Source organism: Pyrgilauda ruficollis, unplaced genomic scaffold (genome assembly GCF_017590135.1).
Source record: "Pyrgilauda ruficollis isolate IOZ18807 unplaced genomic scaffold, ASM1759013v1 scaffold41, whole genome shotgun sequence".
Classification (NCBI taxonomy): Eukaryota; Metazoa; Chordata; class Aves; order Passeriformes; family Passeridae; genus Pyrgilauda; species Pyrgilauda ruficollis.
In genome coordinates this window covers 9,439,040-9,583,218 of record NW_024525601.1, presented here as the reverse complement: position 1 = coordinate 9,583,218, position 144,179 = coordinate 9,439,040, and the positions used below count along the sequence as shown (strand labels likewise).

Sequence of the window (144,179 nt, the reverse complement as noted above, 5' to 3'; positions counted from 1 at the left end):
ACTGGTCTTAAATGGGTCCTCTGGTTTACCTAGATTGCTCTCTATCAGATTTTAAGGGTATAATTTACCAAACATTTATTTTGGTAACAGTCCAGCCTTCACAGCTTTGCACCAGTGACCAACCCCCATTCCTCCTTCTCCTACTTATTCCCCAAAGCACAGGTTCTGCTAATTCAAAAGACTACACAGTTAACCAAATCAGAGATTTAAACAGAGTGATTTTTGGCCTCAGTTCAGTTTAAATACACATAAGTTCTCATCTCATTAAGTGCTAGCATATGCAAATTACAGATATTTTAGAAAATGTCCAGCCATTTTTTTAAATTCTTGTATCCTTCAAAGATAACCAAAGTCAGACTAAAGGTTACAGAAAGCATGCAAATACAATTCCCTTTTTAGGATTACACTACTGCCCAGCCCATCAGCTTTAGATCTCATTGTTAATTTCCCCCCCAACCCTCCGTAGAAAGAAATATTTTATTAGCAGTAACGATCCATAGGAACTTCTGTTTTGTTTCATGTGACTTCAGGGCAATGTGTGACTCTCAGAGAACAAAGATTGCTTCTGTATTGTTCGAAGACACTCAGCAGTTGTTATAAATCACAAGGCTTTTCCTCTGCACTTGAAACATAAGTGATAACTTTCATGCTTTCGCACTAGAACTTCTGCAGTGGAACACTGTGCAGGCACCCAGGATAATTCTGTGTAATAGAAATGTGTGGCATTTCTCAACTATTCCCATTATACCAGACAGAGTGAAGAACCAGCATGGTGAGCCATCTGTGCTAATGCCAATGATGTTATTAAATCATTCATTAAATTTCACCATTTCATATTAGATAATTTAAATTCTTATTTTGGCTTACTGCATAGAATTCTTCCTCTAGAAATATGAAATCAGTATGCAAATGTGTTTGCTCTGCTTTCTAATAAATTTATGTCTGCATTGAACATCCTTACAAGTGCTGTGGCTCATGTAATTATGCCTTCAGATCTTGATAGCAGAAATAGAGTCTTCCTTTATGCCAGATAAATTGATCAGTTTTTAGGACAAGTACATTTGTGTTAAATGATGCATCCATTTCTTCCAACTCCTTCTGCCTACAAAACACAGTGCCATCCAGAGGTCTACCCGAACCCCATTCCTGTCTCTCTTTGCCAGCAAGGAAAGGTGTTTTCCTCGCACATTTTATGACACTAGGAATATTTCCCTAGGATCATATTATAGCAGCAAAGTAACACTGTAGTTTCACTGGTCACCATCCTGGTATGCACCTATCAATCTGGTTGACCTATTTCTTCTAAGTGAGAGCTAAAGATATTGGTGAGTGGACATCCCTCTAGGCACTGTGCACACACACAGCCTGCCCTAGAGACTTCACAGCTCAGGTGAGATGGCAGCTCAACAGACAGGGCTGTTAAACAGGAGAGAAAACCACAAACTCAGAAAATTATTTCACTGAAAATTTTCATTGACTACCTGTTTACACATCTGAGAATTGCCATGGAGACACTGGAGACCTCTATGCAGCTGTGTTATGATTTTCATTTAAAGAAGAACAAAAATCCTTTTCCATGTTATTTAGTGGTGATACAGTAAATGACCACAGGACAATCACAATCTTCTTGTTTATTTCTGAAGAAGGAATAACCTTGCAGATGAGGCAGAAAAGCACGCATGTGTCTGTAACTCCCTTACGAATGTATAAAATATTCAATATGAGGTTGTCATGAACAAGCTAATGAAGAAAAGTACCTCACTTCACTGTCACCAGAAGAAATTCACCAGAAGAATTCCTAACTGTAGGTGCTTTACACAACTGCACATTTCGTGAAACAACTGTATATGACCTGCAAGTGCACAAGCCCCTATTCTGTTTTGCTGTTGTGCAGTCCCCTTCAGCCTTTTGACTGAAATAAATAACAAACATAGCCATGAAGTGGGAGAGAATCATCACAGGGTAGATTTTATACTTGTTTTCCAAAATATGCATGTGTTTAAGGACAAAGGCCTGTAAGATGCTTTAAGTCCTTGGTATGTTTCACAAATGTTTGCCCATGGTCCAGGCTCAGGGAAACAATTGCCTTCCCCAGCAGAGTGGCTTTGAGTCACTTTTTGTGAATCTCTAGTGGCATAAAGGAGTTTCTGTATGGTCCAAGGTCTGTCTATGGCTCCAGCCTGAGTTTGTGAAGTATATATAGTACTAGAAGAACAGCTCACAAGCACTGTGGTTTTGTACTTGAAAGGGCTGCAGAATGCAGTGAAACCCTAAGAGAATAATGTTTTCTTCCTCAGTAGGCTGCACTTCAAAACCCGAGTGTACAGCGTCTTCTCCCTCTGCAGAGGCTCCCTGGCATGGCACGGGCTAGTTTGAGAATGAAGCCTTTCAGAACAGGCTGACAACATAGTGCAGCACAAAAAGCACGATGGGTCATGGTTTAAAGTTGCTGCAGTTACTCCAGAAACTCAAGGTAAGCATAAAAATAAAGCAGGGGATAAAAACATATTCTTCTTTAAGCTGAGGCTCTGGTAGCTTTCTGATGGATAATAGGTTACAGTCAGATTGGAGTAAATATTCAGACATTCTTATATCCAGCATTTATATATTTATTTATGTCCTTATATCCAGGACAATTTTTTTCCAACCAGTCCATCTTTAAACTTTTTACTCTTATTTTATAAATTATCGTCTTGCGTGTCAGAACCGCAGCTATCTCACAAAGGCTCCAGTTCCAGGCTGAGTGCTTTTTGCTGGGGAAAAGAGGAGGAAAGACAGAATGGATGCCAGAAAGGCAGAGCAAGACCATCACTGAGATCTGACACAGCAAATTTGTGTGTGATTGTTCTCCATGCCACGAACCAATGCCGGCTCATGGGGTTTGCCTCTCACTCCTCAGTGAGAGCAGTAGCACAGCTCTGACTGACTCCACTTGCTGAGATGAATTCAGCTCTTACATGGTAGGGTTTTCTTTGCTAGGAAACCCTCATGAATCTTCTGGGGTTCTCTTTTCTTTTAAACATCTCCTCTCTGAGAGGATCCAGCTGTGCATGCTTGGAGATATAAAAAAGATAGAGAGCCATCTGTGAATATCGCTAAGAAGGCAATGCTGTATGAAAAGCCTTGTTCTTTTGACCCATTTTCATCCCTATTTTACCAAGCACAGAAAATTCTTCATTCTTACTTTGTCCACTATCATTAACAATGCTTCATGATGTTAATTAATACTGCAAGTTGCTAAACCTCAGGCTGTCTCACGTGTGGGTCTTAGTTCTATGGATTTGCAGAGCAACATCTGCCTGTGAATAGATTTTTTTAAATAATAATTGAATTAAACAAAAGAGAAGTTCTGAGCAGAATTTGTGGCTAAATGATTAATACCACTCCAGGTTTAAAAATTTTTTCCAACCTATTTTGTTTAATGATTTTTGAGTATGAATATTACATGTCATTCTGCAGTTAATTATTTATGCTGATGAAACATGGTATTCTCTGTACCCTTTTTGGATTCTAAATGGAAAGGAACATATTTTCTAGACAGTTCCTTCTGAATAGTGATGGCTCACAGAGGCTTCTTTCATAAGAGACTGAATCATCCTCAAGCCAGTTTAAGAAGGATTGGAGTTCACTGGGAAAAACTCTGGTGAGAATAGATCATTCACTTCTGGCCACCAGCAGTGCATGTCACGCTGCCAGCTCTGGGTGGGCTTCAAAGAGCCTGGCCTCAGAAATCCTTTCCTTCCTGGTAGCAAAACCTTTCACATGAAAGACTAATTACTCATCAACGTCTATATTTCAGAATTTTTGGGGCTTTAGGAACAGTTGTCATCTGCTCAGATGGATCTTGAACTGAGCTTGGAATCTGACTAAGCAGAACTTTGACATTTTGAGCTTTCATTTTAAATCGACACAACAGCAGTCATCAAATATTGAAATCTACCTGGAGCTGGTATTAACTTTTCTGCCCGGCTCTAATGATTACAGCCAGAAATCCCTCATTCTGTGAGTTCTTCTAGGCAAGAGTTTTGGCTGGAAAAAATCTGCAGATATTACCTCTGTTATTGTCATTTCAGTCACAAAAAGGTACGGCTCTCCTGCACAATAAATCCCAGTTAATCACCAAATCCCTGGAGTCAGGTCTTGAGCATTAGACTTCATAGTAAAATCATGGCACTCGAAGAGCCTGAACCATAAGAAATTGAATGAGATACCGGGCGCAGAAAAAAATAAGATTATTTTAAACGGTAAGACTACAGGGTCTTGTGGCAACCAGTCCCACTCATAAACTCCGTGTACCTCAGCATTCAAGGAAGCAGAGCAAAGTGTTACAAGCTGCTACCTACACATGTACTGCTATTAAGTTAAGGAGGCTTCTTCTCTGGGGACAACAAAGCCCCAACACAAGGAATTTGAGAACACATCTTTTGCTGAACTAAGCAGTGGGATATAAAAATGACAGTTGGTGGGACTTCTGTAATTTAGTATGGCAGATACATCACCTGCAATTAGTCCTTTCTAGAGATGAATTTGGAGATACTCTTGAGCAGCCATAAACACCAGGTGATGCAAAAGAAACTCTGCTGCTGCTGCTGTTAGGCAAAGACAGAAGTAGACCTGGAAGCAGGCTTGGAAGCAGGCTTGGAAGCAGACCTGGATTAGCACCTGGATCTCAAATACTCCCCAGTTCCCAGATTCAGAAATGGAAATGATTCAGTCATGGCAGGGGTCTAACCCAATGGTGCCCCAAGGCTTTTCAAGTACTATCCTGGCAGGGACCTCACTGCCATGTCTGGCTCTCTATCTCCTTGCTTTACTCATCCCACCCATCTCTCATCAAGAGAATAATGACATTGGGCTGACATTTTTTTCAGTGCTTATGCCCATTGCTGCAAGGTAGGGAATAGTTTTGGCTGCAGGGGAGGATGAAGGTATTCCAAGCTCTATTTATGTGGCAACTGGGTTTTCAGGTGCTTGTTTCCTAAACCACTAATTCAGGTCTAAATGGTGTAAGCACAGCCTGTTGGCAAGAGCATCTCAGAGGTCCATATGGGCTGGGCAGAAAACAGCAAGAAACAGGGATATTTCCCAGGACCTGGCACTCTACCTGTAGTTCCTTGCATGTATTCTGTCCTGGACTCCCTGGAAGTCAGCCCAAATTTTGCCTGTAAAACAAACTCCAAAAGCTGTGCTGCACGTATACGCTATTCATAGGGAAGTTTGCTGGTGCTCCCTATGGTGTTCTGAGATTTTTTTTATTCCATAAAAAAATTTTCATTATTAAATAATTGAAAAGAACGAAACAATAAAAACCCATAATGGTGTATCCTTGTCAGATGAAACTTTTAAAAGAAAAAAAAAGAGAGACTGGAAAGAGTATTTTCAGATACTTTTTAACTCCCCATATTTTAACAGGACTGCTTAGGCTGTGTGAAAGTCAGTGCTAACACAAACTGTACCATTGCCAGTACACCAAGCTAGGCCATCCTCAGCTAACTCCAGCAGCTGCTGGTGCCATGTAAACATATTGTCAGCTGTTTTCTCTGCTTTCTCAATTTCCCCAAAGTCCCTTTTGCCTTGAAACCTTCCTCTTCTCAGGATCGTCTATGTTTAAACAAAAATATGTTTTCTGACTCCTAACAATGACATCTTAAATAACTTTCTGTTATTCTGATAGCAGCTAACACCCTTATTTCCATAGCTTTCATCACTCACCTTTAATCCTCTTTCTTTCTTGCTTGTCATTATTTGTCTTTGCCTTTATTCTTTCTGATCACTATTGTTAAGCAATTTCCCTTCTTCTTTCATCTTTCCCTAGCTCCCACTGCATTTATATCCTGTCATTCTGTGATTTTGGTTTTACTCCCCACATAGCTTTCTATCAAATATAGAACTTTGTAACTGACTTTACCTTCATCTTCCTACCTTTTTCCCCTTTTTTTAAGTTATGCTCTGAGGATCAGACAAAGACCAGCAGTGCAGGCAGTTGCAGACTTTTCTCACACAAAATCCACAGGGCACAACTGCTCAGTCTCTTTTCCTGATGAATGGAAGAACAGCCTTTGGCTTCGTTTGTTATTCATATTAGGCTGTTATCCCTGAGGGATAATAAATCTCTCTTCCACTGCAGCAGGCTCCCCAGGGAAGCTGCCACAGCACCAAGCATGCCAGAGTTCAAGAAGCATTTGGGTAATGCTCTCAGGCACACAGCATGATCCTTGGGGTGTCCTGTGCAGGGCCAGGAGCTGGACTTTGGTGATCCTTATGGATCCCTTCTAACTGAGATTGCTCTATGATTCTATGATTATTTGCAGTGTGCAGTGCCTGGGATGTGGGAGCTCTGATTATAAATGGAGTAGGTGCCATCATAGTAATAATATCAGGAATTGGGGTCTGGCCTCACTGTCAGCCTTTGGCTCACTTGAGTTATGTGGGAAGAGCTCAGAGGAGGCATCTGTGCTACATGGGCTTATCAAGCATTTATTTATTCTTTTACTCAGACTATTAAAAGTAAGGGGGGAAGAGAGGTAAGAAAACATACATAACTCTTAAAAACCTTTGCTTTGCATTTGAATAGCAGCAAAGTAATGATCAGAAGTGAAAATTTCCACCACCAGTTTAGTAAACACAGAACCAAGGAAACCTAAAATCTCTTCAGAGATCACTCCATCCCAAAAATCATTTAGTCTTACATGAGGTCCATCACATGACCTCATGATATGCAAGAACAAAGAGGTCAGAGATGAACTTTTTTTTTCAGTTTATGCCACAAAATTTCCATATCTGGGATGTATCTGTCCTACTTCATTGAATTTGGTATTTTAGACAACTTGGCAGTATATGACACGCAGCTATTTCTGAGGGGAAGCACTGCTCCCATGCCAGCAATTACACAAAACAGAATAAATCTTCTTCTGAATAAATGAGGGAATTCCCCTTTCTCCTTTTTCTCTTCCCTAAGGGGAATGGCCTTCCATGTTCAGAGGTACCCTCTGAAACAGATCTGAAATGAATATTTAATACACTTTATTTGGGATTCACAATAATGTAAAATGGGTCATCAGCTTTAACTGCAATTCTAAAAATTTCCATGATACCAAGTTGCTTAGCTGAAGTTCTGGAATACAGTTGTATTTCTCTTAGTTGTCAAACATGGCCATAATGAATGATGTCTTATGCAGTTCCAAGAAAAAGAGATCTTGTCCTTCTCTTGAGAGAAACTTGTCCTGACAGAGGTGTCAGAGATAATCTAGTTCACTCAATTCAGGATTCAGCTCTTTGTCCCTAAAGCCATTTGCTCAGCGGAGACAGACAACTCCAAGATGTTTCTCGAGAAAATTGAGCTCACAGATTGTGAGATTGTCAACAGACCTGTCCTAAAATACTCATATTTGGGTTGAAATCCCATTCGCCTGTACATTAATCATTCTTTGGGCTTAAATAGCTAATGCCAGCAAGGCTCAGACCTAGAAGGTATTGCCCAAACAAAGGGTCTGTGCTGGATTGTACCCACTGACTAAGTTCGCTATCCAAACTCACAGGACCACAGGCTCCCCAGAACTTGCAATCCTCAGTCACTCTTCTCTGCCATTTTTGTTCTTGTTCTTGCTGCAGCTCTCTTTCCTCTGTGCCACTGTCTCAAACAAGGAGTGTTTGATTACAGACAGGTTGGGTTTCAAGGGCTCAGGTTGCAGAATTGTTCACAGACTGAAGAAACTCCCTCTTTGTGATAGTAAGCACCAACTCTGTAACCCTCACGGATGTATTTTCAGGAGCTGTAGAAGAACAGAACGACTGTATGGATCTGCACATGTATGGTTGCATGGGTGTAGAAATCCACCACCCAAATACAGGAACCTATGTACCTCCTGGCTGAGTAGGCAAGCCCTTAAAACTTATGGTTTGATTCTGACCCAATAGCTGTCCTAAAACATTTGTAAGAGTTTTAGGGTGCCAATTTCCAGCACATGAATTAATCAACTGAATTATCCAGGTGGTCTCCCTCTGCAGCCAATGAAAATGAGAATGGAGTCCCTTGAGAAACCATCCCATACCTAAAAGCGCTGTTTGCAATAGCCCTGTTGATGAGAGCTATCCTTAGAATGCTCTCATGGAGGTAGCTCAATATTCATTGTGCTGAAGTAGCACAGTGATTAATCAACCCCTGCAGTGGGGAGAAGCAGCCAGTGCAACATACCCAAGGGCTAAGCACAAGCACACCATGGTCCCCAGAGTCTGTGGAGCAGAGCTGGTGAGCTCTTGTCCTGGAAGAGGGCAGGCATGGTGAAGATGGGAAGGATGTGAAGTTAAACAGATGCTCGCCTGTCTTTTGACCTGGAGAACACAGTTCACTTTAGAGTGCTCATTAGGACTAACAACAATTTCCTCCATCAGCTTGGTAAATCTGCTTTCACTCAGACTCATGCTCGATAAAGTTATTTGCCCTGTACTGAATAGCAATTTAAACTTCTCATGCAAAATTTTGTACTGTAAAGTCATCCTACTGCATGGGGTGTAAGCATGGAAAGCATCACTTTGCATTTGTGTTTGTGCAGCACCGAGCACCAGAGTGTTTTCAGGCTGGAAGTAGGGTTCTTGGCCCTGCAATAATGAAAACAAAATTGACATTATTTGTTTTGTGGTACTGCCTCTAGGCCTCAATCAAAAATGACACAAGACAACAGATGGAGGCAAGTACACGAGGGAAACACAAGACAAAACATTTATTCATTTAGCAAGCATCGGCCACAGTGCACCAGCTGCTTAGGTATTAAATATTTGGTAGGCATCATTGTATAGATATAAAAATCATAATAATTGTTGTTATGACCCAGCCTATATGAGAGACAGAAAGGTTTTTTTAGACTATTGTATCACGGGAATGGAAAATGTGGCCATTAAAAGCAAACATTTCTGTAAGTGCAAGCATTCAGTCATTCTTCAGCTGTAAACATTACATTATCCTAGATTGTGTTGAAGCTGATAGTCATGTTCTCATTTAAAAGCTGATAAATATCATATTAGAATTTTCTGACAAGGTTGTCTCAGTACACAACTGGTTATATTGTCAATGTTGAACTAATTTTACATCTGTTCAGATATTTAAACTGTTTTGAAAAGAAAACTTACCCCTTCCAAAAATACCCCAAAGCATACTAAAGTCACTGGTATATGAAACACATAAGAAGGAAAAGTGGATAACAAATTTCATTGCAGACATAAGAACAATATTTTAAAGATGAACTTATGAAAATGTAGAGCATGTGATTTTAGATTTTATTATTTCAATCAATATTTTATTGACTGTTTTTGAAGCCTGGCTCAAACAGAAAAATATTAGGCCCCAAACTTATTGCTCATCAACCCCTTGAATGGCTTTGCTGTTTTGCTGAGTCCATGGAACCACAGGGAAATTTCCAATGAATTTTCTTTTTTCGGTTGGAAAAACCAAAAGTGCCATTTTTCAGGGCAGTGTTCTAAGATTGATTAAATCCTGTACAGGGTTATTTTCTCAGATATTTAATTTTATTTCTGCTGCAATCACAGGAGAAGAGTTAGACGTGTCTGATTTCTGTGTTTCTTTTCATGTCAGAGGTCCATGCTCGTGCTATGGGTGGCCCATCAGGTCTGACTATCGTGTATTATTCCCATTTCCAAAAGTTAAGCTGAAAGATGCTTCCCTAATATGGAAAGACAATGAAATTTAGTTTAGACCAAATTAATTTATATTTAAAGCAAATATATTTTCCCAGATGATTTTGCTGCCCATTTATTTGTTTGAAGCTTAAAAGCTCCATTTACTTAAAAGCTCCATTACTCTCGAATTTTATAACTAACAGTTTTCATCTAAGTAGTTTTTGCCATCTTCTTTTTCATTTTTAAGGGACAGAAAACATTAATAGAAATTATTCCCCCCAACTTTTCATGGACAACCTAAGGCAATTTTACAGGAAGCACATGAAGCAAGTGAAAACATATGGAGCAAGGAGTTTGTGTATATAGTACATGGTATGCTCCACCAACACACATAACATTTATTCATTTTTCCAGCTATTTCTTAATTTTTTCTTTTTTTTTTTTTTTCCTTAAGAAGGGGAAGAATGACAGCAATATTGAATTCATTGAATTGGTTCCATGTGTGTCAAATAGTCTGGAACATGTTTACAACTAATGTAACAAACCAGCAACTCCACAGAAGGCACATCACATAACGTAGCAGACTTTTAATCTTTGCAAACACTAGGGAAACATGACATGAAATTTGGAACTACCTATGGTTACTTTCTCTCATCAATAAACAATAACTGTCTTTCAGGAACTAATTATGTGTTTTGACAGCTGACAAAATCTGTAAAGTACAATTCCCAGGTATATGGATCATGTGAGATTCAGATGTACTTTTTCTGTATAAAAATCAAACTGCAAAATTTGCTACACACTCCTTAATATTTTCCTTAGTTATATTTTTTCTCAGTTATGCTTTTCCTCTGAAAGTGACTCTCTTTTTAGGACAAATGGAAGTATCAAGAACTTTGGCTTGTTCCCAAGTGACAGAATGTTTGCATATTGAGTATGCAAGCATAAAGCATTTACATGTACTTGAAAGTGAAAATATATTACAGTAATTTTAATCTTTTTCTCCAAATAAATATTTTTTTTAAATTCATGTCTTTCATTGGATTTAATATGTATCTTGGAAAGGTTGAATGTTGGAATATCTCTAGCCACCCCTCTTACAGCTTGTCCTATCTCTTATTCTGGCAGATATCTAGGCTAAATTACCCAACAGAGGGGCAATTCCCATCTTTGAATAAATTCTCATCTTAGTGCTGAATTTAGGCTTTGGAAAGACATTTGTATAGACAATGGCTTTCCCCAGTAGTGCAAAATAAAAGCTGCATACATTTGCCTCTAATCAAATGATGGGATTTTGGTGGATGGAGTTAATTACTTGAATTTCAGCCTCATGTTTACATTGTCAGTACCTGTCCTTTGGAACTGCAGCCTTGTTACACACCAAGCAGTCCAAAATCTTCCCCTCACAGACTAAGGAAAATTTTTGAATTTTGGTCATATGCTGGATTCCTGACAGCCTAAGAGGTTTTTTTGCTCTTAACAGGCCATTAAGATGGTCAGAGTAAGCTCTTAAGACTCTTCCTGCCCATGGTAAATGCTTCCTGCCATGAGGAAGCCAAAGTCTCCTTCAGCAGGATATGATATGCAGTTCAGGTTACCACAAGGGGTCAGTAGAAATCAGTGAGAAATAGTCCCTCCTTCACCCCCGAAACTATGAAACGCTCACAGCCACTATGTCATTCCCTGTTAATTTCAGGAATCCAGTGAGGAAAAACCAGACGTGATTGTTTTTTTCCTTTATAACCAGACAGCTTTTCCCATTAAAATATATGAGTGGTTTTCTAACATTATATAGAAGTTTGCTTTTGATCAAAGCTAGCTGGGGTTCAAAAGCTGAGCTTCAATAATTTTTCCAGGATAATTTTTCTCTGTATTTGTTCACTACATTTCTTAAAATAAGTGCTTCAAACATAGCACAGATTCATGACCAGGGAGCAAAATTTTTGTTTCTTCCAAACTAGGTTTTGAAGAATTATTCTTTCTTTCCAAGTTATTAAGATTGCATTTAGAATAAATTTAAAATTAAATTAAATCATATGTTCTAAGCAAGTAGTTGAGACCAGTTGCATATATTTTCTCTCCAAATACTTATGTAACTCTTTTCTATATTATTCATGACTGCCCCACAAAAAGTATTCATCACACTTTCGCTGTTCTCTCTGTATCACATTCCTTTCATTCCAAAGGATGCTGGGGAAAAGTGGGGAAAAAAAGATCACCAATTTGAAGTTTGATTCTCTGTCATTTGTGTGACAAAGCTGTATGCCTAGGGAGCATTACAGTCATAAATGACAGCAAATTAAAGACCTGCCTACCCCACAGTGGAAACCTGCATCTCATAAACTTTACCAAATACCATCAGACCGTTTTCCTTCAGGCAAGCAGCAGGTCAAGCTGATGTCAGTTAATCTTATACTGCAGTGGTACAGTAGGCAGTGTTCATGGAGCCCTTGAAATTCCTCTCACCTTTTCTTGCTGTAGCCATTCATCCTGGACAATCCAGACACAATGCAGGGAAACAGATTTGGAAATACTCAGATTTTAAATTGTTGCGGACATGCACGAAAAGGCTCAAAATACTCTTAAAAAAGAAGTCCAGTGGTTAAAGCTGTCAGGGAATTATGGGTTTTTAGAGTCATTTGCTGGAAGTATTATTGTACTTCGGTTCATTTATACAGGCATTGATACAGACAGAATGAGTGGTAGAAAATTAAACTAGATGGGGAATTTTAACTGCAACAACTCAGAGTTTGGCCAGTCCTGTTGATGCTTCAAAAAAAAGATTTCCATTGGTATCACTGTGCTTTGTTCAGGGCTGGTGTATAATTAAGGTTCAGCATGTTGTGCAGAAAGAGTATGCAGAGTGAAAAAGACTGATTTTTTATGCATATTGCAAAACCAAAGAAACATTACTCTTTTAACCCAGGCAGTGACATTCCCTAAGCCTCTTGTGGCTAATATGTGCAGCAAACGGTGGCTCTGAAACATCATTTTTCTTTTGCAACACTTGCAATTAATTATGACTGTAAAATGCATGCTCATCAAAAACAGTTTTAAAAACCTAATTGCAGTTGAAGACATAAGAAGCAGTAGATTTAGAGCTGCATTCTGCTTTGTGCATTGAATGTTGTGGGAAATCCTGCTGAAAATGTTGCAGAAACTGGTCCCAATCTAAGTTGGAGGGCAAAAAGTGCAAGTTCCTGCTACATGCACTGTGAGAGGCTCATCAGCCAATGGCAGATGGATGTTGGTTTGTGGCATTGGGATGCTGGTTGCACATGCTGCATTCACTTCCTTCCCTGTTCTCAAGGGAACCTGGAGAGTCACCTCTATGGATGGTAGTAAAGGAAAAGTGAAAATGAAATTAGGAGGTCCAGAGTTATTGGTGGTGAGGAAGTGCTGTGTCTGCTCCTTGTCATCAAGTGAAGTGTACAGACTAAGGAAGTTATGTCTTGGATTCACAAGATAATGAAATGGTTTTTACTTATAAAAGAAAATATGATTTCTTCTTTTTTTTTTCTTTTTTTTTTTTTTTTTAGTATGGCATTCAGGAAAACTCAGACCCAGATTTTTTTGAGAACTCATTTCCTCTACTGTGTAGAATGCCATCCTTCCTTGTGGAAGATCTGTTCAAAGTCGTAGGGTTCAAAAAGCTTTTTGAGGAATGGTTGTGTCTGGAGGCCCAAAGTGAGATGGGACCCTTGATGTGCTACCTGATGTAAGTAAATATTGCAAGAGATCCCTCATCCACTACAGACTGAGTAACCACGGTGGAGGTAAACTACAACTATCACCATGCAGACTCAGAGAGCCGAGATACAGGTAATGACTACGTGACTCACCTCAATCACATCAGAGCTCAAAACTGAACTTCAGCATCCTGAATCTCCTCTCTGCCTCTTAAACCTTCTGTCTTTATCTACTTACGCCTGCAGTCATGATCCCAGCTGACACCTGTGGCCTGACACATGCACCTGATTGAGGACAGACATTGTGCTGATGTCCTCAGGATGGAATGTGGAAAGGACCTGTGGACTGGAGCTCCAGTGTGCCAGGTGCTCAGAAAAGAGCTCAGGTTGAAAGCTTCAGAGGAGCTGTGAGGGAAGGAAAAAAAAAGAAAAGTTTATTCTCAGTAGGAGGGAAAAGGAAACTCACTTGGTAAATACAAACCCAAGACATATTTAGAAGCTGGGTATGCAAGCTGAACTTTCCCTGGGGCTAATTGCTGTAATGGCATGTTAAATAAATCCTTTCTAAACTTGGCTGTACCACATGAGCGCTGTTTAAATAACGAAGTGTTCATGGACAAATTATCAAAAGTATTAGGAAGAAACATGATTTAATTTTACTGGAATTGAAATACATGGTGGCTTTTTTCCATCTAATTATTGTGACCATCACAAATCAGATTATTTTTTTCTGTTAATCTTGAGGTTTCCTCTCCTTTTGCTGTCCTGGTTGACCACAAATACAACACATGCTGTTCTTCTTTGCTGTTTTGTACTGTTCCATAGCAGACACAGGAATGTTCTTTCTCCTTTATTGAGCTATTGGTAACTCCTGGGCCTTTCCTTTTCCATTGTGCATGCTCAAGACAGGGCAAAGCTGATGGGTAATGGAAGGTATTTATGAAATGGTAGTCTCCATGGCCAAGCCTCTTGAAGAAGGATACTTCAGCTGATGAGTTAGAACAGCCTATACCCAATTAAATCAGAACAATGGTGGTCCATTCTGAGGAAAATATAAAAGAAAAAAACAGAGGAGTAGAGGATATTTCTGCAATCTAAAATTCTTAAATCTGGAAAGTTTCTCTCCTTCTGGGTATATGCAAATAACTAGATTTCTATATACAAATTTATATGTATAAATTTATAAATAAGCATTAGCTCATAATTTTAGATATATATTCAATACATAAATTTCTATTATTTTTATCTATTACATATGCATGCATATTTATATGTTCTATATATATAAACATATAAAATATAAATATATAAATATGTATATAAACATACAAATATATCATATTTATATGTTTCTATAGAAATATAGAAATTACTAGATTATCAGTCACAGATTTCCTGGCATGCTAATTGTAGTGGACAAATGACTCTAAAATACAGTGCAGAGGCTCAAATGGCTGATTGCACCTGAGGACTAACAGACTGTTAATGGAATTGTATATTCTTTTTAAAGATTTCCCTAGTCAATAAAATTATAGGAATGACCACCCTAACTGGAGAACCCTAAGTGTCAGTTGCAAAACCACCTAGTAAAAAGAGGTGCTTTGTGCTAGTTCACCTCTATTTCTTTCCTGTTTGGTGATCACTTGTGTTACTATAAAGCAGTGGAATCACCATTTAAAACATGTCCACCTGAGGGGTCCTTGCAAGTGACAAGAAGGAGAATCTCTTCTGATATTCATGCTCATGATCAGACATGATGTAATCACAGAATATCTCAAGTTGGAAGGGGCCCATAAGGATCATCTTGTCCAAATCCCACTCCTCACAGAACTACCTCACACTAAACCATGAGGCTGAGTGTCCTTCAGACAGCCTTGGTGCCACTTCCCACAGAAGAAACCCTGCAGATTCACATATTTTAGTGTTCAGAGATGTCTTTTATTTAAGTAAATATAAGGTAAAATTAGGAATATGTATGTACACAATGTGAAAATGTAAGTTATATATTTGGTGGCTTTTTTATCTGGGAGCATCCACAACATGCCATTTAATTTTTTTGATAAAATATTTCCTTCAAGTGTTTTCAGAAGACAGAAGAAATAAAAGTATATGATTCTTCTAAGCCTTAGAATAATGTGTTTACATATCAAGGAATCTCTTTCACAGAAATCAATATCTTTTCATTTCTTCTTGGGAAAAATAATATTAGATACTTGTTGGTTCTTGGCATTCTTAGCACTCATTTGCAAAGGGAAACAAAAAATTTTACAGCAGCTTCCAAGAAAGCATATTATTAGATCTTAATACTTTACAGCATTTCCTCACAAACATTGATTTACTGTTCTTATTGTTGTGACTGCATCCAGGTGGTCATATAGTTTGAAGGAAATATGCAATTAAATTGATATTACTAAATTTTACTTGGTATATTTGTGCCTGGCTAGGTCTCAGAGTGAAAAGCAAATCATTTGATTTTTCTTCAGAAATGGGAAACTCAATTCCCTCTTATGAACTTCTTGACAGTTAACAACCATCAGGAGTGATAGAGAGGGAGACAGATTCTAACTAATAGGCTTCTGAGAGGTACTGTGGGGCCAGCAGAGTGGTAGACATCCTCATTTAGATTCCCAGGCATATTCCAGAAAACTGCCATTATCCCAGGCATGGTTTGGGCTGAGTTGGGGGCAAGAAGGAAGTGTGAGGCAGAGGAGCCGGGGCAAGGCATTGTACAACTCTGAATGTGCCCCTCAAATTGCTTCCCGCTTCCCACTTCCACCAGGAGTCTGGGCACTCTGAACCATAGGGCCAGGTCCCTTGACAAAATGAGCTATAGAAATGACTTTCTATTCCTTCTCCCCAGAGGTGGCTGCAGTCAGTGGATAATTGGTTGCACATGTACTTTCACCAGGAATTCTTTCCACGCAGAAACTGTATATAAAGTATTGATGAATGCTTTCCTTCACAAACAGTTTTTTTCTGTCTGAAAAATGAATTCATCTAAACATGCCTAGCCAACTCCATTGTATATTTGATAAGATGTGAATGCATATGCATTTTTGTTTTATTATTATTAGACTTTTCTCTGTGTTGACCTTTATTCCATGTCTGTTCTAATATCAGTTTTGCAAAGACTATGTGATGTGAATATTTAAGTATCCTACCTAGAATGCATGAAAAGAGCCTGAATTTCAGAACTCTGGGGCTGTGGTTTCCCAACATCAGCCTCGTTTAGAAGTTTTGCAGTCCATTTGAACTTTCAGGCAACAAGTCGCTCCATTTTTGCACAGGTAGCAACAAGGACATGAATATTAATTTTCTCTAAACATCCCTGTGGGTTTTAATTGCAGAGTAATAGGATGTGATATTCTTTCTTCTGAAAGGTTTGTTCTTACACATCAACATTGATCACAGTCATCAGAAGTCCTGTCCAAGAAACAATCACTTAAACCCAGCTTTAGCTCTGTGGTCTCTGGATGAAAACCTGCTCAGGTGTATGGTTATGGCAACTTCTCTTTCATTGGCTGCTGCAGGGAATGTCTGCCCACACCGAAGGGCAGTGGTAGAGGGTCAGCTTTGGCAGAAAAAAACTCATTGAAAGTTCATGTATTTGTTGTCCCTGTGGGATCAAGAACCTGCTGATAGAACACGCTCTGCCCTGCCACAGCCGGACACTGAGCAGTGGGAGAGCAGGGATGGGTTACACCATGCAGCTGCGTTGGTACTAACCTCAGCCATCCATCCTGGATGCAGTTGCAGTTTGCCACCTGGGCCATGCACAAAAATGAGGCTCCTCAGGCAGGGGCAGGTGGCTTGGGATGAGGTGTCACTGGGCAGAAAGGTCAGTCACTCCAGCCCACGGGTTTGGGTACACAGAGACCACGCGTGCAGCGAGCTGGAGCACATCGCGCTGCCTGGCGGGGCTTCAGCTCACAGAGTTAACTTTACTCGAGAGAAAACTATGCCAGACTCTGGCCTTTGAAGATTTTGGTAAGCTCCTTTTCCAGGGAAAAAGGGTTGCCAAGTGGGATTTTTCGTGAGTTGACTGCTTTTCAAAGATCTTTGTGAAGGGGCTTGGTTAAGGGCATTGCTGGGGGAAACCAATTATAATTTTTAAATATGTTAGACTTAAATAAACATTTAATTAAAATAAGACCAGCTTTTTCAGCCATTGCCTGTTTTCTCCTGTTTGTAGAGTTGGGGATTTCTGGGGAATTCCTGATATTACACATTTTTTTGAGAGTGTCAGCAAACTTCTCAAACTAACCTTCAATACTTCTCTTTCTCTTCCCCCCTCCCAACCCTTTTCATTAGACACTTTAACCTACTTTTCAGTCTCTCATTTTTCTTTTTTTCTCTATGTCTTACAATATCAAATTTTCTTCTAACCTTTTCCTCCTTGCCCATTTCTCCCCAGTCCCTTTTCCATGCATTTTCTCCTCCAGTTCGACTGAACCTCACCAAACCCATGTTATCTCCATAATAACCCGTTCTTAATGATGGAGGGAGGGAAATACCCTGGAACATCAGCTTTCAGCAGCTGAGAGCCAGGAGGGCATATGTGACATGACATTTCATCTTCCACCTCAATCTGTATAATACTCCTTCAAAAGTCTGCCTACCTTTGGTGGCACCAAGAGAGGTAGCTGGGCCAGCAAGAGGAATGAAAAAAGAAGATGATTTCATCACTTGAACAGCTCCAAACCGCTGTATTTATTTATGGCATTATCAGCATTGTTACCACAACAGAGAATGCTGCATTAGATGCTGAATGCGAGTCTTTGCACTTATTAAAACCTATAAATATCTTTGATAAAAGCAAAGAGAAAATATTTGCCACATGAGGATTTTCTTTCCAAATCATTCAACTGATATTAGTTTGACCCAGGTTAACAGTTCCCTCACCTGCCAAAATGATTTAATTCCAAATTGTCCTGCTCTTTTTTTTTCCTTTTTTTCCCCACTCTTCTTCAGTGACTTCCAGTGCTTGCGTGCCTGCTTGATAGGACATGATTAAGGAGCACCATACTGCACTGAGATAGACTCTAAACAGTATTTTCACCCCTGTTTTGCTGAGAGACAGACATGGTTTTGTGCAGCAGCTTTATACTGGCTGCTACTGGACTGTCCTGGTTTTGTCTGGAATAGAGTTAGCTTTTCTCCTTGCAATGTGTTTTGGATTCAGTATGAGAATAACATTGACCAAACACTGATGGTTTAGTTGTTGCTAAGCAGTGCTTACCCTAAGTCAAGCACTGTTCAGTTTCCCAGCCTCTGCCAGTGAGCAGGTGTGCAGGAAGATGGGAAGAGCACGGGCAGAACAGGCGACCTGAACTGGCCAAGGGGACATTTCACACTATAGGACATTTTTCTGGGTACCTAAACTGGAGTTGGGGGTGGCAGTGGGGCTGATTGCTGCTGGGGGCCAGGCTGGGCATCGGTCAGTGGGTGGTGAGCAACTGTAACGTGTGTCACCTGTTCCTCTCTCCTCACTACCATTGCTGGTTTTGTTCTAGTTTACTTCATATCAATTATCAAACTGTTCTTATCTAAGCCTGTGGGTTTTACCTTTTTCTGAATCTCCTCCTCACCTCACCAGGGTAGGGGGGAATGAATGAGTGGCTGCATGATGTTTCATTGGCAATGGAATTAAACCATAACAAAGACAGGCATTAACACAGTAAACCATTCTGATTTTTTTACATGGCTTCAACAACACACAAAACTACACCTTAGCAAACATGGGAAGCAAATACATATGATTACCAACTGCAAACAAGTAATCAAAGCATAGCTTTAGCTTTTCCCAAAATTTAGAGTTATGGCATTATTTGCAAAATAAAAATTAATATCTAAAATAGCCCAATGAAAATCTCCAACCCTATTGAAAAGAATGAGACTGAATTTCTACTCAAATTCATCTTTCTTTGCCTCTACACTAAACATAAAACATTATTTTTTTCCCTATTTTGAAGTATGCAAAATGTATCAAAAAATCCTGTATACTTTGCCTGTCAACCTTAACTTATAGACTTTCTTAACTTTTAAATGTTTGCTCTTATAAATGTAGTTTAACACCAATCTCAGCATTATTATCCTTGTACTGTAATTAAGGTTTTGGAGACCTTTTGCTTTACATCTGTGGGTATTCTGTGAACTATCACTTTTTCACTTGTCAATTCATTCTTAAAAGCAGAAGTTCTTTTAAATTTTTCATAATGTACAAAAGTTACTCCAGGGAGATTCAGCAGACTGAGGATTCAGTGGCAGTCTAAATTAATCTGGATCAGGTATGAAAGTACCACACCATGACTGCCAGCCTGCTTACAAATTCTGTTTCAGCTGTGAGCAGACTGTTCAGACCAGAGGCATTTCAAAAGCAAAGAAAACATTCAGGTCCTACTAAAGATAAACAATTTCTAAGCATCAAGAAAAAATGTAAAATCACATTCAAAATGACAGGTTCCTCTGCCAGTTAAAATTCTTGAATAGAGCTGGCAAGATAAGCCTGGGTGGAGATCATATACAATGTTGTTTGTGAAATGGATTTGATAATGGTGCTCTGAATTTTGAAAAGCTAATAGTTGTTAGATTGGAGGTTTGGCTGCAGGCATTGTTCTCTTCATTTTCACATAAACAGAAAAATTCTGTAAAAAACCCAATTTGATGATAATTTTTAGGAGACTTATATTTAGCTATAATAAAATGCCCCAAAATATTATACTTACCATTAATCTTCTCCACACCACAAGACAAACACTACCAGTTTCTACACAACTCCTGTCCTCTGATAAGGATTAAATTGTGCCTTCTGTTGAAATACAAAATGTAGCGTAATTTAGAAACTTAAATAGAAAAAAGACATGAAGCATAACTCCTGTTTTCAAGTTTCAAAGGTAAATTGATCTTTAATCAATGTGGAAATTTGTAGCCACATTCAGTCTTACAATCACTTCAATTTTCTCTGCTTTCCAGACACCATTAAAATACTGGTTCATTGTTCTATAAGTGGAATGAAATTATTCATTATACCTATTAATATACGTATGCATTACCTTGAATTGCACGCACTGGTTATTACATAGCTCAGACAAATCACTAAATACTTAGTATATTGCATTAATTTTTTCCCCTATGGAAAATAATCCAATGCATGGCATTTACCAAACTACAGAAATTTGATACACTAAGCATGTCTGAAAGAGTCTGCCCTGTCTGATCAAATCATCAAATTAATGATGCAACCATGTAAAATGTCTCCTTCTAGTTAAAATTTTCATTGTATCTTAATAGGCATTTTATATGTCATGTCCATCATTTAGAGGAGATAATTTCCATACAAGCTATAAAAAGAAAAAAAACAAACCCCAAACCATTTCTCTTGTATTTAGTTATACAGGTCTTCATCTCCTATCTTGCTACTAAGAATTCATGCATGTGAGTAAAGAACAGCATCCTTACACTGTTTTAAAGACTCTAAACATTTTCCACAATGTAAGGAATTAACAGCCAGTGGGATTTCATATATCTTGAAATATGAATAAAGACACAGAGCTTTATCTGAGAAATTAAACCTTGTATGCCATATGTTTTTCAGAGTTTTATATCTTTTAATTTTGTTATAAAAGTTTAGAGAATATTATACCCATCTCTGAGGACGTGTTTTATTTAGCTCTTAAGCGTCTGCATTCATATTTCACTTATAACACTTTCCAAAAATACTGCCTTCAGCAACCTGAGAGCCAAAGCAGAGGGGTGGCTTCAAAAGTGGGAACTATGGGAGTTTTCTTTTACTACCTCATAACTGCATTTCAGCTCTCATCAGTCAGGGGATACCCCTCTACCCCACCCTACCCCCAACATTTTTGATGTGTCTTGCAAAGTTGTAAGTGACACTACTCTTTGTGAAACCAGGCTTTCAGATGGTGAACTCTGTGTTGTGAACCACAGAACTGCCTTTATCTATTAACTGGGTTGTCAAACCACTAAATTTGTGCTAAATTCTGACTGCTGGCAGGAAGGCACCTCAGTCAATGCTCATGTGACTCTAAGATTTTGTCCTTAAAAGTGCAGTAGTGGCAGATGTTCTTGGCAATTGTTAAATGAGCGCCAGATGGTAGCTTAGAAGCTTGACCTTAAACATTTTCTCTCCTTCAACCATAATTTTTAAATGAAGAGATGTGTAGAGCTTGTTAAGTTTTCTCCAGGATTCAGACTGAAGATAAAATGATGAGGCTCATCAAGAAGATGGATGATGATATTATCTTGTCTTGAATTCATCGCAAGTGAAGTTTGACAGAATCATCTGTTCACCATTATCTATAAAAAGATTTTAAGGGAAAAGAAATAGCCTGGTAATTTTGTTCTTTTTACACCTCTTAGAAACAAAAGGAAATAAATTTTCTGTTTGAATCTTTTATTCATTGTTTGATCAAATGTCATCTATTTATGCAGATTATTTTCTGCTAGACTGCTCAGGGTAAACCCTAACATGATGTGTTTATTCTAACAGAGAAGAAATGGCTCCGCTCTGAGATTTAAAGAACTCATGTAAAACTTCCTTTCTACTTCAAAAGACGATGTACATATTTTTAGATCATGTACTACTCTTATCACAATAATCACCAGATAGTTTGTCAGAGATTGTAAGAAAATTCATCTCCACAGGAAGCTTTATAATTTGGAAAATAACATCTTAAATCATCAACTCTCCTGCCTGCTGGACTTATTTTCTACATGCAAGGTTAAAGGAGGATAACTCATTGTTCGTTTCCTCATTAGAAAAGAAAACAGCATGTCATTGCAGTAAAACTTCTGTATGCTACTTCTAGAATGGGTACATTTAGTGAAGTGGGTGATTTTTGAATGCACAATGGACGTGTGCTGTAAAATCATCATCTGATTTAATTTTCTCCATTAATTTATTTTTGCTCTAATGCACCCACAATTCTACAATTTACACTGAAAATTGTGCTCCAGAGTCACATTTCTTCCAGCAGAGAGCAGGTAAAACTCCACCTCAGAAGGGCAGCAGGCTCAGGGCAGGAGTTGAATCCTTTTGGGGCACAGGCACAAGATCAGAGCTGTGGGGGCAAGATCAGAACTTGGCTGGGCTCTGCATACCCTGCTTCCCTCCCATGGATATGATGGTGGCCACATCCATGTCTTATCCCAAAGTGGGTTTGAAAGCACAGTGGAGATACATGCACGGACAGGACTCTATATCAATATGCACCTGTTCGTATAGATATAATAATAAAAATAAAAACATCAGATATGGTCCAGACTTGCAGACTATGGCTAATTTGGTCTTCTTGTAGGACAGTGTGACCCACTTAGTGGATGAGGGGAACACTGCAGATGTTGTCTACCTACAACTTTGGTGAAGCCTTGACACTATTTCCCACAATATTCTTCTGGAGGAACTGGTTGTTCATGGCTTGGATGGGGAATGCTTCAGTGAGTAAAAAAGTCACCTGGATGGCCAGGCCAGAGTGGTGATGAACAGAGTTAAATCCAGTTGGTGGCCAGTCACAAGCGGTGATCCCAAGGGCTCCATATTGGAGCCGGTGCTGTTTAATAACCATCAGTGAGTTCACAGAAAGCACCAAGCTGGGTGGGAGTGCTGGTGTGCTGGAGGGCAGGAAGGCTCTACAGAGGGATCTGAACATGCTGGATTGATGGGCGGAGGCCAATTGTATGAGCTTGAAAAGGCAAAATGTTGGGTCCTGCACTTGGGTCTCAACAACCTCATGCAGAGCTGCAGGCTGGAGGAAGAGTGGCTGGAAAATTGTCAGAAGTAAAAAGTCCTGGGGATGCTGATCAACATCCAGCTGAACACGAGCCAGCATTGTTTTGGCCAAGAAATGCACCGGCTTGTATCAGAAATAATTCATCCAGCAGGACCAGGACAGCGATTGTCCCCCTGGATTCAGCACTGGTGAGACCACATGTTGAATTCTGTTCAATGCTCTCCACAAGAAAGACATTGAGGGGTTGGAGGATATCCAGAGAAGGTCAAGGGAACTGGTGAAGGGTCTGGAGCCCCAGCCTTACAAGGAGTGGCTGAGGGAGCTGGGTTGTGTAGCCTGGAGAAAAAGAGGATGAGGGAAGATCTTACTCCTCTCTACAACTACCAGAAAGAAGGTTGTAGTTAAGTGGGGGTAGGCTCTTCTCCCAGGTACCAGGAAATAGGACAAGAGGAAATGGCCTCCAGTCACATCAAGAAAGTTTTAGATTGGATATTAGGAAAATATTTTTGATGGAAGATTTACCAAGCACTGGAACAGACTGTTAAGGGACTGAGATCTCTGAAGGTATTTAGAAGTCTTATAAATAAGGTGCTTAGGATATGGTTTAATGGTACACTTGGCAGTGGTGGGTTAACTGTTTGACTTGATGATTTTAAAGGTTTTTCCCAACTTAAATGATTCTATTATTCTATATCCTACTGCTTCAACCATTTTTGGCACCACAACTTCAGGACCCAAATTAATGAACTTTAGAAGAAAGAAAGTGAAGGCTAAATAAAGCTGGTGAGTAGAATCTGAACCTTCAATTGTAAAACACTTCTAGGCTCTTTTGAATGAATAAATCTCTGGAAATATTGACTCGGAAATATTTAAAGGCTGCCATTGATCATATATTTGATCTATAGATAATTCAAGATCTAATAACATATCCTATTAAAGCTGATTAATGTAATCAGTAGCTTTCAACCTGACTGAATATTGAATATTTCTTTATATAGCAATAACTCAAAAGAGTAGGGAGTCATTGCCCAAGTTAAATGGAAATAAAACCATGAGGCTAAAAAGGATTCCTTAAACTTAATTACAAAACAGTCAAGCTGTAGTATTGATTTATGTAAATGCCCACTCTTGTATGTGCATCAGACAGGCAGGAGTACATTTTGCTGAGGGAATGACCCTGAGAGCAGGGAGAGAAGTTTGGGACGAACCCAGGTGGCTGAAACAGGCACCTTGGTGCCCATCATTCATGCCTCATGACTTCAGGGGGTAAAGGTGGGCCCATAACACCCAAGCAGCACCTGGATGTAACCTGCAGGTAGAAGATTTTCTGGTCTTTGATGAAATATTTGAAAAGTACAGTTAATTTAATCACCATCCACTATAGACATACTCTTCATTGGGTTCAGACAAACAAAATTAACTCTTTTTTTCTGCCTTTTCTCCCCAGAGTTGTCATGAGGTCCAGGCTAAAGCCAGCTGACTGCTACAGTAGAAGTGAGTGTGACACAAGTTTGGCCTGTGCAGAAGGGAGAAAAAGCAATTTGTTTCTTTTTCAAGTTGCTGGAGAGTGGAAGTTTGTATATCAATAGTCATGATGAATTCATCTTGTGCAATTTGAAACCAACCTGGTCCAAAATGGTCCAGAAGACTGTTAAAATCAATGTAACTATGGAGTGAATAATTAGAATTCAATCAACAGGGAAAGGTGCTGATTCTTAAGATAGAGAAATCAATATATAGTATGGCAGAAATCATAAATTGTAATGGCTACACTCAGAAGGCAACCTGCTCTGTACTTTTAGGATTACCAAATAAATACATCTTTCACTCCCTCTGAGGGTATCTACCCAGTACACACAAACCTCTCTCTAGCTGTACTTAATTTTTTTTTTCCTTAATGACAGAAATTTGGCTCATGATAAGCAATTTTAATATTCTGGTCAACTTTGGGAAAATGTTGATTTAAAACAAAAAAGCAAATAGACACAAAGACAGCTTTCTTCATGCAGATGAAAAATTCACTCATGCAGATCACTGTAATAATTATATTAACCATTAAGGTAAATGCAAAGATTTAGTCTGAAGGTGTCATATCAGAAAAGTTGTTCTGTTGGTATTTCAGGGATTTAGGGCCCTGCCTAGAGGTTCTAACAAGATTATAATGGACCTAAAGGTGTGGAGATGATAACTAAAATGGCTACCATTAAATGGTAGCAACTTGGGTGTACAAAGTCATTAGAATTTAAGTACAAAGTATGCAATATCTGAAACTGTTAAAATATCCTTATTGGATTTCAGGAAGAATGTACTGAGAAGCAGATGTTTGCATCAAAGCCTCACAGTAAAGCTTTGACACAAGCTTCTGTGGTTTATTTTTGGTTTTTTTGATGCAAATCCCACTTACAGTAAAAGCACAAGAAAACCATGTGAAACTATAAGCAAATATATTGTACTATCTCTCTTAAGCCATCTCATTAAAGATGAGCAATAGTAAATTTGGGAGGTTTTCTGAGCAAGGCCCACCAACTCCAGGTGCTAAAATTAAGCTCTGGAGTGCAGCACAAAAGCAAGCAAACAAGTTACTGGAATAAAATAAGCAGGAAAGAGATGAGAGAAGAGTGACACGTAGTATGTTGACCTAAAAAATTGCTAAGTAATAGGTTTTATTTCTGTGATCTGTAGGTGATCCTCAGTTCATCTGCACATGGTTTTGCTTATAAGAGAAAAAATCCATTTCTCAATCCTGCAGGCTAAGCTTAGCAGCGACTCCATCTGCTGAGCTACAGTAGCAGGCGAGGCTGCACTCTGTCGCTGGGTGTTATTTGTATCCAGTGTAAGGTTGCAATTGCAAGCAATGACCTCCTTTTTGGCTCTCTGCATGGGAATTTGCACCACGGATCTCCAGACAGAGGCAACATTTTGTTGCCATAATTCCTTTTTTTCCCCGGGGGACAGGGTAAAAAAGATGAGTGGGTTGCAAGTGGGTGCTGAATTTCTGTCCTGCGCTGGTCAGGCGATGGTTTCCTTTAGTCCAGGGTATAAAGCCTTGCTTCTCTGCAACTCATCAGACTCCAATTCAGGTCAGCTGCGTGACTATAGGCTGCTCTGAGCAATCATAGGAAGTTATTGCCAATCCCAGGATACCCTGGTTTGGCATTAAGTGTAACCATTTTAGTAATCTAATATAAATCTCAGTTTTGTGCATGTCTTCAGCTCTGTCCTGCAGAGAAGCATTTAAACTCTTTATGAGTCTCTGCCATTTAATATTATACTGTATAGGATCAGCTTGCAAAAAGGAAAGTACATTGGCAAAAAGTTTCTTTTTTATCACTGCTAAATATCACACTGACAAGACAGATAATCTTCCCTGATTACTTCCTTCATGTTTTATTAGAACATGCTCCTGCATTCATTCAGATATTTAATTTCACTATTGATGGCTGCTTCCTAAAACATAAACAATTCTGTCTTTGTTTGAAAAAAGGTTTATATTATATCCAATAATTGCCTAAAATGGCAGCAACCACTAGCTCAATGCATTCTCCAAGGTTACTGGACTCAAGAGCATTTTCAACTACTAATTGTTTTTCTTCATGCTTCTTCATTTTTCCTTTACTGCGGTAATTAATTTCATCATTCCTTCCTCAGGTTTTCATGTTCACACACTAATTCTCTTCCTCAAGCTCCTGAAATCTTTTTGTATACCTTAACCTTTAGATACAAACGCCATCCTCCTGAGCATGCACCCCATTTCTTATGTGGGGCTCTGCTAAATGAGGTAATTCTAGGGCTGTCCCATCAGACTCAGAAGGGATCCTGCTGATTTACACAGGCATGATTAAATGTGGGGTTAGTTATTCACAGATAAAATACTTTTTCCCTTGCAGTTCCATTAAGCACTTAGCATTTGATTGCTATGTGTAATGGTAAGCTCTAAACTTTTTACACTGGCTTCCTGGCTGGCCACTATCTCATGGGAGATAGCATCCTTCGCTGCTTGAGAAAGGGATTGACAACAGCTAAAGGGAAATTCTGAATACTCATAGCATCAGCTGAGCTTACACTCCCTCTGAGAAACAGATAAAGATCTAGGTGCTCTCAAAGAAGATGTAGCAAGGAATTCCAGTGGCTGTGGAATTGCACTCTCTGTGGAAATAGCGACTCAGTCTCTATGAATGTGGAGGAGGGCGCTGGGCAGGGTGATGGCAGTGAGACACAGCCACCTCTAGCCTCAGGACTCTTATCCCAAAGGTTTTGGCAGCATGAACCTGACAGTTACTCATGCTCATGCAGGAGAGCACAGACATGTCTGAACAAAATGCCTTACCTGTGCCCTTTAGAAGCTCCTAGTTGGCAACAGGATCTCATTCTCTCAGCACCATAAACTGCTACTTTTGCCATGGCATGTGTTCCCCATGGGTTTTGCAATAGCTGTGTGTAAACATTTTAAAATATTTACACTGATCACTGATCACTATTTACAAGATCACTGTAGGCAGCAAAAATCAGAAATGTGAAATTCGTTGACCTACTCTGATCAGTGCTTAATATAATCTCAAATGCAGAAGTGTGTATTTCTGGAATACAAGATATTTCATTGCCACATTCAAAGGGGATATGTTTGTTATGAAGCATCAGTCTTTGTGGTCCTGGTGACTAGAAGAAAGCCATTTGGCCTGAATGTTGAACCTACCCATACGCTGTAAGCTACCATACATGAGACAGATGGAGAATACATTTTATCTGTTCACTTCAGGATTGTGTGTACTTGATATAGCAGCTTTTGCTGTCACATTATCCCATCTTTTGGTGGTGGTGGTGGTGATGACAGAGGTAATGGTGGCAGTTCTGGCTTTTTAACACTAAACTAGGGGAAGAAAAGACCTTAGGGAAGCAGAAAGTGTGAACATAATGCAGAAATGAAAAAGGATGTTCAGGGGCAAGTGTAATACCTGAAAGGTGTTGTAGTTCAGCTATTGAAAATGACCAGGTTTCACGCTCTCATCATCTTCTTAAAGGATTGAATTCAGTCTTCTGATGGCTTAGAAGTCTTTTTTTCTATACAATGTAATCTTTACAGGCAGCTGCTACAGAATGCACCCTAATGAAGGCAGGGGCTGAATACAAGATACATTTAAGTTATAAGATGAATTTCCTACATTTTATTTGAAGCTGATTTATCAATGGCAAACCATGATCTGATGTAGATAAATGACAGGCTCCATTTTGCTGGTAGGGTGGCAGAATGGAAATTGTAACTTCAGACAGCAGACCCAGAATAGTATTACAGCACTATGCATACACTTACTGGGGACAAGGAGGCCTGAGCAAATTCTGTTAACCCATTTATTCTGACTGCCTACAGAGGATAAATTACCCCTATATAAAAAATATACTATACAAGCATATATGCAGATACTTAGAAAGAAAATATTATCTGAAGAAAAAACTGCCCCCTATCTCTTTTGCCAAATATCATTTATTTCCTTTACTAAAACCTCTTTTCTCTCCTCCATCCCAATGTAAATTGGCTGTTGGTGACAGTAAGACTGGTAATTCAGTGAGAGCCTGAATTTTTCCATCTTCTTTGCTCCTTTTGATTGTTTGGGGACTGTCCACTGTAAAAAAAAAAAAAACTGGTTGCTTCACAGCTGGCTGCCAGCAGCTGGCAAGTTAGTCCACCTGGAAGAAGGGATGTGGTAGTAATTTTGTGTAGGTTCTGGACTGGGAGAAGAGGAATCACAGGTGAAAAATCTGAATGCAGACACACAAGAATTTCATGTTGTGGAGCTCTGAACTTCTAGGTTATTAAACCCAAACTGTAGTGAGAGAATGTATTTGCTTCTGTGCCATGTATGGATTCTGACAGCAGGGTGTCTGTGGGATTTGCTAATAATGGCTTCCCTGTAAGCTACCTAACATATGGAGGTTTTTTAACTATAGATGATCCTGAAAATCCTGACTACATCAATCTATTTGCTTTTGAAAATATAACTTGGCAGTCAGTGTTATTACACTGACACAAGCAGCAACTGTGCACCTCACACCAATTTGAGATTAAGGAAAACAAACAAAAATTCCTGCTATTTTAATTCACTGCTGGAAGTTTCAATTGTTTTTATAAGCTAAGTTCTTTTTATATGACTTGCAAATCTGAAACAAAGGAATACACAGATACAAAATACTTGGATACAAATGCATCATGTATGCCTATAGACATGTTTAAACATATGTTGATTTTAATATATAAAATCAAAAAATAGTTTGATGACAACCAATGAATGTTTGGCCAAGGATGATCCTATGTGTGTACAGGGCCCACATTTCTTGCAGTTTCTGCTCCTGTCTAATATTAAAATAAAAAGACTTCCAGCTCTACTGACCAAAACTTCACAGTTTATAAATAATGAAATAAATAATGGTATCTGTGCTTTAGTTCTACAAGTACTGTCAAATATTTGCCATGATGACTGTAAAGTTTTCCTAAGCAACATATTTTGTACCTAAGCATTTAGCTTTAAAGGAGTAATTACAAAGCAGAACACTTATTTGTAAAGCAAACAAGAGAATAACAGGCTGCTTTGTTTATTCTTTAGCTGTTTTCCTATAGTAATTAAAATAATCCCAAAAATTACAAAACAGAAACATTAATGCTTTTCTATTTCCAAAATCAGATTAAATTCCCAAGCACACTTTTTTTTTTTAAATATACTTACAGCAAGTATAAACAACCACTCCATTTGTGCAGCTCAGATCAGGTGTGTACTGGGAAAGGCACCTGAGAATGTGTCCCTCACACATTCACAAGTCCTGCCAACAAACCTGCTCCAGTGTGGGCTTCTCTCCATGTTTCCACAGGTCCTGCCAGGAGGCTGCTCCAGCACAGGCTTCCCATGGGGTCACAGCCTCCTTCAGGCAGCCACCTGCTCTGGTGTGGGCTCCTGCACAGGCTCTGGGTGGGTTTCTGCTCCACCATGGATCTCCATGGGCTGCGGGGGCACAGCTGCCTCACCATGATCTGCACCACGGGCTGCAGGGGAATCTCTCTCGGGATCCTGGAGCACCTCCTCCCCATTCTTCTGTACTGACCTTGGTGTCTGAAGAGTTGTTCCTCTCACATATTCTCCCTTCTCTGTTTTCCAGCTACAACCTACTCCTGTAAAGTAACTTTTTTCCCTTTCTTTACTCTGTTACCCCAGAAGTGCTACCACAGCCACTTATGGTCTCAGCCTTGGGCAGTGGTGGGTCTGTCTTGGAGTCAGCTGACATCAGCCCTGTCAGACATGGGCAAAGCTTCTAGCAGCTTCTCACAGAAGCCATCCCTGTAGCCTGCCTCCCCCTGCCCCCAAGTATTGCCATGCAAGCCCAAAACAGGGTGATAGATCACATTCCCCCCTCCAGATGTAGAGTAACAGTCCCTAGCAAAGAAAGCACTGCACGAGTGTATTTGTGGAAGTTCATGATCTGTCCCAAGTTACTTATTAAGTGTTCTTACGTTTCATTCCGAAGATGGAAGGATAGGAAATTATGATACCATCTGGAAAATATGAGTTTAGTAGTCACAAGCCTAAAGTCCTGGAGAATGGGCTATTTAGAGCATCCTTGAGAAAGTCACCTTTTTTCAGCAGGTTACAATGAGACAGAGACAGAAATAAGGTGGTTTGCACTGGGTTAATGAGTGAGATAAATTCATTGCAGAATTCAAACATAGGATGAAGCATGATTGCTTCCTATTAAAGGAACAATATGCTGTGAGTTGTGGTTTCCTTGGCAGGATTTTACCATGTAACATTCTCACAAAAAAGGTAGTGAACTATGCTGTGTCCTTCGGGAAAAGAACAAGAAGAAAAGCACATGAAATAAACAGGGGAAAACTATATTGGTTATGAGGAAAAGTTTCCTAAAAAAAAAGAAAAACCTTCCTGTAAAACCTAATTACTGAGAGAAAGTAAGCCAAATCCTGGAGAGCATGGTTTATATACAGTTGAGCTGAGCTGAGCCAAGGGAAATTAGGAGGAATCCTATGAGATGTGTTAGGATTTTATGATCCTGAGGCTCCATCATGGCATTCACTTGCTTTTTATTTTTTTTACAGTATTTTGCAGCAGTGGGGCCTGAAGGCAGGAGAAATGGCTGTGGGTGTGTGACAGGAGGGAAATGCCGCTGGCTAGAGAATTTTCTGCCATTACCCACGTTTCCAGAATTGCTCCAAGCCTAGTTCCCAGCCTGAGCTGACACAGCTTCTCTAGATCTCTTTCTCTTTGAACAGTCCAACATTAGGGGCATGTTAGTTTTCCCAAGCTACTCTTCCACTTAGTGTATGAAGTTATACACTTTACTGTTTGGAAAGATGGATCATGCTGTAATGAAGATGCAGAGTTTTATTGCCATGCATGCTGCTGATTCCCAAATCCATCTCATGTCCCAGTCTTAATGAAGAATTTCAAATTCATGAGGATATTCCCAGAATGAGGAGCACAATTCTAAACAATGACATGGCTAGAAAAAGGGTAAAAGGGTCAAGAGAATGAATTGTGCAGCTTTATCTAGCCTGCTAGATCTTATGTTAAACAGCACCACTTGATAGTCGACTCCATCAAACACTGCCAGCAGATTTAGCTATATTAGCACAGTTAGACTAAAATTTTATAGCTAAGAGAAGATGACCCACCAGAGCAATCACCATTGTCTCAGTGAAATACCTTCATCTAAAAACCCAGCTGTGAAAATATTTTTTTGCATAAAATAGGCAATAATAGATTAAGCATCTTGGTTGTTCCTCCTGAAAAACTGTCTATTGTTTTATATGTGCCTCAGCTTCTAGCTGAAGGGGGGTGTGTGATAAGCAGTGAAATTTCTTGCAAATCTTAGGCTGGCCAGTCCTATATCAAGTATAGAACATTTGACCTCATTTTCCTTAGACTGACACTGTAATAATACCTTGTGCCAGTGTAAAAGCATGGGACAGTCCCAACACTTGATGGTGTGAACCATCACACAACAACCAAACACTTGGGACTAATGTTCACATGAGATTTTGGATAATGTTTTAATCTCTAGCTCATTTTCTGTCTCTTAAATACTATGATTGTCAGTTTGCCTAGTATTTTTTCTACTTTCCACCTTCATTTGTCCAAGAATTTCTCAGGAACATTTTTTTTTTTTTTTCTGGCACATATGAATACCATAATGTCATCATTTGCTCAGTGTTTGATTCCAAGCTACCAGAATGGGTTCAAGATATGTCCATTGGTCTTAATAAGCAATGCAAACATTCAACACAATGCTGACACTGGTGAAGAAAAAAAAACCATCCTGCTTTAGTTCATTCAGTCCTCTTTTAGCTTCAGGACAACTTCCAGACTGTCATGTCACTGTATGTCTGTTTTTTGTTCCATGTATTTTAGGGTGCAAGAGGAACCAGAACATCAGAATTACATATTTACTGGTATGGTGTCATGTTTCAACAGATTGTAAATTACTTTTTAGGTACCCCCAGTTTCATTAACCAGTTTGTTTCTCTGTCCATTTATATAGACAGCTTGTCAACAGATGTTGAATTAGCCCAGAACTCTGTAGTGTCAAGCATGTTGTTGGGAGTAAGGGAATTTTGTTTGTGTCACATTCAGGGGATGTGTAGACACCAAAGGGCAACATGTAGAATCTATTTCTCTGACATTTAGTAGTCATGTGAAAGATAGTAAAATTGGTCTAAAAGAGGATTTTGTAAGGGTTTTTTCAGTCTTTGTAATATCTAAGAGCAGTCAGTTGTAGCTGAGAAATCTAGACTCCACAGTAAGGATGGAGAAGATCAGCAGTGTCCCTTGGTGAAAATTGGAAGACAAGAACATTGCCTTCAAGATCTTTATGGATGTTTTTGAAGCATTTAAATCACACAGTTAAGGGTGTTTTTTGAACTCATTTTGTGTGGCCACTGTGATACCAAGAACTGAAAGACCAAAGAAACTGTCTCCCAGCTTAGCACTCTGGTACAATAGGCCATTCTATTCCAGGAGGCACCATAATCAAGCATTATTTGGTGGAACAAAGATGAATGTTTCCTCTTCTCTGGAATAAGACAAACTAGAAATTACAATGTTACACAGCTTTTACAAACATATTGCAAAGGCCTGGAAGAACAGGTTTCCTTTTTTTCAGAGGAACTTCCTCCTTTACAAACCACATTTCAACAGAAACCCTTCTGACACTAATTAAAGACCTCATTAATCCATTTGTGGTCTGTGGTTCTGTGGAGGGCATTCAAACCTCATTTTTGTAGTGCGATGAGACCATTTTGGAGAAAGTGTGACCTCCTGATTTTTAGATGGGCTCTCCAGGAAGACAGCACAGGATGGGATCACCGGAAATCTGTAGTCCCACCTGCAGCACATGACTGGGTCAGCCATGGGGTCAGGCCAGGTTGCTCAGGAGTCTATTCAGCCCTGTCTTGAAAAGGCTCTATGCATGGAGCCTGTAAAACTGGATATACCTCCTCTAAGGTACAAATGCATCATATGACAGCATTAATACTCACATAAACCCTGTTCACCCAGAGCTAGAGCAGAGGGAGTAAGAGAAGGGGAGCTAATCTCAACCTTTCCATTCACACCTGTTAATGGAATTCCTCAGCAGTCACTCAAATACAGAATGAATTCACTTTTTTTTTCAGAAATAAATATTTCAGGACATCCTAAGGCATTTTGTAGCCCTGCAGCACCTGACAGAGTAGCATCTGCTATTTGAAGAACATTTTAGAATTGGAGTAAGTTACTATACCAATCTTCAAAAAAAAAAAAATGCTGCTACTGTTTACTTTGGCTGTCTTCTGAGAACAGGAGCCCTTCTGAGAACAGGAGCCTGAGAATAGGATCAAATGGCTTCACAGTCAACTCATTGAAGAGTTTAAGTCAAGTTTTTGAAGACTGATTAAAAACAAAACTTTGTGATACCTGAAGAACCACAGACATTTTGAATTGCCTAATATTTTTGAATGAGCACACAGCTTGATTAGAAAGACTTTGATAATTATCCCAGCATACCAGTTACTGAGCAAATTAATTTTATACCAAGTTGCTAGCAGGTCTTTTTAAGAACAAAGAAAATGCCCCACAGCAATGCTTGGTAGAGGAAAATTTTAGCCTCCAATCTGAGGAAAGGGGAATATTTTAGGTGGTGTATTTCTAGCTAATTAGCTGAAAATGAAAAAAGCTCAAGGAAATAAAATGAAACTACTTGCTGAATGGCTTGTACCCTGGAGCAAAAGACACCTTCATAATGATAAAACGTTTTTAATCACCAAAGGCTTGTTTAATGGGCTCTATATTTATATACAACACACTGAAACTATGCCAATGTGGCCTGTCCTAAAAGTCAGTGCAGAGAACGATAACAGCACTTGGAATGAATATGGCTAATCTAAAAATGTCTCTGAAGGTCTAATCCTTCCCCTTTGGAAAAAGATCAGGCCAAACGGGCCCTGCTGCCTGAGCCAGGATTTTTGTATTAAATTTTTCTTTAAATATAAGGTCTCAAATTCTGACTCCTTGAAATGTGTGTATCTGTACAGATGGCTGCGCTAGTTTTGCAGAAAACTTTGAAAAATGAAAAATGGAAATCTAGGCTGGGTGGAAAGTTCAGCAAGTGAGGGGGGTTTCTTAACAGATTACAGCAATGATATATATGGTTTCTGCTCCATGGTTTGAACTCCCACAAATTTAGGGGCCGTACACAGTGCACAGTCCATGGAGAAGCAGCTCTGAGTGTGGGTTTCTGTGACCTACCTCCCTACCCTCCACACCATACTTTCCTCAATAGCCATTCCTGAAAATCTACACAGGAAGTGTGTAAAGAGCCTAAATTGGTCTTATTGCAGAGTAAAGGTGGTTTTATTTCAGCAAATTGACCTCTAATTTTTGTCAGGTTGCAGTTTTGATTCACAGCCTGTTACCTTTCTTATCTAAGTGCACTGACCGCTCCTGTTCCTGTGAGAAGGCATCACCACCTGGCTGGTGCCTCACTGCTTTCAGAGAATGATGCTGCTTCTTTAACTCTTGAGCTACTCATCTACCAGAATTCATGGGAAACATGCAGAAACCTGCCAAGAACAGAATTTCTGATGTAGGCGCTGGCTCCACACCAGCCCTGCTGCCACAGACAGACTGCCGCCACCCTTCTGTAATTTGCGTCTTTTTTACTACATGTCAGGCTTCAGAAGGTGCTGATTACAATTACGTAGTTGATGAGCTTCCTAATCCAGTGTCTAATTTCACCTGCATGTTGAATTTTTAATCTTTAATCTGGTAAAGATTCTTATATCAATAGCTGGTCTATACCCTCTGCACCAGGACAATTTGTGTGGAACAAGTATTATCAAAACTAAGTGCACTAGTCTGGAGTTCTTTGTGGTTTGGAGTTTTTCTTGTTTGGTTGTTTTTTTGCTAAGTTGTAAAACAAGACTTGGCTTTATCCCAAAGCAATTCATTTATTCCATTAACTGAAGAAAAATAAAAATAAATACATCTGATCTATTCAGTGTTATACATAAGTTTATTTAGTTGATGGATACAGCCTGAGTAGATCAATCTGAAGAAATATGTTTGCTGCATGTACTTACTGAGTGAAATTAAATCTACAACACCCAGAAGGTTAATCTGTGTATCCTTACTAGAAGCTTCAGTGACCTTCATTACAATCTTCTGAGTGTATTACATCGGGAAATACTTCTGAGTGTATTACTTCATGCAAATTCAGCTGGTATTTTGTTTTCTCTAAAATCTCACTGGTCATCAGGGACTAATAGATCCATAATTTAAATATGAGGTTGCATTTTTTTTTTTTTTTTTTGTTAAGGCATATGGTTAACATGGGGTCACTTCCCCTTTTAGACAACCTGGCAGGGATGTATGCTCAACTCTCCTGAAATAGCAAAAAATCTGCCATATTCTGCTCCACACTCTCCTTCCTGCCCTTTTATTTCTACTAGGCAGCCAGACAAGCTACAGGTGTGAGGGATAGTCATTACTCGCTAGAACTTTAAAATGGATCCATGGCTGGGTTTAAGGGAAAAATCTTCTCTCCCTAGGTTTTCTCTGAGCTGCTAGCTCCTATAATGAACTGTGGCTAGGGAGACCCTTAAGTGAGATAAATCAGAGAAAATGTATAGCACCACGGTGAGGTTATATGTATTCACACAACCCAAACTAAGCAGGGGCAGGACAGTGTAGCACCTGGATTGAAAATCCAAGAGAGCTCTTCTGCACACAGGTCTTGGCTGCTATGGCTGTTATAGATCCTGGAGCACTTTTCAACGAACATCTAAGCTTTGCCGCGGCGCCGGGACCTGCGGCGGCCGAGCCGGAGGCGGCGGCGCGGCCGTCCCGGTACGTTCAGCGTGGACCGGCCCTGGGGGATGAGGGTCGGCCGTGGGGGATGAGAATCAGCCCCGGCCCCCCGGGTGTCGGGGCTAGGGGCTGCCGCTCCGGGAGCGGCCCCAGAAGTTGAGGGGATGGCAGAGCCCCCGCTGCGGCACCGCGCCGGGCTGCGCTCCGCGCAGCGAGCAACTTTTCTGCTGACTCCCTACACACACACACACACACACACACACACACACACACACACACACACCCCTCCTCCGTCACACGCTGGGAAGCGGCTGTTATAGATCCTGGAGCACTTTTCAACGAACATCTAAGCTTTGGACAGGGTAATTACACTCTCTGCCTAGTTAACCCCCCCTTGGAAATCTGAGCAGCACCCAGCTCTACCCTCTGCTCTGAAACACTGGATTTCAGCTGGTGGGCGTTGCTCAGCTCCCTGCCGGAGGCAGTGCTGCGCTGGTTGGGGAAAAGATCCCTGCGGGCTGCCTCAGCAGCGTGTGAGATGGTTTGAAACCTGTCGGAGTAAAAGATGTTGCAAAAACATGAATGGTTACATTACTGTTACTCCAGGAGGGGCCTCAGTGCCGTGAGCGAGCAATGGGGCAGTGAAGCAGGGAGCATTTTAGAAGTATCTGTGTGCTGGGGTGGTTCTAGGAACACAGCCCTGCAGAAATGCCTAAAGGAGACACACACAGAAGTCGTTTGAGCGCGGCTTTGGAAAGTCAGAACTCCTCCGTGCTTACCCTACCTTAGCAAGGGCTAAGAGCTCATTTCTTCAAGGACTTCCCTGAAGAAAAGTAAACAAAGCGATATTCCCGTTAAAGAGAGATAACGCCATTTATCTACATGGTTGGTCTATTGTCACAATAAGCAGATAAGGTTTGCACGGCACGCGTGAAGCTCCAATAAGCACTAATTAAACATTTTTCTCTGTCATCCTGTTTCCCATAGATGGCAATAAAGTTTCTACACTACCTGTTTTAGTAGCTAATTAAAGGTATGAGTTGCCTCTACATGGCAGCTTAGACATATTTATTCGCTAGCACAGGGAGAGCTACCCCTGGATATGTAACAGCAAACAAAACCTTTTAGCAAAGCTCTTCCTCTCCGGGCGGCGGGGAGGGAGCGCGATGCCACGGGCGGAGAGGGCTCACACGGGGGTGGCCGGGGGGACTCACCTGCCCCGCGGGGACCCGCCCGCTGCTGCCGGGGGCGTCCCTGCCCGCCGGGGCCCCTCCCCAGCCCGCCCGGCCCCAAAGTTTGGCGAGGAAACTTTGTGTGTTGGCGCCGCTGCGGAAGCGCCTCCCGGGAGCGGCGGGAGCGGCGGGCAGGTGAGAGGCTGCCGCTGGGCACCCACCTGGGACAAGCGGGAGGGCGGACGAGCCTGCGGCCGGATCTCCTCGGCGGCCCCGGCAGCCGCCGCTCCCCCACACACACACACACCCCTCCTCCGTCACACGCTGGGAATCGGGAATTCGTGGCACGTCTCCAAAATAAAAAAATGGACTGGTATTTTGCCTGTGCGTTTTCTAGCAGAAGAGTGAATGACTAGGGTAGGCTGCGAGTCTTGTTGGCATGCTGATAGCCCCTCGGTTCACTGCAGTCCGTAAACAAGACCGTGTCATTTCAACAGTTCAAAAAACGAAAGATCTGGCTTTGACACAGTGCTTTTGCTGATGTTCCTTATCCTGACAGTGGGAAGAAATCCCACCTATAATCCTGTTAGAAGACTGAGAGCCATCAGGTTGCTGTCTTGTGAGCAGTGTTTTTGTTTAACTTCCCAAAATCCAGGTGACTTCCATGGGACTGCTCGCTGCCTCCCAGGAGTGCTTCAGACAGGTAAGAGCTAAGCATGCCAGACTTGCCTTTTTCTGCTGAGGTCCCTCAGTCCTGACTGGGAAATGTTACTGAGAATAACAATGATTTTTCCTTTTTTAAAGCAAGATGTCCAGCAGTAGTAGAATGAAACCCTTGAAACTGAATATCCTAGTGAATTGGTGAAGTTCCAGACCTGATGCTTTCAGTGTCTTCTCTGTTCTCTGTAAGTAACCAAAACTTTCCATGATGCTGATGTGTCAACCTGCATACACGTGGGTAGGACAACTTGGCATTTATCTGTTCTTAACACAAGCATAACTTTTGTTTGTCTAAAACTGCAGCTTTAAATTAATCTGCAGGTGTCTGAGGCAAGTTGCTATGTGCATTAAACCAACATGGTTTGAAGTTTAGCAGGATTTATGGCTGAGGAGCAGGACCAGCTAAATGGTGTGCGTGTTCTCAGAAGCAGAATCTGACTTATGCCCATTGTTTCATTAAATGGATTTTTTTCCTTTGGAAATATATCAAAAGGATAATGAGGAACTACTGATGTTAATAGATTAAAATGTCGAAATCAAGTGCAAACCATCTTTTCTTTGCCATGTTATTAATTTTGTATAGTGTGTTGTATGCTAGAAAGTGCATTTCAAACAAAATGTAATTGCTATAACAACATTGTGGTCTGCTATATAACAAGGGATAGTGAAGTTGAAAAGTGTTAAATGTGTACAAGCTGACTGTGTGGGAAGTTACTTTGGTGATGTTAATGTTTGGAATTTCCTGACTGCTATTAAAATTTCAAAATTTTAAGCTCTATTTTTTAAAGGGGCTTTATTGTTTCATAATTGGCAGTGGGTGAGTGAAGAATACTCACTTTGATAAAAACAGGTCTCTCCTTTGAAGAGAAATCCCTGTATATTTCATTTAAAAAATTTCATTATTTGTGTCTTATGGAACTCTTACAGAATTCTCTTAACTTGATTTGCAGTGTTGGTAGGTAGTAATCTTCTGTTATTGCCAGTAATAAAAGTTGTGCAGGCCAGATGGTGTCTTCAATTATACTTTTACACAGCCTTCTTATAAGCAACTCTTCAGGTGAAGAAGTTGCTGAGGTGTCAGCAGGACTGATGTAACAGTGGGCCTGTGTGCTCTCTATATACCCCTATTAAATTCCTATGGACAGGAAAAACTCCCTTATGGGAATTTTGGTTTGGTTTGGGTTTTGTTGTTTGCTTTTGTTTTTGTTTATCTGAGGGGTGTTTGGTGAGGCGTTGATTGGTTCAGTTTTTTTTTAATTTCTACAAAGTTTCTCAGCACCACTGTTTGACTGTCTTGGTCTGCTTACTCACTTAATTCAAATTTCTGTAAGGTCTTTGACTTCACCCAGCCATAACACTCAGTGTAACTTGCTGGAGATAAGAAATGGCAAATACTGTATGTTTCTTTCTAGCAACCACTGTAATAAACCAGAACAAAAAGTAGTACTGGCTGATATGAGGAACTGTGCAAGCATTGTTAAGAGCTGGAGCTCTGCCTTGTGCTAGTCGTTGTAAAGCCAGAAAGTTGAGATGTGGGCAGTGGAAAGGTGATCCTGGAGGATCATCTGCATGTGAAGTAGGACATGAGCTAACAGATGAGAAGTGAGGGAGGAGGGGGAGCGTTGAAGTGAGAAGATATCCTTGCTTCCTTCTACTGACTGAGCTGAAAGTAGTCTGGGCCAGTGTCCAGCAGAACATTCCTCACTGCAAAATGTTCTTGCCATGATAACTCCAGTGGAGGTATCCGAAAATGTAGTGCTTCTTGAGGTAAGGAAGGAGGAAAGAAAATTTAAAACACTAAAAAACACCTCAAAACTATGCAGTTGCAGTAGCTTGCTGTATTCTTTTTCTCATTTTGTTTTCATTAATCCAGTTGTGTCTAAGGAGATACTGGGTGGGTGGGAATTTGTAGTATCCCACAGTAATGTGAGTGTTTTGACCATTATAAAGATTGTATGGGTTTTTTCATCTGTATTTTGCTGGTTAATCCTGCATCTTGATATTCTTTATTTCCAGGTGAAGGAAAAAAAATCTGACATTAAAAGGGAAGGTTTCTAAATAGGAGGCAACCTAATGTTTTGCATTTGTATGTCCTTGATTTTGGAGCTAGGTGATGGTGAGGGTTAAAACACAATGGGGAAAATGCAAGGATTTTGTATCAGTAGAATGAGGATTCTTGAAACTCTTAACATTTGACAAATGTTAAACAATTTGGACTCAGAAGTGAATGACTATAGACCTGTAAAATTTCTAAATTTTTGTTGTGTTTGTCATCAAGGCACATAGTGCTATTGTCTGCCAGATTTACTGCTTCTCCATGATGGATAAGGCTATGTAGTAGTCTCTCTCCAGTACTCAAAAGGACTCGAAATTTTGGGGTGCATAGCTTGAGTTCAAACAAGTGGGACATTGGGGTCTATATATCCCAAAGAGATGGGGGTGATGTTGGGCAAAAGCAAGAATCTAGTTCAGCATAGGCGGAAGGCACAGAGCAGTTTCTCAGGCCACATTAGCTCCCTCATAGCAAGAACCATCCACCAAGGATGGTCAAGATATCCCCCAGGGGAGCCATGTCGCCCAGAACTAGAAGCAAAAAAAAGGATTCACAGCTTAAGCAGGGATGCTGAACCTCTGTCTGGATATGGCTGATCTCTTTTGAAAATACTTGGGTTGAAAGTAACTGCTTCTTGGCTTTTCACAGCCATGAGAAAGCATTTATCTTGATTAAAGAATATTTGCAGGTATTTCCTCTTGCCCAGGATGCCTGAGTGTGTAATCCACGACCATTGCTTTTTAATACAAAAGGAGCAAATTTGTCAGTGTTGTGCAACCATTTTTCAGGTTCTACTGGAAGACTCACAGACACAGACTTTTTTAAATGTCACTGCAATTTTTTCATATGGGGGTTACAAATCACTGTGTTAAATAAATTAAACTACTCATTCAAGCTGAAAAGCCTTTAAAATCCTACAAGGTAGCAGAATAGTTGGGTTTGATGTATTTAGATTCTAACCTGAGGTAAATCAGTAGTGTTAATTTAAAGTAATTTTACTCTTGTTTTAAAACTAATCTTAAAACTTAGTCAACATGTAAATGAAGAACACAGTTTCATATAAATTAAATTTAAATAAATTAAACTAATTGCAAGCAGCATGTAAACTCTTGATACAAAGATAATTACAGTGACTGTGATGGTGGAGTGAATCTGCCTTAGGGTGTGTTTGGTAGTTCAAAACAAAAAAAAAGAAAAACACCTTGATCTGCCTTTTCCTTTTATGAACTTCTTTCCACTCAAAACCAAAACTAATCTAGTAGAAAAACATCTGTTTTCTTATTAACAGATTAAATTGCCTAAAAGTGTTCCTTATTTTACTGTGCATTTTCATCGTCACCTTTCAGGGTTTGTAGGTGGTGCTGCATGCAATCATGATGGTGTTTGGGCAAGGTCAGCTCTATATTCTATGCTGTCATGGCTCATGGATGTATGTGATACCAGCTACTACTAAAGGAAAAACCATTGGCACCGTTCCTTGGGTAAATTATTTGTGGGCTGTAATTTGGTTAAACTTGGTCAGAAAGCACTCATGTTGGTGGCAAGAGCTGGGCAAACAGGGAGAATGAGAGCAAGCAGCTGGAGAGAGCAGCGGCACCAGCCTACAAGTGTCAGAAATGCTCATAGAGATGTGGTGTGAGATACTTTCCTTTCAGCATCCTCCATGTGGCCTGAGAAAGCTTTCCTTGCCCACTCAGAAATGCTGCTTTTCAGAAAGAAGGGCTGAATATATGGGAGCTTTGTGTAGTCAGAGATGGAAGAAAGTGACAACATCACAGAAGTGGGCTTTTTTGGAAGCACATACTGTCATTGTGTGTGTCTGGATTCCTCACCCTTTTATTATGAGAGAAACTTGCACATTCCAAACAGCAAGAAACTGATTCCTGCTTTCTAGTACCTCTAATTTAAGATATTTATTTCAAAGATATATTCAGAACCTCATATCTTTTTATTTGCTGCTTTTTTTTCCTCCTAATCCAGATGCTGTCAATGTCCTGTTACATGAACAACAGAGCTTTTGTTTGTGGGAAACAGAAGAGGTTTGTATTCGTCGATTCTATGACTGGTGGTTCTTGAAGGATTGCTTGTGCTGGGAAGCTTCTGTCTCATCAGCAGAGTGACTTCTGAGGACATGCAAACAGTGCATTTGCTGCAACACTGAAGTTAGGTGCAAAGCCCTACATTGCCTTGTAGCATAAAGAGCACTGCGACTCTGAGAGTGCTGAGAGCACTGTAAGAAAAAAAGGTGCAAGAGGTAATAGCTGATGAAGAGCTGGGTGAAAGGAGGCTCCACTACCCACACCTATACAAAAAGCATTTCACAGCATTCCCCAAGCTTTTTCTTTGTTTTTGTCCAATCTTCAGTGCTTCCTTCCAACCCTGTGCATCATCACCATAGCTGCAAAGACACAACATATAGGAAATTCCCTCTCTGTAGAATCAAAGCAGAAAGAGCAAGGTTAAGAAAAAAGCCTCTGTCACCTTCCTTTCATGTGCCTGGATCGAACCAGTTGCTTCATGACCCTTACAAAAAAGACTTCAGAGAGAACATTTACATTCTATTAATGTCTAGCTATCTGTCTTCTACAGAACAATTACACATAAAATGATTAATATTTAAACCTTGGCTTACATTTTCTGCAAGCAAGTTTGCGCTTAAGTGTATAGTTTAATGGCACAGAATTGGAAAAACATATGAAAAGTCCTGAACAGTTTTGTTGTTCTTGAAATCTTTTGCGTCTTTCTAACAGTTACTTTGTTCATTCAACAGCTGTTTTTAATGGGAGTTCCTGCTAAGCTTTATGTGTACTGTATTTTTAGAAACTCAGCAATTATAGATGTAACAGTGCTGAGTTATTAAAAAATACAAACTTGTGGAACATGGAGTACTTGTATGATTCAGAATAACTGTTAAGTGGCTACATTTTCTTTTCTCTGTTAAAAATCTTAAATCTTAAATCTGTTTAACAGATTTATCTTTCAAATATCTTCTAGTAGGCTGTATTCCTTTAAAAGCTTGAGTTTTTCCTAGCATTCTATGTGTTAGTTCATCAGACACTTCTGTCATATGTACTGACAACAGTGTCCATTATGTTGAATTTTAAGGCATTTTCTTTTGCTGTGCAGGCCAGTTTCAACAACAGCTCTTCAGCTTCTAATAATGCACTTTCAAAGTGAGCACATTCTTATTCAGGTTATGGAGTTGTCCTCTAGTGATCCACAGTGTCTTCATGTTCTGATTTTATAAAATGAATTTTATGACCCCTTTGTGGCACATGCAGGATATCAGGTAAATTACTTCCTCTGGGCCCACTGCTGTTCAATAAAGTAATCTTTTTGATAAGTTTTTACAGTTGAGCTCATTTCCATTAAACTTTGTGGCAAGAATTGAGTTCCTGACAAGTCCCTCTCCATATTGCAAAACATAGCTGAATAAAAAGATGAGCCATTAATTAATTTTTTGCTCTTTTACTGATACCACCTTATGCTTTCCTAATCCTGCAAAACTCAACTTGGATTCATATTTGAGGATGAACATCATTGTGTGACTCCTCAATGCCGGGGCTTTGCGAGCCAAGTGGTTGTGTTGTGGGATGACCCGTCCTTAAGGACACATGATTATACAGTCCAGAAGCAGAGAGGCTGGGTTGCCCATCAGAGGGGGCTGGCAGCCTCTTGGAGTGTGACCCAGCCATCCTGGGAGGCTCCAGCTGCTTGCTGTAGCTTCCCAGCTGTGATGGTTGTTGGGCAGAGTGGGGAATTGGTGTGACACCCAATGAGCTCATTTGGGTCATTACCTCCCGCTGTTATGACAGCAGGTGATGTTTGCTCTTCTGGAAGTGGAATGGTCTTTTCAGCCACTTTGAGAAATACATCTGCTTGGAGCTCATCTGGGGGTAGAAAGAATGTTGAGACTGTGAGCAGAAATACAAGCATTGAAAGCAATAGCTTGTAAGAGTTCCAGCTTGTATATAGTATGCTGTTAACACAGTCTCTGGTGAAGAATAAAAGTGTAACATGAGACCAACCTCCCTCTCTTGTTATTGCAGGTTGGTGTCTCTGGGGGAGACACCAAAGATGATTCAGGCATGCTGAAGACTTCAGAAAAGTGAGCAATGAGTCCTTCTGAAAGCTGAAGAGAAGCCCCCTTGCAGGGTCATGAACCTAAGACAAGTCTTCGTGTCTGTACTGCTGTTTGGAGTAGCTGGTCTACTCCTCTTCATGTATCTGCAAGCTTGGATTGAAGAACAGCATACAGGTACACTAGGCTTTCTCTCTTGGATTTTTTATCATAGTTGCATCTATTATTTTAAGATGACCATAAAACCTATTGAGGACATTTGGGGTAGAGTCCTCATTCCTCCACCTCCCCTTTGGAAGTAAAATGGCATTGAAAATAGACTTGTTTTAATTGCTGCACTTCATTAAGAAATTTCTTCAGACACATGAAAAGATGCCCCCAGCTACCTAATCATATTGTATCAGCTTCATTTGCAAAAGCAAGTGCTGCAAAAGCATTCTGCATGTCCAATTTAGAAATTATTCTCGATAATTTGTTGTGGGTTTTGTACATTACATTTTGTGTGGTAAACTAAATTTGGAGAAAAACTGCTGTGTTTTGTAGGCAAAAGTGGTCTTCTAACCAGCAATGCTCATGGAATCATTCTTTCCCTTTCTTTTTTGTTGTTGTTTGAGTCTGGGCTTGCAAGTCTTTTTATATATAACATCAGAGTCATCTAGCAACTTCAGGTAAATCTGTGTTAGCATTGGCTCAGGATTACGCTTCTGAATTGTATTTCTGTTGTTTCCCATTTATGATGTTTTTGGTTGAACCCCAGCTTGATCTAAATTCTCTTATGGACAAAACTAAATCAGGTTATTTACCTCAACCCCTACTGGAAGCTCAGTCACCTTCCACAAAATGCATAAGGCGTGCATGTCAGTAAGGTCCTCCACGGTTTTGCTCTGCAGGTCCACTTCTGTTATGTCACCATATTGAGGGCATACCCTTGATTTTACCTGTATACTTGTATTGGAGGGTTAGGGTTTTGTTTTCAAAGTTTGGGTTTGGTTGGGGGTTTTTTTGGGTTTTTTGGATTGTTTGGTATATATGCTTGGGGTTTTTTTGTCAGTCTATTTTTCTTTGTTTCCAGCTTGTTGAGTCTTGACTTTTAGATCCTCTCATCTCTCTCACTCAACTTCCATTTCCTCTGTAAAACTCCTACTTTATAGTATGTTGATACCATTGTGAAGAAATATATCTGTAAAACCACATTAGTCTCTGGCTTTATTGATTTGTACTGTTGGTTCATGAGCTGCTAGGCTCCAGTATTTTTCAGAGAGCAGTGTTGGGGGGGAAATATAGTGCATCATTTCTGTAGTTGTTTGACAATGACCTTGAGGTTTTTTTCAACTAAGTGCAATGATCACAGCATTAATTCTGGCTTGTTAATTTTTCTGGGCTGTCCCAAACTATTCACAAGCTTGTATTAATAAAACTGTTGCAAGAGGTAATACAGGCTCCCTTTGGAAAGGTTCCCTTGTAATCAGTTGTTGACAGAAGGGTTCTGGCAGAAACTGAGCATGAAGCAGAGGGGGGGTCTTCCTTGAAAATCTTTACTGTTGTCAGGAATGTTAAGGGTAGATATCCGTGCTTTCAAGGTAGTTCAGGAATGTAGATGATGACTGTAGATTATTGATTTATTTACTTGCTGACATTCTTCACATTCCTTGCATCTTTTCTTGTGCTGTAATTAACCTTTCTTTCCTTGCAGTGTTCCTTGTTGCTGTTTCTCACTGCAGTTTTTTTTACTCCTTTCTTTTGTATGTATCTCTCTACCATTAAAAAGAAACAGGAAAAATAAAATAAAAGTTTAACTAGGACAGACTCTGTTCTTTTGGCCAACCAGTTGCTTTCTTTGGGGTTTTCTTTGATATATTGCTATAATCTTCTTCAAGAGAGAGTCTTCTCCTCGCACACATAAGTCATTTCCATGTGGAAACATTTCTGTAATAAAATGGATGCTATCAGAGAATAACAGAATGGTTGGTGAGCTTAAAGTGTGACTGCAGTTTTGAGTACCCTTTTATCTCACTGGACTGCTGTTGTGACAGCACTTCATCAAGATCCAAAAAAAAAGAATTTTGGCATTCTCTACAGTAGCAGTAGAGAATGTATATGGTCATGGATATTGGCAAGAGCATGGAAAAAACTCATTCTTTGGTGTCTGCTCTTGTTTCTTCTTCCAATTTAACATTTAGAGAGCCATTCTTTTTTATTTCAAACACCTGTATCTCCTCTAAACCTTCTGCAGCACAATTCTCTAATGCTTCCCTCCTGTATGCTGCTTTAGAGTTGATATGAAATAGAACATATTTGCATATTCACAATATGCATTAGTTTAGTTATGGGCATTTTGCAAATTTTTTTTCTGTCTTCTGCTCTGTTTTTCATATTGCCATGTGTTGTGCACTGTGGCTTTTTTGGCCATGAGCTGTATCTGGAGAATCCTAAACTGACAAGTGTCTTTGCAAGGATTTTATGTGTTCCTTTAATCCTCTCACTAGCTGCACAGCTGTAAGAAAGCTAGTTTTAATCTGCAAGTGGCTGAGCATGTGAGGTGAAGTTCTGTTAGGAAATGGAAAGTGCACCTCATGGTTCTCAAATGCCCTGCCACGAGCCTGTAGAGACAAGTGTTTGTTGTAGGCAGAACTATTTTTATCTTCCACAGTGCCCTGCTCAAGACCTACAGCATTCATGTTTGCATTTGGTTGCTGAAGGGATGGAAAGTTGGATGTGTTTGAGTTAAGGAAAGTGTCTGTTTTGCACCTGTGAAATCTTTCTCCTTACCACCCCATTCTTCTGAATATCTGGAGCCTTTATAAATCACTATCTCTGGAAAAGACAGTGAATTTTACTCTTTTGTGATTTGTAGTGTTCATGCTTATTTCTCAGGCTCTCCTAACTGTGGTGTGAATTATTCCCAATCAGATGTAGATTTTTTGGGGGGGAAGTAGAAAATTATATGATAGTTTTCAATTTTATTAATGTTTGCCCTACTGTTTTAAAGTTGGACTGTTTTCTTTCACACTTGCCATTCTTATTGCCACTTTTTCTAGCAATTCATAATTTTTCACACTAGATCCAATGCCAGTTTTTATTCATAGTTTGTTTTCTCTCTTTTTGGGTCTCTTATTTCTACTTCCTGTCCACATCACTGAGATCTCAACTGTGATTTCATTCCCCTGTTTGTCTTATTTTGCTCTAGACTGATTTTTCCAAGCATGTTTTTCTCTGATTTATTTTTACAAACTTCCCTCATTACTCAAATGTATCCAGCCCAGGAAAAACTAATTTTTCATCCTGTCCATCTACTCCAGATGCACCTGCAGGCTCAGCAGCTGGATGCACTTCTCAGCACAGCCATGTCTTCTGCTCCCTCCCACTGTGCTTGGACTCTTCAGAATATTTCTAGTCATGTTTATCGTCCCTATACCTTAAAAAAGGGAAAATCTTTCATTTAAAGATGTCTAAGAAACAGCTGCTAGCTACGTGGTGATCCTCTCTGATGGCTTTTCAGAGACATTAGCAGACAGAGAGAACAGGGGAGTTTCTTGGTTTGGCTCTGGGCATGGGGTGTATAAAGACAGGATGATACATCTTTACTTCTGTTGTGTAGCTTCAGTTCAGCTCAGTGGAGTAATTGGGAACAGACTTGTCAGTAGTCCAGTGTGAGCATCAATATGTACAGACTACATCTGGATGAAAATTTAATTGACAACATTGATAATGTGGTATATGTGGAACACTTCATATTCTCCATAAATAAATATATTCATTGTATATAAATTCACATACGTTAATGAAGCTTGATGTGAATTCAGCTGGATCCTACAGCTTTACTTGACAGTTCTCCACACGTTCTTGCATTATGCAGTGCAAGCATCAAATATTGTGGCACTGATTAAGAAGCAATCACTACTTGTTACGTGCTTAGAAATTTCCAGCACTGTTGATCTTATTCAGATGGAGCAAACTGCTGGGTGTCATGGCTGATGTTGAGTTCTGTACCATGAATTACCTGAATTAGGGGGTTGTGGGGTACAAAGGACACTTACTTTTACTTTAAAACTCTTCCTTTTTAGGGGGACTGGTATAATTTATTGTGACTGATTACTACAAAATAATCTGAGAATATCTTTGAGGTTAGAAATGTATGCTGGGTTTGTTGTTTGGTGTTTTGCCATGTATTGTTTTTTTCCCTTCTCTCAAAGTTTGTGTAATTATTTTTTTGTGATGTGTGCCTAGTAAATCCATGATTATGAAGGGCTACTTTAGAATAGTGTTGTCTTACCACTAATTGAAAGGCTGCACTGCCCTCCCATAGATTTCTGGTTCCCGAGGGTGAAAAAGTCTGCCTCTCCCCTTTCCCAGCACTTCACCTTAAGGATAATGAGATTTTTCCATGTGCTTTCCCTTCACTTTGCAGAGTATCAATTCTGTAGCATCAGTGGTTGCCCAGGCATCCTTCTGCAGTCAGTGTGCTTTCCTGCAATTTTGTGCATCTACCTTCTGAAAAGCTTCACAACACAAACCTTATACCAATTCCTCAGGTCACAGGTCTTCCTTCTATAAAGAAACAAAATAAAAATTGAGACAAAAATCACATTTTTAAAAAAAAGTTTGTGCTTTCATGCAATTCTTTGCATGAGCTTTCACAATTTAGTCTGCTATTGCTGTAGCTATCTGGGTTGTATCCATTATACATATTCCTTGGCATACACGAGTGGGCTTTTTTCCCCACCTTGCCAGATTTGGTAATCCAAGGGGGCCTTTTGGGTCCTTTAGTTATCTGGTCAGATATTTTGAGCCTATGGAGTGCCTTTCTTCCTTATCTTGGCGCTCTAAGTAGCAATTGAATATGTGTGTACACACAATAATATTTACTCTTTGTTGCTTTTGTGGGTTGATTTTTATTTAAACTTTGTCTAAGTAAATAAACATTGATGTGGCTTAAAGAACCATTAATATGTGATGAATTGCAAAGGCACCTGTTTCATGGAAGTCATAGTTTTTCTAGACAATCATCATTAAATGCATTAAAGTAATATATTTGTAGAAAAGAGGTTTGTAGATAAAGGTGAAAAGAACACTGCTCAGCAGTGATTATTAATTATGAATAATTTAATTCTTCTAGTAAGATTGAAATATTTCTGCTGTCAAAGTCCTGAGTATTTTATGGGAGTCTTCCTAAGTCTGCTGGAGAACTTCACTGGTACGGCAAACAAATCTTCAGGTTTACAATGCCCAGTCACTAATGAGGCTGTTCTAATGAGTCTGGGTGTACTCAGGTTTTACCCTTCTGGTTGGAATATGCTGTATTTTGTGTGTGAAATGTTTCTGTTCCTTTGTTTTGTTTTATTTTTTAAATCTGCCACATTATTGAACTGAAGCACAAAAGAAAGAAGATTCAGTAGGATCAGTAAATGCTGCTTGGTGAGCAATTACACAGGTACTGAAATCCCAGAAATGCTACAAAGTTTTATTAGGTGAATTTCTCCATTGCAACATAGAATGGATTTCCTTTCTCCAGACCCAGCTTTCCATAGATGGAAGCTGTAGGGGGAGAAAAATTGCTTTTGCAGGAAAAAAAAGCTAATAAGAAACAGGTGAAAATTGATATTTTCTTAAACCATAATGGTCTAAAGACACAAGTAAAAGTTGAATATAAGAGAAGATGGTTTCCTGAGCTACTGATTGAAGAGTCTCATCCTGTCTTCTGCAGCTGCAAACCCCAGAAGCTTTAAGAAAAAAATGCTAAAATTTCAAATTTATAATTTTATAATACTTAAGGCTCTATTTATCTATTTCTGAGGATATTCTTCCTAGGTCTGGCTGTTTAGCAGCCATTTCATTCATTTTTTCATTCAGGCATTTTCATCTTGCATTTCATTCATTTTACTTTTATCATTCCTATAGGCAAATCCCATTTAATTTTATAAATCCTTCCGCTGTAGAAGAAATTCCAGCTTCCACATTCTGATGGTATAAAACAGACTAAATAGGATGAGGTTTTGGGGCTCGTCTTAGCTATGTATTCAATTTCATGTTTGAGTGGTAGCTGATGACATTTCATGTATTATTGTGTGTAAGCTTTGAACAGCCCACACAACCTTGTTCATAGATCTACTCCTAGGGAGGTGTAGCACATACCTTAATTATACTAAGGACACCTGAATATACTCTCTTGCCTGTTTTCAAACAGAACTTTAAGAAAAGGATTCTGTAACTTTCTTGTATCTATGGGCATTTAACCAAATTCACTTCAAAATCTGAATTGCAGTTACCCCTGGAGGACTTTTTGGCTTGATTGGTGAAACAATTATGAATTGGGGTATCCTCCTTCCTGGAAAGGCTGAGTAACAGTGATGCTGTTTTTAAAATGCTCTTTTGAATTGGATAGAAAATATGTAACAGGTCCTCTTCAGGCTGTTTTCCAGTTAGTCAGACCCTCAGAGCGGAATATCTGTCTGATGTTGGGAAATGTGATTTTACAGAGTCCTTAGCAGTCATTCTTTCCGTTAAGTAGCTACGCTTTTTCTTTTTTTAAAATGATATATGAGTTTTGTTTTTCAACTTTTTTTTTTAATTTTCTGACAGATGTGCTCTCATCGAGTGAAGTGGTTAGTTTTTAGTTACTGTCCAGCATTGTTACTGCTTTTAATAACATTTGGTTCGTGGCACTTCTTCGGTTCCAAAATGTCCTTTCCTTAAAACTTGTCATTTGGGCAGTGCAGCCCTGCAGTCTTGTCTCTGGCTGGGCATGGACTGTATGATGCAGAACCATTTAACACAAACATAGCCTTTCAAAGCAAGAAGGGTGGAGAGGTATTTTTCACCTTGCAAATCATTCTTCAGGTGATTTGCAAGGTGAAAAAGAGTAGAAGAGGTGCAAGGTTTAACAGTAGAAAAAAATTGAGATCACAGAATCATTAAGTTTGGGAAAGACCTATAAGATCATCAAGTTTGACCTTTGATTAATAACCACGTTGTCAGCTAAGCCATAGCATTTAGTGCCATGTCCAGTCTTTCTTGAACACCTCCAAGATGATGACTTCACCACCTCCTCAGATAGTTCCAATTCTAATATACCCTTTCCGTGAAGAAATAATTCCTGATGTCCAACCTGAACACCCCTGGTCAGCTTGTGGCCATGTCCTCTAATTCTGACACTGGGAGAAGAGATCGATCCCCATCTACTACACCCTCCTTTCAGGAAGTTGTAGAGAGCTATAAGGTCTTCCCTGAGCCTCCTTTTCTCCAGGATAAACAAACCCAGCTTCCTCAGCTGCTCCTCATATGATTATCTAGGAATTATGATGAAAAGATGAATGTTTTTCTTTTCCTGGCTTGTTCCATTTTCCTTACGTGCAGTGCACATTTTCAGAGGAGCAAGTGGTTGCTGCTGGAGTATATTTAAGGCTGGTTACCTCTGTGTCTGATGTTGAATTGCTTTGACATGTTTCTTGATTGCAAACAGTCCTGTTAAAACATGTGATGTGGTCTCTGCAAAATTCCAAGGAAAAGCTTTGGTTTCTTACTGGAATTAAATTAGAAATTCTGATGTTTGTTTAAAGTGTGAGTATATTGATATAGGTATGCACAGATATATATTTATTTAAAGGTGTTTTTTGTTTTTGTTTTGTTTTGTTTTTGTTTTTTTTTTTTTTTGGTGGGAGTAGAGACTGCTGGTAGGTTTCCATCTAAAATATTTCTCCTATCTTCTAACCACAGTCAGCTACTGGGGTACATGGTGATGAATTTATATGGAAGAATTGTTTTGGTATTCAAACTCTAGAACCTTTGTTTCTGTCTTTTTCATTTTACTCATTTGGTCTTACTGTAAACGGGTTACTGCTATTAATTTGGGATACTTCTGGATCATCTTGCAATGTGTGAAACAAGCATTTAAAGATCAGGAGGCTGCGAGCTTTCAAGGAATGGGAGCCGTTTTAGTGCACAAGGGGTTAATGTCTGACAGATGATGTGCACGATTTAGCTAGAAAAATACATCATTTATGTCAAGGAGCAAAAGTTTAAGGAAGAAGTGCCTTTAACATTTTTTTTGTTAATGTGAAAGAAACTGGTTTTATTTTTGGTTGGTTCTTTTTTATTTTTAAAGGTAATCATTATTTCATAGCAGCATGAATATTGGCTGGGCTTTCAAGTTTGGGTCCCTACTTCTTCAGACAAGTGTCTCACTTTTTGTATTTTTTTTAATTTATATTAATAGCATATTCAAAGAAAAAGAATGTTTCTACATTCTACAGTATTCCCTTGCAAGGCATTTCCTATCTGTCAGTTTGAAACTGGGAAGATGCATGACACATCAGCACACAGTGTTTTTCTTTGCAGCTCCTTCAACCTTGAGCCTTGTGGCTATATGTGTGGGAGTGATGTGGCTGTCTCCAGCCACAAAGAAGGGAGGGCTAGCAGGGCACTATCAAATGTTTAAACAACAACAAAATCTAAAATAAGCAAACTAGCAAACCCCTTCCAAAACTCCCAAATTTGCTCATTTCTGTTGAAAGTTAGGGTCAATAATCAAATCAGCTTGAAGATTCTGCTTTTTGTAAAACAGTAAATATTCATTACTCAGGAAAAGTGAAAAATACGTTGTATTTTAAGCATTGCCCTGTAGATGAAACCGTTCCCAGGCATGCATGAGCCTCACTTGATGTAAAGTGATGGGGAGTAGAATATCACACACATCCATTGGCTTTGGATTTTGTTTGGTTTGATCTTGGTTTAGTGAAGAGGTGCAGCAGCAGCATCCTATCCTGTCTGGAAAGCCACACTTTGCAGCGAGTGTAGCCTAGAAAATGTTATTGCCCACAGTAGTTCTTTAGGAACACTCACTCCTCCCAGTCCCACTCAAATCACCAAAAATGATTGTTTCCTTATCACTTGAGAGCCTCCCCATGGTAACAACATCGAAGACTATCGCTGACCTCTGTTAAACCTGTGTGAAACCTGTGTGCTAGAAGTACAATTTGTCCCTCACAGCTTTGTTGTTTCAAATGGTTTTGTTTATATTGACCACTCAGCTTTCTATCACACAATCCTGCCAGGAATTCACAGCACATAGCTCTAGCAAAATCAGGCTGAGCAGGCACAGATTTTGTCTCTTGGCACCATCTACAAGGGAAAATGCCATGAGTTATCCAAATATTTGGGGAATGATAGACTTTTTTTTTTCTGGAGAATGGTAATAATAATTTTCATGTTTACAGTTCCATAATATTCTAATTAAAAACAAACAAACAAATAAGACTTGGTCAATGTCAGATTTTTCTAAATGAGCAATGATTCCTTTTTGTTTCGTTGAGGTTTGATTGGTTTGTTGGTTGGCTGGGGTATTTTTGTTGTTGTTCAGGGATGCTGAAGCACAGAAGGTCCTGGAATGGCAGGGATGGGATACAGTGTTGAGTCAATGGTTGCAAGGAGTTGCTTTCCCACGGACAAAAACTCTTATGAGCCAAGCAGACAATGAAGGGGGAAAGAGGGGAGGAGCTCTTAAGAAAGTCATTGGCTTTGGAAAATTGACTTTCTTAAGTAACAGTGATAGTGAGGCAAAACTTGTCTCTTAGTGAAGAAGTTCATTGCCCTAGAACATAACAGATGATAGCCTAATAGCCACAAATTTTGACATGCACATCAGGGGTTGTCTTCTGCATGTCATAGACGCTGGGTAACATCCAGGAAAGTAACTGAAGATCGGCAGCCAAAGGTTAAGGATAATCAGAACCAACATTAAATTTCACTGTGGGTGCATGCCCAGTGGAAGACAAGGTGTTAACTGATTTTACATGTAATGTGATTGGAATGGAGCAGGTCATTTCAGTACTAATTATAGTCCAACAGTAGAAGAACTTGCACAACTTTGTGTACACGTGTAAGGGCATAGATGGAGGAAGAAGCTGTTAAAGGTTTGCAATACTTTCTGTGACAGATGTGTTACAATCTAGGCCTAATACAAGCATGCACTTAGGATTAGCTCAAGTGAACACGGGGTTCTTTAGAGTCATGTTGTTGGGCCCTGGTGTGGGCATATTGCCTCTCAGTAAATTATATGCAAGAGAAATGAGGGTTTGGAGGTGTTTGGTTTTGATTATGGTCAGCTAGGGAGATGTGGTGTGTGAGTTCTGCTAGCTGCAGCTGGAAACATTCTGTTGTGTTAAACAGGAAAATATCAGTGCCTGATGCTTTGCCATTCATCCACAAAATAGTTCTGTTAAGAAAAGAAAATATGTCCAACAGGAAGTAATAAGTATAACAAAAGTTTTTTTGCAGAGCCAGTTCTGATTATACTTTATATTCTTGCTTAAATTTTTTAAAAGATCTGCTTCTTCCTGGGAAGAGTGGAAACCAGTTGTTCCAGAATTGTTGCCATAGCCCCATAATGTTTCTGTTGTTCAGAGGTGTATGTCATCAGAGGTTACTTTGGCTTTGTCCTTACAACAATGGCAGAGGAGGAGGATCTTTAGTTAGCAAAGGCTTAATAGAACTGGGTAAATAGAATTTCAGTTTCTGGTCCACTCATCTGTGCAAAATATTTTTATTCCTGGAAGAACACTGAGTGGCCAAGTAATGCAGTGGAATCTGTTGTAATAGTGTTATTGCATTAAAAAAAAAAAAAAAATCCACAGTATATTTCACACTACACTTTTTGAATGAATTCTGGCCATACAAATTAGGAAAATACATAGATGCATTAATTTATTTTTCTTCTTCTTTGTTTCTGACTCTTTCTTGCTCTCATTAAATGGCCATTAATGCCTTGTCCACTACTGAGAACTAACAGGGTCATGGTATTTGAATTGTGTGTAAAATGCAGCCTGTTACTTTATGCATATTGTTCATTAAGTGTCATTGCTTTAAGATGATTTTGTACTTGCAGTCAAGAATTATGGATCACTTTCCAGAAAGCACTTCTGTTCTTGATGTTGGGCCAAAGAATTAAGCCTTTTCATGGACTTCATCTTGATTTATAAACTATTTGGAAATGCTAAAGCCAAGTAGCTCTACAGGACAGTTGTTAATAGAGATGACAGATATTTGTTTTCCTTAGAAACTGAAATTTCTGTGAGAATATAGGATTCTCAAGTTCTCTAACCTTTTCTACCTACCAGCTGTCCTCAAAGAGGTCATCAAATATGTAAAATTATGACACTGGTGAAGAACCAAATCTGTCATGTTCTGAGATGGGAAGGAAAGAAGCAGCTCAGGCAGGCTGCTCGAGGGATAGGAATTTATTTGGATATGTTTTTATATTTTTTACTCTTTTGCTGTGGGAGCTGCTGAATTTTTAATGCAATAATAAAGTCCATTGGATATTAATAGATTCCTATTCACTAAAGAAATTACTTGTAGGATCAGAATCATTAGAGTGAGAGTTGGCTGACTGGCCCCCAATTAAATTATAACCGATGAAGCAACAAACTGTAAAAAAAATACACTATTTTTTTTTTCCAGTAAGTATTTGATGAGTTTTCTTCTTCCTCTGTGCAATTTTATGTTAAGGATTTGCTATTGCAGTCTGATGGCAGGTAGAAGACAGTGAAAAACATCTCAGAAAAACCCCTGGCTTTGCTCCTGGATTTCAAATTACTTTCATGGGATGGGGGCCAGCACAAAGTATATGTGAAATACAACAAATAACATAGACTTTGGGGATTTTTTTTAAATTTGCTTTATCCTCTTACAGATGAAAAAATTAATTTCACCCTACTTCTTTTCTGTTGCAGTCTTTCTACTTCAGGGTGCCTATTTTGAAGACAGGTGGGTGAGACTAGGCTTATGTAGGCTGAGGTAGTTGCAGTGAGGTATAAATACTTCATGATTTATTTAACCTTTGAGCAGAAATTTCTTTCTGGTAGAATTAATCTGCAAATAGCTGAGGTGTGCTACCACTTGACTTATGATTGATCATGCAATATAACAAAACTCTATTGGCATCAGGTTTAGGACTGATGTACATATAAATATAATGCAGATAAAGCTGCCAGATGCTGTGACTGACAGGTGGGTTCAAGGTATTCTTGGAAAGAAGACTCAGCCTTGACTATCCAGCTAATAAAATGTGCATATTGTACAGCTTGCATTAATATTCCGTTAATAAAATACAGTTGAATGACAGCTGGGAAGCAGTTTAAGCAAAGTATAGTCTGTGATGACCAATGCACACACAAATTAAAAACTGATTTTCTGAAAAGTTAGAAGTTAATCTTGGTATTTTAAATGAGCTAATCCACTAGTATCCACTTAAGGCAATCATATTAATTATTTAGGGGAGGTCAGATGTTTATTTGCAAAATTTTGGTTTTTATTTGGGGCTGGGGACCAGGTATTTTACAGAGGGCTGCCAGAATGTCTAGCTCTAGAGCTGGCAGGACAACATCATTTTGGTTTTGCCTCTCCATAAGGGCCAAAGACCACAGAAATTATCAAAACCATTTATTCATTCTGTTCAATGTGTTTCTTGAAGTTGACACGTTCACTAGCAAATGTGCTTTGTTACTGTGCATCCCCTGAGGTAAGCCGTAGAAAAACAAGAGCAACTGATAAAAAATGGCAGAGTAAAGCAAATGGTTTCTGGAACCTTGATGACAGGAAAGGAGAGCATGCTATAGATGTTTAATTCTAACTTCTGTTATGACTTCTGTTACAAGAAATGTGCGAAAGTTACTTTTTATAACTACATATTTGTTATACATGTTTATATTTTTCATGGTAATGTTTTACTTTTCTCAGACTACTGCTTGGCAGTTCCTATTACTAAAATATTTTTGTCCTTTAACTATGTTGTTTCTCACATATCAATCATTAGTTAAACTCTCTATCATAAAATCATTCTCTGGTGACACCATCTAAAGAAGGCTGGCATCACACAATCAGCCATTCATTATGAGCACCCTGGCCACAACTATGGTTTTACCTTGAAAAAACTTCTGACATCTCAGGTTTTTCCAGAACTCTGGTTCCCACTGGTGTTTCTTTTCTTGCCTTCCAAATATTTGGAAACATCTAATGTGGCTGCAGTCTAGAAGGTGTAAATGGGTGGATTTGTAAGAATAATATCTCCTTTTATAGTACAATAGTCCTCATGTTAAGATAACCCTTAGCAAAAAAAGATCTGTGCTTCAGAGAATCAGTAGAATTAATGAAGATTTTTTGTCTGTGTGAGGAATACTGAAGTTTGACCAACTGAAAGTACCCAAGTGTCTGTTCCTGCCTTTTTTTTTTTTTCTTTCTAAATAATCTTTTTCTTTGTCTTTTGATGTTTTCCTCTGATGTGATATTACACTTGCACAATAATGTTTGTGGCATAGAGGTAATGTTTCAGGTAGCTCTATTGCTACACACAGTCACATTTTTTTTCAATAAATAGCCATAAAACTGAGCAAATAATTATGTTTGCATTTGATGCAATGCCAAATACTGTATTATCAAAAATGTTCACTTGAAACTGTACCTATCTAGGAGTGTTTTCCAGTTACTAATAAAACAAAATATTTGTTGTGGGGGAGCAAGGCCTAATCTTGTGTCTAAACATCCAAAGTAACAGTAAACATTTGTATGTGGAGGCCTTGTAATGGTGTAATGCTGTGAGCTGGGGAATGAGGAATGGTGGAGAGGAGGGAAGGCAGAGCCTGAAGAGGAGCTAAAATCGTATTGGTGGCATGACATTCAACAAGTTGAGTCCAAGATCCAAGAAAAAATCACACTGCTCTGAGTTTTCTTTTCTGAATAGGAGGACGGTGTAATCAAGTGGATCATAAATACTTTTTTTAAAGAGGAATGTTATAGTATGTAATGACTTAGACTGCTGTGAATACCCATGAGGGGAGGCATTCAGACTGATGGAGACCTGAACATTGTAAGTTTCCAAGAGAAGTGCTACTTAAGCCAAGCAAGTGTGGTAGCAAGATGGTCCCACTCTGTCATGTAGGACGTATCAGGTCACTTCTACCTTCAGGTAGCTCAGGTGGAGGCTTAGGGATCCAATTCTCTATGGCAGACAAAAAGAAGCAATAAATCAGGTCCGGTTAAAAGGTCTCTCCAGCTTTGTATATTGTCTCTGCAAACAGTGCTTGGAGTAGACTATAAAGTAGAGAAGTTTATAATAGTTATTCAGAGAGTTTTCTTTGCATTTTGTGTTTTATAATTTAGAGGCCTTATAGATTGGAGGTCTGTTCAGTAACCCCGAATTATTCCTTCTTCCCTCAGTTTGTACAGTGTTGTCTTAACTGACACCTTTCCTCTGAGATTTCTCTGATGAGAAATCCAGCTTGAATGCTGAATACTACTGGAAGCATTTTTCCCATTATGCCCTTTAATTCTACATAAATGTTCTCCAGAGTGTGTTATCATTGGATCACTAAAAAAAAGTTTTCCACTTTCTGTCCCTGTAAGAATGTTATTTACTAATCATAAAATTAAAAAGTGACTAATGGATGAATGGCTCAGCAGAGCATCATGACTACTTTTTTACATTGTTGTTACTTTCCTGTGCTTCTCTTTATCAAAAACTAATCAGGAATGATTGATTGTATCACTTCAGCTTTGTACCTGTCAAAGTGTTGATAGTAAATTGAAGAATGTTGTTTTCCAATAATTTCTTTTGTGAGAGGGAAGGAGATATCTATTTAACTGTACTCATGACTGTTCTGGGACTGACTTCACACATGTGTAAATAAACTGTCTTTCAAGAAGAGAAATTTTTATAAGAGCAGGTCAGAGATATGATAGATGTTTGAGAGGAGAGAGGTTTAGGTATTAAGGGCTTTCTTCATAAGACCAAGTTTAGCATTTTTTTTAAATGAGAAACAAGCTAACTCCTCTGCCAGTCAGGTCAGTAACATGACTGAAATTATTAATTTTTTATTAGACATATATTTTCTCCGTACATTTAACAAAACATGAATCTCTTAGTGCCTGAGATTGAGAGGAAGTGAAGAATAAGTGAAGATTTCTGCTTTTTTTGTATTTAGCATCAAGTGTTCCAAATGCCACATTTACTTAATGTTACTTGTACAGTGATTAGAAATGGACCTGACAGTCTGAGTTGGGCAAAACGTTTGCTGGGTAAGGATAGCAAATAGAATTGTGTGATAGCTTGGGGTTTTTATCGCTATCTAGAATGAAATTTGAGCGTATCAATCAGCTGCAAGACCTTTGGGAGCAGAATAACGATTAAGCAGTGTTTGTGAAGCCATTGCCATTGCCCTGTGGATTGCTTAGAGGAGCTAACCTGCTGCCATTCCGTCTCAGAAGAGCTGTCTGTCATCAGCAGGTATAGGTATGCCAGTTCACTTCTGCACCTTAGAGAAACTGAGCAGCTGACAGCAGCTGAGGCTGTTCTACCCGTGAAACCACTGCCTAAACTTCAGCAGACAAAAATTCAATTTTCTTGTCTTAGTCGACAATTAATGGGGAAAGTGGCTGTGCTGTCAAGTGCTCACTGTTGAATGATTTTTCTCAGCTGAGACAGATGCATGAATGGGAAAAATAACTTTACTAATTTCAAGCAATTTAGCTCTAATGACTTTCTAAAAGCCCCACAAGCTAGGTGGTCCAAAGAAAGGCTCTAGGAGAAGTTGTGTAAACAGTAAATAGATGCAATTACCTACATTTTCTTTCTTTAAAAAATTCACTTATTTTCCTGGCAGGAGTTTGTGGTTAAAAAAAAAAATGAAAAATGAAATAGTAATGACATTTTAAATAATTTTGTAAGGACATGTTTAGGCTTTTTTGTCCCAGAAGAATAATGATGAAATAGCTTAAGGTTGAGTTAATTTGAAAACCTTCAGAATTATTTTCAGTGGAAAGTATAATTTTATCAAAGTAGAAACAAAATATAAATTTTAAAAAGGCCATTTCTTGTTTATTTCAAAGAAAAAATTAATAAAAATAAAAATTATTTTATTTAATATCTGACTTTGTTTTTGAAGGAACGTTTTGATTCAATTAATTATATGATATATAGCTTAAGTATAGGATCCTGTTAAGAATGGATAAAAAATAGAATGTCAGACTTTTCTTTAGAAGAGTGATTGAGGTTTTTACTAGCGGTAACAAAGGCCCCTTTAACTCATGCTGATATATTGGAGATGCATTATAGATTACTGAGAAAGCAAATGATAATGTATCACTTAATTTATTTGACAAATGTACTTTCTTTAATTAGCTGCAGTACTTCTTAGACTATTAGCAAGTATTTGGCAGTCTGTCCTTTAACGAATGATTCTTCATAAAGAGACCTTGCAACATCAATCGATTAAGTCTTGATTTGAGATTAAATGTCCTCAGAAGTTTGTGAGCAAAGTCTGCCTGTACAGTTTCTTGAAGCATGAGTTGGAGAGTTGAATGCAGAAATCAAGTTTTCTCTATCCTTTATTAAACCTGAGAGACTTTTATTTTAATTCTACTAATTTATATTTTCTAATAGAAACTGTGCTGTCTTTTCTTGGAACTGTTAGATAGAGGTCACATTCCATTTTAATTTATTCATGAAAGTTAGAAAAAGATAGCATTCTGTCACAAATTAAATAATCTCCAAAACATTTAAAATCAAACATTTTAAAACCTTCCAAAAGCAATATAAGCCAACAGAGTGAGCTGGTTTTGCTTTCTTTTATGCATTAGTTGTTTGGAGGAATGTCGTATTTGTAACAAAATATATCCTCCTTCAAGAGTAAACTTTCTAGGAGGAAGAAGTCATCAAGAAGTCTATTTTTGGTCACCATCCAGTTAGGAGGTGCAATAATGCATATTTCAGGCTGCTGAATCTCTGCCCAAAAAGTTCCGATATTTTATTTGTTTAATAACACAAGTGTAGCTGTTGCCTAAACATGGGGCAACTGTTGAGGGAGAGTTCTAGCCTGAGGGTTTCCATCAAACAGGCTGTCCTAGTGGGCACTGTTCTGAAACAGTAAAGTCTCACTCTGGAATATTAAACACCATTTGAGAAGATACAGAGCATCATGCCTTCTCTATGTGCAATGCAAGGGATAGGAGGAGAAAGTGACATTTTGCAATTGCTTCTCAGGGGGACGGTGACAAGCAGTAGATGGGACGGCAGGTTTATGCATGCTTCACACTTTTTTGCCTGACAGTAGAAATGCCAGTATGAATTTGACTCCTCTCTTGCTTAACTTGCAAAATGTCAGTCAGTAGCTGCAGTGGTTTATGGAAATGAGGGTAATGTCAACTTACTTCAGTGTTATGCTTTTCATGCTTTAAGCAAATAAGACCACTTCCATAGCTCACTTTTAGTCTGAAAAGTTTGAGGTATTTTGGATTTGAGCAATAACTCATTGTAACATGTTTCTCTCGTGATACTGGACATGATATGACTGTAGCCAGCAAGATACTTTTGATGAATGCTTTTAGCCCTGGATCCTGGATTACAGAATTCCAAAGTGACTCTGGATGATCAAATAAATAGTTCTGTAGTGGTTGGTGCTCCTCTTCCTGCTCAGGTATGTGCTGTTAGTCTTACAGGTCCTACAGAATTTTTTTTTTTCTTTTTAATGGATCTTTGCTGTAATATTTTAGCCTCAAACATAAGTAGATTATGGTTGTGGAGTCCTTTAACCCTGAATTTAATTGCAGAAGATCAAGATCTTCCATGCCCTGTTAAACCATGATGGTGATGCATGAATAAGGCAGAAGGTTTGTGTTGGTCTAAGGGAATTTATGTAAGGCTTTGTAAATTATGTATGGAGATTCGTCAAAGAAGATGTAAAAATATTTCCATTCACAATTTGAATCTTAAGCCTAGGGATGTGAATCATTAAATACAGAAGAAAGAAGATGAGATGTGTAGGAGGGAGTTGAAAAAGGAAGGTTAGGGTTGGTAGGCTGATCTTCCTGACCAGAGTAGTTAGTGGTGAGTGGTTATCTTCCTTTTTGTCCTGCAAGATAACGTCAGTTCTCAGTCTTTGCAGTGGTGTAGTGTCAGTGGGGCTGGACTCACACACTGGTTTAGATTAAGGTTGGGGCAGAGAGCTCGTAATATTTGTTGTTTGGAGCATGGGCAGACTGGGAGGAGCAGGAACACTTGTCTGGATGAAGCTAAAAATGAGTGGTGAGCAGGCAGTACAGGTGCAGGTGTGTGACTGGTTTCAACAGGGCTTTTTTTATTTCTTTTGTTTTTTTTCATGTTTAAAACTACAAATCCACTTTAAAGATCTATTTCTGATCATCTTCTATGGAGTCACAGTCTTTCTACAGGCTTAAGACAAAGTCTAGAAAGAGGCTGGTTTCCACTGCCTAAAATTAGCCTTGAGAATACCCCTTAGAGGTACTACAGTTTGTGTTCTCTCTCTATAAACTTTTTTAAGAGGGTGTGTGAAGGAAGTCCAGCCAAGAATAGAAAGGGGTTTCATATTGCTAGGCTATATAAAACTGCAAAGGCTTGCCAGGTTCTTCTGTGGTTCTTGAGCTTAGTTAACCCTCTGTATGTTGTGTAGTTCTGTCCTGGTATAACCCTAGACAGAAACCAAACACCACACAGCCCACTCCACCCCACAGCAGAATGAGGGAGAGAATCAGAGAAGCAGAGGTGGGAAAACTTGAGGGTTGAGATAAAGACAGTTTAATGGGCCAGAAAAGGAAGAAAATAATAATATCGATGAAAGAAAGAGATTGTGCAGAGGTGATGCACAATGTGATAGCTCACCCCCCTGCTGGCTGATGCCCAGACAGGTCCCATGCAGTGGCCCCCAGCCAGATTTCCCCTTGGTTTATGTGCTGAGCATGACACCAAGTGGTATGGAATATCCCTTTGGCCCTGTGTCCTGGCTGTGTCTTCTATCAACTTCTGCCCCTGCAGCCTTCTTGCTGTCAGAGCATGAGAAGCTGAAAAGTCCTTGCCTTAGTATAAACACTCCTTAGCAACAGCTGAAAACACCAGTGTTTTTACAACAGCGTTCTCATACTAAATCCAAAACACAGCACTGTACCAGTCTCTAGGAAAAAAGTTAACTCAATCCCACCAGAAACCAAGGCAAGTTCTGGTTAATATTTTAAGATCCTTTTAAAAGACCAGTTCAGGTGCTGATCAACAAAGTGCAGATACTGTTCTGTGAATATAGGAGAAAAATAATGGAAAAAAGACCTGCTGCATAAAATGCTGCAAGTAGAAGTGTTATGTGGTGTGGTTTACCCTCTTTCAGCCATTATACATTGAGGAAGTTTCTTTCTGTTTCATGGAGGTGGATGGCTTTTCCTTTGCATGGGATATGCTTACCTGGTAAACAGGAAAATCAGAGATTCATGGCATCAAACTCTTTTGCTTCCCTTTCCTGTGGGACAAGGAGCGATCTCTTATTCAAGGTCCTGGATATGGTGGAAGATAGCATGTTCTGTCTGAGTTTGCCAATGATTTCTTAAGAAAATAATACGGAAAACTTATGCCCTAGTTCCCTGTCTTCAAAGCAGAAGTGGTGGTAGGTCCTACTTTGAAGGCTTCTTCTGGTATTAGAATCTTGTGCTGACAGAGACATAACATTTCAGTTTCAATGGAAACTTGTATCGTGTTTGGTGTGATTTGAGACCATTCCTTACAAAGGCAAGAGAACATTCCTTACCGAAGGATGGAGCTCTCTTTATTCCATTTCTTCTTAGTAACTCTAAAAATCCATGTAATTATGAAGTATTTAATCCTTAGATAGAATTTTGCCACTCCTCAAGATTTATGTTCTTGTTTCATTGCTAAAAAAATTATTTTAGCCAATTAATTTGTATTATCAAAATGTATTGTCTAGTCAGATAAAATGATTTCTTGTAAATGACAGTGGTCACTGCATTCAGGTTCAGAAGCTCTGGTTGCAAAGCAGATAGGTGTTGTTTAAAATCTAAACTATAAGAATACTTCCCAATTTATCCTAGTTTAAGATCTGTCACTCATCAGTCTGTCAGTATTTAGTTTACTGCATTTAGGAGCCAAGTCCCTTCACTGTCTCAAATTTTCTGGGTCTGTATGTTCTTTTATATTTGGCTTAATAAAGCAAAATTTAAAATTTAATAAAAAAAATAAAAAACAATGCCCTCAACAAATATTGACTTAAAATATTAAGTAATATTGAATACGTAATTAAAATAATAAATTAAACATTGAACTAAAAAGCTTACACCTAATAAATTCACAATTTATAAATTTTCAATAAATATTATGTCAATATCTGTGAGGCAGTTGTACATAACTTGAGTATTTACATATTTAAGAACCAAAAGAAGTGGGAAAATACAATTTATAGTTCACTAACCATTTAAGCTAGGAATGTATACAGAGGTTACAGGCTTGTATTTCAGCATCCATTCCCACCAATGTGGTTGGAGATGTTTCAGTGCTGTTTACATTAAAGGTACTAATGCTGATCACAGCGGTCTAACCAAGAGTTGTTTCATAATCTTGTTGTCGTCTTCTTTACATATCATAGATCTGTATTTCATGTTTAGTTGTCAGGTTTAATGTTAATATTTAAACATTTTGCATCTGGTATATTAAGAGTCCTCATAGATACTGAATCTTTCTGCATATAGGTTTTTGCCATGTTCTATTTCCCTTTTTGTTGCCTCTCATTATCAAAAGCAAAGTAGGTGCATTTTTGATGGGAATTTTTTGAGCCTCATATAAAGATTTATGGATTTGTGCATGTTTTCTATGTACTTGAGCTATAAACTGCTCAGTTGTAAGAAAGATTGTAATTGTAAGAAAGATTGTTCTAAAGACTGGAGTAAAGACAGTGGAAAAGGCAGTGTGAGAGATGATAATTTGTGTTAACACATCAATTTGACATGAGTACAGATACTTTTTATTATCAAGGAAATACCATCCCAAGAAAAAATTGTTAAATTTTCTGAGCAATATCCAAACCACCACCCATAATTCTTTGAGTATTCTTTTTATCTGAGCTTGACAGATTCATTGTTTCTTTTTGTTCTCACATTTCTCTTGCAATCCCTCAGGCAGAATGTTCTTTTCTTATAATTTTAATTCTAGCAACTATATATAATAAGGAGAAGGAAAATATTGAGATCCAATAGGCATGAATAAATAAAGGAGAGCAAGTTAGCTTAAATGCATTAACTTCCTTTGCTTTTCTTATCTGCACCCAAGAGCCTCAAACTACCTCCTTTTTGGAGGTAACATTGTTTTGATTTATTGCTAGGATGTTCTTTTGTACCAAAAAAGACCTAAAAAACAAATATTTACAACATGAGGTACAGTAAAAAAAAGGAGTCCATTTATACCAATAATCAGAGTGGGGGAAAAAACTATGCTCTTATTAGTGGTCAAAGATACAGTGTATGGCTCTCTGTATGTATCTTTGTGTGCTGTCCAAAGTAATGTCATCATAAAGCCCTGGTTTGTTGCACAGGACAATTAATTCTGACATTAAATTTAAGATAATGCACACACATACATGTATACACACTGTTGTATTTTACACTCTTTCTTGTCCCTTTGACCTGGATATCCAGTAGGATTTCGGGGTGCTGTGAAAAGAGTTTCTTTTGGGTAGTACGTGAGAGATGGAAAACTTTTTTCCAACTTTTTTGCTTTTCTTTTCAGATCAGCCTGGGTTCAGCACAAACTTTTCATGGTTTATTTTCTCTGCTCTGGTGCATCCATGACTTAAAACTGCTCAGTGGTTTGTTTTATTTTTACTATTTTTTGTGTACGGTTGGTTATAGTTCATTATCTTGTCATGCCTACTGAAGGAAAGTGTTTATTCCTTATCAAGCTTCAGCCATGTTTTTAACTTTTTATTAAAAAAAAAAAAAAACAGCATTAGTGAGGTATTGCAAGTGATGTAACAGTCAGAGGCTGGCAGACAGAAGTATGCTTTGTGTCTTTTGGCTAATAATTGCAGGGTTTGTTCTCCCACACCCTTGCTTTATGTATGGAGCTGGCAGAACTGAATGTAAGATATTAAAAGATTTAACTTCTGGTAATTTAATGGTTGGTTGGCTGACATAGAAAAACAGAGTACACTTTGCTCATAGGTGCTATAGAAATAACGAAGTGTAAAGTATTTTTGTGACTCCTTATAAAACCAAAGAGCAGAAAACTGAGATGGAGTTATCTGCAGTTGCTTTGTTATATTGTACTGCCTTCTCTGTTTGTTACTGAGCTTCTCTGCAACTTCATTGGAGCATAAATGTGAGGGTATATAGAAACAAAGCAATTACTCTTTTTTCTTGCTATTTTTGTGTCTCTGAACATAAATAATTTCTCCATTCAATACTATGGCATCTTAAAAATATGTAATTTGGCTAAAACTTCTCAGTAGTGAGTCAGGCTTTCCAAGACACTTGAGATCTAAATCACCTTAAAAATCATATCCCTGTTTAAAAGAAACCTGAGAAGCAAAAGACAACAAAGTTCATGCTTGTCTATACATGGACATAAAGTTTTTAGGTTGCTAAATTCCTAACTGGATGTTGAAACCTCAGAATACAAGTCTTCTCCTTTCTTTCCTTCAGAAGATGGCAGAACAGCCCTTCCCCTTTTTGGGGAACAGTTAAGCCGTAGTATAAAAAGTGGATTTCTTAATGTTCTGTTAGTTGTTTTTCTTGTTTTATTCTTCTTTTCCTACATGCTTGTTAAAATGTCTTCAACAGTCTATAGGGGATTAACTGTGTTGGAAAGTTTGCTTCTAATTTATATATACTGCTTTTAGAGTTGTGTTTTTGCAGCACTTTATTTTTCAGAGTTGTTTTTTTCTAAATTTCTGTGGATTTTTCTGCAGCAGCAGTGGAAACTCTTAGCTTGGAAAATTCTGTAGAACACCACAGAAGTTCGTTGATAACACTGATTTACATATTTGATTTTCAGCAGAGTTTCAAACATTACCTGAAGGCAGGTAAAATCAGCAGCATAGGTCTTGGTTCTTGAAATTTGCTTTAAAAAGTACTTTGAATCAGACTGAGTCCTACTTTTTTTTTTTCCCCCACTTATTTGGTGCACAGATTGGTGGATGCTATTATGGAAAATTCCTAGAAAAGTTGAAAATCTTTGTTCTTTATGCATTTTCATTACTATTAATTAATATACAAATAATACAGAGGAATACAGGAAAAAACGGCTCTGAATCTGAAAATGCATGAAGAAATAATCAGCAGAAAAAGAGCTGCAGCTATGACTAATTAAGTTAGTAATCAGTGCTACTTTCATAAACATTTTGAAGATATATAGTCCATGCTCTGACCTTCATGTTTTGCAATTAACAATAATTGAAACTAAAGTGTGTTTCAAAGCAGGTCTTAAAACTTGTATACTCCTAGGGTACTGCAGAGATAAAAATCTTTTTTTCAATTATTTTGCCATGTGGAAGTGTTCTGTTACAGCCCTCTGCCTGTTAATAACAAATATTTATGGGTTGGAATATAATCATCAGCTCAGACTGCAATTATTCTGGTATGAACAGCTGTACATGGCTATCAGAGCTCAAATGCCATATCTCAAGGCCAGATCTCTTGAGCCAGTGGAACAGAGGTTTTTTGGATGGGAAATGCACAGGAATGCTGTCAGATGGAACCAGAGTAGAATTCAAGCGGAAGGAGTTTTCCAGATGAGAAGACATATTTCATGAGGGGTGAAGATAACAAAGGTTAAGAAGGACAAACTGTATTTTAGATAACTCATTTTCAATTAGGGGTAGAAGAAAAGAAACACTTCTCAAACTTGGAGCGTGCCAAGATATCTGGGTGTTGCTGTGAGATGGGCATGGACTGTAGCTCTGGAAAATACACTGGCGGTATTAGCTAAAATCTTACTTCTGTTACAGGAAACTGGGACTTGAGGTGCTGAGCTGCATGCACAGAGCTAAGAAGACAGGAGGTGTTGAGGCTCCTGTATATCCAAAGAAAGAGCAAAAGGAATAAATCTGAAATGTAATATAGGAGAAATGAGAATGTGTTAAACAAAGCCTACCCTCAAGGAAAGGGCTTGTGTGTGAAGACTGAATGCATTCTTACACAAAGCAGAATTATGTTTGATTGGTTGAATGAGGGGTATAAAGAGCATCAAAGGTGGAAAGATGTCTCTCTGATGCCTGTGAAACAAAAGCTGTTCTTAGCCCTTAGGAAAGAGGAAGTCGTCATTTTTAGCTGAACAGCAAAAAGTTGAATGTCAATTGTAAGGTGAGAAGGGTGTCATGAAAATAAGGCATCATTACTTGTGTGGAGAACCTCAATGCAGTAGGTGTTAGCACAGAATTGAGTCCTTGCAGGTAGGATATTAAATTGTAGAAGTGATCACTAAAACTACATGCTCAGCATAGTGCTGTAAGCAGCTGAGTGTGGGAGTGAAAAGGTATGGTTGTTAAAAATACAAGCAGTAGGAAGATTACTCATTAATCCATTAATGATTCATCTCATTAGGTGAAATAGCAGGTGTGGTTCTCAAAGAACTACCTGCTCATTAGAAAATTAATTTCAGTTAGCTTTAAATTACTCTCACATACATTTGATTGAGGGATACTTTTTGGAGAAGCCCCTGGCCATAAGTTGAACAGTTCTGGAGGGATACAGAAGTTACCACAATGTTCATGGGCTGCAGAAGACTCCATGTGACACTGTGTACGCAGTGCTTCACTGGCATGGTCCCCATGGAGGGCATTGAACGATGAGAAGTTACCTTCTGGCTGGGGAGGAAACTATTCACTGCTTTCTCTCTATTGTATTTGGGGATGCTGAGCTGCAGCAAAGGTACCCTTGACTGAATCTGCCCTGCATGCTTTAATTAGGGGCCCAGCATCAGAATGCTACCCTGCTGACATTGCTGCTTCTTGACTAACTGATGGTTCTTGGTTTCACAGCACCTGCTCTTTGAAGTGCTCATGACATCTCAATCTCTGCCACCTTGACGTCTTACTGATGAAACAGTTCCCACAGCTGTAAGATGGCATGGTAGCAAAAAACCCTAAATTTAGGGAATAAGATAAAAAATCTGCATACAAGATCCTAGGATTCTATTTTCCAAACTAGTAAATCCTTTCCAATAAATGCTATGTTTAGCTTTTCCCACACAGGAAGCAGGGTGCTACTGAAGTGGGGAGGGAGCAGCCTCTAACTTAACACTGTAAAACTTCGAGAAGTTTTACCCTGGATCCAGGCTGGTTGCCCTCTATACCAACAAGAATTTTTCACTGGGCTTTTAAACATCAGCTGACCTGTTCAGGACATCTGGTGGGAAAAACAAAGGTGGCAATTCAGAAAAAGAAGGCCAAGCCAAAAAATAAGGATAAGATATCAAGTAGTTTTCTCAAAGTGTGAGTGGAAACTCAGGAAAAAAAGTATGAAATTAAATGTTAGGTCTCTTATCTGTGCTGTAAGGATCTCCCTCTGCATTATAGAAGCATGGAATTTGTTCCTATTACAAGAGCTGAGGGATAAGGACATGTGGATAGGTGTGTTTCACACTGTGTGGCAGTAGTGGTAATCAGAACACCAGGCACAGCACAATTTTTAAATTATTTCTTTCCTTTTTTTTTTTTTTTTTTTTCCTTCTGGTGAGATGTAATTGCCATAATGCATTTATTGCCAATTTCAAAACTAAAATGAGGTTATACATTCACAGCTATCCTTTTTAACTCCTACAAGTGGGATATATCATTACACTTTTTCTTTATAAAACTGTGATAAGCTAAAAATGAGGCCTTTTTGTGTAATTGTAGCTCATTTCAAGAAAGGATGTTTTGGTTTGTGGCTTTTTTTTTTAATCCTCCTACCCAGCTGAAATCTGAAGTAAAAGGGAAAAAGAACTTGGGTAGCAATGTGGAGTTAGTACTGCTACAAAACATTATTAAAGCAGAACTACTAAACCAGAACACATTGTTTTGTAAAATTAGAGCTGTACCACGTTTGTCCTGGGTGTTTTTCTCTCTCTGAAGTGCTTGGTCTTCTAAATGAAGCTGAAGCTCGTCTTCCTTGAATTAATTTTTTTAAAAATGCCACAGTGTCAGAACAATTTATTTTTAAGATTTTAAGCAAAAATAGATGTTCATTGAAGAAATAACTGTTTGGTACAACACTTAACATAAAAAACAGTGACAGAGAGAGGTACAGGTCCTGGATCTTATGATGATAGCAGCAACACTAGCTTTGTCCTCAGCATTGCTTGTTTGGCTTCATCTCAGCCTTCTCATAGGAAAACATGACTGCAGTTAGGAATCTTAGACCAGAATTGGTGCTGGAAATGTACTTGCTGTCCTTTAGGTTTGTTTTGGGCAGCAATTTATTGTCTTTTTCCATAAGGAAAAAATTGAATATTGGTTGAAACAAATTCTTCTTAAGCTAACCAGTATGTACTTCAAACCCCCAATGCCACAGATACAACTTTTAAAAAATCTCTTCTTATGGACTTAAAAATCCCATGCTTAGTACTTCTGAAAATGCTGAATGCAAACTTTTCTATGCCTCTAATGTTAGTGCAGAAATGAAAGTTAATTGGAAATAATGTCTCTAATAAAGGAAACTGAAAAAATCACTTACTCTTCTATACTACAGCCATTTTTGTACTCTTTTTGCTGACATATCAATGTGCTGCAATAATGCCTTCCAGAAGTATTTTGCATCTATTTTTCACGTGAAGAATCAGGAAGAGTATTTTTTGCAGTTGTTACTTGGAAAGTTCCAAGGTAGTAGGAGTTAGAAAAGGAGTCCAGTGTCACTGCTGGTCTCTGAAAGTAATTTTTTCTTTTTTTAACTCTGTAAAGGGTGAAGACTGCCTTCATTATTGCACGCATGTGTGTTTCTGGTGATAACCAGAATCCAAGCCAGGAATCAGTATTGAAAACTCTGTAAACACTGCTTTCTGTCGTTTTGTCAAAGTGCTATATTGGCTTGCAGGTCCAACTTCAGAAAAAGGCTTACTTTCCCCAGAAACAGAGAAGAATTGCCAGTCTACACTGGTATTCAGGATTTTTGCATTTCAACAGAATGGATGGGTTAGGAAGTTATGGGGGACCACCACGCTGAGTAGGTGCTGCTGCTTATATGCTTTTAAGGGCTACAACCCAAATTTCCAAATTAGTGTGTGCACCAGATATTGATACTCTCAAAGTGAATGCTTTCTGTCTTCAGTAATGGAAAGGGATCCTACAGAGAATTAAAATGGGTATCAGTATTCTGAAATACTTGGAAAGTCATTCAAGTACATCCAGGTTTTTTTTTTAGACAAGTTGGAGCAGAGTGGAAGGGAAACAATTTGGACAGTTTTGCTTTAGCTCGCTAACATGATTAAAGCTGTAACACAGCCAAGGGCTTTTGCAGATTTTTAAATGGGATAGCTGGTGGTATAGAGACGTTGAGAGAGTCAGAGAAGTTCATCCTACCGTCTTGGAATAAAATTTCACATGGCCTTGTCTTTGCTAGGATTTTGCTTCATGTTTTCCAATTCCACTGAGTGACTGCTATTCACTGGGTTAAAAGAGCCATGTAAGTCACATCTCGCTCTTACACTGCTCTGTCTCTTGTTATACAGAACTTTGTAACAGGTAACTTAAGCCCGTGTCAAGTCCGTGGTAACTCTTCCTAGATGTGGCAGATATTAATGGATATGAATCTTTATGCAGAAGTGTGAGTCTTCACACAAGCTTGAACCAAAAACCTTAGAAATAATATGCTAATTTACATGGGCATAGATAGTATTTTTCTTTAAATTGTGTGCAATTCATACATTTCTGCTTATTTCACTCAATATTAGATAATTATCTCATTGCAGAATTAGACATTGTAGTGTCTTTAAAGCTCTTCCAACAGATATGAGGCTGAACACTAAGACCTCAGTTTTAATTCTTATTGTGCATCAGTTATCGGAAAGGTTCATATGCATCAGTTATCTAAAAGTTTCATGTTAAAATGAAGCTCTACTATGCAAACTGTAGACTATACTGGGTTTTTTTAAATTCTTTTTCTTATTAATGTGTATTCTGTTATGAGAGCCTTGATTTTATTTTATTTTTTAAGCAGCTTCTGCAAGGTAGTTTTCTTGTCTCAGATCTGTGTGTTCCTCATGGCACTTTATAACAAAGAGAAACATTAAGCTTAAATGAACATCTCCAGGTAGCCTAGCAACAGGATATGATTAATAATGCCTTTCACCTAACTGTATGCAGATAAATGTCTGAAAGTGAAAGCAAATTCAGAATTGGCTGGCCAGAGCCTGGCAGTGCAGTGAGAGAGAAAAGGCAATATGATAATATCTTGTGATCTCTGTTGAAAAAGGAGAGAAAGTAAAAGATATATTTAGTGGGTTATATCTGCCTTATGTAGTAAAATACAGAGCATAATGGATTTTGTTAATAATAATTGAATGGGGTACAAAGAAAAAGTGTAAATGCCCTTGCTTCTCATTATTGGTTATCATCACTAATTCACCAGCCATGGTTTTTCATATGTGAGAGATCAGAAACAATCAGTAGTAATTACTGGGCCATCACAGCTAAAATGAAATGTAGTATAAATGAAATGTAGTATAATTTAATATAGAGTTAATGGCTTTATAGTACCATACCAAGATTTTTAGATCTGAAATGGACTTTTGTATTGAGTGCTGTACTTAAAAAATATACAAAACATTGCATATGGCATTAAGCTTGTAATTACAGTTTTCTAGCAGAGAAAAGAAGGAGAAGCTGCAATGGATGTTTTGTTTTAAATGGCACTGCATTTTTTAGCTTTTCCTTAAAACTTCATGTGTGTATATATACAAAAATAAGAGGACTCTGAATTTTCTCTATGCATATTTGAATGTTATGTATTTATAAAATGTTGGAGACATTTACTTTTCAAGCACTCAAAAGGTGTTAGAATATGAGTTGGCCACACAAGCTTAATTCTTTCACATTTTGTATTCATTCGGTATAAAGAAGAGGCACTGTGGGAGTAGAGCGAATATGAGATTCATTGTATGTTCATTTTATAACAGTGGGAAATTGCTGTTTGTATAGAAATAAAATGGAGTAATGTATTTGTGTGCTGAATGTAGAAGAACTAGTTATCTTGAGACAATCCCATGGACTGGCATAATGTCATAAACATTTGCCTTTACAGATGAAAGAGCCTATTACAATGCAGAAGCACAGATTTCTGTCCTGTGCTTTAAAACCTGCCGAACCTGCTTTTTCTCAGTTTTCAAATTACTTAATTATAACGGTCATGCCCTGTCTTCTGTGCGAAATCCATCGAGATCTGTATTCCCATTCATCAGAAGCTATGTATTTATATTTGCTGCTCAGTGACAATGTGAACCTTTCAGCGTGTTGCAGAAGTTGTAGGGGAGGGGCTGTGAAAGGTTAGCTGCTGATTGTGCTCCTTGTAGCTGTCCTGATGCATTTTCATGGGCTAACATCCATCAGCAATCATTCTGGTTTTCACTTATTTTTTCCTTTACACAGTCTAATGCTTTAGGGTCTGGTAGTATTCCAGGTTTTGTTGCCAAAACAGAGAGGGCATATTTTTGCATTTAATAGGCAATTCCCCGGTTTGTTCACAGTTGGTAGCCTACTGTTAAAGTGTGGTGGGTGTTTTGATTTAGCAAGGATGTCTATTTAAGTCTAGACTCCTTTCAAAAGAAAATTGCTGCTTTTTTCTCTAACCACTGCCACCTGAACCTACTACACAAAGATCTTGGTGTAGGTGTGTTATGGCATTTTATGGTGTAGCAGGGGATCTCTGACTCATTCTTCTGAGGCTTGTCCCTCATTAGCTGAAATTCCATCCTGCAACATATCAGGCCTCAGTATTTGGCTTTGGCTAGAGCTGAGATTATTCTCTGTTGGAAAACTGCTTCTGTAAGGTTCCCCCTGCCTCCTTTCTCCTCAGTCATCACCTGAATCGGTACCACCTGATACATCTCCACTTAACCCCTTGCAAATATATCACTTAGTGCGATGACACAAGCATAAAGACATGCCTTTTGTTTTTTGTGGGTTTTTTTTTTGTTTAAATAAGCACCAAACCCATAATTTTTGACAGATTCCTCTAATATGTCTCTCTAGTATTAGTAGAAAGAATTTCTGTTTAGGAAACAAATGCTATCCTTACTCTTGAGATCCAAGACTCCTCTTTTTAAAATCACCGTAAGCTGTGCCGCTGATTTACCTGAGATTTACCTGATGGTGCCGTTTATCTCTGGCTTTGTTGAATTAAATATCTGAACTCTCTGTTTGCAATCTATCCTAACTAACTGGTTATGCAAACAGCTTTTGGTGTTTTTACTTCTTTAGAAGCGCATTCACCAAAGATGGTTCACAGAAACTAGTTTGACTGGTATCTGAGGTAATTATTTATTTTCTAAGAAAACAGCTTCTAATCAGTATAAGGTATTCATGCAGCTGTTTCTCAGCTTTACTGACCTTCTAGCTTGAGCCAGCTGTGTTTACTTACATCTTTTGCCCTTAAATACATTTTTTAAAATCAAAATGATCCAGCATGAAAAGAGTGAAAATAAAATGCCCCTTTCTTCCTGCACTGCAGTTTTAGTGTATCATTTATTTAGCTGGTGAATCACATTTTTAGCTCAAATAAGAGGGATTTTCATAACAGTTCTGTAAACTTAAATGAGTTCAGAAGTGATTGTTTTCAGACAAACTTCATTTTCCAACCAGGCAATTTTAAAATGGAGTATAAGTAACAAAACAGCTGTGCACTGCAATTTTGCAAATGCATAAGATTTTTTTGTATAATGCAGCTCTGAAACATAGTACATCTAAACAAGCAAAAGAGTTCTGCAATTAAAAATTACTGTTGTTAAAATAAACATATATAGGTGCACACTAAAGCCAGATTTCAAATTTTTTATGCATGGTTCTTCTCCAGAAGCAGTTGTATTTGTAAAGGTGGATGGAATAACAATAAATGGAAGAGACTGTAAATAAATTCTATGTCCTCTGAATAATTAGTAATTAAATAATGCTCACATGTTCATTACATGTTACCTAGTTGAAATCTTCAGAAGTCATGTGTGACCTGGAATGTCTGTGTCTCTTTTGTAACTCAGCTGAGAAAGTGCTGTAAATCTTACTTGAATTTTGAGGCACAGTGATGTGTGTGAACCTGCATCCTTTACATCTTTTTTGTACGAATCATAGTTCTGAGTCTTTTTCTCTTACAGAACTGAAAAGAGTAAGGAGACTTATTTGGCTGAGAAGTGTAGAGGGAATTATGAGTGGGATTTCTTGCATTATCAGTGCGTGTATGTGTCTTTGGCCCTCTCTGCCCTCTACCTCAGCTGCCAAAACACATTACAGCGTGTATCTCTGACTAAGCACTGAAGTGCTCTGTACTTCCATGAGTGAAAGAGGTATCCCTGTGTTTCAATTAGCAACTGCTGTGTTGCAAAATGCCCTCAAGATCCCCAGACTGTTGAAGGAATTGCACCAGCACTTCCTAAATTGCTTGTTACCTGTTAGCATGACTCCACAAGCCATGTGTCTTAAATTGCAGGAAACGGAATTAGAGCTGCTTCTCTCTTTAAAATCTGTTCAAGGGTCTCCTGATCTGTTTGGTGCTGTAACACTCATAATACAATCATTAATCTTAATATTTTCATTCTTATGGAGGTCAATGACATTCACAGAAGTCTGAGCAAATCCATTTTGTTCACTGAACCCTGTTCTACATATCCACAGTGTTCCTGGATGGCCTCACAGAGTTTTCAGTTTCACAGATGTCTGAAAGGTTGAATGTTTTTTTTCTTTTCCCTTGGAATAGGCAGAAGTGGCTTATTTAATAAAACAGAAAGGAAGGGAAAAAAAAAAAAGAGAGTAAACACAGTGATTCAAATTGCTTCTGCATCCAATTCAGGCTGAACATTGCTGTTCCTCTTTTGTCACTGCTGGTTCATCAGCATTTGCTTTAATATTCCCCAATTTCAACTGTGCCAACATTGTATTCCTTTTTATTTTTTTAAATTCCTTATTTATTTTATTCTATTTTCTTCTGGAGCAGTCTCTATCATTATTATAGAATTTTTTAATATCTTATTATTAAGAATCACATCTCTTTTGACTTCTCCTCTTCACTTTTCTTTCTCCTTTTACCTCCCCTGCTGTATTCATGCTTTTCTTTTGCTGAACACTTTCAGATATTTGCTGTTGTTGCTGAAAATCCAGCTTTAGGTCAGGGACTCTAACTGACCTATGACAGTATCTATCTTCTTTCCACTACTGAGAGGAGAAGCTACTTTTTCATTATGAAAAAGATGTTGTTACCCTTTCAGCTGCTAACTATTTATTTATTTTATTTATTTTTCCTTGACCTCCTGTGCAGCAGCATCATGGCATTGTAGTGCAGTAATGGTGGGTTGGTTTTGTCTTGGACTATTGGAATGAGTTTGAGAATTTCAGCAAGGTTGGTTTTGTGGGTGTTTTTTTCTGAGGTGGCTTGTGTTTTACTGGCTTGAGGAAAATATACCTAAGGAAAAATGTTGTAGGATCACACAGTAAGTTCAGTGTGTAATGGGACTTGAAAAATGACATATGAAAAATGCAGTTCCTAACTATCACACTCAAAGGTTCTGTGGACAAAATTGGCTTGCCTTAAAACGGAGTTTCCACTTCCTTTACTTTTGATTTTTTTTGGTAAGTAAAGAACCTCTACTTGATCTACAGTGTACTGAGTAGCATCCCAAACCATTTTTACAATTTGCTGGTGCAGAGGGCAAGTCCCAACTTAGTGGTAGCAAGGGGAGAGTGTAACCTCTTACAAAAGACATTCCCGGGAATGGCAAAAAATGAAGCTCAGGAACTTAATAGTAAATAATAAAGAGAATGAAGAATACAAATGAATGCTTATCAAGAAGCATAACAGAAAAAAGCACAAGCACTGGCTTGTGCAAAGCCAATTTGGAGCTCAGAGCCCCTCAGTGGCACCAATATTCATACCTTATATTCTTGCTTCCTCCATCTGCAGGATGTAGGCCCTCAGAGCTAAAAAATGAGGCTTGTGATTTACTGTGGCTGATTTTTTTTCCTTCTGTGAAGCTTGTGCTTAGCTTGTGGCACTTGAGTAGACCCTGAAGTCAAGAAGGACTTTCATGTGGTTAAAGCTAAGGGAGTGCTGAAGTGCTCTGGCTGGCTGATTTGTAGTGCTGGCTGCAGAACTTAATTTTAGCACACACAGTTTATTGTGGTCAGAAGAGGCAGATTTAGGATCAAAATTTGCTATACCTTGTATTCTATTTCTGTTTCTAATTCATTTGTGTTTCTACTTCTTTCCATAAACCTTATCCGTACTGTGCATATGTTTCTTTTTCCATGTCAGGGTCCATTTTTGAGTGTGTTTGGGACTATAACTGGAAGAGCCAGTGAAATTAGAACCATAAAAAGCAGGCAAATGATAAATGCATTGCGAGGTTGAGTAAAGAAGATTATTTTCCTCAGCTTTAATAATGGAACCATAAGCAATAAGACAAATAGGCTTAGGAAGGATAAATGTAGCCAGATTGCTTTTTTTACCTTTCTGATAAGATTACAAAATAAGCAGATGAAAGGCAAGTGATATAATACATGCATTTTAGTAAACCTTTTGATACCATCTTGCCAAAGCATACACAAATAACTAATACACGTTGGCTTGGATAGAAACATGGTCATACAGGCTGTAGATGAGTTGAAGGACTATAAATAATAAGCAATGATGATTGGTGATGAAGTGAGACAGGGTGAATTGTACTAATGAGACTCTGCAGAGCTCAGGATTTAAGCTCAACCTTTTATTCTTTAACATCTTTATTACAGCATATTTGCAGCCTGCTGTTGATTTCCCCTCTTGCCAAAAATGACAGTGAGGCAGATAAGTAAAATATTGATACCTACTAGGATTGACCTCAGACAGAAGACAAAAAATTAGTATTTATTAGAAATGCTTAGACCTTAGACGTAGTGAAGTTAAAGAACAATTTCTTTCAAAATTATTACTATTTCAAGAGAAAAGACTTAATTTGTCCTAGTGCTGATAATCACAGAAAGGTGAAGTGCAACTGAGTGACAGTGTTCAGCTGGATTTCAGGAATCCTTAATTCAAAGGCAGTTTGGTTTTCTGACAAAGATGTGTTGCAAGCTGTGGAACGATTTCCTAAAGAGAGTTCCTCAAAGCTCTGCTGCTTGAAGCATCACATTGGGGGAAGGAAGCGACATAATGTGCCATTTAAAGAAAGATGGTGTGAGCAACTTCTGTCTCTGTGGTCTTTTTCTACAGGTCTAAACCACAGATAGCTGCCCAAAAGTGTCCTCTATGTAGCAAATGCTACCCCCACCCCAAATGGTCCTGTCTTTCCTGTGGATTCTGAGGTCACTGGGTGTGACACCCTATAGCAGAGCCAAGTATTTGGTGGTCATTCCCTGGTGTTTACACCTTTTTTCTTGAAGACATGGGATGAAACAGAAAATGGCAGCAAGCAGTCAGTATTTCATGCAGCTCCCTAGAGCACAGCAGAAGTGCTCAGCTTTGATGACCAGGAAGTAGTGCAGGCTGAGTAACCAGTTTTGGAGTGTTGTTGCTCAAAGATGTTGACAACAATAACATAGCAGAATGTCTAAGAAGTGAGCCTGTACTAAATGCCGTCAAAGCAGCCAGGAATGGATTAGGCCTGCTCCAAATTCTTTTGTCAGGTTATTTTCAGTGAAATGTGCATTTCTTGTAGAAGTCAGCATTGCTGGAAAAACTTTTGGGGTTTTTTTGACAGATTGGCACCAAGTGTTGAAATAATGGTTTCAGCTTTTCTGGAACTTGTTTGTATCTCCAAACTATTGTAATATATTACTTAAGATAAACACATACAGGTGTGTTACAAGTGGTCTAAATAAAAGTCTGTGTGAATCAGTCAATGGTACAATAATCAGTATCAGCATTTTACACCTAAATTTATGCAATGAAAGGTCATCACTTACATATAAATAACTATGTGAAACTGCAACTGATATGTCATGAAATAATGAAAATTAGAATTTGCAATAAATTTTTTTATAAAGTTGTTGTATGGGATACTGTGGAAATACACTTTTTAAAATTTCTTCTCATTTTTCTTTGCCCAGAAACTAACTTGTTTTAAGCTGCCTTTGTGGATGAAATAGTGTATTTCAACTAGTTCTGAAATGACTGTTTTACTTACATGGGCCTATAGACTGTCTTCTCTATGCACTGGGAATTAAATAAGGATATCAAAGGATATAACAATAACAATATTTTTTCCTGAATTTACAAGAAGAAAAAAGGCAAACCAGTTGCTGCAGAAATCAGAACTCATAAATGCAGGCTTTCAATTCCCTAAGCTTCTTGTAGGAATGCTATGTTTATTATTACAAAATTCATCAAACTAATTCAGTTATCCATTTCTTGTGGCAGTTGTGATATGTATATCAGCCTGAATAACAAATGTGAATTCTGTATGCTGGCAGTAAGCAATTAATAGCACTTCTGTACTAAAAGTTTGGGAAACATGGTTGATAACTTTTCTCTAATGATGAAATGTTGCAGGTTCTTTCTGCCACTTCTCGTAATTAAGCCTGTGTGAGATGTAATTAAGCCCTATTATATGTGTCTCGTGCTGCTGCTGCTACTTGTCTTCTTAAATCTAAATCCAAGCTAAAAGAAAAACAAAACTGTTTTCCTGCACATTTTTTAGGTTCAGTTGGAGCAGACTTAGCATAAATGATAATAAAATTAATCAGATGTGAAAATATATTTTTAGTCTTGTGTGTAGCTGGAATTTAGAAAAAGGAAAAAATACAATTAGTAAATGATGTGAATTGCATACAGATTGTGCATCACAGTAATGCCACGAGGAAACTAAATTATTAGTTTGAAAAACTGGCAGACAGTGGCAATTGGGTTGTATTTGAAGTGTATCTGGTAGTACCATGCACTTCTACAATTTCAGTTGTGAAATAAATTATTTGTTTTGTGATAATTTACTTTGGTGTCATCAGAAGCAGCTGTTCCTTGACTTTGTAATGCAGACAACTTGATGCCTAATCCAATAAATTAGCATGAACATTTTACTTATTTTTAATGGATATTAAACCCATTATCATCCACCGTCATACCCATGGCAGACAGTAACTGATGCAGTCCTGTTGTACACCTTACCCCTGCATCCTTTGAAATTAAGGAGAAAATTACTACCATTGCTGCAAATTTGGTTCTGATGATGCTGTTCAGCAAAGGCAGTCCTGTATTTATAGTTTCTGAAGAAACTGAAGTATACAATAATGCACAGACTAGTTCTTTACCTCTTTTAGGCTAGAGGGGCTTGTGAATGAGATGCCATTTGACAGCAGCTGGAGTTGTGGAGTTGTACAATGGCTAGTGGTCAGTGTGCCTGTTTCCTTGAGCAAGCTTTGGAAAAAGTCTTCCCAGTTTGGCGTTATGGAAAAGGAACTGCCTGTGTTCATTTTGGTCTTGGCTCCAACAGCAGGAAAATCATATTTCTATGAGAGCAAACAGAATATCTTTTTATGTTAATGAAGAGCCAAGTCTAACTTTGGGCCACAGCCCCAAGAAGTGTCACAGTTCCAGTGTATACCTTTCATCAGGAAGGTGCCTTATTTCCTGGAAATCTATGAGGTATCCTTCTTTGCAGAACACACTGCACAGCCCTGGCCAGATGGGGCATGTCTCATTCAGCACTACAAGCTCTGCTTTCCCAGCTAAATCGGAGTGTCCATGACCTGGATCATGTGGTACTCGTCAGCCCATTTGCCTGCACTACATCTTCCCTTATATTGAACCAGGTTTGGAAGAGACAAGTTTATGAGGTGAGAAGTAGGCTTTCCTAAAGCAAAAAAGAGTTTGTTCAGAAAAGAGGAAATGTTATCTATAAGCAATCTACATGTATGCTTAGTTAGGACTTGGTCACCTGCCTTCTGCAGCAGGAGAATTAATAAATGCATAATAAATAATACATGTCCTTGTTGTGGACCACTGTGGGTATGACATAGAACCGGCCTTTTCAGTGTCCCCAACCCACTCTGATCACTTGTTCCTCTGGTAACTCATCTCCTGATCACTTAGGCTGTAATGCAATCACTAACAAGCCCATGTGGATATGTATAACGCTTCTTCTAAAATTAATATAGTAATATTCATATGTTCAGTGATTCCATAGCATCTGTCACGTAATGCCCCTAGCCACACTGCCTGGTAAGTGCTTAAAAAGAGTATTGGAAATGTGTTTTATCAGGAAGCCACTAGATGTACAGATTTACCATGATTCATTCCAAGCTATGAGATGAAGCTATAGGATAAACAATGCAGTAAAATGGGAATGACAGATAGAGGCATGCAGCTCAAAAATGAAGTATTCTACAGGAAGATTATTTGAGGATAATACTAAATACTGGTTTATTCATTCGTATATAGTGAATATCTACTTGAGCAATGGGAACTGAGTTAAAATTACACAGATTAATATTTGAGATTATAATTGAACCTCCACTGCAGTCAGTTTAGTTGTCTGTTTGGTGCCTTTTCTTTTTGAATACTCATTTGTTCCAGAAATTAGAGAACAGAAGGAAACAGGTAAGATGCTGTATTTTTCTTCCAGTCCCCTAAGTGCTTTATACTTGAATCCTGCAAGAGCAGCCATCCTTAGCTCAATAACTGCATCTCTGCCTGCACCTCTCCCATCCTTTTCTTGTGTGGCTCTTCCCCACTTTCTCACACCCCTGCCTCACAAATTTCCAATTTTCTCAGAAATCTGAGCCAAGGTAGCACAGCTGTGCTATACCAGCCCTTGGCTTGGGGTCACATGCAGCTGGACCCCAAGGAGGAAGGGTGCAGTACCTACTGCAGAAAAATATCTTTTCAGGCTCTGATTGTCCTGTTACTAAAATACAAGTAAGCACAGAGCCCTAAAGCAAGTCAGGGATCTTTGTGGCAAAACATTCTCCTTCAGAAGGAAGAGCTGATCCAGTGCAACTGCAGAACAGTGTGTGGGAAAGAAAATTTCAAATGAATTTTCTATTTAAATTCATTTCTTTGGAGAACTCTGCTGACATTATTGTTTTGACATCTTCTGAATAAAAGAATCCTTTCCTTGTTATTCTGAATTTGTCAGAGTCTGCAGCCTAAGTAAAAGGACAACATGTTTTGAAATTATTTTGAAGATTCAGCTAGTCAAAAGAGTAAAAAGTACTCTTTGGTTATAAAGTCATTCTAATCTTACATGCTTCTTCCTGACTTCAAGTAGAAAAGTTTTTGAAAAACCTCAAGTATTTTCCCAAGGTAGAAGTGTTTCATAGCTCTTAAAGTAACTGATAATTAGCAACATTCTTGATAATAACACTATTTTTCAAAAATAAACGAAGACATTGAATCTGTATTTTTGTCTAGCAGGTGACAAGGGGATTGGAGATAAAAATGTCTGCTACCTTAAAGAGAGAGGAGGAGGATGAGGCACACTATGCAAGCCAGGAGGCTTAGAAAAAGAGGGATCTTAGGATGATCATGAAAAGACAAAAGGCCAGCCATGGCTGTGTTCATTCTCACATTATAGCTTCATCCCAGAGCACTTCTGTCCAGCATCCTCTTTTTCTTTATGGTCTTGAGTATTTTTTCTCTTTTTGCAAATAAAATTATCCTTTCAGACTTTATTACATAAGGAAGAAGACAACTGACACTGGGAAAACGGGATTACCTGCTCCTGTTTGTGATTCAGACTGAAAACTGGGAAGATAGAGATGGCTAAAAGAAAGATCAGCAGATTTTTGTCCAATCATGCCTGTTGTTCCCACCCAAGGGTAGTAGGGGCTTCTCTAGGCTGGGCTAACCCAGCTATAACTTAACACAATGTCTAGAGCTGCCATTCTTTCAGGGGAAAAGCAAACCTTTTGTGGTCACATGAACATTGTGTGATCTCTGTTAGATTATGAACAAAGTCTATACAGAATGCATATGAGATCTTAGGGCTGTGGTGTATATTGTGCCTGCCTAGAGAACTTTGTGTTTACACATGCTTGTTTCTTGAAAATATATCCTGTTACTACTACCTTTTCCAAATAAACAAAAATGGCTCATTTTTCCAGATGTCTTCAAAATCAATAAAGTATATTTTTAGTCACCCAGAGCTGCAAAGGCATACACCTTCAGTGGAAAAATACATCCATTTTATGACTTTTAGAAGAGTTACCAATCCAGCTGCATTCTAGGGAAGTTCAGAAGCTGGTTGTTAAAGCCATCCTCCTGTTTTTGTAGTCTATGTACACTGAAAGCTACCTATCAGAGAATCTGCCTCTTAAGATGGAGCTGTGTTTATGCTAATGCAATTTACTTGTATTTAAAATAAACCCAAAGGAATTTTTATTGTGATTTGATAAGAGTATTTCCTTGGAAAGGTGTGCCTTAAAGGTCAAGTGCAAGAACATGTTTTGGAAGAAACTAGAATCATTTGCATTAGCATCAAGATAATTTCTTACCATAGCTTCTGTGCCCTCTGTACCCTTTTTGCACTCAGTAACCAGAAAAGCACTTATTCCTGATATTATCTCATGTTCTTCCTACTTTTGGTCCAAAAATCCTGTCCCAAGGAGTGATATCCTCAGGACTGTGTCAGAGAGCCCGGGCTAGGCTGCTCAGACTGATGCAGTGGGCCATGCATGGTGAAGGGCACTTCATACTCTGGTTTCCTTCTCCTCTCTATCACAAAATTCCTGAGGCTGGAGTCCTGCTTATGTTTCTCTGCTGGCTTTCTGCCAGGTAAAGGGATTAGATGTAATTGTTTTAAGTTGGTGCTGATAAAGGGAAAGGTACAAAAGGAGGGCAAAATCAGCATTTGAGTGCTGGAGTAGGAGGCTTGTGGCTCTCCTTCGTGGCTGGCACCCTGTTAACAGTGTTCAGGGGAGCACAGGCTGGTCTGATGGGGTGGGCAGACCTTCAGAATCCACTGTCCACACCACCTTCATCTGTGTCTGGGCTTGAAAGGCTCTGTGTAGGTCAGGTAGCCTCACCCATGTCAGTAGCAGTGCATCCAGGACAGATGTCACCCTGCATCCCATATCTTGTCCCTTGGAAGAAAAGAAGAACTTGTCCAAACCAGTTCTGGATTTGTCCCCATCCACTTACAAACTCAAAATTAGGAAATCTGCTGAGCCCATTGTCCAGAAATGTAATGAAATTATTAGGAAATTGTTGAGACCATCCTGGATTTTTTTTATTTAATATTTCCATTCCTTCTTATCAGAATGAGAAAAACTTGTATAATGTTTTTATTTTTACAGCTGTGTTCTGGGATTGTAACATACAGGTCGCTATCTGCCTCCAATAGTTCAAGCTGCAGTTTATAAATGTGCTTTAAGGTAACAGAAGTGGATTTCTTTTGTTGAAAATATGGCTCTGGAACACCATTTTTTCTATTACGTGTTCCTTTGATGATAACTTGTCCCCCTGGCATCACGCTGAAGAAGCAACATCCCAAAATTCTTGAAGTGGGTGAAGGATTTCTCTCTCAAACTAGTAAAAATGACAGCATTTTTTCCCCCTCATCAAATTGACCTCTTTCTTCTGTAACCAAATATAACTCCTATTGCTTTTTTGAGTTAAATTATGCACAATTACAGCAAAACACTATTCTGAATTTTGTCATGCATAGTAATTTCATGATTAGTACTTAGGTTGCCTTCACACTTGGGCATTTACAAGTTGATTAAATGCCTTGGTTACCTACTTGGGTAGCAGTTGTTAAAAACTTGCAGCATTTTCAAGGGAGAGGGATTCTTGTTTCTTTCTAAAAAATTCACAGTGCTGCAGAAAAGGTATAAATGAGGGAACTTTGCTGTAGTGAAGAACCTGGTGCAGGCAGCAGTTTTTCTTCTCACCTTTGCATTTTTTACAGCATTTGCCTGGCTAGGGCCTGTGGTATTCTGCTCTGTGGTGGCTGGGCTGTAGTTGTGTTGGGCAGTGCCACTGTTGAGAGATACCTTTGGAAGGGCAGGATTGAAAAGGAGAGTGGGAATGATGCAGGGAAGAGGCACTGTCAGTGCTCCCTCTTTTTTTCACTCTGCGGTGGGAGCTGTGGTGGGATGTCCAGCTCTGCCTTTAGTACCACCATGGGCAAGTCTGTGTCAGTGCTGCAGGCACAAGCGTTTAAAAGGTCAGTCTGCCAGCAGTTATAAAATGTACTCCTCTATGAAAGTGCTGGCTCAGTTATCTGTCCCTAAGAAATCCAGATGTAAAAGCCTGCTTTGAGGAATTCCACCTTCTACTTTCCTCATCAAGGGTTGCAACTGAGGTTTGAGAATGCTTCATCCCTCCTACCTTCCACCCCAGCAGTGCCATCTCTTTATTTTCTTAGGAAGCTAGAAAGTGTCTCTCCTCTCCATAGAAATATGTAGTCATTACTGTTTAAAAGGAGAAGATACAGAAAACAACTTATGTATATGTATGTGTATATATAAAAAAATACATGAAATGGAAATAACCCTCTCAGATTTGAGAGGGCTTTATTTTAGCTTGCTGCCTTGGGTTGTTTGGTGAGTGGCATATGGGGCCAATCTGAGATCCTTTATGTGTGCTTCCACCTTCTAGCATTGCAAGAGTCTGAGTAGGGTTTGGGTTGTTTTTTTTAGTTTCTCAGCCTTTCAGCCTAAGGAATTAATATCCCTTCCACTGTCAGTATTCTCCACCTTACTGCATTTATGTGAAGTTGACTGTCGCTGGAGACAGAAGTTCTCAAAGTGTTACTACTCCCCTTGCTGGTGTGTTGTAGCCATGGCACTCAGATACTTGTCTTTCCAGTGGCAAGCTGCTTCTTCCTATTTGAATTCATGAGGATGATTTTATGAAGAGGCAGAGACAAATTTAAGAGTATAGGCTTGTTTCTCCTTTCTTATACCGTGTGACTATTAAATGAACACAATGACTTTCACGTGTCTCTTTGATTTATGCAGATGTGGACCTCGGACGTGTGTAACTCATCAGCATAGTTTTATTTGTGGTGGAAGCTATTTAAACAGTGGCATGATAACTATTTTAGCTGGTTTGTTTTTCAGAACAGTTTATTCTCTTGAATGAAAATTTTTTTAAAAGGCTTGTAGACATCTGAGTAAAGATTTGCAGATATTGCTGCATTAAGGAATAATAATAATGAATTTTTCAAAAGTTAAAAGCTGGAAGTGTTTAGCATGGTAAAACTGTGTTTTCTTCTGCCTCCATGTAACTGATGAGGTCAAGTGTTACCACTTTCAGGCAAAATCAATTCTTTAACGCGTAAATAGAAAAGTCGGTATGGCCCTTTTTTTCTCACTGTACAAGTCATTAAAATATTAATTTGCTGAAAAGAGATTGTAAATAAGATAGACCAGATTTTTAGGGGGAAAAAAATGGATCTTCAGGAGCTTGCTGGTGTTTTGCTTCCCTTTTTTTATTCCTTAACAAAAAGTTACAGAAGCAACACAGATCTTTCAGGAATTCACCAGCTGCAACCCAGAATAATGATTTCCTCCTACATCTGGTGTTGCACTGAAACAGCTTTCATACGATTTTACATAAGCAGGTGTCTTGTCTGCCCCATTGTAATGGTTCATGTGGAGCCAGAGTGAAGTTCTGCTGACTACAGTTATCTGGTGTGCAGCAGGTAACCAAAAGCAGATTGCAAGTGAAGAACACAAGAAGAAAGCAGTAATTCATGGTCCCTTCCCCCAGGGCTCTGCAAGTTCCGCTTAGGTAATGCTCTAATGATGTTACAGAATAAATTTTTGGGGAAAAAATTATCCTTCTTCTTTGAAGGGCCCAGAGTGGAGAAAGGCTGGTGATGTTTGTTGGAATGGCCCTAAAATGTAACAAGCCTTTAAGGAAAGGTGGAGGCAGCTGATTTTCTTTTATTTTAAAATGAGAGGTTGGGTCTTTGTCTGAGGAGAGCAGCATGCAGACCTAGTGAACCATTAAAACAGAACTAGAGCAGGAAAATACACTTCGTGCTCATCTCTGTGAACAAAATCAAGCCAAATGCTGAGTAACAGTGGACTGGGGTCAGAGCTTGATATCACACCTCTGGCTTATGAATACTGAGATACAGAATCTAAATCTTAGCCATTTGCCTCCTTTAGTACAGGCAGTCCAGATGAGGTATCCTAACTATGTAGGTACTTGGCAGGGAGCTCTTATGGTTAAAACAGGTGAAAAGTAGAGGGATACTGTCACCCCCATCTGTCATCTGTCACCTCATTACTATATCCTGCAAGATACACTGCTCTTACTCTGCTTTTTGCAGCCCATCTGTTCCTTATGCTTATTTGAGAGCATTTGTATTTAAGGAATGACATTTTCATTTTATTATTAAAATATAGGTTGGCACTTTTCATTGTTTTCCTCTCTGGCTTTGTATGGCATACTGGAAAAAAAAAAATATTGAAGAGATCTGTGTTTGCAAAGATTTCTGTTTGAGTGGGCTGCATTACTTCTTTATAATTTTTTTTAAAGCAGCCACAAAACCCCCCAAACATTTTAAAATTAACCACCCTAAGCCTTAATGTGGCTAGTTGAAGACACTGTGGGATTATAGTCCTGAAACACAGAAGTAATCTTCTTGTTTTACTTTTAAATTAGAGGATTTTTTTTTCATTAACTAGAATTGAAATGTTTCAATTATGAATAATGCCAGGAAGAACCAGCACACTTGAGTGGGTTTAATGAATTACATGTGTTTTTGCTGCATGTGAACGTGCGTGTGGTGGTGGAGTTTCTGAGACCTGTCACTTAATATATACAGAAACGCATGTTTTATTTATGATGTATTAATTTTAACTATCCTAGCTTTTTTGTTTTATGAGCAGGGTTTCTGCAGAGCCCTAAGATCATTTTAATATGTTCAGAAGAAATTTCCACAGACACTGAACTGCAGAGCTTTATGTCTCATGAAAGTGCAAGAGTAACATGTTTCTTGTCTACATTTATTAGCCTTAGGAAGGCACTGGGTGTTTCTGTCATGACTGAGAAAATACTTAAGGGTAGTTTATTCCTTCCATTGGGTAGATAGGTCATTTGCATTTACAATCCTTGATATTTTATGTGGATTCTAACCAATATCAGGCAGTGTTGAGTATGGACAAAGAAGCAGAAATGTAGCTACTGTGATAAAACTTGAGAACAGGTACTAATAGTAAAACTGTACCCTTTTTTGACAGTAATTTGAAAGGTCAAATTGCAGTTCAGAGCATCTCAGCATTGGTGTTCATTGTTTTTAAGGAAGCAAAATTTCCTTAGGAGATTTGAATTTACTTCAGTGCATTTTATGCTGTGTACATTAGAAAAATTTGTCTCTTCTGCCACATCCTTTTTTGGTTTATGAGCTGTTTTTTATCTTCTCTAAGGAACTGCTTTCTGAAAGGTTGTATTTTAAGCCTTCAATTTAATGTTCCAGAGGAATATAGGAGTACTTCTGACTAAATCCCCAGTTTTACAGTAACTTGAGAGCACACTGGCAAACTGCTTTTCTAGCTAACATCATTGATTATCTTAGTGCAAAGACAGTGAGTACAGCAAACAAAATTAATGTGGTAAGGTTATGACTTCATTAGAAAAACCAGAAAATATAATTCATGCTCATTAAGTGTGAAGACAAAAAAAGCATGTTTTAATTGAAGTGTTTTAATTTTTTAAAAAATACATAGCAGAGAACAGTATCACTTAAATTATTCATTGCTGGTCTTTTAAAAAATGACCAAGAACTGTTTTACAGACTGAAGTGTAATTGTCAGTGTGAGATTCTCCACATGAGAAAGCAAAAGACAACATTTGAAAAAACAGGAAAACTGCTATTTACAGAAGAGCGGTGAATAATTTTGAAGTGGTATCCAAAAATCTGATCATGGAAATGCTGCGGGTGTGTATATATATGTGTGTGTGTGTGTGCTACATTATTTATAATATGTAATATATTCATTTCTATATTATAACATAGTATATAAAATATATATTGTGTATTTTAAATATATATTATAATAGTAATGATGATGCAGGGTTTTTTGTTAAGAATAGATTGTAAATAGATTGTATTGCTAAAGGAGTAGCAATACAAAGTAAAGACATTGGTATCCTTTCTTTTTTTAATTTCACAAATTTAAAATGATTGTGGGACAAAAAAACCCCAAAAATAGGAATTTTTTTCTTTTGGAGGATTTCTTTGTTTTCTAAGAGCTCATTTATAAGCCAGGCTTCCCTAAGTACCTATTTTCTACTTACATGTTTGGAGAAGATAATGGAGCAGGTGAAGCTCCATGCCTGCCTTTCAGACATGTTTGCCCCAGCATGTGGGTGGGTTTTTCTGGGGAAGGAATGACTGATCTGAGGTGGGTCTCAGTGTGGGGTGAGGGATTTGTAACAAAAGGTAAGGGTTGTCAGGCTGGCCTAGAGTTAATTCTCTCTTCAGCTTTGCAGCGTCTCCACTCAGTGGCAGACAACTCTCAGAAGCAACAGCAGTTCAAGGAATGTTGAGTAATTTAAACAACCCACCACAAAGCTAACTATGTGTCTCCCTCGAGTTACAGAAATAATAACATTGACTTTGATGCAGGAAAAGACCCATCATGTTTCAGTAAATAAAGTGTATTTTAGATGCTAAACACAGTGATCACACTAACACAGTGATTGGTGTTGTAGTATTATTCTTATTCTAATTATTATTATTCTTATTCTAATTATTACTATTATTATTGTTATTCTCTTATTATTACTTTATTATTACTTTATTATTATTATCATCATCATTACAGATAGATTTTGCCTGTCACTTTTGCTTTATTTTCTTTAAATAAAACAAAAAACCCCAAACCAAACAAACCCCCTACAATGTTTCAGATACTGGGAACCAAAACTGTGTAACACATGGAAGTGACTGTGAAAGTTATTTGGAGTAGGACTTTGTCACTAGGGGGCACTTAGTCACATAAAATTAGCCATCTTTGGCTTGGGTTGGTTTTGGGTTTGGTTTTTTTTTGTAACAGCTTCTTTCTCTAAAATATCTTCTAAAATATTTGTTGATTTTGATGGATTTTATTATTGATTTAGGAGTATGCAAGTATAGCCACAAATATCTGTAAACCCAAGAGTATCAGGGCACTGATCTGCAGTGAAACGTTTCCTCTGGGACAGGGGATAAACAGGGAAGCTAAAGAGAAGCTACAGTGTACAGGATTTAGTGCAAAAAACAGGCTAAAATTATATCAAAAGGTTGCTCAATTAGTATTAATTTAATTAATAAAACCTGAAGTGGAACAAATTATCATACTTAGCAGCAGGGGTCTATAATCACAGCCACAGACACAGTTCTCAAGTATCAAAATCTCTGCTGTAAATTGACAAATGAAAAATCTCCTGTTATTGAAAACAAACAAAGCCAGAGCCCTCATTTACACACACCACTCATGAAGTACCTAAGGTACCAAGTTGAGTGCACTTTTATAAGTGGGTTTAACATACTTGACACTTCACTGTAGGCCATCTAGCTTGTTATGCTCCAGTGGTTTGCTTTGCTGGACACTGAACCCCAGTCTTTTCTGATGGGGTGCTTAAGGCTCACTGGCAGCCTAGCTGCATATTGGCAGCTCATGGCACATCTCTAAAGCTGCCTTTGTGCTGGGAACTTGTGCACTTTACCTCCTGGCTCCATGGCTGTGGTAATTTGCCATAGGACCTTTTTTCTCTGATGGATAAGCAATCACCAAGGGGTGTCCTAAGAGGGTGGGGTTTGCTTTATTTTTTTTGCTGGCTGTTACTGCCAATCACAGAGAGAAAGAAGGTGCTCAGGGACTGCATCTACCAGGCCAGCTTAATGCTGAGGTATGCAGAATGCCCAGTATTAATTTACACATGCTTTCAGCAAGCGTGGCATACAGTCACGGTATCTCTGTTTGTCAGCTCTGTCCTCGGCTTCTGACCAAAGCCTCCCATAGAAGGCCTTGGTACAGTGTTACTTGGGGTTTTTTAGCTGTCTGGGCAGTATGACAGGTTAATTATCAAAATAATCAGCTGTTGTGAGTGGGTGGAACCAGGGGTGAATATTCTAGATGTGAACCTGAATGAGTCTGCGAATGGGAAGGGATGGTAACTGCCAGAGCACTGGTAACAGAGCTTGTGAAGAAGCAGAAGCAGTGACCAGGACCAAATATACTGGAAGCACATGGCTTGTTATATTTCTAAGCCAAACTGCATCAGGTTAAGCTTTGCTGGAAATTTAAGCTTGGAAATTTAAAGAGTTTTGAAAACACCTGTTCAAGTAATATGTAAATGGGCTTTTACATTTTCCTGTATCTCTTGCCTTAGATGGAGGGAATGCTACTGTGGTGCATTTTGGAAGACATGCAGGTGGGATAATAGAATTGTAACAGCTTGCCAGGATTTCCTGTGTCCCTTCTGCTCAGAACAGTAGCTCATGATTAATGGACATGTATACCCAGGGCTACAGCACTGCCTTTGCATTCATGGACTTGAGGCCAGGTCTGACTCTCTGAATGCCATTTGCATGGCTTCTGTCCCTCCACAAATGGACATGGAAATATTTTCTAGTCTCTAGGTCAGAGAAAAAGTTTTAAAGTCCAGAGGTTAGTCTACCCTCTAGCAAAACCCAAGGGAATAGATTTCCTGTTGATTTTCTGTATCTAAGGAATTTCAAGCAATCCTCTTGGGCAGAATTGAGAATTTAAAGTGCAAGTCAGAGTCAATAACTGTGGATTATCGCTTAAGCTGAATACAAGGTCAAAACCATTGAGACAGACTTTTTCTGGGTCCCCATTCATGGTGCTGGCTGTCTGCTATGGCTTATAGCAACTTTGTCCTTGACAGTGCAGTCTTATCTGTGTGGGCATCTAGGTCTGTCCCTCTGTAGTGTGTGCCAGGTGCTCAGATGGCCTGTATAAGTGTTTCACTACATGGATCGTATTGCAGGGCAAGGATTTACAACCTGGACTTCTTTTTTCTCTGTCTGTCATGGTGAACTTCATTGCAGTACACCTCCCACCACATTTCCTGGAAAGATATGGTGAACCTCTGAATTCATAATCCTACTGAATGCTAAGAGAAATTTAAAATTATGTTTTATGAAAACAGGATAAAATTAGGCAAGAAGTATATATCTGCACATTTTGTAATGGCAACCCCTACCTAGACTGCAATGCAGAGGGGAATAACACTTCCTACTCTTGTAATCAAAATAAATAGATTAGAAACCAGTTCAAATCAGAGTGGTAAGACCAAGTATTTTTAAAAATGGAAAGTGAAGTTTTCTCTAGTTTTGCTGCCTAAGCTTTTTATGTGGAGCAGGCAGAGGGCAGTAGGTGCTAACATTCAGGATCTCTTCTCCATAGTCCCAGTGTTGGGCAAACCACAAGGCTGCTCCTCAGCCCGGATTGTAGGTAACCTGATTTTACACGGAAATAGACTGGGAGCACTCACACAATCTGTTAACATAACTCAGCAGCTGGAGCTGTAGCAGCTTAGAATGCTAAAAGTGAGCCTCTTGGTAGGACTTAAAAACCAGCAAGGAAAAGAGTGCAGGCATTGACCGGGGTTCTCCATGCAGGTGAACTTTGAAGCAGACAGCTGATTTTGTCTAACACAGCCAAGACAATTCATGTCCTGCACAGATTTTGTTTTCTGCTTTTAAAATAGATGAAATGATAAGCATTATTTGCCATGAAAATGAATCTCTAGAAAAAGAGATTAATTTCCTCCTCTAGACAGAGAAAAAACATAGGAGGATGATGGTATGAACAAAGCTTAATTAAAATATAATTGTATTTAATCAATGCAGTATAATTAGAAATAGTGCTTAAGAGTTCATTTTAATGGCTGTTGGGCTATTTGTATTCTTTAAATTAATATCTGCCTTATGAACAAAACTCAGCTCACTTCTCAAAAAAAGCTCATTTGTTTTTCTCTAGTGATTTTTGTGTAGTTCCAAGGAAGCAGAACCAGTAAACCAGAAAATTGAGAGGTGATAAAAAATTCCTGTAATGCCTTCTAAACCCTTTGTGTTCCCAGCCTGTGGCATAACAGAATGGTCTGGTGGTAGCATCTGCCTTAGGATACTGCAGGTCACAGTAAACATGCTCACAGTAAACTTTACAGGTGACATTGGAATTCTGTTTGTTTCTTCTTTATTGCACACAGAGTCTAGTGCTTTTACTATTCAGTAAGTCTGTTCCTCCTATTTCTTGGAAATTATCTAAGTACTGGTCAGTCTCCTGTGGTTGGAGGCTCAACAGGAATGGTCAACAGCATGTGCAGGTGGTGCATGTAGTTATTGAGGGTGTCCAGACTCTGAAGTATTTTAAACCAGTGCCTTTGCTTTTTAACTGTCTTGTGTTGTTAGACATGCACACAGCAGCAGCACTGCCTGAGACCAGAGCTCTGTCTTGCTCAATATCCTAGCAGCAAAGTAAAACCTTCTCACGTTACTTTCTCAAACTCCAGCAGTTTGTGTTTCAGAAACTTCCTATGCCAGAGGTGATTTTTGTTTGCTTATCAGCCCCAAAAGGATTTCCCGTCTCTCAGCTTGTTCAGTTGTCCCCTGAATCCATGTAAAGTTTTAGCAGCTGTAACATCCCCTGGCAAAGAGTTCCTGAGTTTCCTTTCTCAGTTGCATGGAGAGTTGCTTCCTCATGTTTGTTTTCCACCTGCCATCTGCCTGCTTCATCTAATGCCCCCAGCCTTGTGTTACAATGGGCAGCAACAGTCAGTTCTGATTCACCCCTTCCATGTCACTCATGCTTTTACAGATCCCTATCATATCTCCTCTGGATCATTGCTTTGCCAGGTTTTGTAGTTGTTGCTCTTTGTAAGCCAGTTTATACTTTCAGTCCACCCTCTTTCCTTCTTCTTCAGCTCCGTACATGAGTGCAAGGATCAGAATTGCAGATAATATTTAAGATGCAAGTGTGTAAGTATGCAGAAACACAATAGTTGCCTTTTAGGTATTCTCTGGTGTTCAATTTGCTTTCTCTACTGGTGAGCAGGAAGATGACATTTACACAGAAGTTTTACCACTCCAAGATCTCATTCCTGGGTAGCAGTGTGCTTGTAACTCAGTTCAGAGTCCACTACTTTTGAATATAAATTAGGCTTTCCCCTAAAAGATTTCTAGTGTCATTTTGTATAAATTGCACTTCATGTGTCATTTTATTATGATCCTATTGTCAAAGACAGTTTTTTAGCCTCCATCATTTCTACCCCAAATAGCTTAATGTCATCAGCAAACATTGTCCCTTCCCTGTTTGCTCCCTTTCTCAGGTGATTTCAGAACAGGCTGAGGAACATTGATATCCTCAACATGAGGCAGCAGGACTCCACTGGTGATTTTCTTCCATAGTGAAACTGACTGTACTTTCTCATATTCCTATGCCCTGTTTCCTATCAACAGTTGCTTTTCCAAATCTGTGCAAAGTTGTTCACTCTAGTTCTGTGCCTGCTAGGTTTCTTTAAGAAACGTTGTGAGAGAGATATTATCAAATACCTTTTGGAAAGCCAAATAGATGACGTATCTGAGTATAAAAAAAAAATGGAAAAATAAAAAAGAAAAAAAATAGTCCCATACAATACCAGCCCTAAAAGAAAATAGCTGGTTGTCACGAGAGTTGTTATGATTGTGTATCTGAACTATTCAGTCATTTGTGACAAACCTGGTCAGTGTTCTGATGCTGAGGGATCTGAAGCAGCTGGGCAGATACGGACTCTGAGGATATGGAATTATAGGAGGTTTATGCTGATCTACACATGAGCTTCCCAGATGGGGACCTCTCATTGTCCCCACTGTTGTTTCCAGGTAGGTGTCTTGATCTGCACAGCTGATGTGGCTGCCCTGAGCTCATATTGTTGAAAATCAGCCTATCAGGCAAGATGAGAATTTTCGGCTGAGTCAGGACTGTGATGTGTCTTGACCCTGCAGTGGAGTTGCACTAGTGGCCAGCACATGGAAGGAGGAAGAGCACATCCCTTCAGCTGCAGCAAGGGCTGGGCACTGGGAAGCTCAAACCAGTCATAAAAGCAAACCCTAAGAAACATTGTTTGTCTGTAAAGGGATATTTTTAGCTATTATTTGGGTCTTGGGTGTGTGTAGGTGGCTGCATGATGGCATCAGTTTTCCAGCAAAAAAATAGTGGTCCACACTAGATTTGTAGAATTGGTCTAGTCTCTTCTCAGAAACGATAACTAAAAATTAAGGAATTTCTTTTAATTTTTTTTTTCTGTCTGTCTCTCTCCTGTGATTGATTCCATTTCTACAGTAAATTTGTTACTATATTTAACCTAAGCTTGGTTCTATACAGCTGCAACCAGTGGTGTTTCTGGTTTGATGTGATTCTGGGAGCTAGTTATCTGTAATCCATGGCACAAAAGGTATTGAAAGTAGGAACATTACTGGTGTATGCTTGTATGAAAAGAAGAAATATGAAGCTATGAGCTGTTTGCATCTCTTTTCTTGCAGAGTCTCTGACTGTACATCTAATTAACCAGCCATTTAAAAATATTAAGCATTTCTTTCAACCCCTGCTAGCAACATCAATATGTAAAAATAATTTCTCTGAAGATTTGCATCTCACATGCTTGCAACATTTGGACCTAGCCTTTAAATTATAAACAAACCACAGTATACTAATTACTTTAATTATAGCAATAGGTCAGTATGTTAGTGATGTCCAAAAGTTATGTGGGGGGTGGATGTTCAATTATCACATTTTCTTTTTAGATCCCTTGGAAAGCAGGAAATTCAGTCCTCTCAAACTGCTTTTTACCCTTCACTAAATATTTATAGCAATCACAACTGATGTGGCTTTAGTCCAAAATAACTTCTAATCTGAAGATAATTTTTCCACATTTCATTTATGTTTCTTTTCACATTCTTTAATCAGATTTCATATAAAGTATTATGTCTATCAGAACTAAATAATAAGCTAAACAGAAATATGCCTTTTTCCCTTAGTCTATGGACATATGTGAAGACCTTGTCCCTGCAGTTAGCAAGAAGTCATTGCCAAGTTGGTAATCACATACAATATTGACTGTGCTCTCCTGTCAGAAGAAAAGAGAAATGCCTCATCCTGAGTGCTGACTTCATTATCAATCAGTAATGTACATGTGAATAAAGTCACCATATTATGGGACTGTGTCACTTAGCACTTGCTGAAGCTTACTTGGTCAGTAATTCTCCTGCTGATTCATGTCAGGCTTGCAGAATTAATTTTAAAGCCTGGAAAAGAATGCAGTTCACTAGGGAAGAATAAACAAGGTGGGTTCTTTCAGTCACAGAAAACCATGTTGAATCACTTGGTACAAAGGACTCTCTCAGAAAATTTTCCACCTTTGTAGCTGACACATTAATCTTGCCCTCAGTTTGGGGCATCATCAGGACTACCAGTCTTAGTACACACCCATGGTTTGCAATCCAGGACTGGGTAGGCTTGTTTCTTAAATCAGTCTGCCAGTCACGAGCACAGCTGCAATTTCAGCTGTGAATTCTGCCTCTCCTTGCTGTGCCTGGCATGGCACATCCTATGGAAAGACTGTTGTCTGAAGGCTGCTGTATAAGTAGTAGTTGTCGGCTGTGTGGTCACGTTCTCCTCATAGGTCTCCGCAGAACTGCACCTGCGTGTTTATGGATGCAAATTTTACCTCAGTTCCAGCTTTTGGTACATACCTATGGTCCTTTGCAAGCACCAGCAGTATGTTTTGTGGGCAGAAATTGCTGGCATGTACAAAACCTGCAGGAGTGGTTTTAAAGCCTATTTTATCCTCTGTGCATGAAAAGGATCCGCTGTACCTGAGAGCATCTACTCAGACCCTGCTTGAGTGATCCAACTGATGCAGTGCAGCATTTATTGCTTTTGGTGTTGGGATACTTTGCATTATTTGGGTACTGAAAACCTTACTATATACCACCTTACTGCTGTTGAGTCTTTGCTTAATTAAAAAGAATCATTTAACTATGTTTTCAGTGACATATGTTGAGTTCAGTTCTCATAAAGATTTCTCCAGCTGAACTTGCTTCGTCGCCCCTGCTGCTTTCCACTTTTGAGCACTGCCAGTATCCTCACTGGTGTAGCAAGGATGGCACACAAAGGGAGGCAAAACAGGCGTTCCTAAAGTGAGCAAAAGGCTCTTCCCAAGAAGAGTATGGTGCTGTTTGTGAGGCTTGTGAGCATCAGGGTGTTTCACCTGTGGGCAAGTGGAGGCTGCAATTATCCATAGTGGATGCAATATATACCCAGTTGCTACACAGCTGCCCAAAGCTATTGGTAGGGCAGATTGCAAGCCTCAGCTACAGGTTTGGCTTTAAAGACAACAAGCATAAAAGAGTGATTTTTTGCATAATTTTAAATGTACTCTCATATAGTGGTGGTGAATCCTTTACGGACTGGCCTTCTGAATTGATTTTAGGTTCCTGGGGAAGTGTTGTAAGATCAATAAGATCTTGATTAAATAATTGCTGACAGTTCTCTCTAACAGGAATTTACTTTTATATATAAAGTATTGTATAATTTTTCTTTTCCCAAATCAACTATCCTGAATGATAGTTTGAATTTTCTGATGTTCAGAGACCATGACTAATGACCTTACATGTTTTTATATGTCATTGCACTTTTCTTGTTGAGGATTGCTTGTGCATCATTATCAGCTATTCTTATAAGGAGCTCCTTAAAATATCATACTTTTTGTGAAAAGAAAAGTAAAAAAAAAAAGAAAAAAATACAGTGCTAAGGTTGTGTAAGGTTGTGTATGACTAAAGTCAGAGAAATGTGTTATTTAGGGCTGCACATTATCTTTGCCTAAAAACCTTATTTCTTTATGACAATAAAAACTGAGAGTCCATGATCTTTTCTTGTAGTGGAGAATCTGTGGGAAGAAGTTCTACCATGCTCTAAACAACAAAAATTTACTCAAGTTACATTACTAAATAAGTAGTCTTGTTTGATAATATAATGTCCTTTGGTAATATTTAAGTAATATAGTCATAAATGACAAGCATAAAAACTATGTATCTTCTCATAATTTGCATTGGATATTAATTACTTAGATTAATTGCTATTACCAAACTATAAATCCATTTGAGAAGTGAATCTGTAGCAGTGGATGAGCTTCCTGCCCCCTTTCTCCTTCCCCAAGCTCTTTTGAGTAGCACAAACCTGAATCCTTGTGCATCTTGGATTCACATTATGTTCTCAGTCATGGATGACCTTTTACAAATGACTTCCAATAGCTGCAGCTGAAGTCAACCACAAGATGTGGTCGTAAAAGGTCATATTCCAGTTGTACAAAATGTAGATAAATTTGCACTCCCTGCAGCAACCGATTGCTGTAGGTTTTTGGTTTGTATCTGACCAATTTTAGTTCAAAGCCATCCATTAGAAAAGGTTATGTTCTAGCTTTTGTTTCTCTTTGCCTTTCTTCACCTAATTTTCTTTCACTATAAAATTATTTGGTTTACAGAATATTTTTACTTTTCCAGTTTAAGTTCTATTTAATAAAGTTCCTATTTCACCTTTTCCTTTTTCCTCTCTCTTCTTTACTAGTAGATTAATTACAGATTATTCCTTGTAAATGTGAGTAGTGTCTTTCTGTTACTGTCAGGTTCACACTGGTGAATATTCTGCTTCTAACTGGAATGATTTCAGAGAAATTGTTTGAGGCCATTCTGCTAAGAGCATGCCTTAGAGTGTCACATTTAGAGTTTAAACAAAGAAACAGGGAAGATTTAAACAAGTACAGTTTGTTTATGTAGGCATAACTCAGAATGAGTAGTAAATTAAAAGAATATTTGCTCTCATCACCACTGGTCACTTCCTGGCCTTATGTTGTACAGACAATTCATCCTCTTTTTATTTCTGACATGCAGAAACTGTAGACTAAGGCTTCCCATGGAGACTTTGCTGTGGGACTCTACTTTGTAATTAGTGCCAAGAAACTGGATTTTTCCATCCCTGTTTGGGCTTGCTGTGTACTTAACTTGCTTACACTACTGATTCACACTAGAGAAGCTTTGTAGCTCAGCTGTTTGTGGTGCAGTTATTCTAGCAGGTGAGACAAAACAAGTTTCTCTGGGCTTGTGTGCTGCTCCCCATTGGTACTGGTACCTTCATATGCCATTTCCATATGTTCTAATTAAGATTATATTGTGCTCCAGAGGTGGAGATCAAACTTATCTTTGCTACCAGTGAAAAACCCACAGTTGACCATGGTGACAACCAGGATGATGATGACTCCATGAGGCTTTGCCTTGAGGTGGTTAATTGGACTGTAAATTTCAACTGTACTCATATTTCTCATCTGGACAGGGCCAACCATATGTCCCTAATATGAACAGAACCCAAGCAGGAGCCAAAACCAAAGCCAGACTACTGCAGTGTTTCAGTCCACTGTGAGCCCAATGCAAAGGTTCAGCAGCCTAAGACCATAGCAGGGTATACTAAAGAGAGAGCTGTATGCCCACAGCTTTATTTCTCTGTGGGGTCTGAGCATGTGTATTCAAGCCCCAGTTGCTCTCCATGCTCTTTTCTATCAAGAGAGCTCTTACTGTGATGTTCTTAGAGTAAAAAACAAACACAGTTTTCCTTCGTTGGAAAAAAATCAGTCAACCATCCAAGGCCATGTTGGCTGGAGCTCTGGTCAATGCCCATGGCAGCAGGGTTAGAACTAGATCTTTAAGGTCACTTCCAAGCCAAGCCATTGTATGACTTCATGATCCCTAACAGAATGATGTACTAAGAACCTTGATACAGGAAACTGCAACAGATGGGTAGAAACAATTTCCTTTGTGTCAAAGCCTGGAAACCTATTTTTTTTGGAATACAACTGGATAAGCAATTGAGCTTGACATGGGAGCACAGTCAAAAACGTATTTTAACAGATTATGTGACCTACCTTCCAGATTATGATAATATAAAGCAGCATAAAGCTCCATACATAACTAGCAACATGAAAGAGGAGACTTGTGGTTCGTATGAGTTCAGATGAAAAAGCAATGGCCCTTGCAGTGTGGGAACTGAGAATTTTTACCATTGGATTTGGATCACATTGTGATAGGATTTCAAAAAATGCACCTACTAAGACATAATTAACTGGTCTTTGCTTGCCTATTACAGATGAATAGGAATGTGTGATTTGCTCCATTCCGTTCCTTTAAGAGTGCAGGAACGTGAAAAAAGTAGTGAAGCAGTTGGATAAAAAGAAAAAATCTTTTTAAAGCAATTGCATAGTGAGCTGTAAAACAAATTTGAAACAAACTACTCCTGTTGTTAGACACACGATGAATGCCAAATAGGCATTGAAAATATGCACCATGTTCAGCTGGAAACCATCCAAATCATGATATCAATATTGTGTTGATGTTACAACCAAATACACTGTCTGGCAAGTTTCCACTATCTCAAATCTTCCATCCTTAAACAAAAAATATGACAAATTTTTGTTTTCCCTTTTCCCAGTTATAGAAAGCACAGCCTTCTAGAAAAAAACTGGCAAACAAGGCTGCTTACTAATTCCATTAGTAAGCATCCTGGCAATTCTGTCTCATTTGAAAATTTTTATCACAGCTGATGAGGCAGAGAGCAGGTAGAACTTCAAATTTTTAATTAATTTATGTTGTAACATCTCGTTGCCCTAAGTAGAGTTACACAATGTTAGTCAATGCAGGATTTGATCCAGGAATGGATTTGAGTTGTACCCCCACCTCCTTTTTATGCTCAAAAGAATTAATGAATGAGAGTCCTTAGTCTTATTAAGACTAATGTTCCTTTGTCAGTCTAATTTTTTTTTCCTTTGGTGTTCCTTCTTGTTATGACTTCGTTAGGTGGAAGCTGAATGGTCTATGTTAATCAGCACAAGACATTTGGCTACTCAAGCTTTCGTAAATGTTTAGTTTCCCAGGGTCCTTTGAACCTACCAGGGAACAGTTCTGCATCCTTATTAGAGACTGACAATTAAAGGTCTGTTTTCATATCAAAAGTAATCACGAAAAATTAGCTAGGGAGACCTTGGAATGCTGTGAGAGTTTCAGTGTTTTGAGATGGCCAACTTTCCTTCATTTGCTTCAATCAGTATCAACTTGGGTTTCTTTTTATGTTTCCTTCTGCCAGGGCAACTTATGAGTTGGCATTGTGACAACTGAGAAGGATTATGCAATACCATGAAGAAGTGATTAATATATTTTAGGCCACTGTAATCATATTCAGTTGCATAATTATCATAGAGGTGCAACAGTAAGCTAAACTAGGTTTTGAAGGCAATGGTATAAATGAGCACTTTCAGTTTATTGAATTCCTTATTAGGAGGAGGAGGAAATTATGTGCAGGTCTGCAAGAGCTGTGCTGCTTGCAGACTCCAGAGATTCTGCTGATAAAACATAGGAAATGTATGGTTCTGCCTTAAATATTTTAATCTTTGTGTGCCTAGTTACAGGCTTTCACAGAAGATAATCTGTTAGTGTCACACCTTGTCTGTTATAAGCCTGAAAAACAAATCTGAGTGTTTCTTCCCCAGGCTCTGGTGCCATGGGAATTTGCTGCAGAAGTTTATCAAAAATGAGTGCTTTGATTTATTTACTATTCTCAGAATCTGTGCTGGTAGATCAGGACTGCAGTAATCAAAGTGGGGTAGGTCACAACTTGATAGGTTGCGTATGTGTTTAAGTCTAGAAACGTAAAGTAAAAGATGAATTTAGTAGGGTTTGTTTCACTGGAAAAGCAAAACTAAATTGGTATTAGAGCATCAAATTCCCTCTTCACAAATGATTTTTTAGAAGTACCATTCCCCCTTGAAGTTAAGTGAATATGGCTGCTCCAGATTACACATATGGCAGTTTCAGAGCAAGGCTGAGGGTCCCCTTTGCCCCCTGAGATCTCCACACTATTCTCAGTTTTTCTGGAAACCCTCAGATATTTGGGAACAGAGAAACAGACTTAGCCTTTCTGTTCATCCCCTTCCTTTCTGCCATGCCATAAATATTAGTAGAATTATCTGAAGACTTAAGGAAGCAAACTTTTTATTCCAAAGCTTTTATTTTGACATTTATGATGGTTGCTTGAAGTACATATAAATTTGGATTTGATTTTTGTAAGGAAAAAAAAATCCATTGTTGCTAGGTCTTACAGCAGTCACGTCACATAAATTGGCAGATTTGTATACTTAAGGGATTTTTCTCTCTAATTAAATGCAGTAGTAATGTCTTGCCTTTTGAAATGAAACCTTTGTTTTTTCATCTACATACTTACAGAACAAACATGCTGTCAAAATCCTTAATGTATCCAACTATTTGAACATAAAGAACAGCATCAAGCTGTTATTTGTTCTGCTGGATTGTACTCATATTTCCAATCTGAATCTTTTGTACCTGGTGATCTTAATTATATTTGAGCTGGAAGTAGTTTAACACTAAAGGGAATTACAGCAGATTAATCTGTAAACCTGCACAAATATGCCATTCCTTTGTATGGAGGTAAGCAGGGCATAGAGTGCATAATTATGTGTGGTTCTCTGTGCAGGCTGTGTGCATGAGGCTGAGGAGTCAGTGTTGCCATTCCTCGTGACAGCAGCAGAGGCACACTGATGGCACACTCTCATGTCTTCCAGCTGTCAGTTACATTGGAAAACATACATTATTCCTCTCAGTAAGGTAATCTTTTAATCATGGACAATCAACCAAAACAAAAAAAAAAAAATTTAAAAAACCAACTTGCCCTGGAAACAGGAATTAGTATATTAATTAGTGTATCAACATACAGAGTATTCTTTTAAACAATGTTGTTGTAATTTTTTTTTCTAAAGTGATATAGCTTGAGGTCAACCCAAGAAGGCCATTTATCTCAACCAGTCACTACCCATTACACTTTTTGCAACTAGAGCGACAAAAGAAAATCACTAAAAATTAATTGGGAAAGGTACGTTTCTCCAGTCCTGATGCAAAAAAAACATCACTGGTATCCAGTTGCAGCAGCTTGGCCTCAATTAGCGTGGTAGGAAAGCACAGTGTCAGCAAACAAGAATCATAGTTCATACTGATAAATACAACTTTCAAATAACAAACTATCAGTTATTTGTGTATGATTAAGGCCTTTGGATTTGTGATTTTTAGCTCAGGTGGCACTGTTGAGCCCATTTAGGAACAGTTTGCAAGATGATAGGTAGAAAAATGAAGTTTCAGAAAAATATAGGAGAAGAGCAAGCTGCTCACAAGCAGTCTGAGTTGCAGAAGGTATGCTCTGGGAATGCTCTGCCTACATGCTGGGCAGCTTCCATGAGAGTTTTCAGATGGCAGAAAATTTCCCAGTTGGTTTGATGATGTTGCATAAGCTGCTGCCTCATTGCAGTGGCTTGGGAGAAACTCAAAAATTTTAAATTTAGCATGTGTACATCTACCAGAAATGGATCTTCTTGTAAGTGTCAAGAACTACCTGAATTTCATGAGACTGATGACAGCAGGTGCTGCCTGTAGGGCTGGCTGACATGTTCTGACAATTCTGGTTTTGTCAGTGTCCCATTGCTTCATGTCCTTTGAGTTAGGAGTACTCTCTCCAGTGGTGTTTTTTGAATCCTGCTGGTGAATGTTGATGGGTTGATGGTCACCACAAATGATCACAAGGCACCAACACAAGAACATCCTCCTCAAAAGTGAGAATGCCAAAAATAAAACAGATTAGCAACTAGTCATTGTAAGATAATTCTGTGAATTTAAGAAAAAAAAAAAAAAGGCAAACAAGGAAAAAAAGAAAAAGAAAAAAAACCCAAAGGACAAAAGGACAAACAAAATTCTGCCCACTTTCAATGGCCTTGTCCTGCCCTGTCTGGCAGCTGGAAACTGAAACCCCTTTCAGCACTGTAGGTGTCATGTTTTTTCACTGCTTTTTGTGATGTTTCTTCTAAAACAATAATACAATACACACCAGGACTGTGCAAGTTTCCCCATGTAATGGTGCCAATATATTTCCACCCTGATTTGTAGTCTGTCTGTTATTACAGACCTTGGTGCCTTCTGAGCACAAGTGCTGACTCTGCCAAATGCACATAGTTGTTCTGTGATGAGGACAAGGATCATCTAGCGAATAAATGGAGAACTCAGTATTCAATTTAGTGGTGACCTTGAATTTGATCTCTCTTCTATCCTTAACAGCCCAACAGTCAATCTCTGTCCTGTTTAACCCATGTCATCATTGCTGTCGTATCATACAGCCACTTCTGCAACTGCCTTTTCCTTGATATTGTACATTTAAATTACAAAAAGAAAGAGAGAACAAGGAAAGAATTACCATAAATTCTTCTTCACCTTTTTCTTAGTAGTGTCAGGAATGGCTGCACAGGTCTTTCCCAGTCTTTCTGTTCTTTTTTCTATATTTGTCTGAGGTAGAAACCACAAGTTTGATTGATAATGCAGTTTGCATCTTGAGGCATCACTGGAAATACAATGGCATGAAAGGCTACTCTGGCAGAGCACACTTTTCCCTCAGGGCTGACTTTAGAAACTCATTGATGTCACTTCCTTCCTCAGTCAGCAAGTGAATTTTCACTAATTCTCAAGACCAGCTGTCCATGCTGTCAACAGAAAGTTATTAAAATTCCTTTAAAGTGAATCAAAATAGCCTAAAAACAAATGTACTGGGAAACAGGAAAGCATCAGTATTCAAAGTCCACAAACCTTTGAGCAAAATAGTGTTGATCTAACCAGAGATTTCAAACACTCTGCTTTCCTAGCAACTTGTATATCATTAGAGAATGCTAAAAACACATACCCCTTTAATCTTCTATTACCAACAATCTATTTGGCTAAAATATTTGTTACAAGAATAAATCTTATTTCTCCTAAAGATGAACTCAGTGAGCAAACGAATGCATTTTAAGAAGTCTTCCCTAAAAAATAGTTCTGTGGAGGTTTTTAAAAACATAGTTTTTATATTTAGCAAATAAAAACACAATACAAGCATGCAGGAAGTAATTATCATAAGAGACAATCTTATAATATAGCCTAAAGTCATTATCTTCATCTGAATAATCTGTAATGCTTTCATTGAAAAGAGGAGTAGTCTTAGGGATGGGAAGGGAGGATCTTTTTCCTTTAAGTAGAGTCTTTATACTGTATTTTAACACTTTAAATATTTTCATCTCATTTTAAAAATTCTGTTTGTGCCACACTTATCAATATGGAAAAGTTTTGTTGAAATGAAGTATCCTTTCCAGGGCTGGAGGTGGCAGCCACCTGAGCTAGGCAGGCTCCCCTGACAGTTAATAGTGATACTGACAGGTTGTAAGTCCTGTCCTATCATTATTATTTTTAAAAACCCTCAGGGTGCACGTAGCCTAGCTGGATAGGCAAGTGTGAAATTCCTGACTTTCCCCAATATGTGTGGACAGTCTCCAGTAGCAAACTGATACCAGCTGCCCTTTTGACAACTAGTGCATGGGAGCAGTAAATGAAGCAAATTACTGCCCCTTTTGGTCAAAAAAGCAAGAACAGGTTTGAGGTGTCCTTGCTTCTATAGTCCCAGACAGTGTAGAAAAGCAGTGTTCTGTCTAGGTTTTGATTTTATCTCCAGGAGCACACTGAAGGATACTGCAGAAGAAGACCAGAATAAGGAAACAAGACCATAATTCAACTTGCCACTTTGTGGATAATATCAGGATAGAATTTCTCCCTGGGCCAGCTGGTGCTGAGCCTCAGTCTTGACACAGGCATTTAATTTTATTTTAAGGTAATGGCAGAAGTTGCTTTTCTCCTCCAGTGGTCAAATCCTGAGCTGGATGCTACCAGTCTTTTGGTCACGTAGTACATCTTGCAACATTAAGAGGCTTCATACTACATATTAGAATGTTTTTCCTCCCCTTTGAATGTTTAAATATTTTGTGGGGTTCCAGGTTGGCAAGATTGGCTACCTATCTCAATCTTCTTTCTATCACACCTCTTTTTTAAGAGAGGCTTGTGTTTATTTTATTTTACGTTGCTTTCCATTTCAAACTATCAAGTCATTTCTACATGTCAAATTCTGTTTCTTAACTAAGGGGTTTGATTTTTTTTTACTAATTTATTGTTTGTTGCTCTGAATGTCCTCTATCATACTGATTAAAATATATGCAAACTAATTATTTTCTTTCCTTTTCAGAGTCTGGAAAAAAGCTGCAACAAGAGACAATTAATCAGGTATTTGGAAACTTTTATATTTCTGTTAACTTATTTTTTCAGACAGTAGAGTTGTGGCAAGTAGAAAGGAGAACTTCATGAGATACACTAATATAGCAATACAGGTGTGCTAAGGAGCATGTGTCAGACAACTTGCTGGCTCTGCAGATGTGTTGAATTCACAAGAGTAGCCATCACTTTGATCTAAAGTTTGCCATTTAAGCAATTCAGTTCATCTACTTCCCAAGCTGGTGCTGAGGACAAAGCCAGAGGTAATCTGTTCATTGGTATAAAATTTTGTAGCACAACATTATGCCTTTTTTTCCCTTCTGTTTGCTAGTATTCCTTTCAAAAGGCAGAAAGCTATTGATATAAATACCTGAACAACATATGTAAGCATATTTCAGTGTATTTCAGTGTTCCTTAGGTTATTTCTGCCATGAATTTTCGTTGAGGCTGCACTAAACTGTGACATTGTTTGCAGAGGCGTTTTCAATCCTGTCTTTATTACTGTATCAAGAGTAATTATTTATGAAAAAACCTTTACATATTGTAATTTGTCATTTCAACATCAGGAAAAGCATGTAGGAACTAAACTGAAAAAAATTCTAACCAGAAAGAGAGGAGTAAACCCAGAGTTTGCTTTCCTCAGTTGAGATGCCCTTGTGGGTTGAAAGGACCTGACTCCACAGAAGCAGTGTGCTTGCTTGTCATACTTTGACTTCTTGTCCTCCTGTTGAATACTGTTGTCCAGATGGCATATAAATGGGCATCTGGATTGTTTGTGAGATTTACTTTGAAATGCCACTTAAAAAGCAATCATTAAAATATTTGCAGTCCAGCAACTACCCTCCCTTAAGCCATCTTCCCTCTAAGCTATATATCGAGGCATTGGAATAATTACATCACAGTTACCTGGGAACTGATCACCAAAGTGAAGGACTAACCTGACAGGGGACTGACCACCTAAAGCAGCCTGGTTTGGGTCTAACAGCAAGTCCCCTGCCATGGCTGAGCATGGCACAGATGTCAGTGTGTCACTTTCAGTGGCCCGGGCTGGCACCATTCAACACCAAGTAAACCCTTGCATGTCTGGACACTTATGGGAAGCCTGGTCCTGTGGCACAATGCAATATTCAGAGCTTTTGCAACATTCTCATTATTGAGAAACTGATGGATAGATATCTTGTCCAGAATGTAGCATTGCATGAGCAAAGGAAATCTTTCACTTTTTAAAAATAACTGTAGAAATATTTTGGAATTTAATGGGAGTTACGTGCTTTGACTGAGAGTTTATTTCCTAGAACAAGTCTAGTTAACTTTTAAAACTGAAACTACATTTTAAAATCAGCCTGAAATCTCTTGCAAAGCCACTTTTGGGCGTCTCTGTTGGCCAGAAGGGGGGGCACTTGTATTTTTAAACCACAATTTGAGGCAACATTGGCAGTGTGTGAATGGTTGATTGGAGACCTAATTCTGCACATTTTCTGTGTTACAAAATCTGCTCGGTGCATGCCATTGCCCTTTTCTGAGGAAGAATGTATTGTGATTTAAAAAAACCTTGCCACGTTTTCAAATGGTGGATCATGTGTTGTGCTTCGTGTGACCAGCCTTGGTCTTTTCCTGCAGGCTTCATTGAATGGTTCACCTGCTCTCTCTCTCTGCAGTTAATCTAAGAGTATCTAATTTTGGAAGAATATTATGTTGTCTTGATATGCAGAATGTATCTAAATAAAGCTGTGAAAAGTTGATTTGTGGACATTCCCACTTAAATGGGCACTACTTCAGTGGTGATGTCCCATTTCATATAAATTTCCTTTGGATTTCCAAGAACCGGAAGAGTGTTTCAGAACAGAAATCAATTTAATTTTCAAGTCTGTCGTTTAGGGCACAATTATATAAGCACTTCATATTTAATTTGTACTTGTATTTCTTCAACAACAATATTTAAATGGGTGTTGATCATGATGGAATATCTGTAATGGAAGGATTCTTTTTATTTTCAATACTGAAGTTAAAATTTTATACGCAGGGTAAGATCCCTTAGTCCCCTTTAAGTTCAATTCAGCAACAGTGAGTTACACTGGCTGCCAGAAATTTAAGTGAGGGAGAAGCTCTCTGCAGAAGATGGATGATGTTACGACTTGACAGGAGCAGAAGTGCAAAGGGGCAAATAGCAGGAAATACCTTGTTGAGAGGTGAGTGAAACAGAGAGGGGATGGAGAAATGATAAAGCTGCTGCCCCAGAGATCTCCTGCTGGGTAAACCCCTGACTGTCTGGGGGTGCGCACCTGGGACCTCTCTAATCTTGAAGACCACTGTTGGTCTCTGTGTGGTTCTTAGCTCTTCTAAAGCCTAAGAAAAGTTTAGTGAAACGTGACATAGACAAAACACCAAGGGAGTATCTGCTTCCAGAAACCTTTCACTACAGTTGTCATCTTCACTAGCTTTTGTTCCCTTTAATCACAAGGCATCTGCTGGTTTTCCTCAAACACCATTTTTGTCATTTATCTATATAAATATGTATGTTCGTTTAACAGCAGTGGCCATCTACCACCAGCAGTCAACCAGATGTAGCACACACTCTGCTTTTCAACACCTTTTTTTAACTACCTTTGCAACTTCAGGGGTAAGTCCTGTCACCAATGTACAGCCTGTTTACTGTAGCATGTTAATGACTGATGAGGAAAATGGAAGAAAACAAGAAAAAAACCTTGTGTTTCTATGTAACAGTATTGGCAAAACAACACATTACAGACCACCAATCAAAATTTGTCTGGGGAAATCCTTTATGTTTCATCCTTAACATTCATATTTGCTTGTGTTGTGGTCTTAATATACACTCCTACATACAGTTGTGTCCAGTGCCTCTGAATCTCTGAAGGACTGACAATATGTGTAATTGCATTTGGAAGCTGAAGTTGCTTGGAGAGTCAGACTTTTGGTTTAAAATCCAAAAAGCTGTGTTTGAGCTCAGCCTTGAGCCTGTCCCTTCTGCAGTGAAGCTGCAGGTCAAGTTGGGAGACTCTACGATACCTGTCCCTCTGTTTTGTCACTGAGGAGTTTTTTGTCAAGGCAGACTCTCTTGAAGTGGCACATCCATCCCTCAGTCAGTGCTCTGTCAGGGAGTATTCCCCTTTCTGCATGTGGTGCTGCAAAGCAGGAACACAGAAAGGATAATGATGAGGCAATGTGCTTGCTGGAGCTGGGGTTGGACCACAGATTACTGCAGTTCTGACATACTGTCAGTATGTGCACACCTTGCGCCAAAGAAACGAAGTCAAAGATAACTCAAACCTCTGTTAAATGACAATATAAGTTTGTTGCACAGACCGTGATAAGAAATAAATTATGACCTGAAGGTTGCTTCGGGCTCATTGTGTAATAAATCTATATTAACATGATTGAAAACTTCACCGTTCAAACTCCTTGGTTGCCCTTGTGCACTGCTGTAGTTTACTCCAGTTTTCTCCTCTATCCCCTTCATCGTCTCAAATGACCTAGCTAAAAAAAACTTCAGTCCATTTATGCCAGCTTCCAAGTCCTGCCACTTTGAGGTTATCTGATAGGTATGGCCCTTCCTTCTGTTTTCCCAGTTTGGGATCATACCCCTCAGTGTTACGTACTTTATTCGTATTTATACAAAATTAATATTAAATCTATGACAGAGCTAATGCATTTAGCCCACTAAACAAACTGAACTATTGTTTCACCCTCATGTGCTTTATAGACTAACCTAAGGTTGAGGTTGGAAGACATCTCTGGAGATGTCTTGTTTGACCCCCTTACTCATAGAGCAGGTTGCTCAGGATCACATCTGGCTGGATTTTTAGTACCTTCAAGAATAGTGGTTCTGTTCCTGGATATTCCAAGATGCCTGTGCTTGATAGTCACACAGTAAAAATGTATTTTGTTATATTTATATGGAATTCCTTGTGTTTCACTTGGTGCCTACTTCTTCCTGTCCTGTCACTGGATACCTCTGAGAGGAGCCTGGCACCATCATTTTTACTCCCCCCACTTCTTCCCTCCCAGGTTATATACAATGATAAGATCTCTCCAAGACTCCTCTTCTCCAGCCTAAACAGCACCAGCTCTTGGCCACTGCTTGTATGTCACATGCTCCTAACCTTTAAATACCTTGTTGCCCCTTCACTGAACTCACTCCAGCATGTCTACCTCTGTGTCCATTTATACAACGGATGCCTTCCAGTATGCCCACATCTCCTGCACTGGGAAGTCCAGAACTGCACACAGCACTCCCAGTGTGTCTGTGTCTCACCAGGGCTGAGCAAATGTGAAGGATCACCTCTCCTGATCTACTGGAATTGCTCTGCCTAATGCAGCCCAGGAGGCTGTTGGCCTTTTTTGCTTTGAGAGCACATTACTGGCTCACAAGCAGCTTGTTCTCCAGTACCCTCAGGTCCATTCCTACAAAGCTGCTTTCCCACTCTGCAGCCCCCAGCCTGTACTGGTTCCTGGGGTTGTTCTTCCCCAGCTGCGGGACTTCGCATTCCATTTTGTCAGATCTCACAAAATTCCTGTTTAGCCATTTCTCAAGTCTGTTGAGGTCCTTGTGAATGGCAGCACAACCCTCTGGTGTATCAGCTACTCTTCCCAATTTTGTATTGCCTGCAGACTTGGTGAGGGTATGTTCTGTCTCACCATCCAGGTCAGTAATAAAGATGTGGGACACTTTTGGACCACCACCAACCTTGGAGCAGTAGTGAGCAGCCTCCAGCTGCATTTTGTTTGTCACAACTGTTAGAGCTTAAGTTTTCAGTCCAACTCACTGAGCACTCACCTAACCTGTACTTCATGAAAGTGTTATGGGAGTGCCAAAAGCCATAGTAAATTTGAGATAAACAAGATCCAGTACTCTCCCCTTGCCACTGATTCAGTCTTCTCCTTGTACAGGGCTATTAGACTGTTCCCCTCTTCATAAATCCATGCAACATGAGATTTAGCTGGAGGACAATCACCAGTGGAGTACCCCAGGGGTCACAGATGAATAAATACCATTTAACTTCTTCACTACATACTAAGATGATGGGATGGAGTGTACCATCAGGAAGTTGTCACAGGATGCAAAACTGGGCTGAGGAATTGCTGATACAACAGAGGGTTGTGCTGCCATTCAGAGGGGCTTCAACAGGGTGGAGAAATGGAGCAACAGTAATCTCATTAAGTTCATCAAGGTGAAATGCACCTGGGGAGGAGTAGTCCCTTGCTCCGTCATGCTCCCAGGTAATGAGGCAAAGCTGATCAGCTAATTTCCTTGCTATCCAACCTTAAAGATAGGAGTGATGTTTGCTTTCTTCCGGTCCTCAAGAAACCTTCCCTAATCACCATGATCTTTCAAAGATAATCAAGAATGGGCTCACAGTGACATCCTCCAGCTCTTTCAACACTCATGAGTGCATTCCATAAGATCCTTGTTTCTGTTCCATAAAGACTGTTTCTGTCTAGTTTGTTTCAATATTCCCTAAGCTGATCCTTCTCCACCAAGGGAAATCTTCCTTGCTTCAGTCTTGAAGTGTGACCTCACCAGTGCTGAGTAGAGAGGGACAAACCCTTGTTGGCTGTACAATTTTTGGTACAAAGATTCCATTGACCTTCTTGGCCACCTGGGCACACACAGTGGCTCAGATCCAGCTGCTATTAACCAGCACCCCCAGGTCCTTTTCCACTAGACAACTTTCCAGCCACTCCTCTTTTCCCTGATCCACTAGGTGGGCTCCCTGGTCATGTCCTGTAGGTTCTCACTTGTCCACTTGTTTGAGGTGGACAGCTCTGAACCCTGTCTGGTTGAATATGAGATCCTTCCTGTTCCCCCTGCACATTTTGTATGAGTAAGCAGAAGTTGCATTTCTTTTTAAATTAATTTTTAATTTTTAATCTGATATATTATCAGATAAAATCAGTTGGGAAAAAATGTTCCATTTTTCCCTACACATAACATTTTCTTCCAAGCTGATAAGGGTTGTTTCTGATAAGATTCTCTGCCCCCTTTGAGTTCAGATAACATAACAATCCTTCACTGATTAGTGCATAATATATAGTACTAAGGTGGTGACTCTCAGAAAAAAAAATGCAGGAGAAACTATTATTTAAATAAGTACAGCAGACACTATTATGTGAGAACCTTCTCAGTCCCTTGTGGAGGAAACTGTTTCTCAGGCTGTATAGACAGGAACATAAGTACAGTGTCTGAAGATAAAAATATCTTGAATTTTATGAAGACTTATTCTTTTTATAAAAAAAAAAAACCAAACAAACATAACAATATGCAACAGTCTGAATGCTCAACAGAAGTATTATAAGACATGGAGAGAGGTTTGAGCAATGAAGTGCAGCATGGACTGGGAAGTTGTGTGGCAATCCCAGTTATCAAATTTCTGTCTCTTCTTGCTCTGTAAAACAGCAAGGTTTTTCTACCAGTGTTAACCAGAAAGTAGGAATCACAATATTCACATGGGCTAGGCAATTATTATCTTTCCTTGGTTTACAGACATGGAAAAATGAAGTGTGAAGGTCAAGGGACTTGCATAAAACCAAACACTGGCTCTGGTGGGTGCAGCTACCCTTAAACACAGTGCTGCTCTTATGATTCCTGTGCTTCAGGGAGGCATGGTGCTTGAACTAGTTAGTGTTTGGGTGGCACACTGATCAGCTGTGGCACTGCTTGCATATTAATGCATATTGGCTGGACAGCCACACAAAAATCTGCTGCAGAATAAACTGGTGTATTTTCTTTTACCTGTGATAGACATGACGGCCCCGTTCAGTGAAACAGGGTCAGTCAGTGTGAGGATGGAGTGTACGGCGAATAATGCCCTTTGTCAATTCACAGTCTGTTTTTTCCCACTCTAATTTATGAATGCAATCAATTCTCAAGTATTATTTTTTCTGTTAGAAATGAACACACAAATTTGTTTAAAAGTGTACAAATGTAGGCAAACATGTATTTGAGATATTTGCCTACCTAGAGTGCATTTACATTTCTATTTCTTTTTTATTTACCAATAAAGTCATCTAATTTGAATTAAATGCTAATTTTGATTGAAGGGAAAATGCTCTGAGACCTCTAGAGATCTTAGTGTCTCTTCCAAAGCAGTTTGGGAGAAATTGAATTCTTCATGCCTGAATATACATTAATATTCTTCATCTGAACTTAGTTTCATTTGAAACTTTTCTTATTATTTCTAAAAGAGCAAGATGTCTTGTTTATGCTGGAAGATAAGTGTGTTTACCTGCAAACAAGATAGAGATGGATTCTGTTTACCAGGGGGAAAAAAAAAACAAAACTGTGAATCTTGCCACAGCCACTAATGTGAGGAATTCTGCTTTGTGTGCAGAAGCAGAGCATTAGATTTCAGGCCTCTATTCTCAAAGCACTTGCTGGGAAATGGGAGCCAGAGTTTTAGTGTAAGCATGCAGGGTTAACCTCCAGGATTAACACCCAGCAGTTTGGTCAGCTTCCTGCAAACTATGTCTACTCATGCAGACAAGGAAGTGGGTACAGGGTCTCTCCTGTGCAGACTGGGTGTTGATCAGCAAGGGCTGAGACATGGTCCCCTCTTTGGGTAAAAAATGTTGGCGTCCCTTTTCTTTAGAGAGGAAAATAGATGTCTGAAATATGAAATGCGCTCAAAAATTCCTGCTTGCTTGAGTTGTGAACATGCAAGAGACATTATTTTTTTTCAAAGACATGTTTCAAATACACTTGAAAATAGCAATTTTGGGAATTGCGTTTGTCAACAGCAGGAACTGTTTAGGTCATTTGATTTGCTTCTGTGCTTTAAGTTACGAAAAAGTAGGCACATTAGCATCATTTCATGAATTAAAATAAGAGATCAATATGCAATATACAGAGAGTTTGCCTGAAAGTGTCATCTTGAGACTTAAGCTCCCTCTATACATAAGGTAAACCTACTTGTTACGAAGCACTATGCTTCATAAAATTAATACTGCATGCTTAGTTTAGTACATTTTGAATTTCAGGTTGTTTAAGGTGCTTTGCTGTTTTGTACAGAAATGTGAGTGAGTCTTGGTGAAGATTTCTGGCCACTGATCACAGTGTTTGACTTAGGGTTTACTAATACAGAGGAGAACAGAGCTCAGAATTAAACAATTTGACACACTTGTTTACCTGTACCCAAAACAGGTGTTGCTAGGTAGGAAGGAGGTGAGCTAAATATGGCCAAGTGTTAAGAGGTCCATGACCTGAAAATTGCTTTTTATTAACAGCACATCTTAGCTGCACATCTAGGCTGACATGCACTCCATGCAAATTGGCTGCAGACTCTGCCCAGACACTAGCTGTCAGGTCTGCAGTGGCTCTGTGCTTATTTTGAAGTTATATATGCAAAGAACCAGCACCATAAAACTGTTATCAGGAAGCAAGAGAAGCAGGATCAGCATTGCACTATCCTGAAACCACTCTATTATTGCTGTCAAGTGACCTTCAGTATTATTTATTTATTAGTAATAAGGGAGTGGAGTGTTTTTTTTTATTTGCTATACTTGTTTGCAGTTGTATTGGTTAATCTTTAATCTGTCACACAAAACTTAGTTTCTGAAGATAATAACATCTTTATTGCTAGTCTTTCTATTATTTATGCCTTGATCTTTCTTATTCCTCCCATTCAAAGCATGCTTTGGAGAATCCAAATGCTTTGACTGTGAAGGTGGAAACAGGAGGGAGTTAATTCCCGATTTGATCAAGAATTGGCAAGTAAATTAGAGCTTAATTTGCTTCATCCAAGTTGCTGACCATGTGAATCAGCTTGTGGAAGTGGCTCGTGCAGACTGTCTTGCCTCATTAGCATGACTTTGTGCTTTCTGTAGATCAAGACAGGGCAGGGAGAGGAGGGGAGGCTGGTGCAAAGCCAGGAGCTGGGTACCTATGAGGGCTCAGCTAAAGACAAATGGATTTGTCCTGTTTCCTTATTAACAGGTGGTAATGTTACTGTTTATCTTACCCCATTGGGCCTCTCCACTTTCCCCAATGCCGGTGGGCCTGGGTTGTTCTCCTCCAAAACCATCTCTGGACTGCGGCTCTCCCTTCAAATTTTTCCACACCAATCATTGAGACTTAGCCACACCATATAAAAAGAAAAAAAAAACCTCTCTTTCCCTCTGCCCTTTTCTTCACTATCTTGGTCTGTATCACTGCCATAACTCCAAGTCACCATGCAATGAGATGCTGGACTTTCTGCTAACATATCTAGGGGCAATAGTCACTGATTTACAAAGCTGTGTTTTGAAAAGCAGTATTTAAAATTACTGGTATCTGTTAATTAAAATTTACCTGCAGTATTTTTTTTTCTTACTATGATCAGTTATTCTATTTTGTGTCTGGCTCAGAGTTCACAAGATCCCCTTTGAACCTAATTCTAATTCAGCTACAAACTATGAGGTTTGCCTCTTAGTCTCCAAAGGAAGTTCTGAGTATCTTGTATACTCTTTTTTCTTTTTTTTTTTTCTTTCTTTTCCCTCAACCTTTTTAGCAATCTTAGAGATGCTTGGTACAAGTACATTTGTTTTAGGGATACATATCTCATAGGAAAATGTGGTGTCTGTGGCAGTAAGGTCTTGCCTCTGGCTTTTGAGGAACGTAGCATCAGTGATATGCCCTGAATAAATTAGATAAGCCAAAAATTCATTACTCCGCTGGGAGGTGAGGGGTTAGTGCTGCCTATTATCTTTGGAGTAGCTGATACAAGCACAAGTGATGAATCAAGAGGTTTATCTCCACTGCACAGAAGGTGAAGCACCTCATCAGCAAGTATTTTCTGACACTTGTGGCCAGCCTGAATAGTCTCTCCGTTGTGAGATCCTGTGGGAGTTTGTTTAGCTCACCAATATTACACTAAAAAACTGCTATGATATGAGAGTGTTCTGAGCATATTTACATGTTAGCTCAGGTAGCATAGTAGTAGTAGAGGAGTCTGCTCATTCTGAATTATGTTTTCCAAATAGTCTTCTAGCACAAAAGAAGTTAGAATAATCTCTCCTTTTGGCAGGCTTAAGAAAACTTGCACATACAAGTTCAGCTCTTCATGTTTGTACAGCTCAAGTGAGGTAGTAACAGATCCAGGCTTCACTGGCTTGCTGAAAATAGGAATCATGCAAACTTTTCCTCACGTTTAAACTGCATGCCAAGTCTCAGCTATCTGCCACAATCCTGGTCCTCTGATTAAGAAATTCTTCTAAGTGTGCCCAAAAATTATCATAGAATCACAGAACAGTTTGAGTTGGAAGGGACCTTTCAAAGGTCACTTAGTCCAATCCTCCTGCAATGAGCAAGAACATCTTGATCTAAATCAGTTTGTTCAGAGCCCCCTCCAACCATTATGTGAAAAACTTGAGGGTTTAGGCTGAAACTACTGGTCCCAAAGTTTTCAAAGACTCACAGATACCTACCATCCAAGTAAGAGGATGTTTGTTTTATAGTCCTCCAGTATTCAAGCTGCCTTCCACTAAAAACCTAAATTAAGAGACTCATCTCTATGTGCTCCTTGATCATTTTAGAGTCTGAGTGTGAACTGGAAAATGAACCTTGTCTTAAATTTCTCTTTGTCAATTTTCTGCAGAGAGATCCTAGGTAAATTGGCAGCAGAGAAAAGCACAAGAAAACAGAATATTTCTTTCCTTTGCTATTCTCCATGATATTTTTTTCTGTTTGGCTTATTTAATTTTATTATTCTTGTTAGTAAAACTGAGTATCCAGCACTAAGGCATTTAGAAAACACAGCACTGTTGGCACTGCAGGCCATTAAATCTTTGTAAATCAGCCCTGGAATATCAACCTTTCCAATACATCATTATCTTTTTGCATGGTGAGTTGCTCTAATTGCAAACTGCCTAGATGAGATCCCACCCGAGCATTGTAAAATCACCACAAAGCATAATGGGATGAGTCTTAACCATTCTTGGCAGTAGTCAATCTCTTCTACCTCGGTGGCTTGTGAAGGTATTAAAGGAAAACACAGCTTCAGTGTGTATAAAAAAGTATTGGCTACTTATTTTTACAGTGAGGAGAAATCCTTTTTTGAATGGGGAGGCGCAGGGAATCTACAACAATAAAAATGTAAAAAAGAAAAAAATCCATGAACCCATTAATGACTCTAAAATGTTTTTTGTTCAACAGCTTCACCGAGTTGCCTGCCAGTAGCCACACATCACAGAAATACTCTATTAAATTCCATTTTTTCCTCAAATTTAAACTCATTTTTAAATGTCTTCAGTTCCAGCCTAGCTAAAGTGAGACAGAGGTAATGTGCCTTCCACTCTTCTAAATTGGGCTTGTGGCCACTTCTTAACTTTCTTTCAAATGTGTTCATGCAAACAGAGGACAGTTTGCACAATTACTGGCAAAGGTACAACACCTCCCTGGGTTTTAATTCTCAGACTAAATGTATGCAGCCTACTGCACAGGTTGTCAGCATGTCTTAAGGACAGCCTTGCATCTTTCCAAGGTAAGCACAGAGTTCATCTCCCATGTCAAGCAGCTGGTTCCCAAACTTAGCAGCTCTTTGAAGAGACATAAATGGATGTTCCTGTCCTTGGACACTTGGCTCAAAGAGTTTGGTAAGGGCTGTCTGCATGGGAAGATCTGGATCCAGAGTCAGTGTCTGACACTGCCTGCATGCTGCCTGTTTGTGTATGTTCAGGTGTTTTTCAGAACAACAGTGCTCAACAGCTTGTGGGATGGACTGTTAGGAATGTAGATATATGGACATGGATGTTTTTTAAAAGTGTTTGGTTTGGTTTTGCAAGTTTTTGTTTACCTTTGTTATTGCTGTGGGAAAAAAAAAAAAAAAAAGATATAACATAGAGATGTTCAGATCTTTAAAGTTCCATAAAATGCACAACAAAGCATCACTGACACCAAGAGCAAGCCAAAGAAGGCAGCTCTCTTTATGTAAGACTGGTGTCATAAAATATTTAGATCCTTTCAGAGTGTGTGGCTTTTAGCTCTTTCATGCAGATAAGTGTCAGACTGTCAGGCAGCTTTGCTTAAGGAGCATGGCACTATCTATGAAACAATTTCTCTTAGTTTCCTAAGAAAACTGTCTAGTTAAATATTTCTCATTAAAAATAAAGCTTGATTCATTTTCTCATTCATCTCGCCTTCATTAGGTACTAACCTAGTTACTCAGGCATACTCAGGCAAGAAAGGTTTGATCTCTTTCTTTTTTTTTCTTTTTTTTTTTTTTAATTTTTTTTTTTGGAGCTAGAAAACTTCCATGGTCATTTACCAGCCATTTATGCCTTTGGAAAATATCACTATCCATTCCTATTCTTAGAGCAAGTTACAGCCAGCATTTACTGCAAGGACATTCTCCCTCATGGAGACCATAAAAACATATATTAGCCAATATAAGTGGGATAAGTAAAGTATCAGAGAGAAGGAGAAGAGGAAAGCAACTAATAATATTTTACAGATTCAGATAACTTCTTGGTCCTCAGATCTTCCTGTATCATTTCTTTGGCCATAGAGTTTTGGGGTTTTGTTTGGGGTTTTTTATTTGGCTTAGGGAGGGAGGGGTAGGCCTGTGGGGCTTTTGGTTTGGTTTGGTTCGGTTTTGGTTTTCTTTTGGGGATTATTTTTTTATTTTGCTTTCTGTTTGGGCCTTTTGTGCTAAGTGACTCTTTCTCCTTTTGCCTCATCTCACTAGGAAGGAGCCCCTTCCAATTGCCTCCAACTATGCATAAGTTGTTCCTTTATATTGGTACTGAGATTTCTCTGAATAGCTCTGTCTGTCCTTCTCTGAAGTTTTGAATCCCACAAAAATCTTTTAGCAGGGATTCCTACAGCTGCATTCATGGTTTCTGCAACTAAAATACAATCCTCCTCTGGTACGATCTTGGGTCACCCTCAAGGCTTGCCCTGGATCCCAGGCAGACTCTTTGAAATGGAACAAAATCAAGACCACACACACCTTTCAGTCTGTCCTTTTCCCTCCTGTTCTAGTGGAACTAGGGCATCTTCCACTAGTTCAGGATGACAGGATGGCTTGAGAAGGCTGAAGTTTCCTCTGAAGTATAGGGCTCATTTTATTGGCTTTGGTTTGAAATTCAGATGGTTTAAGTTTCTTTGCACAGAAATGAGCTGCTAAATTCAGGTGACATACCATAGGAAGGTATTACCCTCTCCTGAGTTTTCTCTGCAGTGGGGAACACCAGCACAGCCATGTATCATTGGAGACTGTCTTCTAAATTTTAAAAATCACCAGAGTTGCACTGATGAACTTACAACGTTTAGTTACTTTAGCAGTGTCACAATTTTATTCCTACTTCTATTGAGCCTTGTATTGCGTAGTTGGTTTCTGAGTATCCTGTATTTTTCATCTCACCTTTTTAAGTTCCAGGTTTCCCTTTTAAGGTAAAAACATTTAAATTATTTGTAAGCCTGTGGTTCTGCAGTTGCAAGAATGGCACTTTGCCATTCACTGTGATGCTGAAACTCCCATTGGGCTCATAGTCATACCCTGATTTACTACTAGCACTGCTTTCTGTTGTTACACACTGACTTAGCTCCTGAATTATTTTCATCCTAGGGCAGAAGGGGTGAATCTCTAGACACATACATTTCATTTGTCCTAAAGAACAAATAACAAATAATAAAATATTAGACAGAATACATTTTTTAAAAATATATTAGAAAAGTGGACCACATCAAATCCAATTAATTCAAGTATCCTTTTGCATCTCTAAAAACACCAACATGCCTTCTCTCTCACAGACATACAAGTCCTGCACAACTCTCTTCTTTTGTTTTCACCAATACAAAAATTAGTTCAGTGGCATAAAGACCTGCTAGTCAGTGGCTTGCAGCAGTACAGAAAAGCCTGATCCCCTGGGCTTCTTTTTGTTATGGGAAATTATTACACTGCAACATATGCTAACTTTCCTTAGAACTGCTTGTTTTTTCATAGGCTTTTTTCAAGCTGGAATGCAAATTGTGTTCCCTTCATTACCATTTTTTACATTTTTCCTCTGAATTTTTAACAGCTTTATTTTAATTGGCCTGTGAACTTTATCATCCCCCCAAATCCACATGTATGATCTGCCAGTCCACAAATCAACTTTCCCGTAAATGTTTAATCAGTTTATGCCAGAAAAGCCTTTTTATGTAACTTTCCAAAAAAAGTTAGGCTCATGGAAGCAGTCAGGTAGTCTGTGTTTGTCTGTCCAGCTAACCATTTCTCTGTTACTTGCAACAAGTTGTTTAAAAACCTGTCTATCAGCATCCTCCTCTCCAGATGTGAAATGAAAATAAGTATCTTTAGAGGTGTCCCAATGCAGCAGGCTTGCCTACTAACAGCAGAAAAAAATCTACAAGGCTTAGCAGACACATGAGAATCCACTGAGGAATGAGTGAGCAGATATACCCATATTGCAAGAAACTCCTCAGTCAACTTGCATGATAAAATACCCGGAAGAATCTGACATCAAAACAGATGCAAGCTTTGCTGTTCCTGCAGTTTGTGGATTGCACAATGGCTGGGGACATACAGAGAGACGTTTAGGAGGAAAGTCTCATCTTTTCACATTCTTTGCAGGGTCACCAGTTAATGTTTAGTTAGTTGGTGTCATTAATGTTGATGTTTAAATAAGTTAGATGGAATAGACTCCAAAGGCATCTATTTTTCCTTATCAGCTGTGAAAGCAGCTCAGGTGCAGGCACCTGTGTCACAGACACCTCATGTACATTCAGTCCAGTGCATGCACTTCCATCATCTATCTGTGTGCAGGTAGGAGTAAGACCATTTTGGAGGGATGATTTCCTGATATCATTGATATCAACTGATATCAACTTTTTAGGGGCCCTGGTTTTGTCTCCTACCACCACCGGGGGAACAAGGGCTGCTCCTAGTTTCGGTGGTGGGACTAGATCCAACGCCTGTTACTGTGATTGTGCCAGTGCACTCCAGAGAATAACCGTGCAACTCCACCAGAGCCAGTGCTGTCACAGGGGAAAATGTGCTCAGTAGATAAAAGTGCCTGGCCACCCCTGCCAGGACTATCAGCCCCCCTGTGTGAACCATTTTTGATTTCATAAGAGGTGTGACTTGAGCTATTTATTTTTGTAGAAAGACCTACTGTGTGCTAACAGGTAATCTTCAGAAGTATGTATTTCAGTAATTAGCCCAGCTTGTTCCTAAATTAGGTGTATTGATCAAGCAGTTCAAAGGGGACTTTTTAGTACCAGGTGTGGCTTGGTTAAGAGCACACTCCACCATCCTTGCTGCTGCTGCAACATGAGTGGGCTGGGCTGGACTCTCACTGTGCTCTAAGCTCTGGTCCTTTCCACGTTTGCAGGATTTCACGCTCCAGCCTCTGGGGATGCCAAGGAAAGCAGCGTGGAGGAGAAGTGCTCCTGTGGGCCTCAGTAACCATGAGATGGCTGTCTCAAGCAGCAGGCACTGGCGGGGCAGGGCTGACCCTTTCGGTGTGGTGGCTGCCTCCTTGGGGAGCCGGCTGCCTGAGCAGCAGAAGACGAGTGCGTCCCCTCTCAGCTGGTTCAGAGGGGTGTATTTACCTCCTGCTCTGCACCCATTAAACAAGACATTTGTCAAGGGTAGTGAGTGGCAGGACATAGACAGCACCCAGGAAAAGCGCAGGGCCTTCCTGCAGGACTTCTGTAGGAAACACAACAGCAGAAAGAAGCTGCAAACCCACCTGGTGCACCTGGTGTCAAGAATTTACGTAGAGGACAGGCACAAGGTTCTGTACTGTGAAGTGCCAAAAGCTGGCTGCTCCAACTGGAAAAGGGTCCTCATGGTGCTCAGTGGACTCGCTGCTTCAGCAAACAACATCTCCCATGATGATGTGCACTATGGAAAGCATCTAAGGAAATTGGACAGTTATGACTTAAAAGGGATCTACACACGATTGAACATGTACACCAAGTTTATATTTGTACGTGATCCTATGGAAAGACTGGTATCTGCCTTCAGGGATAAATTTGAACATCCAAACAGCTATTACCATCCAGTATTTGGGAAGGCAATAATTAAAAAGTATAGACATAATGCAGATGAAGAAGCACTGAAAACAGGATCAGGAGTTAAGTTCAAGGAGTTCATCCAATATTTGCTGGATTCCCACCGACCAGTAGGAATGGACATTCATTGGGAGCAAGTCAGTAAGCTCTGCTATCCCTGCCTCATCAACTATGATTTTATAGGAAAGTTTGAAACCCTGGAAGAAGATGCCAACTACTTTCTGCATCTGGTAGGTGCTCCAGCCAATCTGAAGTTCCCTAAATTCAAAGACAGACATTCCTCTGATGAGAGAACAAGTACAGAAGTAGTGAGGCAATATTTAAAGGAATTGTCTGAGGAGGAGAGACAGCTGACCTATGACTTCTATTACTTGGATTACTTAATGTTCAATTATACATCACCACTTGTATAGCACTAGAATAGCTTCAGGCTTCTACTAGATACTTATCATGTTGGGATTCAAAACAACTACTTTGATATTAGCCCTGAAAGGAAACGAAGTTACTGCTAAATAGAGTTGTCTTGAATTAGTGGGGATTTTATAAGCTAGAGTGATATCAATTTATACTAAATTATGGAGAATGCAAAGAAAAAAAGACCAGTAAACAGCATAAATTGCACTAAAATGCCTGAAAAAGCTCTTTTTACCATTATGGATTATTCTATGGAAGAAGTAGCTCAGACAGCTGTTGCATTAGCTTACCTAATGTTCTTTTAATGGTTTAAGAAAAAAAATTCAGAGTGGCATGATTCTTTTTTTGGTTTGCTTTAGAAATGGGTTTTGAAAAAACTTTTGAATGTATTTTTACTTTCTGTCACTTATTAATAAAGAATCATTGGCTAATTTTTTAAATGTTTACCATGTTCTCAGTTGCAAGGCTTGTTTTTTTGATTACTATTAGACTGTAGCCAATTTTAGACCTGACTTTTTTTATTGAAGGACACTCATGAATATAAATGCATCAAACTAAAAATAACACAGCAGCTCAGTTGATGAGCAGAGTAGATTTGGGTAAGCCTGTGAAGGACCAGCCCACTGCCTCATTTTGATTGATGCACTGGAGTTGACAAGTGTGACCCTCCTTTCAGAGAGCTGCTGCATTCAACAAAATTAAGATTTTAATGCACAGTGGATGCATCATTACATGTGATACCTGCATACTGTGGTCCCAATGTGCATTCATGGTAGTCTTCATTTTTGGTGAAATGAACTAAGTTTCAGCCTGGCAGCTCTGGGATATTCTAAGGTCTGTACTGAGAAGCAACTTCAATGCAACTGCTGTGACCATTCTAGGTCTGCTTATCAGCCCAGCTCCCAGCACTCTGTTACAGAGAAGGTGTGTGTGCCCATTGCCTCCCAAACCTATAAGCTAGTTCTGCCCCCAGAGCTTCCTCAATTCGTGTTTTACTATCCTACCTGCCTTGCCAGTGGTCACCAAGCCCAAGGAATGGGGTGCATGGTGCAGTTTTATGTGGTGTAATGTGTAGTGGTGATTTGTCCTGGAGGAAGATGTGTCCAGAAAAAGCAAAGATACCTTCTACCCTTCCCTTCCCTCTCCTCCCACAAGTGCTGCCTGACCAAAACATGCAGTTCTTCCTGCAACCTCCCTTGCCCAGTAGGTGGGCCAGGGTGTCCCAGGAGGAGGAGAAATCTCTGCAAAATCATAGGATCATGGAACCATTGTAAAAGGTCTCTAAGGTCATTGAGTCCAACAATTAACCTAACACTACCAAGTGCATCACTAGACCAAATCTCTAAAATGGATAGGGAAAAATCTCTATGTCCTTCCGCAATAAAGATGTCCCCTATGCCTTTCTTTCTGAAATGGTTTGGTGCATCTTGCTCCAGTGCCTTGATACAGCAAGTTGTAGGGTGAGGAAATAGCCTGACGGGAAAGTGATGCAAGTAAAATGTCCTTTTCCTCTGTTCCCAACCATTGGTCACAACTACTGCTGTTATTGTTGTTTTCTCCTTCATCTCAGGCAAAGTATGATGTACAGATTCAGTCCTTCCACAGGAGTAATTGTGGGTCCCATCTGAAAGGCCAGACCATTTCCTAGGTACCCTCACTGCTTGATTCTCCCTCAGTTTCGTCCTCAGAAGAGGAAAAAAAGCCACCTCCAGTCTCCATGGTGCCAGAGTCTAATCCAACAGGCTCTGCGTGTCTCTCCTTGTGGCAGGACAAGCCACTCCAAGGGGAAAAGGCAAAAGCACACTGGGCAGCCCAAGACAGGGGTTGTGCTGTCTGTGGCTAGCACCACCCACAGTTTAAAGCCTCCTGTTCCCTGGGACCATGGAGCAAAGAGGAGAAGTAAAAAGGCATCCATCAGCATGAGGTGTGGGGAGATGCATTTGCTGAGCACCAGTGAGAAGCTGGAAGAATGCCTTGGACAGGTAAACACACACATTGCTGCTTGTGTGAGCTGTTGCTGTGCATGGGTGGACCCACAGGTGTTTACACCCAGAAGTGTTTGGGAGGGGATATCTGGCATTTGAACCTCCCCCACGCATGCTTCTCAGGTGAACAAAAATCTCCCCCTTTTAACAGAGAGTGGTGTTCAACTCCCACCTTCCCTGTCAGAAATCCCTCCTGGTTTTCCTGTGGACTCCACCCCACATCTTGCAACCCAAGACAATTAAAGAAGACCTCCTGAAAGTTTTGATTTTGTACCGTGCAACCTTCTAAGTCATATGAAAACTGCCTTGGATTTGATCTTGGTTTGACCACTGGAGTCTCTGCTTCTGTAAGTATTGGATTCAACCTCAAATCCTGAGTAAATCTCTCTTGCTTTACAGGAAGACCATTGAATATAATAAATTTAAATAAAAAATAAATGTCCACCAACCTTTGTGTGTCTATATATTTGCTTTGTGTTGTCTGTTGTGGATGTGTTTAATTAACTGATACTTTACAGACAAAAAATGGCACACTAGTGGTGCTATTATTTTCAAAAAAGCACAAAAAGTGCAACATGCTAATAAATAATGGAGGGTAATTTATAGATGAGTTTGGTATGAATACTTTAATTCAGAGAAATAAATTAATATTAGTAAATGACAAAGTCTCTGAAGAACTTAAGCTTCACACTGAGTTCATTTTAGTGGCAAACTTTCTGCCAGTCTGATCAGAGAATGACAGAGATTTGGGGGGACAGCTTTAATTGCATTGAAATCTGCACATTCTCATAAGATTTTGTCTTCTAGTGGGTCTTAGATAGAGCTATTGTTTGAGTCAAGGAGGGGGTTGAAAGAAATTATCAGCAAATATTTGATTTCTGCAAATGCTAGGGAAAATTACATTGATTTGCATACATCTATGGACATGGACATCAGGTCCCCAGACTGTTGTCTTGAAAATCTGGTATGATTTGCATTTGTGATTTAACAGGGGAGGACACCAGTTAAGGTCTTTAAAGCATGTATGTGCACAGAAGGGTAATTGTTTTAGCTGCACTGTTGTTCTATGGCTCTAGTGAAAGTAATTTAACTTCTTTGTACGCTCAACTTCAAATTTCATAGCCCCTAACTGCACTTAAAAATTCATTTTTTGAAAATCTAACCGAGACTTTTGTAAAGAAGAGCCTCTCCACAGTCATGTTCAGCGACCTAAGGGATTCAGATGATCTCAGTAGCAGAATCTAGATTGTACTTTGCTTCATTAACCACATTTTGAAAATCACCAGCCTGCTTTGCCAGGAATTAAGTTACATGATTTAAAATTAACATAAGAGTTTAGCATAATTGAAGTGGGACTGTGATATCTGACTTATGGGATTATAAGAGATAAAGGCATAATTTGAAGCATAAAAGATAACCTCTGTTTTTAAAAGTAAAATTCAAAAGGTCAAAGTGGGAGGCTGCATTGTAACTTTGTTTATGTTTTGTAAGAATCCTGAGCAAAAACAAAAGCTGAAGGTCATCCACCATAACTAGCCTAAAATCTCATCTCCACAACTGTGCACAGATGTTTGTTTTACTCAGAAAATTATATATAATGTATGCAGAAGAGGAATGAAAATACACTCCACAACATTCAGAGCAATTATATCTACACTAGAGATCAGCTGTGGCATGCAGAGCCTCTTTTTAAGGGCCTTCATTACAGTAACTGCTTTTTAGTTATGAACATTTCTTCATTTGAAGATCTCTAAGCACTTCTCTAATGCAGGTCAGTTGTCAGAGCAAGTCAAATGTGCTGTAAAGGCATTACAGGGAGCCTGTGGGAGGGCTGGCATGGCAGGAGAGTGCTCCCTTGGCTCGTGTGTCTCTTCCAAACACCAGACAGCCATGCATCCCTCCTGAAATAAAATTTGGTTTTTGGAACCTAATGTTCTACATCTGCCTTTCTTCTAAAATGAAACAGTATTGATAAAAACAAATTTTTTAATAACTAAATTTTTAAAGAATAAACAAATTTAAAAGAATTAAACTTCATAGGTGTGCATTCCCAAATTCTGATATATACATAAACATAAGGCAGCTTCTTTTTTCCAGGTAGGATTTGACTTGCAAAGCTCAGACATAGCCATTTTGCCCATCTCTTCTAAAACTGCAGCTAGACTGTTGCTTGCTGAAGCCAGAGGTGTGCAGCCACAGTGCAATCAAACACAGCACATACTCTGGAAATTTCCTCTGGTGGAAGTCCCCCAAAAGGCCAAATTTATTGGAGCTACTCCTGCCTCAGGCTGTGCTATCTTGGTGATGTGTCATTGGAGATCACTGCTTTAATTTTAAATGTAGTTTAAGTTTAACTGAAAATTGCAATGTGACACTCTGGCTAAGTCTGAGAGGAAAATATTTTTCTAGACCTTTGTATTGTATATGTAGGTTACGTATAAACATCTTTGTTGTATGTGCCTTAAGGCTAACAATCCATCAGAAAAGTCTTTTCAACTGTAATGCTAATACCAGTTTATCAACTTTATAACTCCTGTGATGCCTTCAAAACTATATTAATTTGGTCTTGGAACATAAAGTCTGAAATCTGACCACAAATCATTATATTTCATTAAAAATATGGATGCACCTGTCCTGCATCAAGCAATTAATGTACAGTTCAGAGGGCAGGAGAGGCACACACACTACTGGGAGATGGAATTCTCTGATTTAGCAAAAAACATCTGTTTATATCCCCAGATACCTGGGATGGCTTTTCCTTCAGAAATGCGTACAAGTGGGTGGATTCAGGAAACAGTCATATTATTTAGCTTAATGAGAATGTCTTAGATTGTTTGGTTATCATAGAATTACCTGTTTTATGGGAGAACAGTTGTGCTTTTGGCAATGTAGCTAACTGAAGAGAGCTCCACATGCCTCTTCAATGTTAGATGTAGCTCTGCTTGTGGCTGGAGTGACGGACTTGGTCTTAAGGGATCTGGGATCTTCATCCAGGTTCTGTAATTTCGTGCACTTGTTGGAGAAACATGAAATGCTCTCTGTGTTGGTGTCCCCACTGGTAAAGTGGTCCTCTAAATGGAAGGAAATTATACCATGTGTCTTCTCCTAAAAACACTAAACTGTGTGACTAAAGAGCAGTGGTTAGAAATTAGGTATTATTAAGGAATTTAACTCATAGGATGTTCATTGCATTTCCTTATGCTTTACTTCCAAGGGCTTGGAGGAAGCTGGGGACTTCCCAGCTTTGCTCCAGCCGAGAAACACATCATTCAGCTCTGTTCTGAGCAGTTGGCAGCCTTAAGAATGCAAGCTCTGTCTCAAAACACTGTGCATCTGTCAAGCCTCTCCAGGCACTGCCTCAGCATAAAACCAGTGCCAGGATGTCTGACCAGGGGAAAGTGTCCCTCTGGCTCCTTTGGGAGAGCAGACAGGGTGAGAATCTTGCTGTCTCAATTTATTCAGAGCCCAAATGGAAGAGAAGGTGTTTTATTTTAGTGTAAATAAGTACTGTAGTATTTGTTTTACTGCAGTAGCTGTAAATGAAGTGATGCTCAACTAGAGAGTTCTGCAGAAGCAGAGGATCCCATCCAGGTATGCAAACTCCTGCCTTGTCCTACACACCAGAGCTGCATGATCCAGTCCCCAGGGTCATGTTCCCCCAGCCCTTTCTGAGCTCCTGCCACCCCTTGTGACAGGCTCCAGTTTACCTGGCATGCTAGAACATCTCAGGATTTATCTCATACAAACATAGCCACTGTTTCTGTGACCCTGTGGAGGCTACAAATAACATGGGGATGGCATTGAGAGAGACTATGCTGCTTTCTTCCTTTTGTTTTCAAAAAATAACATGATTAACAACCGTGAGAGAGGGGAAAAGAGTCCTTAGAAAAGGAAAAGGAAAATCTCACGGCCGTGACCATAACTTTTTTTTTTTTTTTTAATATGTGTAATTGTCACTTCCTTTCCTCTGCCTCCTCACACTGAATTTCCCTCCCTCTCTAATTATGTCAGCACAAAGGGGTGAGACCAATTGCCGGGTTGCTCTCAGCTGACAAGTGTAAGCCACTTCCAGGCCAGCACATCTACGTTATCATGGCACTGAGGCTGCACTAATAAGCCTGCCTGAGAGTATGGTACTGTCAGCCACCATCTGTGCACACATATCTGTCTTGACTTTGGCATGCAGAAATTCCTTCTATCTCAGGGTTCGGGGATTTTTCTCTCAAATTCCTTGCAGAAAACACATTTTCCACAAAAGCTCACAGTACTGCTCATCTCGCAAGATTTGCAAATTTTGAGTGGCCTGTATAATTTGCATTCAAGAAGCAGCATTCTGAGATATAAGGTGTAGGAGCAAAGCAGGTTTATCAGGGCATTTCAGCATACAGAGAGGTAAATCAATACTCAGTGGATTGTAAATACATGTCAGTAGGATATTAAATGCTAAAGGCTTAATTTTCTCAGGGTAGTTACTTGGATGCAAAATCTGGATGTCTGCAGAGTAGGACCTGCATATTAAATTATCTCACTTTTGACAAAAGCAGACACACACAGAGACAGATTTTCAAGTTCTAGGAATGATAATAAGTTACCATTCATCTGAGAAAGAAAGTGTGCTTTTCAGTGTGTTTTTTCAGAAAGCTGAGTTCAACTATACAGTTCCCTCCCTACAAGCTTGCATAAATGCAATATAAATGCATGCACATGTTTTATAAATGCATGTGCGCACAGTATTTGTATGTCAGTCTTATAACACCTAGACAAAGGTTTTGCAACAATGGTAGTGGGAGCTACATAGTTAAAGTCCTGTGTTTGACTTTAAACACCCTAAATGTGCATGAAAATGCATGCACATAAACATCTGTTAGCATGCTGCAGAACCACAACATTATTCCAAGCAAACCTAAACTACTTGCAAGGACTGCAAGCTTGCCTCTTGCACAGATTTTCGTTTTGTTCTTTAGCTTGCTTGGGGCAGGATGCTGCCAGGTCTGCGGGTCTGCAGTTTGCCAGCTGCATCTGCTCCTGGTCATGGGGGCAGATGTGGGTTTTGGGAGGAGGTTTCCCCGTGGGACACTTGGTAGGAGGGGAAGGAGGCAGGGGTTTACAGAATCTGTCTGCTTTCAAGGAAGTTATGGTGTTATGCCCATAGTGCACTCCAAGCCATAGACACAAGCTGTCACCTTTGCTATGACTTCTGCTATTCTCTTAAAAAAGAAAAAAAAAAAATGTGAAACAGAAAGGGGACAGAGGAAAAACCTCTAATGAGAAGGAGAAATGTTAATTGTGGCTGGAGGTGACAATGAACAGTAATAAATTGCAACTTTGCCATTGTATCTCTGATCAAAGTACTCTCAGGCTGCAGCAGAGCAAAAGCTCAGCTCCAAGGGAGGATGATGTTTCTCAAAATCCTCGTGATCCCTGCAGGTCCTCCTGAAGAGCAGAGAAAACACAAACACTGAACCAAAGTTAGATAATTTTTTTCTCTGTCTCAGACTTGCTGCCAACAAGGCTCCTGTTTCTCCCTGTATCTTTTTGTCTGTCTCCAGCCTAGTGGCTACAGTGGGGCCAAGACAATGCCCTGCCCCTCAGTACAGAAACTCCCCCAGTGGAAGCACTCTTAGCAAGCAGAATCTGGCCCACAATTTATTTGCTACTTTGCTTTATTTAAAAGTGATGATAAGACTTAAAGTTTCAGCTTAAGCTGATATATGTTAGGCTACTCAACATGCAAGTTAGCAGGCAAAACTTTTTAGGAGGGCTGAGCCATTGGTGCTGCCAGGCACATCTCTGGGAATAGCAAAGGCCACCTCTGAAAAGCAGGATGGCCCCCAGGGGTACTCCTAAGTGCTGCTGAAGAACCCAGTTCTTAGCAAGCCATGCTTAACAGACTTTTGGTATAAAAATATACCCCTAAACGTACTTATAATTGGAAGCAGCAGAAGCTACTTTGCCAAACCCATACCTTTCTGAGCAAGACACGGAGAAAAAGAGGGAATAATTTGGCACATTTTCAGAGATTCTTTTTAGAATTTTCAATGTTACTTTCTGTGCCACCCTTGGCCCCCAGGCACCAAGGCATTTCTTTAATTTACCAAAGGAAAACAAGCTCTACCCACTGACACATTTATAGTTAAAATTTGCTCTCTGTGCTGCCTTGGTTGCAGAAACAGGCACAGGCTGAATAAGAGAAGCTGAGAACTTGTTATGTAAAATCTACAGCAAGTGAGCTTTTCTAGTGCTATTATGCCTTGACCCCTTATTTTGGCACAGTAACAAAACCACTGAGACTGGACAGTTATAGGGTTTCACAGGCTTTTTTTTTTTTTTTTCCCTTTTCCCTTTTCGGCCTCATAACAAAACCCAAATGAATCAATGGTGTGCCCAAACTTCTGAAATAGTCTAGGACTTTCAGTATCTTCTACACACAAAGAAACAGTGGGGAAAGATTTGTCTTTTATTTATTCATTAGTTAATCAGGGCAGACTACTGTCTAAAAATATCTTGCTCAGGATCATGATAGAAATCTCTCACACATTTTTCCAATTGCTTGGGCTACACTATGATCCCTACTGTTTTACATTTGCATTGTTTTCTCTGTGTGGCTTAAAAATCTCCATTTTTCCCAATAAATTACACTTGCCTGTAACTCAGGTGATCATTTTCCCCTCCAAGACTTGATTTTTGTTCTGCTTCAGCATCATCACTTGAGTAAAAAATAAAAGTAATTAAAAAACTAAATTACTAAATAAATCAAGGGAAGGCAAGGGAAGGGAAGGGAAGGGAAGGGAAGGAATAGCTTTTTTGGCTACAGACTACAGGGACTTTATATTCATTTTATACCTCTTCATGGTTTAGGATACTTGGAAGTATCTACAATTTCTCAGGTAGAGAAAGAACAATTCTTTGAGGCAATGCACATGGAATCAGGGTGACCTTTTAAGAATGAGTTACGAATTTCTGACATTTCACAGCAAAAACTGCAGTGTGACACTGCGTGGAAATGCCCCCCTGTGCCTTTTGTACTAAACAGGTTTGAAAGTCAAAACTAATTTTTGAAGAAACCATTCTGAAAATTCCACTCTGCAATGCTGAGGCCCAGGCTGGGTGGTTTTCCATGCCCTCCCACATCCCAAGAACCAGCCAGGTCACAGTGGGAGCACCGGGGATCACAGTGCCGGTGAGGCGTGTAGCTGAAAAGAATCCCTTTCACTGGTGTGTTGGTTCTGCCGTGCTGCGGGTGAGACAAACGCGCTCACGTCAGTCAAGTGCGCAGGGTGACACTGAAAATCAGATAGGAATTGGGCATGTTAAGCTTTTACAAAAGGGGATACATTAAACCATAAACCCCTCAGAAATCTCCCTTTCTCTGCGTGCATTCTTAGAAAGTTACATCTATTTTTAACAGGCTTCACACTATTTTGACCTGGAGAGGTGTCCTAGAATCACAGAATGGTTTGGGTTGGAAAAGGGCCTTGAAGATCTTCTAGTTCCAACTCCCTGCTTTGGAGTCCCCACCAGCCTTGTCTCCTTCACAGACACTAACTCAGTACAATACCTGTCTACACAAAAATAGTTTTCTCCATAAAACTCATGAAATCCACTTCAAACACCAATTTATAGCAAGTCTATCTATCTAGAATGTGAGTGCAAGAAAAGAGATGACTGGTGAATTTAAAGAGGTAAGCCATGAAGAATAGTATCAGACTAGTTATTCCACATTAAGTCTGCTAATAAGTAAAAAAATACTTTTATCGCCAAAGTCTTCTTGGCAATAAATGTATTTTTGTGTTAATTTTAGTTAAGGGATTGAATACCTCCAGTTGCCATTTCTGTGTTTGAAACCTTTCTCCTAGTCCAGTAAAAATGCAGCACCTGTATTACTAGCTTGATGTGCTGGAGTTTTTCCAAGCTGTAAACACAAAAATCTGTCTGAAATAAAGTTACTGTTCTGTAAAGTATTTTGAGAAAAACATGCTATCATGTTTTCTTTAGAAGCTTTTGGACAAAAGAACTTGTAAATATTCATAGTCAGACCTTCATTTTTGGTTTAGTTCAATGAAAGATGCACCACTGCATGGGAAAAGGATCAACATCTTCACATCTGTGCCCTTAGCTTTTAGGAGGTATTAGTGTTAAGAAAGAAGATAACCCCTGTAAAATACATAGTATTAAGACAACAGTTACTGTAGTAATCTACAAAGATAACCTGAATGATCTGCAGCAAAATTGTCTTTCTTAGAATGTGCTGCATAAGCCCATTCATGGCATACACTTCCATTAGATACATAAATCCTATGAATATGAAGCTATGTATGTATAAATGTATAATACATCTTTTCATTATATGGTACACCAAAAAAAAAAAAAACCAAAACTTGAACAAAGAACAAATTCCTAGCACATGGACACATGTCAACCATATACCACTGAGGCTCAGCCTTGCCCAAGAAAAAGAAGAAAGAAAATGAAACACAATTTAATCTCTAAAATCCCATAATGGTTGACAGCGGTAGTTGCACAGAGCAGTGTGTTTCAGTGTTTCTAGAGCTTTTGTTGCTATACTGAGTTATATTTGCTTCCAGCATTACCACTGTTCATTAGCCACAGAACAGCAAACGGGTTCAGACCTGGCTGAGAGATCTCTGAAAGTACTTAATATACTAATCATGTTGGGGGATCTGAAGGGATCACTGTGAGGCCTCGTGTGCATTAGGGTTTTCCTCAGCAGTTAAGTCTGGAAGTAAATATAGAATCACTGCCAGTATAAAATTACTTAAATCAGTAGATTGAGAAAAGGAAGGCCAAACACAGCAGACTGGACTGTGCTCTAGTGTGATGCCTGTCAGGCAGAATGTCTGCAAAATTGCATGCCCCAGAGTGAAACAAGACTTATCTACAGAATGAGGGCTATATTCCCAGAAGGTCTCAGGAGTTACAGTGGAAGAGCGAGAAAGAAGGCTTCCTCAATGCAATACTATGGCAAAAATTACTAATTCAATTCCCAGGTGTGCTAAAAGAAATGCCTTCACTTCAGAATATGCCTTCTGGGAGACCAATATTAAATATGCATTTTAAAAAGCATGTTGAAAAAGTGGCAAAGGCACAAACAAGATCTGGAAAAAAAAAAATAAAGTTACTGAATCTTCTTTAGAGGGAGAGACTGAGAGTTCAGTCTGCTAAGCCTATCAAAAAGATGATTAAGAGTCGAATTGCTCACATTATATAAGTATCCTCATGGGGAGACAGTAGAAGTATAAGAGGCTTTTTAATCTGGCAGATAACAGCATAATAAGAAGCAGCATATGGCAGATGAATTCACACAAATTCAGTTTAGAGACAAAGACCATTTTTGGTGATGAAAATTATTTATTCATCTTGGGAATAAGCTACCAAGGGAATGGGTGGATTTTCTTTCCCATGAGTTTTCAAATCTAAGCAAGGAGCCTTTCCAAAATATATTTAACCAAATGTCAGTTACTGAACTCATTAAATGTGTCTTGAGGTAAAGTGAAATGGTCTACAATATACAAAGTTAAACAGAACATATTATGTTACCTAGTTATCTTGAACTTGTGGAGTTACCTTGAACTCCACAATTCTTTGATGAGTTTCATTCCTGTAGGAACCTGAAGTGGTGGTGAGAGAAGAAGCTGAGCATTTCAAGCTGAGGAACTTAGAAACAGCAGAAGGACTGTAAGTGACAGCAACACAGACTGGTCAGGAAAGCATGGCTGGATGTTACGGAGTGTATAACAGTGGTGTTTACCAAGTACTGCATTTTCTGTGGCTGATAAAATCTGTGAGTGCTTAACTGAATTTCAGTGTCTCACCTAGCAAAGTTAGATAAATCTCTTTATCCACTGGCTAAGGCTACACAGCTCCAGCACACAGACCACCAGTATGTTGGTTTTCTCTCCCGGCACATTCAGAGCTGACTGCAATCTTGCTCTGTGCTGCTGCTGCATGATTCTGCCCCCTCCACAAGAGACCTTACTTCTCTATTTCCAGTTGACCTGGGGCCATTCCCCTAACTTTCCTGTGCTCCCAGGAGTGCCCAGGGTAGCTTCCCTGCACCTTCTCTCCAGTTCATCAAATCCTGACAGGCTGTGCCACTGATGCAGTTTTTCACAACTGACACTGCAGCAATTTGTGGCAGGAGGAGAGAAAAAGATTTTTGTTTTTTGGTTTTTGTTTTTTTTTTTTGTTTTGTTTTGTTTTGTTTTGTTTTGTTGTTTGAGCTGGTTTTTTCCTCCAAGCAAAGGGTCTGTCCATGCCATGTTCAAATTAAACTATTTCTAAAGGTGAAAAACCTCCAGGTGTTTCCTGTGCTACCTAGTTCTTAATTTTGCTTTTCCAACAGTAATTGAAGCCTATTGAGGTGGGGCAGAGGGCAAAGAAAAAACACTCAATCCAAATTGTCTTGTGAGGGAGGTAATAGTTCAGGGCTAAGGAAGCTCAGCAGTCATTTAAGTGCACAGCTTCTTGAAAATCCTTTCTGAAAAGCCTGAATGAGTCCCCCAAATGAATGGCCATTTTGTCCCTTTTAGTTCTCCTTCTCTAGCACAGAACTCAATGTGCAGCTTGTGGACAGACGGATTCCACAATAAATAGAGAAGGAGAGTAAAACTAAACCTACTGGAGCTTGGCCAGCAGCAATGTCAAATCTCTTGACTGATTTCCCAGGGAATTCTTGCTCTAAATGTCAGGAGAACATAGCCCTGCAGCCAAACCTGGACCAGACTGATACCAAGGCGTGACAAAATGAATGACCTAAGTAACAACATTACACCACAGGAAAATTAAAACTTCAGAAATGTGCAAAGATCACATTTCAGTAAGTGGCGTTTTATGTATGATCCTTTTAGTAGACAAAGCTTAACTCAAACTTATAAAACATTAATTGGTGAGGGGAGGGGGATTTCTTAGTGGCAACAGAATGAAACTTTTCATCACTCAGGAAAAAAAAAGCCTGAGAATTTCTTCAAATGGTTTCTGAAAAGGCTCACAGCCCGCTCTTAAACACACTTGTCAACAGGAGCCAAGGAAGGCCAAAGGAATTTGGTCTCCTAGGAGTCTGCACCACTTTGAAAACAGCAACTAAGTCCTCCATCACTAGGGCACTTCTACAAATCCTCTTGCAGTCTGTCCTGCCAGTGACAGCAAGTGTGCCTTTTGCTGTGGTTACCTGCAGCCACTCATGCCCACAGAACTGGCAGGAGCCTAAACAGCTTTGGGATTTCTGATCCTCCATCAGCTGTAGCTGAAATTGGCTGGTGGGTTCAAGATCTGCTGAAAAGGGCAGGAACACCCAGAACAAAGAGAGGGGAAGAGAGAAAAAGAGAAAGCACAGGCATGTAAACCTCCTTGCTTTTGGAAACCAAAAGCTTGAAGTGATGCTGAGAGGAGCTGAGCAAGCTGAAGAGCTTCACAACATAAGGAAGGATAGAGTCCAGATCCACTAGGTATAGGTGGATAAGGACTAAGACACTGAGAGAACAGACAGTGCTTCTAAATTGTGGTTTTTTTGTTAGGTTTTGGTCTTTCTTTAAATCTGTTTCAGTCTCAGCTGACAAACCCCACAGTCTGATAGAGCTGCCCAGGATGGGTATCTATGAGATTTGCATAGCAGTGAAGGGACTCTTCCCACACTGATATTCAGTGAGATGACAGAGCCTAGTGCTGGGAGTTTTTCTGCCCCTCTCCCTCATATTGTTTTAGCTGGAATTAGCTGTTTGCACATTCCTCTCTGACTTTGGCAGTGTGCCCTCTCCTCCTTAACTGACCAAACTGAAATCCCAGATCCAGCATGCTTCAACTGTCTGGGAAGTTCTTGTTCAGAATGGGGATGTCTTATGTGTTGCAGCATCTTCTCACCACGGCTTAAGTTCCTACAGAGATCTTTAATTCATGATGCCCTAGAAATTACTGTAGAAACTCAGACTCAATGTTCAGTGAAGGAGAAGCAGAAGCACAGCAAGATTCCTCTGCACATTTCCCCCCACCCTGACATGGATTAAGTTTTAACACCATCTTTAAATTTTTCATAATACTCTTTTGTAAGTTATTTCCTTAACTATGTTGAGCACAGTAGCAGGAGTATTTCACTGTTGGATAGAAGTCCAAAACAAGTTAACCCAGATTTTATAAAGATGACAACATATAAGAAGAAAGAAAAAAAAAAAAAAAGAAAAAATAAGAAAATAATGAACAAACAAACAAAAAAAAGAACGTATGTAATCCCAACTCCCAACACTGACAAATTTACCCCTGGATAAACTGAGGCAGCTTTCCTCTGATTTTCAGTGCCATCTCAAGGGATGTCTTCCTTGCCTTCTGTGGTTTCAACAGAACATAGTCTGTTTGTTTGATCAGAGCTGGCACAGTGTGCTTTGCTCCAGGTTTGTGCCCGAAGCATTGCCTTTCTCTGTTTTATGTGGCCACAGCCTTTGTCTAATCCTGCAGAAGATCTTTCACAATAAGAATGGTAGCAGTGACAGAAGCTATTAATGTTCTGGCTTCTCCGTGTGGCAGTGATCTGCTCTGCAGATCAAAAAGAGCAGATATACACTATCTGCCAGAAAAGGAAAAGCAATTACTGGATTTGCTAAGTGAATTTTGTTTGTGAACAAACAGACATGCCCAAGGAGCAGAGTCCACAAGGTGCCAAAGAATAAGTGAGTTTTTTTCTGAAATCACTGTAGCAGGTTGTGAAGGGCTTAGATTGAAAATCCAAAGACAGCAAGTGAAAGAGCAGAGATGTGTAATGATGACAGCACACAACCACCCCCACACCCATCCCTTGACTACACTCAGGACATACACAAATAAAGTGAAGTTTGAAAACAAAAAAGGCAAGCATCAAGCTTGCAGCTTCTCTTTTGCCATCAAATTGTGAGTGTCTCTTGGCATTCTTTATGACATGGCTTTAGAGGAGGAACAGGCAAATTTAGAGAAATACCTACATTTGTACATTATGATATCCTGTATTTGCCATAAACTGTGATTGGTAAGCAGTTAACATATGGATATGACTTTTTTATTGCTGTATTTACAAATTTGTCTAGGGCATCCTTAATTGATAGTGTTATACATTATACTCGCTTTTCACTGTTGTAAATTATTGTCTATAATCTCCTAGCAGAAGTTCAGGGAGGACTCTCTGTCTGTGGTTTCCTGGAGTAGTTCTTCAGATCTGGCACTGTTTACTCATAGTTAGAAGGGTTATCTAGTACAATGTGTCTTGTGCAGGCTGGCTGGTCATGCCAAACTTTGATTTTTCACTGTTGATGCATGGATGCATGGCTTTACCTGTAGTTTAAACTCATTTTACAGTTGAACATGTTCCTTAGAATGTATTCAATATAACTTATGCATATACTCTTCTACAGCATGCAAAGTTCTAAATCAGATTTTCTATAGTTTGCTCCATTTTCAACCATGTCTTCTTCAAGTGACAGTTGAATTCTCTAATGAAATAGCTGTGCCTGGGGCCTTAGGCAACTTTGTGTTTTTTCTTATTACATGAAGGGCTGTTTTTCATTGAATTGTTTTCATGCTGTAGAGGCACTGAGTAATGACCATGTGAATTTCCTCAACAGACAGCATCACAGTTTAACTTAAACACTATTTTCCAGTGGCCTCCATTTGGCATTTCATACTAGTCAAAACTTCATTCAATTTAGCCACTTCAACAAACAAAACACAGTCTAAGAATTATACACAGATATTAGAAAGCAATGAAAGGAGGGCTACAAGGAGGGTGAAGGACCTAGAGGGGAAGCCATATGCAGATTGGCTGGGGTCACTTGGCTTGTTCAGCCAGAAGAAGAGGAGACTGAGGGGGGACCTCATCACAGTCTAGAGGCAGTGAAAGGCAGGTAGTGATTGCTTCCCTACGGTGACCAATGATAGGACCCGAGGGAACAGCATGAAGGTGTGTCAGGACATGTTCAGGTTGCACACTACAAAAAGATTCTTCACCAGGAGGGTGGTTTGGCAGTGGAACAGGCTCACCAGGGAAGTGGTCACAGCACCAGAGCTCAGGAGGTGTTTGGTCAATGCTCTCGGGCACATGGTGTGATTCTTGGGGCTGTCTTTTGCAGAGCCAGGAGTTGGACTCGATCCTAGTGGGTCCCTTCCAACTCAGGATATTCTATGATTCCATGATTTTGTAACCAGTAGAGTTCTAGTAAGGCACTAATAGGCATTTTAGATAGATAAAACTCCCTGGCCGCTGAGCTACTAGGGCTATTTTCCCTTCAATACAGTGCGCGGCAGACAAGAAACTGAGCAGCTTTTGAGTCCTCCCCACTGCCGGGCGGCCCGGCGCCGCAGGAGCACGGCGCTCTCTCTTCTCTTCGCCCGGCAGCCGCGACCCCCCTGCCTTGCCCTGCAGAGGCACATGACCGCAGCCGACCCGCAGCCGCTACTGCGGCGCCCGTTCCTCGAGAGCCGCCCGCCCGCCCGCCGCAGCAGGTAGGGAGCGGAGCGCGGCCGCCGCGCCCCGGCCCCGGCCCCGGCCCCCGCCCCGGCCCCGCCGCTCACCCGCGCCCGCCGGGGAGGCATGAGCGACGGAGCGGCCGCTCCGCGCCGCGGGTGAGTGCGCGGCCCTGCGCGGGGGAGGGAGGGGAGGCAGGAGACAGGCAGGACACAGGCAGGGGACAGGCAGGGGACAGGCAGGGGACAGGCAGGCGGGCGGGGACAGCCCCCCAAACCGAAGATGAGTTTACGGGAAAGCTTGGGCGCGGGGCGTGCGCGGCCGCGGGATGGGACTGCCCGGCCCCGGCAGGAGCGCGCAGCCAGGTGCGGGGCTCCGCGCTGTTGCCTTTCTCCTCTTGGCGTTTTGCACCGAGGGATGGCAGCCACGCAGCAACTCCCCCTTCCCAAAGGCACTATCGCAGCCTGTCGGTCGCTCTGGAGTTTTAACATCAGAGGTGCGAAGGGTGCAGAGAGAAGCAAACTCACAATCTCTTTGCACTTGTTAAAACTCCCTTGTCCACTTGCGGTTCTGCAATAGAGAGTCGTGTGTGGAGAAAGCCCAGGTACCGCACAGCGAAAAAGTTGCGGTACTGGGCTCATAAGACTCCCCATCTCCTGTGGAGATACATGACAGTCGCTCATTTAACAGCTTTTTGGGAAATGAGGCAAAATGATTACATCAAGCCCTGAGACCGTGCATTGGTTTTGCAACACTGGCGTGTCGCCCTCCTCCCTCAAAGCTGGCCGGCAGGTGCCCGATGTCCATTTGAGCTCCAGCCGGCGGTGCAAGCTCAGGTCGGGCAGCGTGCGAGTTTGCTGCGGAGATGCCACTGTAAATAGCCACTGCATGCACAGAACTCATGTGTGACAGCAGTGTCGTGTGGAGTGGCTGGCCACAAGCCTGCATCCAGGATGTGTGCTCCGCTCCTTGAAATTATATTAGTAAGAAAATGAAGAATTTTTAAAATACTGTTTGACTTTCATAGCGAAACCTTTGTTATGATTTACATTGTTATGGTTTTGAAGCCATAATCATGCCTGAAGCCCTGCTGGCAACGTGATCTGCAAAACCCACCTTGCATCCTATCAGACACAATTTACTGTGTAATCTTGTAACCCAGACCAGTGAATTTCCAGTGTGCCCACCTGTGAAATTAATGTGTGACCATCACATTAAAGTGGTTTTCTGTTGTATTTTGAATTTATCTAAAGAAAATGTGAACAACAACTACTCAAAAAAAAAAAAAACAATAAAACTGTTTTGCAACTTTGATGGCAAATCTTAGCTGCTGAGAGGTCCCATTTCAGTTTCAGACCTGTCACAGCCATCACTCTATCTCATCTCCAGCCTTTAAATTTAACTGCATGCTGAACAAATAGTGGATGTTCGAGATGTTTTTGATTTCTAAGTTGCTGATTGCCTTTGAATTTAAGTGAAAACATGGGCTCAGGGCTCAAACACAGTATTAGGCTGTTATTAACATTTATAGAGGGCTTTGCTGTAGGGAGGAAAGGTGTGCAGTTTAGGAGAAAAATTTGGCCCTCACAGCTGAGCATTTTGCTTGGTGTTGAAATCATAGAAAAACAGACTACTTCAAAAAAAAAAAAAAAACCAGGTATGGATTAAAAATAGATGTTTAGATCATTAACTGTAAATATGGCTGACAGACTTCTATGTAGCATGACATTCCAGAAAAACAAAAACTTAGGTTGATGAGCCAGCTTTTGTGTTTGAAGCATTTGGCTTGCATGCAGCATTTATGCATTTTCAGGGCTGCAAGTAATATTGACTGAATTGACTGCATGTGCTCTCAGCTGGAGAAACAATATGAGATCTTGTCCTTCATAAGTGGTAGCCTCCTTCTAGTCAGGCCCACCAGCAGTCCAGGAGGAGGTGTGATCTTCTACATGCACATGCACACACACACTCATTCTTAAGGTGATTTTCCAAGATGTTCCACAACTAGTGAGAAGCCAACTGCATGATCTTAATGCCAAATACAAACACCTTTTTTTGTCCACTTTCTGGGATGAAGTTGTGTAGTTCATTTGCTGATCTCACTGTTTCTGAGTATAGAAAGAGAGGCACATTTGAACAAAGACGTCAGGAGTCACCATGATCCATAAACCTACATTCCCCCCATAGTGCCCTTGGTGGCTGGAAATTTTTCAAAACTCTTGAATATAACACCAGGGAAATCCAGGTTCCATCCCAGCTGAGCTGAGGGATAAAAGAGTAGCTGAGTGCTGCTTCCCTTGTCTGTGCACCCAGGTCCCAGGTTTCTTTTCCAGGGGCTTCACAATATGTGTCATCCCTGTGTTCACCTGGAACATGCCCAGGGAGCTGAGAAAATGAGCTTTTCTCAGTATGGATATAGCACCTATACCTTACTCAGGTCACTAAGAGAAATTATTAGTGAGGAAGCGGTAAGGGAATCAGAGGTAAACCTTTAAGTTTCAGTGTGAATCTGGGCACAGGGTTCAAAGGTAAGAACAGCCAAATACCTGTGAGCTTCAGCTTTGAGGGAGGCAATGATTTTGGGTTCATTTTGTACAAAAAGTCTGGTCTGGATGGTTGGTCATTAACTGACTGTTAATATGAGATCTTACAAAAACATCTTTCCATTTATCTTGAGTTTGGCTTAAAATCAGAAGATTTGGGGTATTACTTTATTCTTTTTTGAGGTTCTGGCTTCACTTCTCTAGAAGAACAAGTCTCATTCAAGTGTCTCAGATCCCTTCATAAGCACTTAACAAGGGCCATTTTTAGGAGAGAATGTAATTGTTCTCATCTGAGAGTCTAGAGAACTGAGATAGGGCTCAAAAGGCCTATCCAAAATGCCGAGTAAATTTGTATAGGAAATGAGTCAGGGAAACAACTTATTTGCTCCAGTCACAGCATTAAATTGCTTTTCCCTTACTCACTGGAACTGTTAAGAAATTCATGGGCCATTCCTCTTGCAATGACTTGAAAAGGGCAGACATGTCTTTTATGCTTCTTTCTGATGTAACTGGTATTAAATATGCATTGTAGCTCAGTTACCATAGATAACTGAGCATAAATTCATCCATCTTCCACTTGAAATTCTGTTCCCAAATGTAGCAGCTAAATATTCTTCCTTTTGTTTTCTACTTTTTGGATGGGTCGGATGTTTCTTGCTTTTGTTTTTAGAGAAGAATCTTTTCAGCATTCCTTAGAAACTAATTAAAATGCTTCCCTTTTGGCTTATTCTCTAATTTATTAATACCACAAATAACTTTTCTTTGGTGACCCACTTTCATAGGTATCTGAAAATCTAGCAAAATTGTAACTCATCAGGAAGGCGATGTAGACTAATAAATAGCATCTTCAGACAGGAAGAAAAGCCAAGACACTTCTTTCTTTGCCATGCAGAGTTTTACACACCACACATGCAGAAAATATTGCTCTATTCCCCAGCTCAATTGGCGCTGTTAGCCCAAAAGAAAGCACTTTATTGATCACACGATTGATTTAAAGGTCAGAATGTAGGATTGCATCTATTCTCCTGCCTGAATTCAATTTCCACCCACTATCCACAGTGAAGAAACTGCTCTTTGCATAAATATAAATTGAAATACTGGTCTGTGTGAGTGTTCAAGCAAATAAACTTTCTCTTCTAGCTCCAAGGGCAACTCCCCAACACTACACTGTCATCAAAACCACTAGGCTTTGACTAAGATACTGCTTTTTATTGAATTATGTTACCTACTTTGTGAAAATTACAGATTGGCATAGAAAAAGAGGATACTCACTGATTTAATGAACATGATGATCAACAGGCCACTGGAAGTGGTAGAGCTATACAGCCTCTCAATCAGAGGGCAGCTAGCATAGAAGAGTACACTTAATTTCTTGGTCATTTCAAAATACACAGATGTTGCTTTTTAGTAGCTGAAATTATACAGAGTTATCACAAGGAGTGATTAATTACCCTGTGTCCTGCAGACACTCCAACACTGGGAATGTTTTAAGGGCAGTCTGCTCTAAGAGTGTGGTCTGTGGTTGTCCCAGCCCAAGGATACTCAGTGTTGCCATCTTCTCTCCAAAGTCTGCTGAAGAGCAACCCCTAACAGGAGAAAGTAAGGTTTATTTGGTGACTTCTGATGAAGATTTGCTTTCCTTTTCAGTAAGTGTGGACGTCTGTGTGAGAGAATTATGGTGGCGTTTAAAGGAGTTTGGACTCAGCCCTTCTGGAAAGCCGTTTCGGCAGAATTTTTGGCCATGCTCATTTTTGTCCTCCTCAGCCTCGGCTCCACGATCAACTGGGGTGGAGCAGAGAAGCCGCTGCCTGTGGACATGGTCCTTATATCCCTCTGCTTTGGACTCAGCATTGCCACCATGGTGCAGTGCTTTGGACACATCAGTGGAGGCCACATCAACCCTGCTGTGACCGTGGCCATGGTCTGCACGAGGAAGATCAGCCTTGCCAAGTCTGTCTTCTACATTCTTGCCCAGTGCCTGGGAGCCATCGTGGGCGCGGGCATCCTTTACCTCGTCACACCGCCCAGCGTGGTGGGAGGCCTGGGCGTCACTGCGGTAATCATCCCTTCTCCTCTGCCTCTTCAGCTAGGCTAGCTCAGACCCTGAGAAAGTAGAATCAGTGTCACACAGAATGAGGAGAGCTCAGGTACAGATTTTAACAGCTTGCTGGTTTACTTACAGCATCCAGACAGGCTCCTTAGAATGGGTTTATGCAGTGTAATAGCTATAGCTGATCTTTTTATAGAAGCTCTCTTTCCTAG

At 39.4% G+C, this 144,179-nt stretch overlaps 2 protein-coding genes across 5 annotated transcripts in view; both read left to right on the top strand.

Annotated features, from left to right (window-relative positions):
* The first annotated feature begins 37,757 nt into the window (after positions 1–37,757).
* On the top strand, positions 37,758–123,362 carry CHST9 (carbohydrate sulfotransferase 9). 4 transcript variants are annotated; one of them, XM_041477674.1, is made up of 7 exons: positions 37,758–37,778; positions 38,239–38,286; positions 38,388–38,488; positions 42,337–42,395; positions 44,406–44,614; positions 106,501–106,538; positions 121,851–123,362. In XM_041477674.1, the coding sequence occupies exons 5-7, from the start codon at positions 44,515–44,517 to the stop codon at positions 122,946–122,948; spliced, it is 1,236 nt and encodes a 411-aa protein (XP_041333608.1). In that variant the 5' UTR covers positions 37,758–37,778; positions 38,239–38,286; positions 38,388–38,488; positions 42,337–42,395; positions 44,406–44,514; the 3' UTR covers positions 122,949–123,362. The 4 variants fall into 4 exon arrangements, with proteins under 4 accessions (XP_041333608.1, XP_041333611.1, XP_041333609.1 ...); XM_041477677.1 differs by having other exon boundaries at positions 37,768–37,778; positions 38,392–38,488; XM_041477675.1 differs by lacking the exon at positions 37,758–37,778 and having other exon boundaries at positions 38,192–38,286; positions 38,392–38,488.
* A 16,097-nt stretch (positions 123,363–139,459) lies between these two features.
* The window catches only part of AQP4 (aquaporin 4), a 12,134-nt gene continuing 7,414 nt past the window's right edge, over positions 139,460–144,179 (top strand). The window contains exons 1-2 of the mRNA XM_041477737.1: positions 139,460–139,532; positions 143,565–143,973. Coding sequence (XP_041333671.1) covers positions 139,501–139,532; positions 143,565–143,973 — 441 coding nt within the window. The 5' untranslated portion in view covers positions 139,460–139,500. The remainder of the gene's footprint in view (positions 139,533–143,564; positions 143,974–144,179) is intronic.

Coding starts and splice junctions, on each gene's coding strand:
- CHST9 (XM_041477674.1), top strand. CDS start 44,515: ATGAACCTAAGACAAGTCTTCGTGTCTGTACTGCTGTTTGGAGTAGCT. Junction 44,615..106,500: donor GATTGAAGAACAGCATACAG/GTACACTAGGCT, acceptor TTTCCTTTTCAG/AGTCTGGAAAAAAGCTGCAA. Junction 106,539..121,850: donor AACAAGAGACAATTAATCAG/GTATTTGGAAAC, acceptor CCACGTTTGCAG/GATTTCACGCTCCAGCCTCT.